This window comes from Callionymus lyra, chromosome 19, assembly GCF_982586985.1.
Source record: "Callionymus lyra chromosome 19, fCalLyr1.hap1.1, whole genome shotgun sequence".
In the NCBI taxonomy this organism is placed as follows: domain Eukaryota; kingdom Metazoa; phylum Chordata; class Actinopteri; order Syngnathiformes; family Callionymidae; genus Callionymus; species Callionymus lyra.
The window spans coordinates 12,156,827-12,263,726 of NC_141836.1; the positions used below are offsets into that span (position 1 = coordinate 12,156,827).

Below are 106,900 nucleotides of genomic sequence, written 5' to 3' on the forward strand. Positions count from 1 at the left end.
GATACATCAAACACATTTGTATTCAGGCATTTGGGTCACAATACAATGGATACTTTTTTTTATAGAATAAAAATGCCACCTTCGTGTTGTAATTAAACAACAGCTACAACAGCTATTACATCCTCCGCAGCTGAGGACGAGAGGATACATTCGACGCAGCAACTTTTAAAGCTGATGTTTGAATATATTTTGGTTTAAAAAAAAAAAATGAAAGCAGTTACGACTTTGTCAAGAGTCATGTGGTCTGTAAATTCTGCAACACCAGAGTCAAGTACTTGACAATACTACACATATATACTTGTTACTACAGTACTGCATTATATCGTGTCTTTACCTGTATCGTAATACATATTGTGTCGCTTGATTCTTCCTAATACACACCCCTACTAGAGAGGGATACCACACACACATTTGTTTTCGGGCCTTTGGGTCACCTTGACCCTAAGATAACACAAGGGTTAATTTAACCCTAAGTAGAAAAACATTTCTTTCCAGTAGTTAGGCCTTACAAACTGAGTATACACAAAACAGGAAGTATTATTTTGATGATATCTTTTCATGCTTTGAGGCTCGATTTCATCTCCGGGTTCTTATCTTAATCACTGTCATCTTTATAGGTCATATCAACACGAACATTAATCGACTTTGATTTTCAGACGATCAGAGGGCCACCCCAAAGGACTTGGCACGGACAGATTTTGGCCCCCGGGCCGTTAGTTCGACATACGTCACGTAGAGTAAGTGATCAACATTTCAAACAAACATAGGTCCGAACAATCGAGTAAATGAACGAACACTTCCAGCCTCAACGGTAATACGACTGTAATAATGAGGCGGCGAGTGTCGGGAGCCGCTAACAATGTCGTTCCATGACTTCGGCGCCGCGGTGGTGACAACAGTGTGACAAGCACCTGTCAGTTTGTCGCAGCTTTAACAAGGACAACATTCTGTCTCAGTCGCCCTCACCTGTCCGTCACTCTTGTCGACACATCACCGACACCGTGTCGCACGAAACCGAAAGTACATTTGTCCGAACAGAAGCTACATAGAGTCGACGACGACCCCGTAGCTCGGCGTTAAACTAGGGACTCTAATCCCACGTACCGTCAGTCAACCTAAACACACACACTGGCGTTAAACCGTTTTAACGGCTCACAATCGTCGCCATAAGCTCTTTGTCCTGAGAAAGCGTAATGACAGCGGGAAGATAAAGGGACGTCGCTAAATTATTTAGCATTAAGCCACTTTGTAGCTGCACTGGGAGAGAAGGAATGAAGAAAAGGATGAAAGGGGGGAAAGAAAACGACAGCGGGGCTCAAGTGATAAAATAGGGGAATAATCCGAGCCACTACAGAGGGATTAAATCTTCCCTCGCTGCACGTTCGCCGTCAGAGGTTAAGCGGAGCGCCCTCCACTCGTCTCTTTCTTTCTTCCCCCCTTTTCTTTTCTCCGTCCCTTTCTCCGTCTAATCATGTTAAGGGAAAATCATCTTTTTACGCGTTTGCCGATTAGCGGACTAATAGATTTGAGTTTTTCGGTCGGACAAACTGCGTGTATGAGTTCAGGTATTTAAAAAACTTAGTTTGTTAAGTGTTGTTAACCAAAATAAATACATGTAGAAATGTGGGGTTGATGTGTGGAAAGCCTTCTACGTCATCCTTTGTTACTCCTTGTGTTATCTATGGGTCAAGGTGACCCGAAAAAACGATCGCGTGTGAGGTATCCCTTGTGTTGTCTCTGGGTTTGGGTCATGTTAACCCAGAGAAATCACAAAGGATACCTCAAACACATTGGTTTGTTCGGGCCACCGGGTCACCCTGACTCAGAGACAACACAAGGGATACCTCAAACACATTTTTTTATAGTAATGTATTAATAGCCTAAATAAAGGTGTTTTTTACCAAAATATTTTTTTCATAATCGTAGTTGTAGCAACTAGGTGGCACCGGTAAACATTTCAGTTCAGCTACAGTATGTATACTATTGTATAATAATATCTATTAACATTCTATTGAAATGTTTGTTTTTGCTGCTTGTCGTGGACATTTTTCCCAAAGCTTAACATTTTAACTCGAGAATTGTACAATTAAAAATAATATTTATTTTTTAAAAGGAACAATATTTCAGGAACAAATCCAGAGGGATTAGTAAAGTTGATCTTGTCACAATATATTCATGTATATATAGACAAAACTTCAATACACTTTATTTAAATACATTTTGACAAGTTTTAAAGTGCATTAAAAGACTAATTTCACTAAATAAAGACAAAGAAAAATGTTCTTTGTAGCATGTAAACAATACTAATGATTTTTTATTTTAAAGTAACAGTTATACAAAAGATGTAAGAGACCAGTGCTGTGTCTCAAATCGCATACTAGCGTACTAAAAGTTAGTATTTTTAGTACGTTAGTGTGTCTCAATTCTTAGTATGCGGAATTTAGTGCGCCATGCATACTAAATTGGCATACTAACACGCCCACAAAACTAGCATGGTTCGATGGACACTAACCATACTAAACAGCCGCCATTTTAGTGACGTTTTAAACGGAAGTTACGTCATATATAAATGCATATATATGCATATACTTAAATGTGTATTTTCAGCAGCAGTAGGAGGATAAACACGTCTTCGCTGCTGATACCAGCTTAAATATCTCGCGATTATTTAGATTCTCATATTTTTTCTTTATTTCTTTTTCCAAAGTTGCAATACGTGCTGCCAGCAGGTGTCGGCGATAGCGTTCAAACAGCTGCTTGAAACATCGTTAAATAGAAGTAGAAGAAGAAGCTGTCATGTGATTTCCGGTTAGTGTGTAGCTTCAGGGTTTGATTTGAGACATTCTATCTGCGGAGAATTTGCGTACTAGTTAGTATGCATACTAAACTGATGCATACTTACTTCTAGCATACTAAGATTAGTATGCGATTTGAGACACAGCACCGGATTTGGACCCGGGACTAGATCCCACGATTCATTCTAACAGTGTTTTCTACGGATGTTCTGGTGAAGCTTCATGAAACAGTGTCATGTTGTTTTAGAGGTCAGTAGGTGACGCCATCAAAATGATGTGATGTTTCATCAGAACCGGTGTTCAAAACAAAGGAAACTATAACAGATACCGCCATCTAGTGGAAAAATAATGCCACTGCTTCATGAAGCTTCATCAACACATCACTAGTGTTAACCATCAGTTCACCTGACACATGAGAGAAATCCTTTATAAAAACTGAAACAACACCTTCTAGACTTTCCTCTTGTACACATGCAATAAAACAGGATCTCAAGGATCAAACGGAGTCGTGATGTCTCCACCCTCTGAACGCCCCCCCCTTCCCTTGCTGCAGTGGTAATTGGGTATGACATGGGATCAACAGGGAAAAAGCAAGGACACATCTGAATGCCCTCGACGTCGACTTCCTCATGTCTCATTTCTAACAAGCTGCAGCTCTCAGGCTTTTTTTGCTTAGCGCGGTTGCCACGGCAACACCAGCTACTCTTTTATTTCTCCTTCAACGTGTCTTTTTATTAAGCTAGGCTGCCAGCGCACGTTTGTCGCGCGAAAGCTGGAGAAGCTAATTACAACAAACTCACAAGGAAGAATTTAGAGCTCGCTGCCACAACGCACGTCGATTTATTTTCAACCGGTCGCCACCGACCGAACTCTATATATCGACACTGGTTCAAAGTTATATTGCAGTAACACTAACATAAGTAGACAGTTTCTTAAGTAAATAAATATTTGTTAATTACATTGTATCTTGTCTTTTTGGTAATTTTTCTTTATCGTGGTGTGTACAGGCAAGAATCTGGCGAAATGTATCACGATACATTGTGATATATAACGATTGTATTGTGATAGTGTAGTAACAAGAATATATATGTAGTATTGTCGAGTACTTGACTCTGGTGTTGCAGGATTTACAGACCACATGACTCTTGATGAAGTCGTAACTGCTTTCATTCGTTTTAAAACCGAAATATGTCTAAAAATCAGTCGACCGTATCCTCTCATCCTCAGTCATGGAGGGGATTTCATTGTACCTTTGGCTGCAGAGGACGTAATGACTGCTGCCATCTTGTGGCCAAAGGTTAAATTAAAACACAAGAATGAACAGACGCCTTGAATATTTTAATGTTAATTGTAAATAAAAAAATCGAATTATTAATTTTCATCATATCGAATTTATTTAACTATAAACCAGGTAAAAAAAGAAAGTATGATTTTATGATTAAATCTTGTTTTTGAAGAAAAAAAAATTACCTTTGAATATGTTGATTATAATGTTGATAATTAAGAATAAAAATGGGAAAATGTTGCACAATAAACTTACTTATTTAAAAAAAAAAAAATGTAAAAGCCATTATTTGAATAACAATTTTATAAAAAATATTTTTAAGTTGATGAAACAAATGTTTATAATTAAGAATAAAAATGTGAACATATATTAACTTATAAAGGATTGTGTACATTATTTAATAATATTTAGTTGTGCAACAAGAGAATTGCATGGATTAAAGTTAATGAGCTTTAAAAGTTTTAAAAATGTGAAAAAACATATTTGAAATGACAAAAGTAATAAATTCTATAATTATTTCTTTCGTATTCTATATTCCTTTAAATGAAATGCAGTAAGAATATTGAATAAACATTCACAGAATGAAAAAAAAAGAATGAAGAAATGATCTTAAATCAGTTTGAACCAATAAGAGTGGAAATGATGTACCTCTAACTTTGAACCAACTTATCTCCTCCTGCAGATTTATTACAAGACTTTTTCTCTCGGAGCAAAAAATACCCAGAAAATTAATAAACAAGGTCATATCTTTTTGAGAAAACATCAACCGACACATTTACGGAAATATTTCTTTTCAAGCGTTGAGAAGTGAATTTAATTAAAAAGTTTGGAGGTCATTTTTTTCGAGATAGCTTTTAAAAAAAACTTTTTATTCACCAGTACATGAGGCGAATAACTTTGCTGGAGTTATTGGAATTCTAATCTACAGTAAGGACGTTGACATGACGGTGAATTTAAAGATGTTGTGCTTCAGATAAAATAAGGAACATGGATTTTCTAGGTGGATAATTGTACAGAGACTTCTAATAAGTGACTTTTAGGGAAAAGAACAGAATTCTGACCCGCTCCAGTAGAAGAACTTACATTTCCCCGATCCTTTAAATCTCTTCACTGGCTGCCAGTTTCTTTCAGGATCAACTTTAAAATTCTGGTTCTTACTTTCAGATCTATTCATGGTCAGGCTCCTCCTTACATCAGTGATCTGATCCAGCCTTACACCCCAGCTCGGGCTCTGAGGTCTGTGGATCAGAATCTACTGATGGTTCCTCGCACACGGTTCAGGACCAGAGGAGAGAAATCCTTCCAGGCTGTTGCTCCTAAGGTTTGAATCTTCCTCTTCCTCTTGTGTTTGATGGATCTCCTGAGCTGTGGAAATATTTAGACCCCTTGTGTGACTGTGGTCTGACCTGATCTAAGAACTTACTTCCTGATGTCTGATGCTGGACTCCTGTCTTTGACTTCAGCACCACGGTCAGCTCCCACTCAGGCTGCTCACATCCGTGCTGCCTCTGGTTCGCAAAAGCAAATCATTTACGTTTGAACAAAGATGGAACCTATGAAAATAGTTTTGAGTTCATACATTATGACATCATCGGTGGGTGTGGCTTATTCTGTGTTGATAAAAATGAGCAGGAAGTGGCGGAATTGTTGCCGTGAATGTCTCACAAAACGGTACGTAGTCTCAAATATTCACCGACAAACGAGTGTTTGTGCGACTTGTCATTTGGCTGATGTGTCGTTTACTACCACAAAAGTCACACTTTATAGCGCCCCCTGTCTAGTTCCACTTAAACTCATACAATGTAGTTTCAGGAACCAGATCCGTGTTGATGTGAAAGGTATAGGCGGCCACATTTCACAGAAAATGAAAATATCAGAATCATTAAAAACTTAAAGAAAAAAGTCTTTAAAATTATTTTAATCAACTCAAAAATGTGGTACAATTCCAGAAACAGTGCTTTTCCTATAAATCCAATATAACATGGCTATTCAACTTTTGAGGCCTATATCTTTTATCAAAAAGTTTTGCCAATCTCCGACATTTTGACACACTTTGTGTTGCTTTTCAGTTGTTGCTATTTTAATAAATATTGTTAAATGACTCATAACATTCAAGGAAAATTATTAGTCGAGGCGTTGACCGACCCAGGGGCTGGACATCGTTTCGGAAAAACTCAGGAACTTTCAGGTGAATAACCCTGTTATATAATAACATCGATAAAATATATATAGACTCAATATAAAGAAGTTTGTGACACGTTTTTGTGACGGATAAATTATCACAAATAATAGTGATGTGCTGAAGCTTCATGAAACAGTGTCATGTTGGTTACAGGTCAGTAGGTGGCGCCATTAGTTTAAAAATGATGTGAAGTTTCATTAGAACAGTTGTTCCAAGTAAAGGAAAATAGTGCAGAGGCCGCCATCTAGTGGAGTCTGACAATAATGACACTGCTTCATGAAGCTTCAGACCAACACTACAATATTTAGCCAGGCTTGATATGGCAGATTAAACCATATAACTTTTATTTCTCAATTTTTGACATCAAATTAAAAGTGCATGCTCAAAATTAATATACTATAATGAATTTAAAAAATATATATTTTTCAAGTTTTGGATGGAAAAACTGAATACATACGTTTATATCCAACTTAGTCAAAGCAATAAAAGATCTACACTCCCACACGTACACGTACCTCAAAAGCGCTCCCGTCAATTAAAAGCAGTGCAGAATAATAGTAGCAGCCGAAAGCATAATAGTGCATTAAAAAGAAAAACAGGATAAAAGCTAATCGAATGCTCAGGCGTAGCTCTTAAGTAAAAGCCCTTTTCTTGACACTTTCCCATCTTCCTTTCATCCGTGGTTGACCAGCAGCTTCTGGAAAACAACAAGCAGAAGAAGGAACTTTGTTAAATTGAGCTCCACATCTTCACCTGAGCCATCTTCGACCAATTTAAATCAAATAAAAATTACTCTCCTGAATGAAAAAAAGCTACTCAACATTGACTTCAGAAAACTATAAATCATGTAGGAACTATGGTAGGAGTGGATTTACTAGACTCTGAAAATATGAGGTTTCAAACTGACCGTCCATGCAGATGTGCCGCAGAATCCTGATGCTGGCGACTCTGGCAGATTGTTAAGGCTGACAAATCCACTGCTGACTCAGGTGGAAGTCTACGATGTCTATTATCCACGGATAGAGTCTATACTTTTCTGCCCTGAAAACATATTCTCTGAACTCTAATTCCGGAGTTGATCTGGCCATGACGTCGCTCTCTTTCGCTGCCATTTGAACCACATTATTGACATGACAAAGTTTTCACTTTCCATGGATTCATGGAAACAAATTCTGATTGGTTAAGATTCTGATGATATCCAATCAGAATCATCTGGCAGGATTGATGACAGTAGTAGGATCAGAATGCAGATGAGAGAAATAATGTATTAAATGTGATATATTACTACAAAAAAGGGGGGTATATTTTTATTTCTTTATTGCTGGCCTTTGCTGACGGTGTAAGAAAAGTGGTGTCAAACTCAATCACACAAGTGGGAGAATCAAATTCCTTTTACTTGAACATTTTTTTTAAACACTATTAAAAGTATAATTGTAGATATCTAAAATCTCAATTTCTAATCTCACCTTGAACACTGACAACTTTATAGTAAGTAAGTAATTAGTTGTAAAGTCCCTTTCTCGGACAAGGGTCACAAAGTGCTTGAACAATCAAAAACAATACACAATTAAAATAAATACTCTTTTCTGGTCCTGAAGTGTGCTCGGTAACCATCAGTAGATTCTGATCCACAGACCTCAGAGCCCGAGCTGGGGTGTAAGTCTGGATCAGATCACTGATGTAAGGAGGAGTCTGACCATGAATAGATCTGAAAGTAAGAACCAGAATTTTAAAATGTTGGCAGCCAGTAAGAGTTCTAAGGATCGTGGGAAATGTGAGTTCTTCTACTAGAGCAGGTCAGAATTCTCGCTGCAGAGTTTTCTATTACCTTCAAGCGAACCAGCTCCTTCTTGTTTAGTCACCAAAATAAACTATTACAATAGTCTAAACGAGAGACACAAACGCATGGATTATAAGCTCCAGATCATGTTGTGACATCATTTTACTAAGTTAAAAGATTTTTCTTAGTTAAAGGAAACAGTTTTTGCTCAGTTTTCTGCAGTGTTGCACTAGAGACATGTCTTTGTCAAATACAACACCCAGGTTTCTCAGGCTCAGTTTGACATTTATAGGTCACTATGAACAACATGAACAACAATCTACCTTGATATTGAGACAACGATCCAGCAGAGGCTACAATTCCTTGGTGGGTTGTAATCGTGACACAGAGTTGATTTTAACTCAATTTAATATATTTTCTGTTTGATTTGTCCTAATTATACTTAAGTTGTTTTTATCAGATATCCAGTCATAACACAAACAGATGTTTCTGCTCTCCGTGAAGATAAAAGAATAAATAAAAAATCAGAAGGAGTTCTGACAAACACTGTGCCAGGGGAAGGGAACCAAAAAGAAGGAAAAAAATCAGAGGGAGGAGATGAGAAGAAGGGTATTGATCAGTGCACTATACCAGTCTCTCTGTGTTTTAATGGTTTGAATTCCACAGCAGGGGTTAACACCGGGATGCATCACCCGCTTCACATGGCCTTTAAACACGTGCAGAAATATTGTTTGTTGGAAGCTGAGATTCTCACCCGACAGATCAGGATCTGAAATCCACCCAAAATTATATGGACATAAATTATAACTTCCTCCAACCAGCCTCTTAACTATTTCAGCTCAAAGTACCAGGCGTTTCATAGGTATGCATGTTCTTTCATGTAGTTTCTCACTAGAAATATACATTATATTTAGAAATAAATATATATAAATTTCATTTCACCAAGTAATATTGGTAATGTGGATTTTCAGGTATGAAAAACCGGAAAAGTGCCTTTTATCTTAGCTATTTTTTTTAAGAAACAAAGATAAAAGCCAACCCCCAACTATCAGATTATAGTGGGTCCCGTAGCCAGCAAAAAAAATCAAGTCAATAAACAAAAAGAATCAGTTATATTATTGGGCGCCAAAACCATCTCTCTTTTTCCATTTCATGCTAAGGTGTAGAGAAGGTGGAGAGACATCTACAAAAAAAAAAAGGTCTCCAAACTTTCAGAATAGACTTTAGAAAGTTAAACGACAAAAGTGTTTATCTATCGACAAAAGACCAGAACCGGGTGAAAAAGCATGAAAAAAAAAAACGAACCAATCACTTTCTGAGAACTGGAGGTTGAACTGGAGTGCTGTCACAAAAGACTTAAAGTGAAAAAAAAAGTAGAAGGTGAAGAAATAGAAGAATCCAATACAAAAGAGATGCTTTTAGAAAGTGGACCATTCTGATAATGTTGGATCTGCTGGACGCCAACAAAAGTCTGGTTTTGAAAGAAACATTGTTAGCCCTGCTGTTTTCTTCTAGTCTCCCACCTGGTGGTCAAATAGCCATATTACCTCTCCTTAACATTTGGACAAGAACGCAAGAAAAACCTGGAAGAAAAATGTACCACGACTTCTTCTGGATCAATGGAGCTTGAATGAGGTGCCATTGTAGATACATTCGCTTTTCTGTAGACCCTTATGTTTCTCCCAGAAGACTTCTCTATGAAAACCTAAGCCTCTTTATCCGACCCCATCCTAAATCGGTTTAGTGAAATCAATGGACGCTTGTGACCAGATTCATCAGCATGTTTTGTAATCCAAGTCGGATCGATATTCTAAGAAATTAATGCTTAGCTGGTGTAAGTCCGACTCTTAACTAGCATGGTGGATCATCGGAAAGGGACAGTTGGATCGTACCATTCTTCTAAGCCAAATTTGTCTAACTCAAGTCATTTTATGTGGCTCGCTTAATGGTTGGCTCGAAGTAAGACCGTAGATAACCTTGATCTTGTGATGTATAAAGACACCAGAGTTTAGGGAAAGCAAAGGAACAGCTAATGGATGACAGCAATAATATCTACTTCCTGTCAAAGACAGTTTACGGACACAATAGCTCAATTAATTCGGCAATTTTTCCGATTGAGTTTATAACCCCTGTTTAAGGGAAGTCGTTTTTTCACAGATTATTTTTTTGGACTCATTTAAAGATCGACAAAAGCCAAGTTTCTATTTCAGTTTTCGACTTTAGCGCGCTTTTCTTTCATTCAAAATTTGATCAATTATTAATTCTCGTATCAAGATGGCAACGCAGTCGTGACATTAGAAAAAGGTGACTTTTATAATCCTTTGCTTTTCATCCGCCGCAGACTTTATTTTATTTTTGCGACGTGAAAGCAGAGAAGATGAGAGAAAACCAGAGTACTATCTAAATGCCAAAAAATGAAAAGAGCTGCTAGATTAAGAGAATAAAAGCACAACACACAAGGCCAGGCGAACAACAAAAGAGGAGAGGAGCGACATGAAAGCAGACAACTTTGACAGTCCATGATGGTGGGGAGCCGCTGCACACAGTATGAAAATGAAATCAATAAGTAAACTGTGGCGCAGAGCGAGGACAAGAATAGAGAGTTTAGAAAAAGAGAAACCGATAGGAGACAAGAAACAAAACAAGGGAGACAAAAGAGAGTGAGGGGTAGGCATGGAGAGTGTGGGAGTGAGAGAAAGAAAGAAAAAATCTGTTGCTGTGAGACGTAGAAGCCAGATGAAAGTGTGTTGGTATAAAGGAAGCGGCGCAACGAGAAAGAAAAATTGACAGATGAAGGGAGACTCATTAAACATAGATTAAAAAAAAACAAACACTAAAGGGAAAAACAAACTGCAGATCAGAAAGATAAAACAACTGACAAAGGCTGGGGAGAAACTTTCTGACTGTGAAACTGAATTGACTTTGAATTTATGTTGGAGTAAACACAGCGCTATAAATAATGTATTTCCCGCAGACATTAGCGCTTGTTAAAGTACATCAAATGATGATTTGTGATCTGTGGTATCATTAATTGTCTTAACTCGCTGCCTACCAGGCAAGTTCACTAATGGAAATAATGCATTTGATATTTCATTCCTATTTAGAGTATAACACAAAAAGAGTTTTAAATGTGTACGACAGGAAAGTTGCTATTCAAGTTGCATGTTATACATGAGAGGGCCAATTAAATAATAACATGAAAGAGCTAAAACATCTATCAAATGAAGCATCTAGTTATAACTGGAATATATATATGTATATATATATACATATATATAGATGGATAGATAGATACTGCCATATATCACCATTTTTTCCCACTATACTGTAATGTTCATCAACAGCACTGTTTGGTTTTTTGGGGTTTTTTTCCCCAAAAAATAAATAAATATACATATAAATAGATACTGTATACATTTTTAACATAGTTATTTTAAGGTTTAAAGGTCAATAAATAGAATAATAAAATGTTTGATTTTTTCTTTCTTTTTACAATTAACATGAAAAGATTTACAACGTTTGTTCATTTTTGTGTTGCAATTAAACTTCCAACCACTGGATGGCATCAGCCGTTACAACCTCTGCAGCTAAAGGAACAATGAAATCTAACAATGACCGTGGACGAGAGGATACAGTCCAAACTAAAGCAGCTTTTAAAGCTTCTATTTGGTTCTTTTTTGGTTTCAAAACAAATGAAAGCAGTTAAGACTTCGTCAAGAGTCATGTGATCTGTATCTGAATTATGCAGTACTAAAAATATATGCTAGTTCCTATGGTATCACAATCTCAAAATATAGAGGAATCGTTATCGTGATCGTGATATCTATGTATAATAAGTTCAAGGCTTTTGAAAAAGGATTAGTTTTGAAAGGGCTCAACGTTTTAGAATTATCTTTATAATGTTGTAAAAATATTCGCTCGTGACAGCGAGATGGAAAAAGATACAAAATAATAATAATTCAAGGCTCTCCGAGAGCTAATAAGAGCCAAACAGTCTTTCAACCAGCAGTAAAGAAGCCACACAAAGCTAAACGGTCTCGAATGAATAACACCTTCAGTGATCAATACACAATGTTCGCACGACAGGCGCCAACGAAAAAAGTATTTGATGGGTTTTATTCTTTAGTCTGTCGTGGCGTAAAAGGATCAGAAGTTCAACCAGAAATTCACAATAATGGTGTGAGAAACTCTCTGCACAAAGAGCTCTTTGTTGATAAAAAACTTTTAAGTGGTTATTTGAATGGCAAGGTGCACGAAGGTTTATGATTATTAACAACACAAACAGAGACGAGCTCCATGCCTTGATTGGGTTCAGAAGAAGGCAGTGAATCAGTTTGAATCCGCGCGACTGGACTTTTTGTTCAGATGAAAAAACAACTTTAAAAAGCGTAAAGTTTGTGTCAGAGTGGTCACTTGCACATCCAGCTTCCACACATTTATATCCCTCTTACTTTCATGTCGTTTCTACACGGTTTATTGCGACTAAAAACCAACATACCTTTCTGTTTTTGCCTTGTGTCTACACATTTCATACACAAAATGTTAGACAAAGAACAACTAATAACTGAACAGTCTATAAGTCTGTGAATAGGAAGTCAAAAGACAAGTTGAAGTTCTCCGTCTATTCTTGAATTGAGATTTACTAAGGCATATCCTTTTCCTTTCTTCTCGATGCACTTGAAACTACCATATTACTCTGAGTCAGGGGGTCAAACTCAATAACACAAGGGACCAACATCTTAGTGGAGGTCACAGGGGGCAGGTATCGATCGAAAAACCTTCTATATCGGTACCTTTACTTCGATACCAGTTCCTGAACCACACTTTTTCAATACCATTTCAGATCAATTCTTACAAAAGGAAAATGAATCACACATAGTACATGTACAGTAAATTTCCACCACCAAAATACATTGAAAATAGTATCCAGTGCAAAAAAGAACTCTTAAAGTGACAAATAAATCGGATGTTACTGCCCTTTAACAATTTTTAGTCTCCACACTTCATCCATTTTTGATCAGTCGTGGGTACAACTTAGCATGGAAAAGACGAACCATGTTTCGACACGGTGCCACTGAAGGAATGAAGTCCGATACCCAACTGTAAAATGATTATCTTCGTTCGTGGAGGCTGTTCTATCTTATATATCTCTGTGTTTGTTTACCAAATGCCCTCATTAAATACTTACTGCAAGTCTTTGTATATTCATTGACTTTCTTCTTCTTCATTTGAGTTCCTTTTCTTATCGGGGATCAACATTTATTAATTTATTGAGCTGAATATTCAGCGGCCACATTAAAATTTGACACAAATGCTTATTGATAGGAGAGCGAATCAATACGAGTGTGTTTTAGAATTTAAGCTAAAATAACAGTTAGCGTTATAAGAGTTATAATAATTGTTCCTTCTTGAGAAAATACATTAATTTAACGTTGAAATTTTCTCTATACAAAAATATGAGACAAAAAGTTTAATCAAACTCGAATCAACATGCTTAACTCAAGATGGAAATGTGGCAAAACCACAAGTTTTTTACCTATTTTAAGCCTTGTGTTATTTTCAGAGTCAAGGTAAGCCAAAGACCCGAAAACAAATGTAATTGTTTTATCTCCGTGTATCTGTTGTCTCTGGGTCAAGGTGAACGACCTCCCTGGCTTCAATAAATACATATGCGGTGCTGGAGGTCGTTCATCTTTGACCCAAAATCAAAACAAGGGATATAACAATTACATTTGTTTTCAGGCCTTCCGGTCACCTTGACCCTGAGATACTGTAACACAACGGTTAAAGTGAACTTCCCTGGTTGATGTTTGGTACTTGAATTGGCCCTAATGTCAAATTATGAAGACAGGACTCAAGGTCAAGAGAGCTTAGATATGTACAGTATGTCACATTTTTCAGCAACAGCAATAACAATACAAATCTGCCGGTAAAACGAACCAAAAAAACAACCTTTAAGTGCACTTATTACACATAGAGTTAATATTTAACTTTCCAATTTGGTTCCTAAATGTGTCTGAACTCCGGTGAAGTTGAGCAGAGGTTATTTATCCCAGGAGAAGCTCAGTTGTTGCATTTGTAGCGCAGGAGTGCTATTCAATCAATAATAAATCTGAGGGTAAAAGAAAAAAGAAAATCAATATCATGATTCATCCTTCTGTTATTATGGCTTCCTGGTAGTTGCTGTGTAATCACACTTGATAAGTGGATGTCATTTTTTCTTTTTTTTTTTACTCAAACTCTGCACAATGAAGCCTGAGGAATCGAAGGCGTTCAACACAATGTTCCAATCTTAACTCCGCAGCGAGTGTTTCCAAAATGAAGCGTAAGATTTCACACTACGTCATATTTGATCACTTGAAAACTCACAAATAGTGAATACATAAATGACTCCGTCACCACCAACACAGTTATATGTGAGCATCAGGATTGACAGAAATACAACATAATGTTTATGAGACTTTGACTAAACTTGTGAAGACACCAAAACAATTGGGAAGTGGACACCAGCTAATCTATTCCATGTTCTAATCCATGCATCCTTTTAGATCGTTGCGTTTTTATTCTTTGAGCTAAGCCCTTTATATTTGCAGTTTGTTCTTGCATTTATGAAACTTGTCTGTCGTGTACTGGAAATATCATTTCCCGATGGAGATCTCCATGAAATCTATTTAATCTAATTTAATCTTAAATTGCTGGATGACGTAAGCCTCATAAATTATTGCTTAAAAGGGATATTGTTGCCACTAATGTAATAATAATAATAGAACACAATTAACAGGTTTTAAGTCTTCCACAAGTGTCCGCTTTTACTATTTAAAAACAGTTTATGAATATATTTTTTGTTTACATTTTCACTGGTTAAATTTTCTAATCCACTTATCCTTTTAGATCTTTGCGTTTTTATTCTTTGAGCTAAGCCCTTTATATTTGCACTTTGTTCTTGTATTTATGAAACTCGTCTGTTTTGTACTGGAAATATCATTTCCCAATGGAGATCTCCATGAAATCTATTTAATCTAATATAATCTTAAATTGCTGGATGACATAAGCCTCATAAATTATTGCTTAAAAGGGATATTGTTGCCACTAATGTAATACTAATAGAACACAATTAACAGGTTTTAACTCTTACACAAGTGTCCACTTTTACTATTTAAAAACAGTTTATAAATATAATTTTTGTTTACATTTTCACTGGTTCAATTTTCTAATCCACTTATCCTTTTAGATCTTGGCGCTTCACTTTTATTACTTAAAAACAGTTTATAAATATATTTTTGGTTTACATTTCCACTGGTTCTATTTCTAATAAAAGGGTTAATAAAATGTATTCACTCTTCTGTACTGATAACCATTAAATGCATTCAACATCTTCATCGTTTGACGTGACTGCTCAGATTTTCTCGTCTTAATCACCTTTTCTTCTCATGTCGCTTCTCTTTTTCTCGCCTGACACCGACCGGCTCTGTCAGAGGTCGCTGCCTCCTGCGAACGAATCGGCTTTTGATCTCGGAGGTAAATGACAAGCAAACTTAAGTTGAGATATGTGTTGGATCTCGCTGGCGCCGGCGCCGAGCTTCGCCTCGCGCAGGATGATAATTACCATTTATCTGCTCCGTCTCTGCAGGGTCTTCGGGTTGTTTTTTTTTCCTCCCCTCATTCGCGACCCCACACCGATGCGCACCGACGTGCACGCGGAAATCAAAAGTACGCCGATACGCGGCAGGGACTCGGCCTTCTCGAAAACGACCTGCTGCTTTAAACAATATATTTTCTCTTCTGGTGATGAAAGAGAAAAACAAATGGTGTTCGGGAAAAGGTGAACCAATTCCGAATTGAAATGTATTAGTATGCAAATCACAGCGAGGTCTCTATTGTAAAGAAGCTTTTACTTAAAGTGTCAAACCAAATCACTCAAGAATAATGTGTGCTACTTTTGTTTGTTCTACAACAACACATTAAATTAACCATTTTTTCGCGTTATTGGATACATATGATAACCCGTTCCTTATCTTATCTTACACACTGATATCTAAGTCGATTAAACTCTGCTTTGATTTTGCGACAACCATCTCATCGGCCGCATAAAATGACTTGGCGGCCAGATTTGGCCCCAGGGCCATCACAATTCCTGTACAGAAATGATTTCATTTTTTTGTTTGTTTGAATACAGCGTGAATTTCAATTCCATACAGTTTTGATTTTTTTTTTTGTCCATCACAATAGTGCTAATGCCAACTTGTTTGAGGGGAAACTATACGGACAGAGGAAATACTGTCAGGAGACTCAGGCTTTACCTTTTTGTCATTTTTTCCAACAGCACAAAAAACGCCTCTGATAAAATTATCACATCAGCCACACCTGTTATTACCTGGCTTATTTACATATTTATGAAAAAACTTTTCGAAAAATTTGGGTGGTTTAGAAATGTAATGCACATTTACTTACTGCTTATTTATATACAGGTATATTGGTGTGTACAATACGTATCACAGCACAGTGGCAAGAATACAGTGTATTACGATACTGTAGTAACAAGAATACATGTGTAGTATTGTCGAGTACTTGACTGTGGTGTTGCCGAATTTACAGACCACATGACTCTTGACAAAGTTGTAACTACCTTCATTTGTTTTGAAACCAATATACGTCCAAACATCATCTTTAAAAGCTGCTGAAGTCGATAGTATCCTCTCATCCCCAGTCATCGCTGGGCTCTTGCGTGATTTCATTGTTCCTTTAGTAGGGGAGGACGTTAGGACTGTTGCTATCTAGTGGCTGAATGTTTAACTGTAACATAAAAATGAACAAAAAGCTTTAATATTTCCATATTAATTGTATGTAAAATAATTGCCCAGCAATGACTGTATCCTCTCATCCTCAGTCATAGCTGGGCAAGTAGGATTTCATTGTTACCTTTAGTGTGGAGGACGTAATGATTGCCCCTATCTTAAGGAAGTTTAATTGCAAATCTAAAATAAAAGCTATGAATAGTCGCATGTTAATTTTGAATTCAAAACATTTTTTACACAAACTTAATTGAAATAATAACTATAAATGAACTAGAATAATAAAAATAGAGTTGTTTTTTTTACGGATTCAGTGCATTTGAATGTATATATTGTATTGTGATAGATGCACATCTAACCAAGGCTATGACTTGATGCTAAACCGTGAAGAACCTGCTCGTGAGCATCCTTGCATCTCAAACAAGGTTGCAGCCAGAAACTCTCCTCCGAGCGGAACGCGATCCATTAAGACAAAGTGATTGTGACGGCCTTTAACCGCTCAAAACGGAAACAGAAGTTTATAAACTTTTCGGGAATGACAGGGTGAAAGTCAGGGGGAAGCCTTGGGGGCTCATCAAGACGGAAGACCTTGATGTCTTGGTTAAAGCAGACTAGGATGTGAGAAAAAAAAAAAAAAAGAAAAAGAAAAGTCTTCACCCATCCTGTATGATCTGCCATGCTCTTTTAAAGACCGTCTTCAAAGAAGCTTCACTTCACTGCTCGTTAACTCACACCAGCAACGCGAGAAGGAAACCATCTCGCTCGGCACACGAGGACAGTTGAAAAACCACATGAATCTCTGTGTTTGTACTGTAGCTGCACGTCCATTGTCAACATTTGTACATGATTAGATACACAAAAAGGCTAATGGGAGACTCCAATACTACCGTGAAATAAACACCAACATTCTTTACTTCCCCTTTCTTAAAACTATAAGAACTTTTTTGACGGCGAACTCCAAACTTTTGACTCTTTGCGTTTGAATAATACAGTGAAAGGTCCGACTGAATAATACGAAATGTTGAAAACAAAAGGTGGAATTTTTACAGAGAGCATGAATAAGTAAGTTCTCGTGGAGGATTAACTAGCGGAAAATGCAAAACTGCAGACGGAGGAAAGCGTAGAAGAGGATAAGAATGCACGTCTTGATTTAGAAGAAACATAGATAATAAATGACTATTGCAGAGAAGCCGAAAAATAAAAATGGCTAGGTGGAAAAAAAGGCTCTAAAAAATGGATTCCGGTGTTGGATTTGAATAAAAATATAATTAAATTGGTTGTTTTTTTGTCATGAAATATAACGAAATAGATTTGGCTAATTTGTGGTTTCGATAGTTATGGGTTGACATTTATAAAGGATGATATACGACATAAATAAATGTGTAAATACGCAACTAAACTTATAAATAAATAAATACATGTCTGAATAAATGTCAAAGTGTCAAAATAAATAAATTACATCTGATTTTATTTTTGTTTGAAGAACCATGCTTTTCTGTATAAATACTGTATATTTATTTATAAATTTCATCTTTTATTTATTCATGTATTTATACTTTTGTCTTTCGTTTATTTCGGTGGCTGTATGCAAATTAGATGGGCGGGCCTAACGTCTTTCTGAAGCAGTGATTGGTTAGACAAGCGAAACCAACAAATGTATAAATAAATAAATGTATATATATTTACAGAAAAGCACCATTCTTCAGCAAAAAATTAAATCAGAAGTCATTAATGTATTAATTTATTTTGAAATTTATTTTGACATTTATATATGTATTTATACTCATGTCATTTATCGTCCTTCATAGACAGTAAGAGTAAACATTAAAAGAAATAATGAGACTTTCCAAATTAAATTGGATCATTAGTGTTGTTTAGTGGTTCAAAAAAATGGATCCCGTTCATCGCAGTAAAAGACTGTAATTAAACATGATTAAAAAAAAAGAAAATCCTTGTACGGTACAAAGCCCTTGAGATGACTGAATGAATGAATTTTCTTCTTTATCTCAAGATATTTGTTTCTTGTAATGTTTGTTCTCTTGTTTACCAAAGTGAAAGTTTTTTCAAGTCAGGTAGTCCGTGGTTATAACTGTAGTTCTTTAGTTTAGCCACTAGATGTTCATTGTTTGATTCATTACGCGTTGGCATTAGATACTCGTATCTCAATATACATCAGATACAAGTAGCGCAAGGTACAAATAGGTCAAGATGATGAGCCGTGACACTCCGATTATTAAGGTACAAAAAAACATATGACAGAGTAACGTACCTTTTTGGCAGAATCGATACACTGCATGTATTCTTTGGCCAGGTCTGCACACCTCAGCGTCTGCTGACTGTTTTCTTTGTAGCACGATAAGATCTGGGCTTGTAGACCTGCACACACCGGACTAGTGTTGTAGACTCTGAAAGACAAGCAAGGAAAAAAGATAAGAGGTGCAACTCCCTCACTGTCTGTTTGTGCCAGGCAGGACTGAAAAAAAGCTCAAGATATAAAAAAGGAAAGACGACTGATTACTAGAGCTAGTGTCGTTTTTCTCAATTGTCAAGAGGTGGAGAAGATCAGGGGGGCTTCACCTTTTTGCACCGCGGACCACTTAAATGTCAGCGCTATGTTCACAACTTTAGATAAAAACAGTGATAAAAATAAATCATATAGAGTTTGTGTTTCACTCATTTACACAAGTTTACAGGTTTATTTTTTGAGTAATCTTGACTGAGTCACAGGGAAAAGTTGTTTTAAAGAAAATCTCTTGATTAATCAATAAAACATAAATTATATACACCATTTTTTATTTTTGTGGAGCCCAGTAACAAATGCCTCATGGACAACCACTACAGTAGTTGACGAAGACGGACATTTCTCAAGGTATTTTACTGAAAAAAACAAACATAAAGAAAGTTAAATGGCTTATTAATAGACACTCGGGATATGTACTGGTGACGATCTGATGATACGATACAATAAATTGTGATACTGTAGTAACAAGGATATATTTGTAGTATTGTCGAGTACTTTACTCTGGTGTTAGGTGTTTGTCTGTGAGAATTTTCAGACCACATGAATCTTGACAAAGTCGTGACTGCTTTCATTTGTTTTGAAACCAAAACATCAGTCTTAAAAGGTGTTGGTATGTATCCTCTCGTCCTCAGTCGTCTCAAGGATCTCGCAAGATTTCAATGTTTCTTTAGCTGACGGAATACGTAATGACGGCTGCCATCTAGCAGACGGAAGTTGATTTTTTTTTAAATTATATTTTATTTCATGCAAACTAAATGTATATATTACTGTTAAAAAACTATGGTCAGGCATAAAATATGATTTGCAAGCCAAAAAATCTAAAAAAAAAAACAACAACAAATTTTAGTTGTTTTTTTTTCCAAATGATCCATACAGTGCTGTTGAAGTATCGTGGAAAACAATATTGCAATACATCTTCATATCGATATTTTTTAGAACTCCTAATAGAAACTACATTTATGCATTCGTTACCCCAATAAAAAAAGGAAAAATGTCTTTAATTGTTCTAGTTTAAGTATCCGCACAGACTTTAATGAACACACGGCTTCACGTAAATTAGTCGGGGAAGAACACAGGAAGAAAAGAAAAGAAAAAAATCAACACCCTCCACGCCACTGCAGCACTCGTGCGGTATTTGTGTCACATTGAAACTCGAGTCAATTAGAGCGAAATCACACTTCATCTCACGAGCTGGATCAATCTGATTGAAAACATGAAAATGGTACTATTTAAGAGACTGAATTAGCTACGCTCAAGTGAAAATGTAGAGTGGATTATAATTGGTCTTCGCCTGTCTGTCTCTCCGATTGTTAAGCGTGACAGGCCTGCTGCACAGGCGCCATTCTGTAATGGAGTCTGACTGACGTGGCGACGAGAATATTACGGCGGCCCACGCAGGTGCAGGAAGGCCACGAGCACGCACTCATTTACACGTATTCTACAACCTGAAACGGAACCGTCAACCTCCCCACTTGTCCTGGTCCTCATGGAGAGTTAATTGAAGACTGAATTAAAGGCTGAAATTTGGTTTCTTTTAAAGCCAAGTCTTGACCAATCGTGAAGCCGAACAACATTTACCTAACGGGAAGTAAAAGACTGATTTTTTTTAATATTCTTTTCATTCTTTGAGGCTCAATTTGTCTAATTATCTCTGCTTTCCTTCCACATCCGTTTTACTCATATCGTCGACATCCGTCATCCCTGTCCCTTATCTTATCTTCAACCAGGGACCCCAGTGAGGTCAAATTAAAATTAAAGGAATGGTTAACCCATTTTTAACTAAGGGTTGGGATTATTTTTAAAGTAATTTGTTACTTTTTAGAAGTATAGTCAAAATTGTATGTTCATATGAATGAAGCGGATGACAGTCAGTTGTCTTCGTCTACATCTTCGTCCAAAAATACAAACTTAAAAACATCCAAATACTGCTCGTCTGTAACGTCCATCTTGTATCGAAGCCTCAACAAAAGGAATTGTTCCAGAAAAACCTAAATAAGTTTATATTTAAAGCTTGTTCTTAGCACATGTTTAAAGAAAAACAAGCAATACAGACAGGAAGTACTGTTAATTTTACTAGTACTAGTAAATATTGCGAGTACTTCCAGAGCGCACACAGTCTAGGGTTTGTACTGGAAGCACTCGCGATATTTACCTTGAGGTTAATTGATTGATTGATTTTGAAAGAAGATATAGACGAAGACAACTCGAGTCGCTACATTAAAATGAACAAACATTATTGCCTTTAACTCTAAAAAGAGACAGATTAATAATCCCAACTCTTAGTCGACACGAGGGCGAGTAGAAAATGAGTGAATCTTGAATTTTAGTACTTCAAGAGAATAAAAAAGTACTAATCTGACATTGATATTTAGGGCTCCCTCATTTTCAAAAATATCTTTAACAGTATTTAGTTCTGATCCACTTTCATCTTCAGTTTAATTGTTATAGAAAGCATCTGCATAATAGTAGACGTTGATCATCTCTGTTCCTTATCTTCAAAACTGACATCTTTATAGATCACAACATCAACATCAACATCCATCTACTTTGATTTTGAGATTTAAGACATCAGGGAACATCACTGGAAACTGCTCTTTCAGAAGAGATGACGCGTGGAAAGACGTGATCAGCTCCTTTAATTCGCAAACGAAACAGTCGTTCTTGGTGGACTTGCCCACACATGCATAATGCAACGCGTAAACAGTCAGATTTTGTAGCTTAATTAATAGCGCCGACCATTATTTTAATCTCCAGTCGAAAAAAGGGAGGCAGACGGAACAGGGAAGGTCTTTGGTTTGCGCAGATCAGCTTAAAGAGACAAAGAGAAATGGAAAATGAAAATGAAAGAGCAGAAATTGGAAAATGGGAATGACACAAAAACACACCAGCGAGTACAAAAGCTTCTGGCAAAGCTCACAGACTGATAAGAGAGATGCTTTTATCGCCTCCAAACCATGCTTCTGTGTGCCAGAGTGACAGCTTTTTTTTTGTGCCTTTTACTTGCTTTGGATATACATACGAGGCATTGTTTGTCTTAAAAATGTCATTCTTTATTCCGATCCCGTCGACTACAAAGTATTGAGCATATTTTTCCGTGAGTGAAGCTGCTAATTAGAAAATCTTGTTAACACAACGTTGTGAAAGCAGAGAGCAACAATGTGAAAGAATGAATGAGCAGCAACTGCTTTATTATTATTAATTTAAGGGGGATTAGTGATGATGACTTGGTCTTGCTTATCGGGGTTTACTTGGTAACCATATCAGCGACCGTTACTGACGTAGTAACGCTAGTGTGTTTCAAACGGTTACGACACAAGAAATATTAAATTGATAGTTCACCCAAATTTCTAAGGGATGGGATTATTTTCAGAGTACTCGGTTCCTTTTTAGAGATATAGACAAAAATATTTGTTCATTTTAATGTAGCGACTGGAGCGTAGTTGCCTTCGCCTTAGTTTCGTCCTAAAAGAGAAACTTAAAAACATCCAAATACCATCAGATTACTCTGAAAAATTAAACCTTATATAACAGGATGGTGAGTAGAAACGGAGTGGATTTTGGGGGAACTATCACCCACTTTTTCGTCCTACATACAGTATGTGATCTATTGACCACAAACGTGTTTACACAGAAAAATTCTGTTGTATTTTCTGGATTATTTACAAAATTCTTAAAGAAGAAGGGTGGCAAGAAAATGTTTAAGAGGTTGTCCTTTAATCTATTAAGCATTTTATGTTATACCTGTTAAATTTAAAAAAAAAAACGACATAACTAATGGTCGTCATGTCACATAAATATATATACCTTTTTTTGAAATACTTTTTGGAATTTTATATCCTGAAATATTTTAATGCAATATTTTATTTTAGACTTTATTTTATTGTCATTGCACAGAAAACACAGCAGTGAAACTGGCAATAAAATTTGGTTGCTTGGCAACCGTTAAAAACACGGTGAATGTATATATAAAAAGTATAAATATAAATATTAATAAGTTAAAAATAGTGCAATATATTATAAACAGAATAAATAAATAACATTTTAGATGTTGCATATAATTATTAATGTTTATAAAAGTATAAATATAAATAAGAAAAAATAAAAAATAAAAATAATGTAATATCTTATAAATAGAATAAATACATAATATTTTAAATAAATCATAGCTCAACTCATATTTTCATTCAGCAGTTTGATGGCCAGAGGAAAGAAGCTGTTTCTAAATCGTTCTGTTCTGCAGTGGATACTGCGGAACCTTCTGCCAGATGCCAGGAGAGAGAACAGTCCATAGGGTCGGACAAAAAGAAAGTCTAAAGTCTTATTAACACTTCTTTAAAATTCCTTAAGCACAACACACAAAGTAACATGTCTATGATCCTACTATAATTAACATTTTTAACATTCTTGTTAATTTTATTTAGGTATTACTTCAGGTTATTTATCTAAACAATATGTTTTGTTGGCTCAAAAATTCCTGCACCAATTCCTATAAACCTGTTTCTATTATCTTTCATTCCATTCTAAAACATGTTTCAAGTATTATTTTGTAAATACCTACTTAACCACAGCACCTATGGGAACCGAAAGTTGAAGAAAAGTTACCTTTTCCATATATATCAGAAATTTAAGAGGATTAAAAAACGCTGCTCAGCCGGACCCTGCAGGTCCATTTAAGCAGGAAATTGCCTTTGATATATTAAAGATTTACAACTAGTGGTTAGATTGATAATGTCGGGGGGCGGCTCAGAAGGTAAAGGAGAGCATGAGAAGGTAGATGCGGTGCAGGGGAGCTGAAGAGGAAACCGGCGAGACGGACGGGACCGGCTCTTATCTCCAGCTTGTAGCTTGTATGCACCTGCAACCCTGACAGCTATTCGATTCAATAAGAGGACACATCCTCTTTTCGCTGCGTATCTTGTATCTGCGCGCTAAGCTGTCTCCCAACACTCCAATCCCGTCACAGGCCCAGGAAGTCCAGATAGGCACAAAATAAACCGAATCCGTCTTGTCTCTCGGAAATGACCGAAGACACGCTTCATTTTAAAAGCCACACGTTTATCGCTTTCTTGGAGATTATTCAAGACATGTTACGAGGCGGTTCAACAGTGTGCACCTGCGATACTCTTCAGTAGAACGATACGCTGCAGGGATGCAGCGGTCAGTTTATTAGTTGAACCTTTAACCTATAAAATAGGGAGTTCTTAACAAATCCTATAGACATAAATGTAGGTTTCACGCTTAAATTGTGGATAGGATTCAGTGTATTGGTGACAGAGAAGTAGGGTTTTGGGAGAAACAGTAAAAAAGAAAAGAAGGGATTCATTACATTTAACACATATAAAGGTAATTTACATAAAGTAAACCATGCTTTAAATTAGTTTGTTTCAGTTTAAAAGGCTAAGCATATAGTTGTATTGAGTCGTTTAGAGAACAATTGTTACAATTATATGAAGTAGTATGTTTTCTTGTTTACATTAGCTGTAATCTCTTCGTCCCATATTTACTATCCAATTACAAGCATTGATAACATTTCATGTATACAGTGTGTTCCAGTGAAGTGCTGGATTTAAAAGCGCCAGTTTTATGCAGCTCACAGAGACTTTGTATCATATTGGAAGAAGAAAATGAATAAGAGAATGAGGCCTGGGGGGCCAGATGCGGGTGCCAAGTCGTTTGTGTGGCCCGCCGGGTTGTTGTCTCAAAATCAGAGTAGATTAATGTTCATGTCGATGTTCTGACCTATAAAGATGACAGTTATTAAGACGAGTTAAAAGACAGAGATTATACATGTCAACAGAGTACATTTAAATTTGAACGGAATTTGTTTGAGGGAGTTCTCAATATCAAATTGCTACTTCTTGTTAGGTAAAAATTTACATTTTTTTGGTTTGATTTGGTGTTTTTTGTTGACAGAGAAAACGCATTCAAAGCATTTTTTGCTAAATAAATTGATAATTACATTAATAAAGTATTTGTTGATAATAATTGTGACTATAATTAGGGGTGTAAGAAAAACAAACGATACATGGATATAGAAACAGACAATAATTTCTTCACCAAACTATATCCATATTCAACAGCACTTTATCGTTTATTATTATTCTTTCTTCAATTTGTTTTTTGGGGGGGGGGGGTCTTTCCCTTATTTTTATGGGTTTTTTTCATATTCAATTAAGTATGCGTGTGTGCCGGTGGAACAATGAAAAGACTGAGGACGAGAGGATAGTATAAAGCCAGCTTCAGCTGCTATTAAAGCTGATGTTTGATATATTTTTGGCTTCAGTTCTGATAATTCAACCAAAAGAGAGTGAAACAGTCACAATATGTCACTAATATAAACTGGTCCCTAAAATAGGTATGAAAATGATGGAAGTGTATCGAGATATATATCGAATCTTGTCATGAGTTGACCATATTGTATTAAATGATATGAGTGTGATTTATGGCATCGAACGGTTTTGTGAGCTTAATATATTGTATTGAATCCCATCATGAGTGCAATATATCGTACAGAATCGTATTGTAAGTTGAATATATTGTATTGAATCACATTATGAGTGGAATATATTGCACCAAATCATATCATGGTAGTATACAGTATATCGTATCATGAGTTATATTTACTCTTACAAATTGTATTGTCAGCTGTATTTTACAGCCCTAACTATATCAGATTAAAAACTTGAGGGAGGCTGAAAATGCAAGGCCTCCACCAACCATGTTTCCACCAACAGCGATTAGAATGAGAAGAGTTTTGAGACGATGGCGAGAAAACTGGAGAGTTTATATGTGAGCAGGAAACCAAGAGAAAAGGGAAGTGAGGGAGGAACAATTGTAGGTTGGTTCAAGCTGTTGTATTGTATTGTAGAGAATAGAGAGATATATTGTAATGATGGAAGAGACGGTGAAGAATGCATAAGCCATCTGTAGGACGAGGTTGGCGGCTGAAAGAGACTGAAGGCGGAGCACAGAATGAAATTGTAAATTAAGGCAGAAGAATTCTATTCAGGGTTTAAGAAAGACAGCTCTTGGTTCACAGAAGAACTACTGTTGTGTATTCAGACAGTACAGCTCAAGTGTTCAGAGACAGTTCAGGTGAGATGGTTGGTCAGGTAGTTCAAGGAAAAGTGAGGGCAGCTCTGAAGAGGATGAAGACATTTCACAGAATATCCTAGAGTTTAAGATGGTGAGTAGTATTGAAATAGTATGAAGTTTCAGTTCAGAAAGTGTAAGTAAGAAAGTGTACTTGTAGTAATATGAAAAAACACACGAGTTGCAAGGAATACAAAATCCCAAACCAACCGGGTCAAACAACCAACGTCCCCCGAAGCAATTTTAAATCCAGAACTTCGATCAAATTCGGTTTCACAACTACATTTTAAACACAAAAAATAAATCATAGTTGATCTTCACGAATTAGGCACCAGGTACGTGAGCCAAATAAAGAGAATCCAAAGAATGACAGCATTTTTAAATGCGGAACTTCTTCTAATAAACAGACAAAGCTATTGCAAGAAACGGTATATCTTGAACGGAGAAACGTGCAACAGGAACCAAATTACAAACAGACAGAGGAACCGACAGATGGATAATATGTCACATAAACCGCTAACATTTGTTGTTATTCAGTTAGAAATGATGACGGGTGCGAGAAGGAGAGGAGCCCGAGGGCCACAGCTGCTTAAATCCTTTCGCTTCCAAGATCAGAACGTTTGAGAGGATTTCAAATAAAGACCTACAATTCCTTATGAATGAACCCACGGGTTAGATCACCTGTTCATTATTGTCATAAGAGATCAGGAAAAATATCTGTAAAAACCATCTGACGAGGTTTTAATAGTTGTCGAGGGTGTCTCGTTAAAATGTTTTCCGAAAGGTCTTTTTAAAACAAAGTCGATGGCGGCAAACCATGACAGCGTGAATCACAACTAGTTCTTCTACGCAGGAAAACAAACAATAATTAGCTAGTTTTCCCGCAGCTACGAATCCTCTGTTGTTGGAATCAGCTCAACTAAAAAAAACCGAGCGATTCGTTCACTTATCACATTGGACTAGTTTCCTCTGGAGAACGTTCACGTTTAACTGGAAAGCAAAAAAAAAAAGGGGCGAAGGAGAAGATACTTATCTTCTCATTTTTAATTTGCCTGCTGTGTGCATCCCAGTGTGAACGCGGCGCGACACAAGCTCCGGGGAGGAATATGTATTTAGTCCTTTAATCACAAATGAGTTTGTGGGGAAGAGCGAGAGCCTGTCTTACCTCACGTTGGCCGCAGCCTTGGAGGCAGCTTCGTGGAACTCTTCTTTACTCTGTTCATATCTGTCCCAGTTCTGCAGAAGAAGAAAATTAATTAACAACCAACTTTAATGAATTTACTTAAAGTTCCTACTTGGGCGAATTGACCTTTACAGGTTAGGTGAGATGATTATATAAAAAAAAAAAAAAAACCTTGTTTTTACTGCTCATGGATGTGAAAATGAATGGCCGCGAAATACTGAATAAAGGTGTTTTACTTTGTAAGAGAACTTGGGATCGGGGACCTGTGGAGACACAAATAAAACACAACTTTTTTTTATAAATGTATAACTAAACCCACATATTTGACGTATACATATACAGTGGTGTGAAAGAGTGTTTACCCCCTTCATTATTCTTTATTTGTTCACATTCTTTTACATTTTAATGTCCCAGATCCTCAAACAAATTGAAATGTCAGTCAAAGACACCAACGGCAGTTTTTTAAATGAAGGTTTTAGAAAGAAATTAAAAGGATCGTCGAAAGCTACACGTCATGCTGAGATCTAAAGAAATCCATGGACAAATTTAAAAAATAAATTAAATAGTGAGATCCATCAGTCGGGAAAAGTTTATAAAGCCAGGGATCCACAGTGAGAGCAGTCATCTAGAATCATGGAACAGTGGGGGGAACATTCCCAGGAAAGGCCCGGGACAACTAATAATAACCCCCAGGGGGCTCACCGTCAACTAATTCAAAAAATCTAAATGTTCTCCAAGACTTTTGGGAAAATACACAACAGAAAATGTGTAAATTTTGCAGGTGTTTTTCCCGTTAAGAACATTGACCTGGAAGACTTGCTGTGATAATTGGAAGCAGGAAGTTCTGAAGGAGAATTTGTGTGTGACCCAAAATCTGAAACCAACTAGGGTTCTTCAGCAGGACAACGATTCAAAAAACACCAAAATGTTCAGTTCTGAATGGCTGAAAGAATTAACAAATATAAAAAAGTCAACGTGGTTGTTGCCAGAACGATATTTGGAGAGAATTATGTTTGTATATTATTATATTATATACTGAAGTATCAATGAGATACTCAAATCCAAGCAAATAGTGAGTAGTGCTGTAGTGATAAACTAATCTCACGATACATTTTGATATATTCAGCTCATGATACAATTCAAAACAATACATTCTAAAAACAATACGATACATTTTGATACACTTGCATCATTTTCGGAATGATTTTTTGGGAAACTTAATTTAAGTGTCATTTCATGATTTTTCCAATCTCTTTGGTTGAATTAGTTGTCAATATGTCCAAAAATAAGCTTAAAGGGAAAATAAAGTTGGCAGTACGTTATCCTCTCGTCCTCAGTCATCGCCGGGATCTCACGGGATTTACCTCACCGCTGCCATTTAGCAGACTGAAGTTTAATTGCAACACGTAAATGAATAAAACGCTGTGAATAATTGCATGTTAATTGTAAATAAGAAAAAAAAACGAATTATTTTATTTTACACTTTTTATAAAATACTAACAATCAAACAACCATAAAAAAATAATTTGAAGGCCACCCAAAAGATAAAAATACAAAGTTTTTTAACTAATCAGAACCGATAGATTATCAATATTTTAATGCGAAGAATATATTGAAATATATTGGTGTATGATTTTTTTTCTCCAGCCCTATTAGTGAGGTACATATACGTGTAGTTATTCCCATCATCATCATATGAGAACCAACGCCATCAAACGTAACTCAGGATAACAATGAATTCCAGCTCGACAGTCTGAAAGCAGATGAAGGTGTTTTTTATGGGGGGTAAAAAAAAAAGAAGCAGCTAATCCAAAACAACTATAGCTTCTTTTCTACTGATCCTCTGAGCGCAGGGATTTCAGAACCAGAACCACTGACTGAACATAACTCCCGTTATTTAACTGGCAAACACGGCCAGCTGTGTGGTGGACTGTTGAGGTGGAGAACGTAGAAAGTAGCGGCAGCCAAGCCGGCACTTTACATTCAAATGTCAAGTCGTCTTTTTCGACACACAGGGACGATAATATGATGCAAAACTTCTCTCTTAACGTCTCCTGCTGCTGCATCATCGTAAGTACACGTCCAACACCGACTTTTTAGTTGTCAATGATGAAGCAGACCCCGGCGTGTAAGGAACAGCCCACACAGGTAGGCAGGATGTTCTTTAATTCAACTTTAAAAGTGCTTTAACCCACACAATCTCCTACTTCATCTAACCTTTTTACTTTGACCTTCACGTAACGCACACACACACACACACACTCGCTATCGACGGTGTGGAGGCCCGTGTGCTGTGGAAGCTTGCACTTCAGGAGACGAGTCTGAGGCATTCGCTCGCCGCCTGATGCGCGGCTAGTGCTCTCCTGATGTATAAAAAGGCTCACAAAGATCACTAATGGAAGCGTGACTCAGTAATCACCTAGTAAAAAGGAATGGTGTGTACGATGTCGGTCATTTGTGACCTTTGACTTTCAACATAATGGCAAGGAACATCATCAGCCAACAACATAGCATGTGTATAAAGCAAACTTCTTAGTGTGCATCGAACTCCGGGTCACAAAATATATGAATATATATTATGCCAAGTAAATGTAAATGTTGTTCCTGTGACCCTTTAAAGATGCCAGTTTTTTAAGGTAAGATAAGAAAGGGATTATCAATGTTAACTGTAGACAAGACCAAAACTGAGACTTTAACAACTTTTAAGTTTTTTTCTTTGTAGTAGTACTAGGGCTGGGCAACACCAGGTCTATACGATTGTATCATGAAATTGGGCCAACAATAACGATAATATCATGATACATAGATAGTTAGATTATCACTAAATCACCAACATTTCAGCCACAATATATCACTGTGTCACTTTTCTGCTTTGAAATAATATTTTATTTTTAATTACTATTATATTTCAATAAAGTGTCATTCAAATGTTTTCCTTTCTACCAATTCAACCAAAAGAGAGTGAATCAATCATGAGATGAAGATTCAGTGTTAAAATAGTTTAGAAAATGATGCAACTGTATCAAAATATGTACCGTATTGAATCATATACTGAGATTAGTGTATTGTATGAAATCATATCATGAGATTAGTGTATTTTATGAAATCATATCATGAGATTAGTGTATTTTATGAAATGTTATTAAGGGATTAGTGTATTGTATGAAATAATTTCCTGAGATTAGTTTATTTTATGAAATCATATCCTGAAATTAGTGTATTTTATGACATTTTATTGTGAGATTACTGTATTGTATGAAATCATATGCTGAGATTAGTGTCTTTTATGAAATTTTACTGTGAGATTAGTGTATTGTATGAAATTGTATCACTAGAATAGTGTATCGTATGAAATCATATTGAAAGATTATTATGGAATTAGTATCATGAGATTAGCGTACCGAATGAAATCACCACGTGTGATTAGTGTATCGTATTAAATCATATTGTGAGATTAGTGTACTGATGAAATCGTATCGTGCGATTAGTGTATCGTATGAAATCATATTCTGAGATCATTATGAAATTAGTATCATGAGATTAGCGTACCGAAGGAAATCGCATCGTGTGATTAGTGTATTGTATGAAATCATAATATCGTGAGATTAGTGTACTGATGAAATCGTACCACAAGATTAGAATATTGTATGAAATCGCATCACGATATTAGCGTATTGAATTCAATTGTATAGTGAGATAAGTGTATCGTATGAAATCGTATTGTGAGATTAGTGTATTGTATGAAATTGTATCGTGAGATTAGTGTTTCGTATGAAATAGTATCGTGAGATTATTAAATTGTATGAAATCGTATTCTGAGATTATTATATCGTATGAAATCGTATTGTGAGATTAGTGTATCATACCAAATCGTAGCGTGAGATTAGTGTATCGTATGAAATCGTATCGTGAGATTATTATATCGTATGAAATTTTATTGGGAGATTATTATATCGTATGAAATCGTATTGTGAGATTATTATATCGTATGAAATCGTATTGTGAGATTAGTGTATCGTACCAAATCGTAGCGTGAGATTAGTGTTTCGTATGAAATCGTATCGTGAGATTAGTGTATCGTATGAAATCGTATCGTGAGATTAGTGTATCGTACCAAATTGTAGCGTGAGATTATTATATCGAATTAAAGCATATCGTGAGATTAGTATATCATATGAAATCATATCGTGAGATTAGTATATCGTATGAAATCATATCGTGAGTAGTGACTCAGTTAATCGGAATTTGAGAATCTTTTAAGAAATTCTGCATATTTATTGTTTATATATTGATACTTTAAGTGCATGAACAACCCATGAGAGGACAAAATATTACAATATATATATAGTAGTATCGATGCTGTAGCACTCCATTAGTCAGTAAATGAAGTCACTAATAACGGTTTATTTCTCAACCATAAAAATTTAAATTAAAAAGAATAATTGATACTTAATTTACTGATAATTTAAGTTCCAAACACACCAAAAAAGTTATGAACTTTATTTTAGTATTCAAGTCTCACCTCAGCTCATTATACAACTAGCAGGGGTTTGCAATTGCAGTTTAACCAACAAATCATTTATATAATATACAAAAATTCCATGATGTTGACTAACCATGATTATAACCGTTTGTACCTACAAATTGCTTCATTGAGAGTCCAAAAAAAAAGCGGACAGCGGGATGATGCTCTCTTAAATAAACAAGAATTAACTATTAACAAGAATGATCTGGAATCCAAACACAAATACACCACATAAAATCGGACTTTTCCGGTTCCAAAACTTCCACCAGCAAAGAGCCTTTTCTAGAAGAGATTTAGCTTCTGGTGCCAGTAAACAAACACGCTTATTGACACATAAATCCAGGTATTTACATATCGTGCACATGGCTTGACAATATGTACGCAGGATATACACATCCTCTCCCTCCGCCTGACGTTCTATCGTTCACACATGCCCACACCGAGGTCTGGGGACAAACATCCTAAGCCTGTTGGCAAACACAGCTTGTGCCACCCGTCTGCCACGCCGCCATTCTTTCCTCTCCTTCGCAAACGCTTCCTGCGCCTAATGAGACTTTCACAAACAGCCGAGCATCTGACCTGCGAGCGTGGAGCTCCGGAGAAGAGAGGGGGAAAGTTTATGCCAAGTACAAGATGATGAGCTCAGAACTGACACCCCCCGGGCAGCTGGCTCCGGGTCCACTTTAAGGACAGAAGGGAAAGTGGATAGACGGAGAGAGAGAGAGAGAGAGAGAGAGAGAGAGGGAAGGGGGGAAAAACCTCTGCAGCAGAAAAAGAAGTCTATTGCTTGCTCCAGTGGCTCCAGAAGACTATCCGCTTATGTTAGCTCTTGGCAGACTGAACCGTGCCACAAACTCTGCTGCGAATTCACATGATTTTTATTCAAAACTGTCCGGAAACTTGTTCTAAGACATGGTGGTTTCTGAAGGAATCGGGAAAAGTTTCACAAAAACTGCATTCAGTTCACGAGGAGACTTTAAAGAGGAATGTAGAGATGAATCTGTTGCATTAATACGTATAGGGCTGGGTATTGGTTAGAGGTGTTTGAAAATATCGATACAGCGATATATTGTGATACTTTATTTCACAATACTGAAATAATGTTGGAGAAAACTTCATGGATTTTTTGGGGATGGAAAAATAACGTTAACAATAAGTTTTAACCATAGTTATTATATAGTTAACTATTCATTTTAGTGTCACATTGTTCCTAAGCTTTGGAACAATCTTCCTCTCTCTTTCAATTGATGGAGTCTACTGACTCCTTTAAGAAACATCTTAAGATGTTTCTATTTGTTCAGGCTTTTCCTTGATTTTCTGGAACTCCTGTGTTGTTCTCAGTATTATCTTGATCTTTAAAGTATATACTTTATTGAATATTGTTTTGATTGTTTAAGCGCTTTGTGACCCTGGTCTGGAAAAGCGCTATATAAATAAATATTACTTACTTACTTACATAAAATATATTTTTAAAGTGTTATTATCATGCAAATACTTTTGTGTTGCTAATAAACTTCCGGTCGCTGGATGGCTGCAGTTATTACGTTTTCCACAGCTAGAGAAACAATGAAATCCCGACCATGACTGAGGACGAGAAGATACAGTCGAGTCCAGCAGCTTTTAAAGCTGATGTTTGGACATATTTTGGTTTAAAAACAAATGAAGGCAGTTACGACTCTGTCAAGAGTCATGTGCTTTGTAAATACTGCAACACTAGAGTCAAGTACTCGACAATACTACAAATATATCCTTGTTACTACAGTATCATAATATATGACAATATATTGTCCATTTATTGTGATATGTATTGTAACACCAGTTAATTGAAATACACACCCTTGGTTTCGATTGAAAATCTTACATACGGTTACCAATACCGATACCTTCACTTCGAAACCATTTCCTAAAAGATATCTTTTCGATTCCAATTTTATAGGATACATTTTAAATGACATTAAAGATAGTAAAAACAATCTTCTTTCAAGACGTTTTCTTTCAGAAAAAATTAATAACAAATAGGTTTCAGTGCAAAGGAACAGTACAACTTCAATTACAAATGAAACTGATGTTTACTGCCTTTTTTAACTTATTAGTTCTTCTTCAGGAAAATCTACAATTTAAGTTTTGATCACACGTTGGTACTGAAACTTGACACCGAAAGACAATTCTGGTTAAAAAACTCTGTACTACCAAAGCATTTTAGTCGATGCCATGAAAGAACAGATGTTGAATACTCAGCCCTGGATATGTATGATGACATTAATCCAAACCTTATATTGACATAAATGTCAGTCATACAGAATATTGTCAAGATAATGTCCCTCCATTCACGTCTAATGTAAGTGTTTCGTTTGTGTGTTTGCATAATGACATGTTCCTGTTATATCTATCATGTATGATTCATGTTGGAACATCTGCTGCATCAATAAACGTTTGTGAAAACACACCTTCTTTTCCAGTTGTGTTATCTGCTCCTTGTAGAAGGCGTCCATCGCTCTGAGCTTTGCATCCTTCTTCTGAAGCTGCTGAGCCTGCAACACAACACACAGGAGGATTCAATTAATTGTTAATCTTATTGGTTTTTTTTTAAAGATTTGTTTCATGAAGACAATGAGAATAAAAGATACATGGACGTAAGGAACAGAAGACTTGTGCTCCTAAATAATTGTCACAATAATAAATAAACACCAGGTAATATCAGAGAAAAGAACATATTTTCTGTAAATAAAAGAAAAAAAGAAAACAGAATTCATGTCATACTATAGGGAGATACTTTACAGCAACCACCAGGCTGCAGTCTTTACCTTTTGTTACAAATATAATTTCATTTGTATTGTTCAGTCTGACGGTGTTTTGTTTTGAAAAATGTTGACATCTCTGACATAAGATTTCACTTTTAAAAAAAAGGAATACTGAAAATGTCATTGTTTCTTTTTAGCCCTAGATTCCAGGACTCCATTGATTCAATACTATGGTAATGTTCATTTGGTCACTTTCTATAAAATGTTACAGTAAAAATACGACTTGTCATGAGTATTTTTTGGGGAATATGTATTAAATATAGCTGTTCTATAAAACTATCAGTTAACCAAAGTCTTTTTTAATCTTGAAAGCACTCTTTTGAACACTATTAAATTAAATTAAAAAGCAGTTTAATTAAAAAAAAACCTTTCCTACATCATGCCATTTATCCGCTGCACTTTGTTCATTTAAAACGCATCTTCAAACTACACCATCATCAGTGTTCGACTGACTGATAACTACCAGCCATCAGTTGAGAAAGTAACATTTAAGTGGGCCAGTCGTTTTTGGGTGAGTTTTCCAACAGTGTGTGAATAATTTAAACGTTGGGAATTATTGAAAATCATCTGAATCTTTTAATGTAATAAGCATGCCTTTGGATCGGATATATTCAGTGCTTAGTATATGTGATGGTTTATTTAAAAGTTTTAATAAAAGTTAAATTATGAAATAAAATCTTTTTTAATCGATATTTATTTGTTAAGTCCTGTGTATAATGCGACTAAGAGACTTAAAAGAATACACGGAATGCCCAAAAAACAACTTTTTTGTCAGTACAATGTCATAACATATATACATATAGATACATACATCTCCACTTTGACCACAATGGACACATCTCTAGCAGAGCTACAGGTGCACAGCCCACTATTGTTATTCCTGGCAACCTTTTCTTATTCATCCTTCTTCCTTTTTTGGCACTTTTTACGCCCCGCACAGTTGAACACACACCAACAAAAAACACATCAAAACGTGCAGCTCGATCGGACTCACACTGCTATTATGTTTCTCACCAGAATATAATAAAAACTGGGATACATTTGAATCGGACAAGGTAAAAAAAGTCGCAAATATGCAACTGTTTTTTCCTAGCATGTGTAGTTTTTGAACTGTGACCCTTCAATGACAGTGTTCAAAATCAGGGTTTTCAATGATTGGCGGATTCAAAAATTTGCTCAGAAGTTCTCTTTCTGTGACGATCCTGGCCACAAATAAGGCTTAAAAAACAGTGATACTTTCCAGAGTTGTAGCCACAGTTGTGTTCTTTCTCTATGTATGTCTACTTAATGGGTAGGATTTACAGTTCTAGTACCGACAAGAGCAGGTCCATAGGTAGATGTAAGTAGGTTGACTTTTTTGTAGTTTTCTTTTTCTTTTTTGTCACGGGTCAAAGCACACAGCCAACTCTCGGGGGTGGATTGTCTAGTCACTTTAATGTAACTCTTCGAAAATGAAGGAGTGAATAGCTAACCAGGACATGATTCAAGTTTGTGTTTGGTAGAACCTTTTGGAGTAAGATAGCTCTGTGCTTTTTTTCTTTTTTCATAAAATGTGACTTTAAACCAAATCTGATTTCTATCCTTTGTTAAAGTAAATGTCAGACTGCCTACTTTTACATAAACTGCGATAAAAGGTTGACAAATCGGAGATTACAAATCTCTGTCCTGTAACTGGTTACACGACAGTGAGAAGCTTTGGTTACGCATATGGTAAGTAAAAAATAAACTGCAAAAGTTGACACATATATCGTGTTAAAAACAGTCTCACACCATCACCGTTCTTATCAGTACTCAGTGCTGTGATGCATTTTGAGCAGGTTTTTCACGTCTCAATCAACGGCAGGAGGAATATCCATAAAATACATAGGCAACTGGTTAATTAATTGAAAGGTTACACAACCTGTCAATCAAAATACTCAAAGGAGTGACGGCGCAACTGCACTATACCGCTCACCTTGACGTCTTAAGAGCGGCGGGCGACCATCTGTCCGACCGAATCAGCCGCGAACGCGACAAAAGCGTAGAGTAATTCAGCGGTTCACGTACAACACTGTAACGACACTCGTCCCCATCTGCTCGACATCGCTTTTAACACGCGGGTTGAGAAGAAAAAACATCTGCCACATTCATTACCGAAAAGACTGAACGACTTTTTTTCCAGATTGAGCGAGGAATTCCATGGACTCCGTCAGCGTGGGGGAAACCGCGGCCCATTATGCGAGCGTAGCCAGGTACATCCAATCACCGTAATATGATCGTAAAGGACTATTCAAGTCGAGCCGCTTTAACTAGCCGGGGATGGAAGGGGAATTTTTAGATGTGGAGTAGAACCAGAGAGATGTTTCTCAACATGTCATCAGACAAGATGTTGATAATTATTGACCAATTAAGTCAAAATCTCTATTTCATGAGCGATTTTATATCATATGGCGACCTCAGAAGTCGACTCTGCACCAGCAAAAAGCACTTCGCTCTGACATTCCCGACACAAAAAGTGCTCGTCCTTACCTCAGAAGGATACTGAGGTGGGGTTCCAGCTCCCCGGGCGATTTGAAATGAAGGCCTCCAGCCTTCTTCCACTTCCATCAAATCTATGATTAAACATGATGCTGATATCTTGTCCGTCAGACGCACCGACTTCATCCTCCGAGCGAAGACTGGGAGGAAAGTGGCCGGCGTTAAGATTCAAACCACACACTGTCCATTTTTTTCACACGGCATGTCTCGGCCGTCATCAAGTTTGTCAATAAAAATCAATTGAAGACGTACATAAAAGTGTGATGGCAGTGATGGATGTAGAAATGTTTGTTAGAAGGAAAAATATTTACAAATCCCTCTCAACAATGTTCAGCCGAGGCAGATTTCCTGATACTGTCTTGGGTCTTAATTCAAACAGAACTTTAAGTAGAACATGTGTGACGGAAGAAAAAAAAGAGTAATAAGCAGAGTAATGCAGGTAATAAGACGCACGGACGAGTATAGCAAAGTAGGATACTGTTGCCATCTAGCGTTTGATCGAGGAACTTCTCACCAAATAACGGACTTTTCATTATAAATTAATTTTCATTATAATAAAACCAAACGATATTCTCATGTTCATATAGAAAACATATGAGAAACACATCCTCAAATTATTTTTACCACAGATTTTTAAAGAACCAACTTCCTGTACTTGAATAATAGCCAAAAAATGATCTTTAAACTTAACTAATGATCTCCATAGTTAGTGTTTAGAACTTTCAACATCTAGAAATATAGTTTATCCAAGAAGATGAGTTTCAAACTCATGGGTTGGGGGACCAATCCAGCCCATAAACTTCATTTTAAAGGGGCCAACAGGATGGTCGTCCTAAAAAAATCTTAGTGGATTAATTTTGGTGTTGATATTGACGTCAGTGTTTAAGATAAGAAACCGAGACCAATGACAACAATAAAGAGACGTCCGATAAGAGTAAAACTGATAATAGAGGAAAGGATTTTGATAAAGCCAACAAACACGGGAATACATTTGATCAAAACTCGACGATTAAAAAGACAATATTGCAACCAGAATCCTGTTAAAAACGCCAAATATACATTTTCTGGGTCGCCTGTGCCACAGATCGTTCATACAGGGAGCATGAACAATATTTTATTTTGAAAAAACGCTTGTCTCGGTCACACCTTTGATCAGAAATTCAACTGGTGGGAAGGAGATCGTTGCAGTGATTTCTTTCGTAGCGTACGCTGCAATTGGCACCAAATTTCAGTGACTTAAACTTGCAAAAAACAGCTTCCTCGCACGTTTTCAATCTGCTTGACAAACTCAATCTGTCTCTTCAGTCAGAGCCAAAAACTGTGACGACGCCGAGTGAACAGAGGGATATTTGACATGTTTAAAACAGGAACAGGCGTTTTTAAGTCAAATTTTTCTCAGTTCAAATGTTACCGTTTAACCCCTGAAACCAGGTGAAGCATCAACTTATGGCGTCAGTTTTTGTTTGCTCCTAAATCCCTCTTTTCAATCCTAGTTTCACGTGGAAGTCTCTCGCCTACATCTGCACTCGAGACGACCCAAGTGCCTCCTCGCCGTCCCTTTCCATTCCAGCGAGAAACTTTCAGAAAAAGCATCGATTCACTTATCTTTATGGCTACTCAGCTGTCGGCTTGTATCTCCCGTCCTCGCAAGTCTTCGCTCTCCCTACATTTTTTTTTTTTTAGAGGAAATAGTGCAGCGCTGTCATCTCATTAAACTCGTGAGTTACTTCCTCAGTTCCAGTTCTTGTCATAGCAATTTCAGCGAGGTGCCACTCACCGTCCTGGCAGGCAGCCAATCGGTAACCCCCAAACAACTTCGGTATTCTAACCGCGGATTCAAGTCTGATCAGAAAGGAGGAATAAAACTCCATATTAATGACAGATAATAAAGATTTTAAGCACATTTGTCCAAAATTACAATAGATATGACATTGTACTGAAATCAAAACTTTTAGGTGTTCCATGTTCTCTTTACCGTAAGTCACAGGAAAGGATGTTGTCCAGTTTGATGCACATATTTGTTTTAAACAGACCGCCTTGTTTTATTGTTGATATTGACTGTCGTGAGGGGCCGTCGAGCCGAAAGATCAAAGGGAAAAAAATGTTTTAAAAATGAATAAATAAAAGGACATTTTTTCAAATAATCCCTCGTCTTAATCTGATTGTATATTATTCATTATTTTTTATTTTTTAAATATACTTATTTAAAACAATTATTTCAAATGGTATTGAATCATTAAATGCAAAAGAAAATGGTGATTTCATAAAATAAGTCAATACATGTGATATATAAGCACTTTATTTTTAAATAATTAATTAAAAATAATAAAATGTGGAAAAGACAAGAAAAAATATTTTTAACAATTTACGTGTAGACTTAAAATTGTGGATAGTAATCTGAAGCATTTCTAAATATCAGTTTGAAAGTATATAAGGGCCACAAAGAAGGAGTCAGAGGGCCACATGTCGGCCACACTTCGCCTAGGTCTGTATTCAAATTTAACACAATTTCCTTAGGGGCCAAATTTTTACAGCGTCTGTTCTGAAGGGCCATAAAGCTAAAATATAGGAGAGAAACTTACAAAATTAAGCCAAACATGCTAAATTAACTTGATTCAATTCATGTATTTTTTTATTCTAATATAAAATGTTTTTTATAATCACTTAACTCCAATAAATACTCCAAAAAAGTATGAAAGTCATGAAACGAAAGTCTTATAAAGACACAAGTTTTGAATAAAATAAATAAATATAATGAATCAATTGTTAGTTTGTCGATCTTTCAAGTCTTGAGGGCCAAATAATTCAGTCCGAACGTGGCCCCGAGCAGTACTTTTCTCATGTCCGCTCCAACCTCTAACACCTTATCTTGTTTTACTTTGATTTTCTTCTCATATTACGTCATATTCAGTCTCAAATATGTTTCTTTTTAAACATGAGACACATTCAAGTCCCAACACATCACATGGAAGTGCAGGGTTTTTGAAGCTACAGAATCAAAACTAACTCCAGCCGCATTCTGCTGACGCGCTGCCTTCAGTGGCGTTCCATTAGCAGGGGCCGTATGCCGACCGAGATAAGATGCATGCTCCGGCTTGGTTTCACATCAAACCGGGTCGCCGTGAGGACTCGCAACTCGCTCCTATCTCCTGCTCCAGCATCCTCTCAGGTAGCAATTTACCTCTCGCTACAGCGCTGTGATACAATGCCAAGATTGGCCGGACTGAGGAGGAGGAGGAGGAAGAGGGAAAGACGGATGAAGAGGAGAGGAAGGAAAAGACGGAGAGAGGGCCAAATGGAATTTTTAACTTTGTATATGTGACGTTTCATTTATAACCGCCGGAGTCCCAGTCGAGGCCATTTTTAAATGAAGAAGAATTTCTAAATAAACAAGTGAAAATACATCAAACTTGTGTGTTTACCCGTGCTTTGGTTTTCTCAGCTTCTTCCCGCTCTTGGTATTTTCTCCTGCTTATTTCTTTCATCATCTCTTCCCTCGCCTGCTGCTTCTCTCGCTCGGCCTTCCTGGCCAGCTCCTCCTCCATGACGTTCTGCTGCCACTCATTCCTAAAAAAAACGACAGCAACATCAACCGCTCTTAGTGCGAGATGGAATGTTTGCAGTCGGAGACGAGGATCCCGTGTGGATGGAAAAAGTATCTTGTCCAAGAGGAAGCAGCGCATCAAGCTGAGGACTGGATTATCATCTCCAGGTCTTCTTTTTTATTCAAAAACGAATGTATACTTGTTTATTTCTCTTGTTCTTATTTTATTTTGATTTTTTTTTGATTTTTTATAAAAAAAAATGCTGTATGTATTGGCTACTGGAAAAAAACAATTTCCCGATCAATAAAGTTTTACCTTAAGTAAGTAAGTAAGTAATATTTATTTATATAGCGCTTTTCCAGACCAGGGTCACAAAGCGCTTTAACAATCAAAACAATACTCAAAAAAAAGATATACTTTAAAGATCAAGATAATACTGAGAACAACACAGGAGTTCCACCTTACCTTACCTTATCTTGTAAACTTGCGCATTGGTTTATGCAACAGAAGATACATTTATTACTATACACAAATTATACTTTAATTAACAGTTTTAAAGTTTTATTGAAATTGCCGAGTCAGATTTTGGGCAATTCATCATGCAGTACTGTCAATCCTCCAGCAGGGTAAAGTCCTTGATAAAAATTAAAAAATATATATTTTTAAAGAGTTGCTCCTCGTTTCCACGAAAATTTGTAGAATCATGACGATTTCCCAGAAAGTGAAGAGAAGATTCTAGCAAAAGTTATTCCTACAGATTTGATGGTGCAGGAATCCTAGTTGTGATGAAGAGATTAACTTGCTTCTCCAACCCAACAAAACAAGGCAGTATGAGGTACAACACCGTGTCTGGTTCTGCTTGAGGTTTCTGCATTCTAAAAACGAAGTTTTTCCTCACAACTGACATGCTATGGTTTACGCTGGGATCTGTTTTTCTTTTCTCCAATTAGTCTTACTTAAACAGTAAAGTGTCTTGAGATAACTTTGTACATATAAGATACTTTAAACAAAATTGAATTGGATTATTTATGTAAATATGAGCATTTAGAAATTCTAACCAACCATGTGATTTTGTGTCGTTTTTGATTAACATATAACCATATCATGTTTCTCTTTTTATGCGTACAAATATTTTTTCTTCTTTTAAAATGTTCTGTTTTGTAAGAATATATATACTTAAAAAAAACGTTTTAAGAAATTCTAATAAAACATTTAAAGAAAAATCTTTTTGATCATAGTTTATATATATATATATATAAAATGTAGCTTATTTAGCTAAGTTATAAAATGTCATGGCAAAGAGGCATCTCTTTTTCGGGGATTTTGTTTATTTTTTTATATCGACTTGACAGCCCCTTACAACAGTCACATAATATGTGGCCCATGAAGGAAAACAATAGCCCACCATCAACAAAAGTATATTTGTATGTAGCTTTTAGGGTCTTTGAAATGAGGACTGATACCTAGCAAAGGAGGTCCACCACACCTCGTCACTAAGATAAGAGTTTCTGTCAAATTCTTTGCACAAAGTTCTCTGAGAGAGTTCTGGAATTACAACTTCTCGCTTCAAGTTTTTTAAATAATAAGTTAGGAAATCTGTGAGAGAACTCTTTAGAATATTTAGGAATATGGCCCCTGAACCACTGACCTGAAGAATGGATACAGAAAATGTTTGGGAAAGATGAGCTAAACCTCACAGGATGATAAAAAAAAAACATAATAAAATCACATTTAGATTGTAGTCTTTTGTTTGGTTTCTTATTAGCCAAGTTTGATGATGATTTTTTCTTTTAAAACTTGTATTTATTTATAACTTTATTTGAATGATTCATATTCTGTTTATATTCTATATAATATTCATATTTTTCAGGGAGAAATACCATCATTTTTGTTTTAATTTACTATGTAGACTTTAACAAATACAACACAAACCAATGTACAATAAAATAAGATCTTTTCAAATCTTTACTTTGTTTTTTTTCAGTTAACAAACAAGCATTTAAATCTTTCTAGCAACAATCTACACTTACTTCTTCGGTTCCTCCTTCGCTTTCGTGTCAGGTTCACTGCTAGGCTCGGTTGTGTGGGTGGATCCTATATAGGGGAAGAAAACTAGTATTTAGAGTGAATGTAAATACAATTCCTGCAGCAAACTAACATACAATAAACAGTAAAACTATTGTGGTTTTGAAGAAAAAGAAAAAGTAGTTTGATTGACAGCTATTGACAGGAAATGGAAGTGACAAAATATTTGAATGACTTGAGAGGAAGTCTACGTCACGGGTGATTAAATAAGTTTTGTTTGAGGTTATTAAAAACTATTAAAAGTTTAAGACAGATTGACATCCAAAACAAAGTTTAGTGACGTCACCTGAGTCTAGTATAGGACTGGTGGAGGTTGAGAGTTCAGGGGTCACAACAGCGTCTGCCCTCATCCTCTGCAGGACACTTTCAGACAGCTGGGAGAAGAAAAAACACCCGAATTAAATCCGTTATTATGAACAAATAAATGTCACGTCTAAAGCATTTTTTTAAAGAAAGGCAGAGACTGTGTATCATTGAAGAGTGCTAGCTAGCATTAGCATTAGCACCTTGATCCCGCGAAGGATCCCGACTCGCTCCTCGTCATCGATGGCGAATGAAACATTTCTCGTCCTGCTCTCTCCAGCACCCATGATGTGTTTGTTCGTTTCTTTTTTCCCTTTTTCCCTCCTGAGCAGTGAGTGAAGTGACAGGAGTGTTGACCTGTTCGCTGCACAATGACGGAATCTCTGACAGAGGGGAGCGGGGTTGCCAGACGCTGTGTTCGTATCCCTCTTTTTCAAGTTCACGGTTGTTTTTAAAATGAAAAATAACAATAATCTTGAAATCACTCGGAAATATTCGTTTTTACATTTGAATTAAGACGAATACAGTGTAAAGAATTTTGTTATTACCAGGTAAATTTGTGGATAAACGTGAATAAATAAAGTAAAACCAAAACTTGTCATAATTATGGTTTAATAATAATAATAAGCGAGTTATTCAAACTATTAACCGTCTTGTGTCGTGTTATTAATCCTAGTATTAGATTTAAATCTTTTTTCTTAAAATACAAAATATTTTGTTGAGAATGCGCATACAAATATAAAAAATATTTTAAGTTTTAATATTTATTTATAAGTTTTCTCCCCCCCTTTAATTTATATATTTTTCTGAAATATTGAGATACTTCAAATCACGAAAGGTTATTTTAAAGGGTCTGAGAAAAATGATAACTTAAAACTTGGAAGAAAAAAATTATAACTTAAAATAGGGCTGAAAAGAATATTGTTTTACTTAAAAGAGGGTGGAAAATGTATATTTCAAAGCAGGTCAAAAAAATATTTTAATTGTAAACAAGAAGTGGAACAATTTTAACTTGAAAAAAAAGTGACTTAAAACTAGAAGAAAAATAATATACAACTTTAAACAAGGATGGAAAAATGATGCCTTAAAAAAAGGCAGAAACTTATTAGTGGTTAAAAAAAGTTATAACTTCAAATAAATTATAACTAAAAAGAGGGTGGAAAAAAGAATAAGTTAAGATATAGATATAAATTATATCTTAAACTAGATTAAAGAAAAGTATATCTTTAAACAAAGATGGGAAAAACTATAACTTAATAGAGGGTGGGAAAAATGTTACTTAAAACAAGAATAAAAAAGTATCATGTTAAACAGGATGGAAAATTGTAACTTTAAACTGTATGGAAATAAAGTGACCTTTAAACAGGTTTTATTATTAATTTAATATGTTTTTCAAGGGAATGCAAGACACCTACGAATCTTACCACACATTTATATATATATATATATATATATATATATATATATATATATATATATATGTATGTATGTATGTATGTATGTAAGTAAGTAAGTAAGTAATATTTATCTATATAGCGCTTTTGGAGACCAGGGTCACAAAGCGCTTAAACAATCAAAACAATACTCAAAAAAGTACATACTTTAAAGATCAAGATAATACTGAGAACAACACAGGAGTTCGAGAAATTCAAGGAAAAGCCTGAACAAATAGAAACGTCTTATGGTGTTTCTTAAAGTGTATACGTATATTTTTAAAATTTCTTTACACTTGCCTGTAGTGTTGAGACAAAAGCCAAGATGTTCAGCGAGCGATTGTTGAGAATACGAGGCGGTGAGAGTTGAGAGCGAAGACGGGGATTTAGAGTAAACATCGAAGGAAAGAAAGTGGAAGATAAACAGCAACAGTGTTGAAGGAAATGAGAGTTGGTTTGACGATAGTGATGGATGAGAAAGAAGACTGGATGAGTGAGAAACAGAGGTGGAATGTTGAGCTTCAGATGGTACGAGTTGTTGAGAGAGAGAGAGAAAGAAAGTGTGAACGTGTGGTTTGTATGTACGAAGGTAAGAAACATGACGAGAGACTTGGATCTTTATTCGTTTTAGACAAAATTAATTTGAAACAGGCATGGATGACGAACAACAAATGATTGTTAAACACGGGACGAAACAAAGTCGAGTTTTTCTTTGTTTTCGTTATTGATGATAAATACATAAAACAACAAAAATACTTATTATAAATACATTAATAAAATAAAGATGATTCTAATAACATACACTTTCATTCCGACACGCAGTCAGTCAACCAGGAAAACAGTACATATCTTTCAAGACTACAAATCAAACGATATACGTAAAATACATCTAAATATCCTACATTGTAAATGTATTGGATAGTATATACCCATCATATGTATAAATACAATTTTAAAAAAAACTAACTCACATGATTGATAAAAAAGAAACAAATAAGAAGAAAAGTATTTGGGGGAAAAAGGGCCAAGAAATACTTATATAAGAAGAAAAAATAGGAGTAAAGATTTAAAAATAATCTATATTGAGATATATTATGAGATGAACTATTCATTTGTTTATAAAAATGTCATTATATTTTAGCTTTTAGAAACGTTTCTACGTGATAACTGTGATATGTTGATGCACCTACAATATCTTAAGATACTAATATCTTAAGATACTTATATCTTGTGATACTAATCTCATGAGATACTGATCTCTTAAGGCACTATTATCATGAGATACTGATATCTTGAGATACTAATATCTTGAGATACTGATCTCTTGTGATACTAAAATCTTGAGAAACTGATATCTTGAGAAACTAATATATTGAGATATTGATCTCTTGAGATACTAAAATCTTGAGAAACTGATATATTGAGATACTGATCTTTTGAGATACTAAAATCTTGAGATACTGATCAGTTGAGATACTGATCTTTTGAGATACTGATCTCTTCAAATATTGATATCTTGAGATAATGATCTCTTGAGATACTAATCTCTTGAGATACTGATCTCTCTAGATACTGATCCCTTGAGATACTGATCTGTTGAGATACTAATATCTTGGGATACTGATCTCTCTAGATACTGATCTCTTGAGACACAAATCTCTTGAGATACTGATATCTTGAGATACTGATCTCTCTAGAAACTGATCCTTGAGACACTGATCTCTCTAGATACTGATCTTTCGAGATACTGATCTCTTGAGATACTGATCTCTTGAGATACTGAACTCTCTAGATACTGATCTCTCGAGATAATGATATCTTGAGATACTGATCTCTTTAGATACTGAACTCTCTAGATACTGATCTCTCGAGATACTGATATCTTGAGATACTGATCTCTTGAGATACTGATCTCTTGAGATACTGATCTTTTGAGATACGAATATTTTGAGCTATTAGTATCTTACGATACTGATCTCTTGAGATACTGATCTTTTGAGATACGAATATTTTGAGTTATTAGTATCTTACGATACTGATCTCTTGAGATACTGATCTTTTGAGATACAAATATTTTGAGTTATTAGTATCTTACGATACTTATATCCTGTGATTGTCTCTAGTTTGTCATGACTTGAGTTCGTCATAGTTGGACAGAAAAGATCTTTAGAAATGTATCTTATGCCTGAGTGTGTTTTTATTTTTTGTCTAGTTGACAACCAGGTTATAACTTCTTCTTTTGAGGCAACAATTTAATAAAATCCAGCAAAAAGTAAGCCTCATATCTTTACTAAAGTCTGACAAAGTCCTACAAATGATGGGAATTCTATCTCCCGGTTAGAGACCGTTTGGAAAAGAGAAGGTCGTCGGTTCACACGCCACTGTTGAGTACGATCCAGGACTCCGGTGTGTTGGAGTGGAGGCTGAACGCGGGGTACACCGGCTCCCTGAACACGGCTCTGAACGTGTGCAGGTGCTCTCGGGGACCCTTGGTGCTGTGGAACGACAGACTCCCCCCGTCGTAGTCCAGCGCCACCTCGATCTTCAGCGGCGGACTGACGGTCTCCGCCAGAGCCACGTTGGACGAGGACTGACACACCGTCAGCTTCCTGTTCTTCCACTGCAGGCGCCAGGACACCGAGTTGTGTCCGAGGCGACTGTGGTCGCCGCGGCGAGGGATGCTCTTGTAGCAAACGCCGATGGACCACATGCTGTTCCCGCCGACCTCCGCCTCCCAGACGTGCTCGCCGCCCATGATGCCCTGGCTGCACAGCACCTGGGGGGCGCTGGAGAAGCGTTCGGGGTGATCGGGGTACAGCTGTTTGGCGGCGCTGAACTTGACCGTGCGCAGGTCGCTGGAGAGGACCAGACTGGGGTGGGCGGTGCAGAGGTCAAAGGTCAGCTCCAGCGGGTTGAGGAGGATGCAGAGGGAGTCCAGGAGGCGGGACATCTCGGAGCGCAAGTCTTTGGTCTTGAGGTCCATCTGCAGACGTTTGGTTTTGAGGGGAGCGTCGGAGGGGAGGCTGAACTGAACGCTGCCGGAGACCACTTCCCTCACCTTTTGTTCGATCAGCATGAACCTGAGGGGCAGCAAGTAGATTGTTTCTGGCTCCCTCTAGTGTCAGAGCAGTGTCACTTCAATCTTGCTGACGCGATTGTTTAGAAAAAATAAATAAATAACGTTGGGTCAGTTTCCTACGCAGATGACATGAATGTTTTTTTTAAATATAATTGATTTCAATATATCAATAATATCACAGGGTACAGATAAATCAAGATATTTGTATCTTGTGATATTCATTTCTTTAGATATTTGGATGTTGTGATCTTTGTATCTTATGATATACATATCTTGAGAAATTCAAAACTTATGATATTAATATCTCAAGATATTTGTGTCTTGTGATATCTTGATATTCATCTATTCATATTATATTTGCATCTTGCGCTATTTACGCTCTCCATCGAAACTACTATATTTTGAGATACTAATATCTTGAGATACTGACATCTTGAAATACTGATCTCTTGAGATATTGATCTCTTGAGATATTGATCTCTTGAGATACTGATCTCTTGAGATACTGATATTTTGAGATACTGATCTCTTGAGATACTGATATCTTGAGAAACTGATCTCTTGAGATACTAATATCTTGAGATACTGATATCTTGAGATACTAATATCTTCAGATACTGATCTTTTGAGATACTGATATCTTGAAATACTGATACCTTGAGATACTAATATCTTGAGATTCTAATATCTTGAAATAATGATCTCTTGAGATACTGATATCTTGAGATACTAACATCTTGAGATACTGATATCTTAGGATACTGATATATTGAGATACTAATATCTTGAGATACTGATCTTTTGAGATACTGATATCTTGAGATACTGATATCTTGAGATACTAATATCTTGAGATACTGATCTCTTGAGATACTAATATCTTGAGATACTGATCTCTTTAGATTCTAATATCTTGAGAAACTGATCTTTTGAGATACTAATATCTTGAGATACTGATATCTTGAGATACTAATATCTTGAGATACTGATATATTGAGATACTGATCTTTTGAGATACTAATATCTTGAGATACTGATCTCTTGAGATATTGATTTCTTGAGATACTGACATCTTCAAATATTGATCTCTTGAGATACTAATATCTTCAGATACAGACATCTTGAGATACTGACATCTTGAGATATTGATCTCTTGAGATACTGATCTTTTGAGATACTAATATCTTGAGATACTGATCTCTTGAGATATTGATCTCTTGAGATACTGACATCTTGAGATACTGACATCTTCAAATATTGATCTCTTGAGATACTAATATCTTCAGATACAGACATCTTGAGATACTGACATCTTGAGATATTGATCTCTTGAGATACTGATCTTTTGAGATACTGCCTTGATCAAATATCTTCTCACCAATAAACAATTCTTTATGCCCATGACCTCTATTCAGAAAAGCAAACCTGTTGATGAAGTCCCATGGATCCTCCACACCGAGGGCCTCTGTTGTAGTTTGTTGAGCCTCCTGTAGTTGATGCTGTTGTTCCTCCAGAACACTCAGTCCAAGCTTCAGGCTCTTCCTTCGATGGCCGCGCTCCTCCTCCAGCACTGCACTCAGTTTCTCCTTGTACCTGGATAGAAAGACAAGGAAAACACCATCTCTGTGGATTATGATCATTTGACTGTGATTCTCTAATGATTTACCTAAGATTGGATTTACTTTTTGTTAACCATAAAGTAGCATGAAGTTAATACTTCTTCTTCATTGGTTTTGGAGTCTCATTCATTTTATTAGTTAATTGTAAAATAAAAATATAGTGAATGTATATCCAGTTCTCTGGTGGTGTTGTGTAGTTCCGTAATTCATTATTATTATAAATTGTATAATAGCATTAGTAGTGCAAGTATTTCAGGGTTCGACAAAAATATCAACACACCGATATATTGCAATGCTTTTTCTAACGATATTGTACATTTTTGTATTACAATTAAGATGCAAATATTCACAGCTTTTATTTCATTGTATTACAATAACTCCGGCCACACGATGGCAGCAGTCCTCATGTCTTCCCCAGCTAAGTAGGAACAATGACATACCTCAAGATGACTGGGTATGAGAGGATACAATGGACTCCAGCATCTTTTAAAGCTGACATTTGGACATATTTTGGTTTCAAAACAAATGAAAGCAGTGACGACTTCGTCAAGAGTCATGTGGTCTGTACTCGACAATATTACAAATATATCCTTATTACTACTGTTTCGAAATATATTGCATCGTTGCCCCAATAAGTATTGTAACGCCAGAGTAGTATTTTATTCATTTTGTTATGTTTAACTTTACTTTTATTCTAATTCTTGTAACTTCCTACTGTGAAAACTTTAATTTGTGGGACAAATAAAGGAATACTTTATTTTAAAAGATAGAAGAGAGAAAATCTCTGTCGGACTCTTGAGGACGATGGCCGCCGCTGCATGTTGTGGAGTAAACACAAACCTCTCCACCAGAGCAGCCATACATTCCATGACGGCGACCGCCTTGTTGATCATCTTGTCTCCGACGGCCTCGCAGGCTCCCTGCTCCTCCACGGCCTTCTTTAGGAGACACTCCGTCTGCTGCAGCTTACCTGAGACCACCTGGAAACACAGACTGTTTAACCAGATGTAGAGAAAAATTAAGTTGTTTTTTTGGTTTTGCTACAGGTTACAGTTATTCTTGACTACATCACCATCATTGACATTGTATTATTGAGAGAAAACAAGTCCATGAAAAATATAATAAAAAGAATAAATGAAGATAACCCATTATTAATTGACTTAAAATATACATTTGACATGATTTATGTACAATAACCACTTTACATTTTACTTTAATAGCCATGATACTGGACAAAAAAAGTGCTTTTAGGTATTCCATGTTACATTACTTTAGGTAATACTTGATTGAGAACCTTTTTTTAATCGACTTCTAATGTATTTCTGACTATATTTGTGGAAAAACTTGTTCTACCTTGTATCGGGTTTCGAGCGCCCGTCTCATCTCCTCCTCGGCGGCAGTGAAGGCCAGGACGTCGTGACCTTGGTGGTAGCCTTCCTTCAGGCACGTGGCACAGAGCGGGGTCATGTCGCTGGAGCAGAAGTACCCCAGGGGTCCGTGATGGGCCCTGCAGACCTTCCCCCCCGGGTCGTCGCCGCGGGGCGCCACCAGAGTGTGGCCCCTGAAAGCCGCCCTCTCGTTGTGCCTCTGCAGGTGTCGGGCGCACAGCGTCGCCTCGCAGTTCAGGCAACGCCGCGCCGCCGCCACCCGCTCGTCGATGCAGTGGTCGCAGAAAACCTCCGCCCCGCCACCGCCGCCGCCGCGGCACGCCACCTCCGGCGGCCTCGCCAACCCCGGCGCCGACGCCAGGTAGCTCTCCACGATGTTGGAGAGTTTGAAGTTCCTCTGAAGGGCGTCCAAACCCGGGTACTCCAGGCGACACTCGGGACAGCGTGGAGGTTTTTTCCCGCCGCCCTGAGGGGTCTTGCGGAGGCAACCGCGGCAGTAGTTGTGACCGCAAGGGAGAACCACGGGGTCCAGGTAGAGCTGGAAGCATATGGCGCAGCTCAGCTCCAGGGCCAGGTCGTCCCCGGCCTTCGACATAACAACAGAAAAGTTGATGCTAGCGATTCCGTCCCGCTTCGAGACTCAAATGCCAGCGAGCCAGGAATAGCCACGACCTTCTAAACACCGGAGGGAGGAACGTTTTTTTTTTAAAAAAACGTATTTCCGTGTCAAGAGGCTGAACCGCGGCACTACTTGGAACCGAAGAGGAACCATCACAAGTTCTGATGTTGACGGTAAACATCGTCGACGTTTCCATCTTCTTTTTACGCCGGGGTTTATCCGAGTATCTCCGCTACCATCGCTCGAGATGTTATTTCACTTTTTATATCTTTACTCATTTGAAGTGACGGGTCCAAAAGTGGGGATTTTTTGAAAAACGGGTCGACCGAGGCGTAAATAAGGGGCTCTGGTTTTTGTAGACAGAAAACTGATTTCACCTGACAGTAGTTGTTGGCTGTAAGCAGAGCGACGGGCTTGGTCGTGACACACTTTCAAGGGATCGGATGGAAACTAGATCACAGATCACAATAACGCTTTCACGGAAATTAACGAAAGCAAATCAGAAACGGCAAAACAACGACAAGTTTTAAAAGAACATGGTGTTTTATTTATGTATCAATAATGAAACTAAAATGGGAGCAGGTGTCCATCATCTTCCATCCTGTATTTATGTGTTTGGACAAAAGGTTAACAGGGAACATGTGCTATTTATTCTGGGTGAGTGACTCAGTGCTTGTGCTTCAAGCCTCATCGCTAATGTGTCAACACACAACACAACCGTCCTACGATTGACTTCTTTATTTATTATTTTATTGTTATGAGCTTGGAGTCAATACATAAAATGTCACAATTTTACGAGCTCTCTTTTTTTTTTTTTTACAGCATAACAGACCTTTAGTCAAATGTGTTGACTGGAAATAAGTGTGCGTTGCATGAGGAAAATTACAGAAAATTAAACTAAAAATTATGATATTCTTGAAAATATTCAAAAGAAATTGTTTGTTGCTTGTAATTGCGACGTTAAGTGTGAATAAAATTATCCAATTTTTTTACTTACAGTTAATATGGAGATATTAAAGCTTTTTGTTACTTTTTATGTTACAATTAAACATTCGGCCACTAGATGGCAGCAGTCCTAACGTCCTCCACTATTAAAGGAACAATGAAATCACGCAAGATCCCATCGATGACTGGGGACGAGAGGATACAGTCGACTGCAACATCTGATGTTTGGACATATTTTGGTTTCTAAACAAATGAATACAGTTACGACTTCGTCAAGAGTCATGTGGTCTGTAAATTTTCCAGAGTCAAGTATTCGACAATACTACAAATATATCGTTGTTACTACAGTATTACAATATATTTTAATGTTGCTCCCTTATCGAGATATGTATTTTCACGCCAGATTCTTGCCAATAGACAACCCTAGTAGAAGAAGTAGTAGTTAAATTATGTTAAAGACTTTATTGTGTAGTAGGTACACACACCAGTGTGACTACACATGTACAACGTCATGTACAATTAGTAAGTAAGTTATACTGTTTAATTTCGTATTGATCATTTAAAGGTGAAATCTTTTTTTGAGTTTTCTGTTCTTTTTTTCTCTGTTTTTATATCGTACTATTCCAGGGAATGGAAATTCAATTCTCTTAGAGGTTAAATTATAAACTGTCACTGTTGTAAATGAGCCGTCAAACCAAAAGAGACGAACAAAGAGCCAAAATATAATGGGAAACAGGAAACAAAAACAAATCAAGTGAGATAAGAAAGAATAAAATCAACATTATTATGCCAGTAAAATATTATTGAAGCTTTTGTAAAATAGAAACTCATATAAAAAACGTTAACTATGATCTCAATAATTACTTGTATAGTTTGAGAAATATTCATGAAAAAACTTTTGAATAACTTAACAAAGTTGAAACCATAATAAATACAAATAAAAGTGCAACAGGTGTTTACAGGTGACTTAAAAAACAACTTTAAAAACAGTGTAATACAATAAAAGAACACTTTTCTCCATTAGAAAAATGTCTTGTAGACCAGATTAGAACTAACACTCTAGAAGTTGAGAAAATCTACAAGAAGCATTATTCTAATTTGTCCATCAACTGCCCCAGATCGCCTCTGAGACCCCACGGCGCCACCTACGTTCAGAGTTCAAAGTCATTACTCAATCGTTGAAACTCACTCCACACTAGATCAACTCGCAGCGTGAAAATGAAGTAACAAGCCGCCATCTTGAGGAAAAAACTTTCTTAGCCTTTTTTCCTGAGAAACGATCTCAGCCTCCAGGATGTGGATTTGAACCCCAGAACGTAAAGCGTGCTTCATTCCAGTGTCAGAGAATGTATATAAAAAGTCAACCTGTGATAACAGTTGCTCATTTCTCCTCATGGAAATATTTACAGTTGGTTTTCATCTGAGCATGCAGTTCAAACAGACTTTGCCTGGTGTTGCCTTTTTCCAATTTCCAGATGCCCTCGTCCTCCAGGGGCCTTCCCACACGGCGCCTGCCCCCCCAAAAAATCCCCCCCTCTGCTGTGCCCCACTTTACTTTTGTGTTTATATGAAGACCTGCCATCCATTTTCCTTCACGTTCGGAGCAGAGGATTTATTTTTGTAAGCTTGTTTAGAGCAGAAATGCTCAACAGGTTTGACTAATTCACACGATAGCACACGTGCTAGCACATGGAGACGTGTTAGCATAGCTTATTTTTCAAGTTGAAAAATGACCTTTAAGTTAATACGCCCTTAGCAAAAATAAGTATATTCAAGTTTACTTTGAGTATACTTATTTTGTTCTAAAATTTAAGTAGTGTAGTATTTTAGTTTAGTATTGACATCCCTTGGCAACAAATAATTAGATTTAACTGTACTAAGCGTGTACTTTTTTTATACTAAAATTTAAGTAGTTTACTTTGACACCCCTCAAATGAAGTATATTCAAGTGTACTAGTAGTATAGTTACTTTATACTTAAAATTAAAGTAGTGTACTTGAAGTTTACTTTTGACTTTCCATAGGAAAAAAGTATTTTCAGGTGTACTGTGAGCATACTTATTTCATACTAAAATTGAAGTAGTATACTTGAAGTTCACTTTTGAAAAACCATAGCAAAAACAAGTATACAAGTATAGTTATTTTATATTAATATTGAAGTAGTATACTTGAAGTTTACCCCGGACATTCCTTAGCAAAAATAAGTATATTGTTCTATGAGTATACTTTTTTTATACTCAAATTTAAGTTGTTTGCAAGAAGTTTACTTTAGACATCCTTTAGCAAATAATGATATAAGTATAGTTATTTTATATTACATTTAATTAGTGTACTTGAGGTTTACTTTTGACATTCCTTAGCAAAAAGAAGTACATTCAAGTGTACTATGAGTATACTTATTTAAAAATAAAATTAAAGTAGTATAATTGAAGTTTACTTTTGACATCCCTTGGCAAAAAGTAATTTAGTAAGTTTTCTTTAAACTGGAAATGTTTACCTTGTACACAGGTAGCATAGAGAGCCTACTTTGAGTCTACTTCAAGTATACTTCTGTAAACTAAACTATAGACTCAAAATGTTTACCTAGTACAAAGATAAGTAAACTTGAAATAAACTTAAAATGTTCCAACTTAGTCTGAAGATGTATCACGTAACTTTACTTTCAACTATTCTACTTTTTGCAAAAGGCGACATTGACGGTGGATAAAAAAACAAGTTGGGTGTTGGATATTTCAGAAAAATAATTACATTCGCTATATTTAGCATATCAAGCTAACAAAGTAAAAACATTGTTTTTTAAATACAGAATTGACTCATTTTTTCACTTTTTTCTCCTCTGTATTACTTAATTATTTACTGGAATTGCAAACATACCTTTATTTTATTTTTTTATTTTTTTAAAGGTGGTCAGAAACACTTTTAACTACTTAAGATCCAGTAGTTTCCATGAAGGTGGAAGTTTCCGTCTACAACTCCGGTGTCAAACTACTCGCCTTAAAATAGTCTTCCTTTAACCTGCATTTTACTATTATTCAAAGTTTCTGTTTGTAATAGTATCTTATCTTAAACACCTTCTTAGGTCGACATACAAACATGAATCTACTTTAATCTTGAGACAACCATTGGGCGGGCCACGTATAAGTACTTAACCGGACGGATTTGGCCCCTGGACCACGAGTCAAAACTCCAGACGAAAAGGTTTCGGTTAAATCTAAACATTTAACGTGTTACGATCAGAGTGATCCGGAAAAAAAGAAAAACAATCATCTCCAGATGTGACGACGACGTTGATTATAATCACGTCGGAAGTTTGTGGGAAATCCTCCTTTGATGGTCGATCCCATGGACGCCGAAACGTTTGAAACGAGGACCAGAAGGAGACGGGACGGGAGCCCCGTCAGTGAGAGGAGGGGGGGGATGGTGGGACCCGAGAAAAAAAATCTGGAACCTATAAACTCGGGTTAAAGGGAAAACGTCAGGAATGGTCGATTTTCGGGGGCCGACCGGAGAGAAACACCTCTCAACCTTCGTCCCCTTTGATCAAAGCCAACCGTCGGGAGATTCGTTCTTCCTGTTGTCCCCGGAGCCCGTCCTGTCCAATCAGGGCGCCAGATGGGTGGGAAGCTGGAGCGAGGTTTTTTCGTGGGTTACCTCCCTTTTGAAAAAAAAAAAAGGATTCCTCTCCACTCACATGTATGTTGGACGCAAGAGCGAGGCAGAGGCGACGACCCAAGGAAGAGCTTCCCTCGGAACGACGGAACGATTCCTCGGAAAAAAAGATCGGATGTGGTAGAATGTAACAGCTGAGTTGGGGGGGCGGGGGGGACCAGCTCGACAGGAGTTTTCTAGAGGAGAAGCGTTTGAAGAATCGACGTGGGGGTGGAGAGACATACCAAAGAAAGGAGGGAAGGATAGCGATCCAGTCAAAGGAGAGGACAGAAAACAAGAATGAGAAAGGAGGAGCACTCCAAAGAAAGCCCAGCGAGACCATCCAACGCCTGCTCCGTTGTCGTAGCTACGCCCGAGCTCACCCGGCGCAAGCGTCCGACCCGATCCGGCGCCGAGGATCGCATTTCCACCGCCGCCGCCGCCACCACCACCACCACATCCCTAGACAAGGTCGCTCCGGGAGACGGCAGCGTAATCCGAACCCCGGGCAAGAAGCCGAAGAAGCAGAGTCCGCCGTGCAGGTCGCCGGAGTCGTCCGTCTCGCCCACACCTGGTCCTAGTCCCGGGGGTCTTTCGGAGCTCGACGACCCACATGGCCAGAGGATGATCGCCAACATCCGGGAGCGCCAGCGGACCCAGTCCCTGAACGAAGCCTTCGCGTCCCTGAGGAAGATCATCCCGACGCTGCCGTCCGACAAGCTGAGCAAGATCCAGACCCTGAAGCTGGCGTCGCGGTACATCGACTTCCTGTACCAGGTCCTGCAGAGCGACGAGATGGACGCCAAGGCCAGCGGCTGCAACTACCTGGCGCACGAGAGGCTGAGCTACGCCTTCTCGGTGTGGCGCATGGAGGGAGCCTGGTCCACCATGTCCGGTCATTAACACCTTCAGATCATTGTTCACACGCAAAAAAAAAACTTCCGTCTCTGAGTATTTTTCACTGTGTTTGTGTAGATCACACTGAAGGACCCAAGTGAGGAACGCACGGATTTGCTGAGACAGCGATTTTTTTTTTTTTTTGGCGTGACAGCTACAATGAACTCTTCCTCCTCCTCATCTCGCCACCCACTTTATCTTCATCATCGTCATCGTCAGATGATCAGGTACGGAGCTCCGACATGTGGTTTATTGTGTGAGACGGCAACACTTCATTGTGTTTTTTATTTACTTTTATATTGATTCAACGTCACTTAGAAGCTTTACCAGTGTTTTCAACAAAGAATGGGAGTAACTCACTTTATGTTGAGGATAAATGGGTGAAAGAACATCAAGTTTCTGCTAAACATGGAAGGAATTGAGGGTTTTTTAATAACATTTAAAGCAAATAATCGAACAAACAAAAATATTAAATGCAAGAATTTTTAATTTTTTACAATCAGGCTAAATATTCTAAAATTATTATTTAATTTGATTTTTTTAAAACCCATTTAGTTCGTTTTTATAACATGATATAAAAGCACTTTTTCTTCTCCATATATATTTTTCTTTATATCTAATTACTTCTCTTTTTTGAGGGGCGTAAATACAAAAATGACTAAAACAAAAAAACATTAAGTCATATTTAGAGACTATTAATGAATACAATAAATTAATTAATAATTACAAAATAAAATTGTAAGTTTCTACATCATCACGATCTCGTGAGGGCCACAAAAATACAGTCAAGGGGCCGCATGTGGCCCCCGGGCTGCACTTTTCCGAGGTCTGTATTTCACTCTTCGACTGCTATAAGTAAAAAAAGATCTGAATCTCATTTAACATTCCTAATTTAACTCTTAAAAAAGGAATTACAAAGAATTGGTTGACAGAAAAAAATACTGGGAAAGGAGGACTGACTATAAATAATATTTAATATACATATAACACATCCTGTTTTGTTTTTCAAATGATTATTTTTATTACTGCACTTTTTGTAAACTATGCAACTTCTTTGAGTAAGTATATATATACATACAATACATACATAAAACAGAAATATATTTTTTTTAAATATATTTATTTTAGCATTCAAAATTTAAAGGTAATTAGCATTAGCTTAGCTAGAGCGAGACAGATTGTTTTTTGGCGGGATCCATGAGATTTTTTGTAACCTTTTTTTTTCGGCCTTTTTTTTTAATATAAATCTACATAACGTGAAATATAAACATAACTATTGTTGTCATCTGGGTTTGAACTTTAGCATCAAAACAAACAAGCCTGAACTCTGACCTGGATTTAAGCTAATATGGAAACGTCAACATGCAGCTAACAGAACTAGCCTGGAGCTATTGAAGCTAAAGCTACTTCTACCAGAAAAACCCAAAAGAAAACGTATAAAGCGGCTGATGAGTTTAACACACATGTGCGTGACATACTTTTCCAGAGCCTCACAAAAAAAGATGGTATCTTTCCACCGGTGCTAGCGTGAGTTCCTCCTGAACCAGAGGTAAACTGATGACTCAGCGTCGTTGTTATTGTTAGAGTTTGTGTATTTATTGTGTTCCGTTGTGTTTATTGTGTTCCGTTGTGTTTATTGTGCCTTCTACGATGAAGAGAACAAGAAAATTATTTACAAATGAGTCATTATGACTGGAAAGCGGATGAAAAAATTACCCAAAAATTTTCTTTCGTGATAGGTCATGTGACCCATTTTGAACCGTCAACCTTTATTAGTTCAGAGTCGACGGACAAAGGCTTTTCCCAAATAGTTTTCCCAACTATCTTTCTTCCATCCAACTTTCTGACACATAAAAATGTGTTGACTAAACCCTCCATGCTGTTGTTTTTTCTTTTACTTGTGTTTTTATTATTTTATTTTTTTTAAGCTTTTGTCTCAGCTCAGGCCAATAAAAATACTCAGGAGACTCTTTCCTCTCGTTCTGGCCCAATTCTGCTTGCGTTTGCACGGAGCTGCACCCTGGTGGCGCCGCCGAACGAGGAGGCGTAATGAAAACAAACGTTTCCCTAAAAGCCATGAATCACGCGTGTCGCCATCAAAGCCAGGGGTTAATGTGGCTTCCCTCCGGGTCCTCGGGACGGACTGGGAGCCACGGAGGAGGTGAGAGCGGATTTATACTCACTCGTGGCCCTGCGTGGGATCTTGGTCGTCCATGAAGTCCAACCATCGGTGAAGACACAACTTCATTCGGGATCTAATACCTGAAAAAGTTGATCTTTTTTGCAGTTTCTTGATGAGAAATTCATCAAAAACACAATTAAAATCAAATAAAAACACACTAACTTCATCTTTTTATAAATGTATTAAGTATAATGAAATATATGATAATAAAACGTAACTTTAATAACAGAAATACAGCTTTTTTGGGGACTTATTTTGTCCCCAAACAGTGGCAACAGTTTCCCACAATGCAATGCAAGCTTTTTTTACTACACAAACACAAACACGCACACTAACAGTCCAATAAAACCGACTTCAAAGAAGCTGCTAATGACAAAACCTTAGTTGTCTACGTCACGCTTAAAAAGAAAAAAGTGCGGCTCGGGGGCCACATGCGACCCTTTGACTGTATTTATGTGGCCCCAACAAGGTAAAAAAAAATCATGTAGAAACAAACAACTCTATTACTTTTTTGGGGTATTCATTACTAGTCTCTAAATATGCTTTAGTCAGTATTTACAGCCCTTCGAAAATATTTAAGCAACGTTTAAAAACACATGCTTTTATAACACGTTAATTAATAAAATAGTAATTTGAAGCATTTTCAGCTTGATTTTCCTTCATGATTTGGTACTTTTCGCTTGTTGTTTTTTTTGCTCGATTGGCCCCTCACGTCAGTCATTGTATAAATGGTGGCCCCTGGGAAACTGCATTGCCTACCGTTGGTCTACTACAAGCTAGCTGTTGTGTTAGCATCGGGGTTTCTTCGTTTAAAGAATTGTGAACTAATTTTCACCAAATTATAATGACGTGTTTGTTTGTGTTTTCACAGCCTCGGACAACAGTTCACGTGGATCGTTGCTACTTGGATTCTTGCCTTTTTTTTATGATAGGAAATCTTTTCTCCGAAGGAATGTCAATAGTTTGTAGACGGTACAATGTTGTTGTTGTTTTTTTATATTTGTCGCCTTTTTACTTGAATTAAAGGAAATGCAGTGTTGAGTTTATATCCAGTTACTTTAGGTTTGTTGATTTTTCAACAACATGACTTTTTATTCGTGAAAATTTTCAAATTTTCAAAAGATATAATTGAAAAATGTCTGTTTCAAAATAAATAAGGAAATCGACTTGTATTACCGTTATTTGTCATTTGAAATCGATTGCCTTTTTTTTGCAAATGCGAAAACCTTAAGTATTAAAACTAATATTTGCAAAAATTTTGTTTTTTTTTGTCTTTTTGATGAGAGGCTCACAGGGAGAATATAGTAAAAGAGAAAACAGTATAAAGGTTCAAAAACGCACAGATAAATTTAGAAAAACTCAAATGCTTAAAGAAAAAAACAAGAGAAAAGTGAGGTTAACTTTACCTTGAAGGTGGTTGGATGACACTGCGGACTGGAACCAGGAAGCTGAACTATTAACTGAAAGGAAGGATGCGGAACATAAAATGAATCATGAAAAACATGAATAAAGTTAGAAACGGTATGTTTTTGAAGTACAACGAAGACAATTTATTTTTGAAACATTTTAATTTGAGAGAAAAATATCAGTACAAAATAGACAAATCTTTCTATACATAGACGTGGCAGGAAATGTTAGATAAAAACAAGATAATGACGCAGTTCTTCGTTGTGTTTATACAAACACACACCTGTCAATCCAGTTAGTTCATCGATACCCATACACACACTAGGCCAGCGCGGAAAGCGCACGTGTGTACTTTGGTCTGGAAAACTTCTATGAACAAAGTATAAAATAAGAGGCCGACGTGGCTTCTGCGTAAAGGAGACGAAAAAACTACATATTATACACATTTACAGGATCGTAAGGACACGAGTGAACATATAGTGTAGAGAAAACACACAAACCCGTGTTGGGTTCACACAGTAAGACACGTTGGTTTTTTTTTAAGGCTTGTGTTCCTTCCATTCGCAGAAACACGTCTGAGGTTTTCTTAAGATTGTCTCGCGACTGAAGCTGGTGTTTGGATCAAGGTCGTTCGAAGGTCGTTTGGATCGTAAAGGCTTTTTTTCCGGGGGGCGTTCAGCCATTTTTGGTCCTGATAAAAAAGGCACATGTAGTACTCAACGGTCGCCACCAGGGAAGAGTTATGTGATCCGTAGTTCTACTTCCTATTGGTGCTCCGCCCTCTAACTGCTTCGGGGTAAACCAATAGCGAGGCGGTTAGAGGGCTTCGCACCAATTCGTAGAACCTGAGATTATGAACTCAGGGGTTTTCGGGACATCGTAGCCGAAGCGAGAGCTTCATTGTTTTGTACAACGTTAGCGAAAAGGCACGTGAGGCTCTCTGACTGTAGTGACATCTGGATTAAGACGTGTTAGTTAGAAAATAATTTCTACTTATTAAGTACAAAAGTATTTTGGTCAGGAAATACGTCTTCATAAGACACGTGGACAGAATACAGAGAGTGGAGCTGTCTCGTCGGTTTTTTTTTTCCCCCAGAGCTTTGGAATTTTCATTTGTTTCACATTCTGGAATGCACAGTGCAATAAAAAAAATCTGCAAAAAAAAACAAAAAACACACGGTTTGTCCAAAATCTTGTGTTTGTCCCGCGGCTAGTGGTTATACGCTTGTGATGACCTCGTCAAAAAAACACAAAAAAACAACAGGACGTTACAGGTAGACACGTGTGTTGGGACGTCCTCGTGCGTTGATGAAGTGCAGCTTTGGTTTTTCGAAGAGCAGTGAAGTGCATCTGTAGTCCAGCATTGTGTGTGTATGTGTGTGTATTTGTGTGTCTGTGTGTGTGTGAGTACTAGAGAATTTCTGGCTGTGACTTCAGTGAGGTTTTCTGTCTTCTGTGAGGAGTCATTGTTCATTGTCGTGCTCCATGGGCTCGTCTGGAGGGCTGGAAGAAAGACAACAAATCACAGCGAGCGTGAGACTGGGAGTGTGTACAATCTGACGATACAATACTGTAATACTGTAGAAAAAAAAGGATATATTGTGGTATTTTTCCAATTCTGTGTCGCTTCTTCTTCTACTACTTTTTAAACGCTGATTGCAACCGGCCCTCGGAACCATATCACCGACTCTTGACAGCGCTTTTTCGGCAATGGAAACAATTGTGTTGTGTTTCATTGTGTTATTGTTGTGTTGTTTTGTTGTAAAATGAGTGTTTTGTCAAGACATACGTCACCAAAATGGCGGCGGTTAAGTGTCGAAAGTGTCCATCAATCCACACTCAATTTTCTGACTGTTTAAGTGCACCAACTGAGTGTGAATAGTGCACTAAATTTTCGCCATACTCTTTTTAGCGGCACGCACTTGTGCACTCAAAATATTAAGTGCAGAAGTGTGCGATTTGGGACACACTCCAAGTTTCTTTTAAAACCGATATGTGCAAATAACATCTTTGGAAGCTACCGGAGTCGAGTGTATCCTCTCGTCCCCAGTCATGACCGGATTTCATTGTTTCTTAAGCTGTGGAGGACGTTATGACTGCTGCCATCTAATGGCCGGAAATGTCATTGCAACACAATTACATGTCTAACCCTTGATTTTCTGGTACTCCTGTTGTGTTATCAGTTTTATCCTGCCCTTTAAAGTATATACTTTATTGAGTATTGTTTTGATTGTTTAAGCGCTTTGTGACCCTGGTCTGGAAAAGCACTATATAAATAAAAATGACTTACTTACTTACTTACAAAAATTAACACGTGCTAAATAAAAGAATAAAAGCTTGGTAAGTACATTTTAAACAATCTTTAAGTATAAATTCGACATCAACTACCTCTTGTCGGAGAGAACGCCCACGGAGAGCGAGGCCAGAGCGTTGACGGCGTCCGACTCCTCGCAGTCTCTCCTCTGAGCCGCTCGGTACGACAGACCCGCCGACCCGGCATGAGTCTTGACGCTCGGCCAGTACTGACCTGCAGACACACAACCAGTTAAGATCCTTCGACTCGACTGCTGCTGGCGGAGATGTTTCTTCTTACTCTGGACCTTGATGACCATCTGCAGGGAGGCCACCGCGTTAGCATTCGGTTTCTGGGCGAGGACTTCCTCCGACAGCTGATCCTGCAAATGAGTTCACAGAGAGGGAGTGAGACGGAGAGAAAGCGGGAAGTAACTCAATCACACATGAGGCCAAAGTCTTTGAAAAGTCAAGGTCTTGAGCCAAACTTATTTATTATTAATATTAATTATCTCCGGGTTTTACCGGATAAAAAATGTTCGAAAAATCATTTTTTGATTAAGTTAGTGAAAGGCAAACAACCATTCACACACACACACACACATGCACGCGTACACACACACAGGCACGTACGAACACTCACATGCACGCCTACGCCCACACACAAACATACACGCATTGCACACACACACACACACACAACCATTCACACAAATGCACATGCACGCACACAAACACGCATGCACGCACACAAACGCACATGCACCCAACTATTTACGCACACATACATGCACGCACACACGCCCACAACAATTCACACACACACATGCACACAACCATTCACACACACACATGAGCACAACCATTCACAATCATGCACATGCACGCACACAAACACGCATGCACGCACACAAACGCACATGTACACAACTATTTACGCACACATACATGCACACACGCACACAACCATTCACACACACACGCCCATAACCATTTACACACACACATGCACACAACCATTCACACTCATGCACATGCACGCACACAAAAACGCATGCACGCACACAAACGCACATGCACACAACTATTTACGCACACATACATGCACACACGCACACAATTATTCACACACACACGCCCATAACCATTTACACACACACATGCACACAACCATTCACACTCCTGTACATGCACGCACACAAACACGCATGCACGCACACAAACGCACATGTACACAACTATTTACGCACACATACATGCACACACGCACACAACCATTCACACGCACACGCCCATAACCATTTACACACACACATGCACACAACCATCCACACTCATGCACATGCAGGCACACAAACATACACGCATGCACAAACACACACACACATGCACACAACTATTTACGCACACATACATGCACACACGCACACAACCATTCACACGCACACGCCCATAACCATTTACACACACACATGCACACAACCATTCACACTCCTGTACATGCACGCACACAAACACGCATGCACGCACACAAACGCACATGTACACAACTATTTACGCACACATACATGCACACACGCACACAACCATTCACACGCACACGCCCATAACCATTTACACACACACATGCACACAACCATTCACACTCATGCACATGCACGCACACAAACATACACGCATGCACAAACACACACACACATGCACACAACTATTTACGCACACATACATGCACACACGCACACAACCATTCACACGCACACGCCCATAACCATTTACACACACACATGCACACAACCATTTACACTCATGCACGCACACAAACACGCATGCACGCACACAAACGCACATGTACACAACCATTTACGCACACATACATGCACACAACCATTCACACACACACGCCCATAACCAATTACACACACACATGCACACAACCATTCACACTCATGCACATTCACGCACACAAACACGCATGCACGCACACAAACGCACATGTACACAACTATTTACGCACACATACATGCACACACGCACACAACCATTCACACACACACGCCCATAACCATTTACACACACATGCACGCAACCATTCACACTCCTGTACATGCACGCACACAAACACGCATGCACGCACACAAACGCACATGTACACAACTATTTACGCACACATACATGCACACACGCACACAACCATTCACACGCACACGCCCATAACCATTTACACACACACATGCACACAACCATCCACACTCATGCACATGCACGCACACAAAAACGCATGCACGCACACAAACGCACATGCACACAACTATTTACGCACACATACATGCACACATGCACACAACCATTCACACACACACGCCCATAACCAATTACACACACACATGCACACAACCATTCACACTCATGCACATGCACGCACACAAAAACGCACACAAACGCACATGCACACAACTATTTACGCACACATACATGCACACACGCACACAACCATTCACACGCACACGCCCATAACCATTTACACACACACATGCACACAACCATTCATGCACATGCACTCACACAAACATACACGCATGCACAAACACACACACACATGCACACAACCATTTACACACACATATGTACACCAACATATGTACATGCACGCGCATTTGCACACACAAACAAACACACACGCACGCACATTCACACACAAGCACATGCACACACACACACAATTCAGAAGTCCAAATTAGCCTTTTTACGCTTAAGTACTGTGAGACCAGAGTAAACCCACACAAACACAGGGAGAACATTGTAACAGTATGAAATTAAGTTACTGAAAGTCTCGGTGTAATTGTTACGATCCATAATCTTCGTTCCTTATCTTATCTTAAACATTAGCGTCTTAACAGGACAAGATATTGACCGTAATATGATGTTGTTTGATTCACGACGCTCCACATAAAATGAAGATAAACATGTAGAAGTCGATGTAACAGGAGGAATAATCTCACGTTGATGCCCAGGAGTGCACTGACGCAGGACTCGGACGCGTCGCAGATCGCCGTCAGGTCGTGACCGCCTTCGAGGGACAGAACCAGGCGTCCCCCCGCCAGCGCCATCAGCTGCTGCGTCAGAAAACCGAAGCCTGTCGGGGGGGGGGGGGGAACAGGAAGTGGCAACAGGGGACGAGAATAGTATTAAGAAGATGAGCGTGTAATCATGTGACCGCCGGTAAAAACGGAAAGCTGCAGTAATCTGTGATGAAGTTTAAAAACAAACTAGTATTTGAATGTACAAAGTTGTAATCACTATAATCAGGCACAGAAGCTGTAATCATATATCAATGGCTGCACTTCCCCACAGGACCAGAAACTAAACAAGCAGCTGCCGCTTCAAAGTCCAGGGGAGCGGAGGCGGAAACTTACATTTGGCAGAGACTTCGTAGCCTCCGAGAGGAGCCGGGTTCCCCTCGGCAGCGTCGAAGCCGGCGGACACCAGCACCACATCTGGGGAGAATTCCTGAGCGATCGGCATCACCACAGTTCTGCAGGCGCAGCAAGAAACAACGTAAAACACGTGCTGATGACTCAGTCGCTCGTCATCTGTCGGTTCCAGGGTGTAAGAAAATATTGATACACTTCAACATGATACCAGATCAATGTTTGACATCGATCTTTTGGTTTCATTAAAAAATAAACATGAATATAGGTTTTTAATTAATTTTATCGTAGTTATTTCATACTTATATTCCAATAAAATGTGTTTAATAATAATAAATCAAATAATTCGATTGTGTACCCTTGGCATTTTACTGTAGGCTTGTCTTTCTCAATACTTTGACAATAATCGATATTCAATAACACAGTATTGATTTTTTTTTATTGAGATATATATATATAGTATATATTATAGGCATATATAGGCTTCCAAATCATTTCATTTTTATTATTTTTTCTATAATGGTTTAAATTTCAATAAACTGTGTATAAAATAAAATAATGATAATGATTTTTTTTATTTTAGGCGAAAATATTGATAGACTAGATTTGTGACGTTTTTTTCTCCTTGTACCATATCAACAGTACTGTATTAACTTACTTTTATTTAATCTATCTTTTGGTTTCGTTAAAAAATATACATATTATTTACATATACAACAGTTTTTAATTAAGTAATTTTTATCATAGTTATTTCATATTTTAGATTCCAATAAAGTGTGTTGACACGCTAAAATATTGCGATGTCTTATACAATACTTTTTGATATTTTATAACACTGTATTGATATTGTTTGAAATCATATTTCATTTTTAATTATTTGTTCTTAAATGGTTTAAATTTCAATTAACTTAATAAAAAATAAAATTTATTGTGGGAGAAAATATTGATGCAATAAATTTGGGATGTTTTTTACCCCACTGTATCGTATCAACTGTGCTGTGACAATTTACTTTATTTTAAATAAATAAACGTTTGAAATGCTTTTTCATTTTAATCATATTCTTTTGTGGTGTATATTTTAGTTATTTGTATATATACAAATAACAATAATACAAATAACCAATAATAATCCAAATTTTGTGTTTATTTACAACTAACATGCAAATATTCGCTTATTTGGTTCATTGTTGTGTTGCGTCCTCCACAGTTACAATGAAAACCTGCGAGATCCAGGTGATGACTGAGGACAAGAGGATACAATTGACTCCAGCAGCTTTTAAAGCTGATATTTGGAAATGTTTTGGTTTCAAAACAAATGAAAGCAGTTACGACTTCGTCAAGAGTCAAGTGGTCTGTAAATTCTGCAACACTAGAGTCAAGCACTTGGACGATACCAACCTGATTTAGTTTTGTCAACTATAGATCCTACAGTATAGCAAAATATCATATATTTTCCAATGTATCATTATACATATCGAAATCACCAGATTCTTGCCAAAACAATACAGAACCCTTATAGAATCCAAGTATCTATCCAAGGATCCATCCATTTAAGTATCTATCTATTCAAGTATCCAAGTATTTATGTATGCAAATATCTATACAAGTATCCATCCATTTAAGTATCTATCTAAGTATCCCAGTATCTATCTAAGTATCCCAGTATCTATCTAAGTATCCCAGTATCTATCTAAGTATCCAAGTATCTATCTAAGTATCCAAGTATCTATCTAAATATCCAAGTATCTATATAATTATAAGTATCAATCTAAATATCCAAGTATAAATCTAAATATCACGATAGCTATCTAAGTATCCCAGTATCTATCCAAGTATCCATCAATTATCCAAGTATCTATCTAAATATCCAAGTATCTATATAAGTATCCCAGTATTTTTTCTAAATATCCAAGTATCTATCTAAATATCCAAGTATCCCAGTATCTATCCAAGTATCTTAGTATCCCAGTATCCATCCAAGTATCTATCTAAGTATTGCAGTATCAATCTAAATATCCAAGTATCCATCTAAGTATCTAAGTATCGTAGTATTTATCTAAGTAATGCAGTATCTATCTAAATATTCAAGTATCCATCCAAGTATCTATCCAAGTATCTATCTAAATATTCAAGTATCCATCCAAGTATCCATCCATCCATCACATGAACCTCCATGTTCAACATTATTGGTCCAACATGTCTCTTCCTATCACAAGTCAGTAAGAATTCTTACACACTGTGGCGTAACCGACTCGTAATCGTGGGATCCATTTTGCACGATCCATCTCTTTGATGGAGAAACTGCAGGACTTTGTTTGTGGATGTTAAACAGATGAATTTTTACTTTCATGCTATTGTTTTTTTGGCGGCGAGCTCTGCCGTCCCGAAAAAAAAAAAAAAAAAAAAAAGCGAGGGAGAGGCTCAAGTTTAACTCTCGGTGGAGTTCAAAGCCGGACTGTGCGAGTCTGTTTCCCATTAGAGGGCTTGTCACTCCACTCACGTCACTGACAACACAGCGAGAGGAAAAACAGTCCATCTGGGATCCATTTACCTTCATTATTGCGCCTGGGGACTTTTTGGTGTTGACACACACACACACACACACACGCACACACACAACAACACATTCTGTTGTCATGACTGAATGCAGATGGACGACATGATCTCATCCTCAAAAGTGTGGCCGGAGAAGATAAAAGGAGTCACGAGAACAGAGGTTTACAGAGTCCTATGTTTACACTGTTGCATGTTGTTTGTTTGGAATGGAGGATTCCTCGACTCATAAACACTCGTTGTTCAGTCACGCAGGTGTAAAGCAGGAACACATTCTCGCTCTTGTTTCCCCCCCGAAACGTGGAAACGTGGCAGCGGGGAATGGGGTGGAGGGCGGCTAATAAAAGATCAGTCGCGGCGGGAGAGATGGGGTTTGCGGGGGTTGATGGGAAAATAAAGGTGGGTCGGCTGCATATTCACCAGGACAGCTGCCTCGCAAAAACGCTTCGCAATGAACTTCAATTTTTGGATGTACAACAAAAAAAAAGTGCATCTGACAACAACAAAACTAAACTTTGTCCATCTGAGGACAATAAAAGTAATTTATTACGATGAAGAAGTAGATAATGTATTTTTTCATTTTAATCAGATTTTGGAACATAACTAATAGTTTAAATTCAATTTCTAAGTGACAAACATCTGCTTTTATAAGGTGAATAAGAAGATGAGAAAAAGAAAAGATGAAGAAGACAAATATATGTTGCAAAAATACAATTAAAATACATTAAAGTCCTTGTATTTATTTAATTATTTGCATTTAGTTAATTAATGTATTTTTTTTAATCTATTTATTCATTATATTTTTGCTTCTTTAATATAGTCTCTTATTTATTTCATATTTGAAGTGTATTTTATTCAGATTTTTTACTTATTTCATTATTTTTCTTATAGACTGTCACTCACTATGTGGTGAAACAGCAACAACTTAACTTGTATTTAATATTAATAGATTTTATGACGTGCTCATAGAAAAGAAACTTAAATAATTTCATCTGTATTTGTATTTTCTATAGAATGAGATGGCGAGGTAACTTAAACCCAACTTGAGAGAAGCTTTATTGCACCAACCGCGAACCAATTATCTCGACCCTGAGAAGGAAGTATCGTTCTATTAAAACACGACCTGGAGACTATTTACTGAAACATCAGAGCCGACTGGAAACAGGAAGTAGCACGTGTTGCGTCACAGAAGCGCGTGTCTGGTTTCTCTGGTGTTTGTTGAGGTTTCTGTTCATTTCCGAAAAACGTAGATCGTAAATGATTCTTAATTATTTAGTGCTTGTGTGTTGGTTCAGCACTGAAAGTGCTTTAGATAAGTCGTAGTACATAGAAGTTATAACTGCTTTCATTTGTTTTGAAACCAAAATATGTCCAAACATCAGCTTTTAAAAGCTGCTGGAGTCGACTGTATCCTCTCGTCCTCAGTCATCGCCGGGATATCACTGGATTTTATTGTTTCTTTAGCTGCGGAGTAAGAAATAACTGCTGCCATCTAGCGGCCGGTAGTTTAATGACGACACTAAAATGAACAAATGCCGTTTATGTTTGAATGTAAATTGTACTTTTTAAAATCAAATTATTTTTAAACACATATAATTGAAATAAAAACAATACAATAAAAGTTATACAAATAGAATATGATTTTAAAGCCAGTGAAATAAACAAATATAATATAATATAATATATGAAGTGTAGTTGATATTTTCTCACACCCCTACTGGTGGCAGTAGGCTGTGACGCAGGCAAAATAGTGAAATTGCTGAATCAGTGGTGGGTTCGTACCTGAACGCAGCAAGGTACTCAGCATCCCCCATGGGTGGGTCCAGTCCTCCGGTCCAGGCCACGTTTACATTAAAGCCCAGTCCTGCTCCAGAACCAACCTGAAACCCAACAGAGCATTTAATCTAAACTTACATTCTATCAAAGTAGATGTTTAATAAAATGATGACAGGTTTCTGGACTTCACCTCAGTCGGGGCGCCGCTGCCGGGGAAGAAGCTGCCGTTGTCGTAGCGATGAAGGGATACGTAGAGAACGCTGGGGTCGCCGTAGAAGATCTCCTGCGTGCCATTGCCGTGGTGCACGTCCTGATGACATGAACACGCGTCAGGATCACGGTAGCTTTCGTTAAATCCAAGTATGTTTGGTTACCCAGTCCACGATGAGGATCTTGCTGACGCTGAGCTTCTGCTGGAGCTGCCTGGCAGCGATCGCCACCGAGTTGAAGTAACAAAACCCCCTGCGGAGAGAGAAGCACGACAGAAACAATGAGAGTGTGTAACAAAAGTAAACATTCTGATGCATTGAAATAAGTTAAGAAGTTATTAAACTAATGCTCCACTTGCATGGGATTGGAGGGGTCGGCGTGGTGTCCTGGTGGTCGGACCACTGCGAAGCCGTTCTGTGGGAACAAAAGTTGACGTGAATCAGTGAAGGAAGGAAATGGATCAAATTTTAGACAAAGAAATTATAATCATAATCCAACCCTTAATAGAAATAGGTTGGCAAATTAAAAAAAAACATTAGGAGGTTAGAAATGAGGTCAAATATCCTGTAGAAACTATCAATTTAATTTTGTTATTATAATTTACTAGTCTCTAAATGACTATAGGGTTTTTGTTCGCGTGAGTATTTAATTATCCTCAAAAAGATTTAAGTGAGGATAAAAAATGAGAATAGAAAAAAGGTGTTTTTATATATTATTTAAACAAAATAAAAGTTATATATATGCAAATATAATTAGAGCATATTTAGCTTGATATTATTTTTTAGTTAGTGGCCCCTCACAACAGCAACTGGGGTCAAATTATATTCTCTTACGGTCCTAAGGGGCTGTCAATCTAAAGGCAAAAAAAGTAAAGAAAGGGAATAAAAAAACAAAACAAAATAAACTAATTAGAGGGTCAATGACTGCTGCCATCTAGCGGCCCGGCATTTTAATTACGACACAAAAATGAACAAATGCTCTGCATGTATATTGCACATTTTGAAATCAATAAAATCAATAAAATATGACCTAATAGCCATAGACATAAATAAATATAATACATTATATATACAATAGTGTATACTGTAATGCGATGTTTAAGTGTACTTATTTTCTCACACCTCTAGTGATGGGAGTAGGCTGCGACGCAGGCAAAACAATGAAATTGCTGAATCAGTTGTCAATAAGAAGGGTTTATACAATAATAATACAATATTAAATTGATATCCGTCAGAAACATGTTCTACTCAGACCTCATGAGGGCCACAAATATACAATGAAAGGGCCACACTTTGCCCAGGTTTGGTATAAAACGTGGCCCCTGAGGAGATTGAATCGACCACCACTGTTTACGGTTGTCAAAACGAGTCCGTAGATGTCTCACTAAACAAGTTTAGACCGATAAAAAAAAATCGTGGCCCCCTTGTGTGATTGAGTTTGACACATGATTGGCTTATTTGAAAAATCCTTCAAAGGTCTCGTGGACGAACGACTTCCAAACAAAGCAGAGAAGATGACGTTTCCAAAAAATATAAGAATCCGCGGAGATGGAAGTCTCACCTTCAGTTCACCCTTGGCGACCCTCACGGCCAGTTCCACGACGCTCCCCGCCGCCATCCGGGACGCCGTCGACGTATGCGACTCGTTCCAAACGGTGTCGTTATCCACCTGAACATGAGAAAAACATTCAAATCATAACAAAACTCTTTGATCTCTGAAGAATAACATGACGCATGTTCGTTCCAAAGCTAGCATTAACGTCCATCTGGCTCTGAATGAAACCCAACTATCCCTCTCTCTAGTCCGACACATGTTCTTCTCATTACGCCGACTTGTCATGGTTCAACACGTACTGTCAGGCCGACGTAAGAATTTGGCTACAGAAAAAAAAAACCTTTTTTTTTCATGTCGTTCCGTTTTGTGTCTTTGAGGATTTCTTACCCCGACACCCCCGCACGGCAGCATGACGAACATCCGCTGGGAGAGGATTCCTGCAGAAAAAAATAAAGATTAATAAGAGTAGATCCATCGCGAAGTCGCCATGTTTGTCGCACCCGCCAGTTTGCGGTTGTCGAGTTTGAGTCTGTTGAGCGGGTTGGTGCCGTAGAGCAACACGTGTCGCTCCGAGTGAACCGACTGAAGCTCCTCCAGCGTAGCCTTGCGTCCCCGGATGCTCTGCACAAAAAAAAAAAAAAAACATCTTTTAATATTTTGGATTCATCTACAAGAGACGCTGTCGCGCCGTCGTACCTCGCACTGCCCCCTCAGGCCCCTCTCTTGTAATCGGGACCAGATGCTCTGTATTCTCCCAGCATGCTCCGGGTGAGTGCTGTTGTCTCCACATGTACACTGATGCTTCAACATCTGAGAGTCGTACAGCAGGCCTGGAGAAACACGTGGTTTAATACTCGTTATTTCTTTCACCGCTACGACATCACCTGTCGTGAAGCGGAGCTTCATGCCTCCGTCCTGACCCGCCAGACTCAGGTGCTTCTCGGGGAGCGTGAGGGACGTGGAGGCCGGAGACGACCTGGTGCGAGAGAGGGGTCGGTGGACGCTGAGGGCGCCGCAGACTCCTCGGCTGGAGTTGCCTCGTAGCATGGGTACGGCCAACGTCTCCATTTGTCGGTGAAGCTGATGCAGCTGCTTCTGTTGTTCCCATAAAAGTGACTGCAATAAATGGGAAGGTTCAGTTAGTCCAGGGGCCACATTATATATAGATTTTTATAAGGAACAAAACAAAAAAAAGAGAAAAAATATTGTCATAATGCTGTGACATTTTAAAACTAAGCTAAATAATCTAAATTTACTATTTTAAATTGTATAAAATAACAAATATGATTACGTTTTAAAAAAAAAGTTTGTTCAATTTACTTGTAAATACATTTCAGGAAACTACTGATAAAAAGGAAACAATTTAAAGAAAAATGCCCTAAAATAAAAGCAAAATAATCGATTTATTTAAATCTATATAACATTTGGTAAAAGACAAGGGTTTTTTAGGGTCTCTTCGATTTACTTTAAAACAGTTTTAGGGAAAATACTGAAAAACTGAAGAAAATGAAGAAAAAAAAGTCTGAATAATCTATTACTTTTATTTAAATCTATATGAAATGAAATATGATAAATAAACATTTTTACTTAAAATAATTATACAATTTTAATTTGTATAAATAAAACATAAAATATGATAAAAGCCGTGTTTAAAATATTTCTTCAACTTACTTTCAAAATTATCTTGTGGAAAATCCTACAATAAAAGGCATTTTAATGTTGTAAAAAAAACACCTTTAATAGTATTTTATCTGTTATTTTATAGTTTCTTCAATTTACTTCAAAAATATTTTGAGGGAAAATAGTGTCAAAAATAAAAGGAATGATAATTTTCAATAGTTATTTTATTGTTTATAAAATAAAACATAAAATATGATAAAAGACATGTTTTTTTTAACATTTCAATTTACTTTTTATTAATTATTTTAAGGAAAAATACGGAAAAAAGGAAACATTTAGATAAAAAGTCAAACAAAACAAAAAACATTTCATGGTGTCATTATACATTAAATAAATATGATGCTGCCCCCTACTGGCCTGGAGACTGGATAAAAAGACTGGACCTGGTTGAGGATGAGGGCGTGTTGCAGGTTGAGCTGCTCCTCGTGGCTCTTGGAGGACGTCGGCTCGGCCTCCCTCATGGACTCGGCCCTCCCTCTGTGCTGATAGGCCGGCTCTGGGGGCGAGCTCCCTTCCTCGTCCTCCGGGTACATGTCCTCGGACGGGATCTGGTGCAGCCTCGGCTTGTCACTCGACTTGGACATGAGCTGCACAAGCAAACGTGAAGACATTTGTTTTGTTTTCTCTTTTTTATCGTTTGTTTGGTTCATCTTTTCTATGAAGATGTTATTTATTTTGTATTTTTATTTTAATTTGAATTACGTGATGCATTTAAAATCAGTTGTAACTTATCCATCTCCAACTCCATTACTTTCAATAAATTCAATAACAATAATACAATTTAACTTGAAAAAAGCCTAAAAAACTAACATTTTCTGACCAAAAAAGTACATTTTTAACGTATTTCCTTACCTTTCCAAGGTGAGTCTGCTGCTTGAGTCTCTCCAACAGTTGTGTGTTGTGATGTTGTTGAAGGAGGTGTGAATGAAGGGTCCGGGTGCTGTGAGGAAGTGGTTCTGACCGGGTTCTGCTGAGTGGCTTGTGACCTTGGGGAGAGAGTTGGTCTAACGGAGGGTTAAACTGCAGAGGGACGGAGTCCAGAGCAGAAACTGTGGGCAGAAAGAAAACAAAAAAAATGAAACCCCATTTTTATTGATGATGAAACGAGGAACAATTTTATTTTAATGTTTCCAAAAGCATCCACAAGATGGCGCTGTAGCTCCACCGCGGTCTCACCGGTGAGCAGTGGCGAGTGCACCAGACCAGAGGGCTCGAGGATGATGACGGGAAGGTGAGGGTTAAGTTGAGCAGCCTGGTCCTCTCTGCTCAGCTGGAGGAACACCTGCGATCCTACACCTGTGACCACGGGAAGTTGACCCACCTCGTCCACCTGCACAGAAACAATCAAAAGCTTTAATTCGATGAAAGTTACATTTAATAATGGCCTGCAAACGTGTCTGTTTACCCAATAAAATAACAATAATAACTACTAACTATAAACTAATAACTATAATTATATATAACCTTATGAATCAAATCAAAAAGCCACTCCTTAAAGGTGACCTGAATAGCTCCTGTAATGCTTGGCCGCCCAGACAACCAACCAACAGCTGTTGATCACGTTTTACATCGCAACTACAGTATTGTATCAGTGTTTAGCAAGGCATCATGGGAATATAGTGTTTTGTTTACACAGTGCAGTAAGTTATTTTTAATTTTATCTTGTGTTTAAATAAAAGTTTGTAACATAGTGAACAAAAACAAGGAGATAAGCAGCTCCTGACTTAGCCGTCCTAAAATATATTTAAATATACAGTATTGTGTGGTAAAAAATGTTTACGTTTTAACTGAGACCATGGACGGTGAACCTTGATATAATAGCGTGAGCCAACACTAGCTTAAACAATATTAGCAACAGTTTTAATGCTATTTTAATGAGTGTTAGCAACAGAGCTAATGCTAGCTTAAACAGTGTTAGCGACAGTGCTTGGACTATTTTAAAAAGAGTAAGTAACAGAGCTATCGCTAGCTTTAGCCACAGAGCTAATACTAGCCTTAACAGCATTGGCAGCTTAGCGAACGCTAGCTTGAAGAGTCTTAGCAAAAGTCTTATTTTAAACAGTGTTAGTTACAGAGCTAACACTAGCTTAAACAGTGTTAGCAACATTGCTAACGCTGTTATAAACAGTGTTAGTTACAGAGCTTATTCTATTTAAAACAGAGTTAACAACATAGCGAATGCTATCTCAAACCATGTTAGCAACAGAGCTAACACTAGCTCAAACAGTGTTAGCAACAGCGCTAACACTATTTTAAACAGTGTTAGCTACAGGGCTTATTCTATCTTAAACAGAGTAAGCAAAGACGCCAATGCTATCTTATACGGTGTTAGCAACAGAGCTAACGCTAGCTTAAACAGTGTTAGCAACAGTGCTAACGCTATTTTAAACAGTTTTAGTTACAGGGCTCATTCTATCTTAAACAGAGTAAGCAGCAAAGCTAATGCTATCTTAAACTGTTAGCAACATGTTTAACACTAGTTTAAACAGTGTTAGCATCAGTGCTGACGCTATATAAAAGGCCACTGTACCAAGATTAGCCTCATCACATTGATTACAATGAATCATATTCTATTATTGTGTGTTTACAGTGATGTACACACCCTGGCGTTGGCAGGAAGTCCAAGTGTGATGGTGGGAAGAGTAGAAGGACTTTGGATAGTAAAGTTGGCGATAGTGCCATCCCTGAGCAGCAGCTTCTGCGCCTGTAGACCGCAAACAACAAGTCAATTTAAACCTTAAAATTCAATATTCAAACCTGGCGTGTGATTGACTGAAGTGATAACAGGTGTGACACCAGTTCTTTCGTCCGGTCCCTGATTAAATCAATTATGTAGAATCACGTGAAACCAAAATCGATCTCCTTGTGCTGCTCTTTAAAAACATGTCATTAGAGCCCGGTTCATGAAGTTCAAGAGGGGTTTCGGCGTGAACGACGTTACACAAAACAATATGTACCTCGTGAGAGAGACCGACAGAAGATGGAAGTAGACCGTTCTCGTTGGGGAGGCTGTCGTTGGGGGAACTGCAGCCGGAAGCTGGGGTGCTGCTGCTGCTTGGAGACGATTCTGAGGCGCATTTACGAAAAATACATGAAGATCGATCCTAAAGTGATGATGCAAAGAATAGGCTTTTTTTTACCCAGTGTGTCGGGTACTCTGTGCTTGACTGTGGGGGGGGCACTCTCTTTACGGGTGAGCGGGCTCTTGCGGGTGTTGAGATGCTTCTTCAGTTTGTGCTTCACTTTAAGATTGGGTTCAGAAGCTGAAAACGTTCCATAAAACAAAAACAATGATTGATGGACAGAGCATCGGGTTTTGGGTGGTTGGGTTCTACCTGCTCGCCGTAGCGGGGTCCCCTCCGATCCTTCAGAAGGAGGGTGAGGTGGAGATGTGACGACAGGCTGGGGGGAAACATTGGGGTCCGGGCCCAGTTTTCTGCGATCACAGAAGATTATTATTTGACATTATTTAGCTTGTTATGAAATTTCACAGTGTGCTAACATGCAGAATAAGCTCATTTCTTAATCAAGTTCCTAAATGGTTTGTTATGGGTTAGTTTGACTTAAAATTGGCCAAAAAAGAGACATGGTGTTTGAGTTTCATTTTAGTTAGCAACAGAGCTAACGCTTGCTTAAACAGTGTTAGCAGCTCAGCTAATGCAAGTTAAAACGGCGTTAGCAACTGACCTTACGGTAGCTAAAGAAGGATTAGCAACAGAGCTAACACTAGCTTAAACAACCTTGGCAACAGAGCTAACACTATCTTGAACATAGTTAGCAATATAGCCAAAGTGTATTACACAGGGTTAGCAGCAAAGCAAACACTAGCTTAAACAACCTCGGCAACAGAGCTAACAGTATCTTGAACATAGTTAGCAACATAGCCAAAGTGTATTACACAGGGTTAGCAACGAAGCAAACACTAGCTTAAACAACCTTGGCAACAGAGCTAACACTATCTTAAACATAGTTAGCAACCTAGCCAAAGTGTATTACACAGGGTTAGCAACGAAGCAAACACTAGCTTAAACAAACTTGGCAACAGAGCTAACACTATCTTGAACATAGTTAGCAACATAGCCAAAGTGTATTACGCAGGGTTAGCAACCTTAGCAAGAGAGCTAGAACTTGCTTAAACAGTGTTAAAAGAGCAGCTAATGCGAGTTAAACTCTAAGCTTAAATAGTGTTAGCAACATAGCTAACTCTAAGATGAAATAGTGTTAGCAACATAGCTAACTCTAGCTTAAATAGTGTTAGCAACAGAGCTAACTCTAAGCTTAAATAGTGTTAGCAACATAGCTAACTCTTGCTAAAACACTGATTGCAACAAAGCTAAGGCTAGGTTTTTTTTAAACACAGTTAGCAAGAGAGCTAACACAAGCTTAGCAACAGCGATACCACTAGCTTTAACAGACTTGTGAAGTTTTTCTTTATTTATTTTTTTCTTTTCTTTTAACTAAAACGGTTTTATAACCTGAAACTTAAAAAAAAATATCCATGTGAAGGTGTTGGAGCTAAATGTACTCACCTTCAGAACAGATATTAATAACAATAATAATAATATATTAATAATAACAATAATAATAATGAGAAACATAGAGGCTTAATGGAATTGTCCGACCACAGAACTTTCAAATTTCCCTCCTGAAGTCAGACTACGATGTTTACAAGTCTGACCTAAGTCGGGAATTCCTTTGATCAATTTTTGTGTAATTCTTTTATCCTTCTTATCTACAGTGAATTTGTGCATCTGCGTCACCTGTATGCTACGGGTGTTGCGGTCAGAGTATTGCTGGTTCTTTCCAGCGCCGCTTGTTTCTGCTTCTTCAGAATGACTTCCTGGAGTTTCTGTTTTACCAGAGAACTGGCCACAGCACCTGTCACACACACACACACACACACGTCAGCCCGACCATGAGAACATAATCAACGTAAGAAAGTAAATAAGTGACGACCACAGTGACAATAAAAGTGTGTGTGTGTGGGATGCAGGCGCAGTGTAGTTCATGTGTGATCGAGTTCACACAGAGGTGAGAGGCGGCGTGTAAAGAGTCAATATTGACCGAGTTATATTTAAATTCCACTGTTGTGGGTCATATTTGGACTTCACAAGGCAAACTAAAAATACAGAACTCAATTCAATGATATTTTTTTGCTGATTCTGATCAGAAATTCAATTAAAAAAAATGTTTTTAAAGATTCTATTAAAATCGCATAGCTTTGTGGATTAAAAAGCTATTTTAAAACTACTATTTTAAATAAAATCAAATATAAATTAATGTGTGAATATGTGTAGAAGCATTAGAACGGATGATAAATGTGCGACACAAAAAATCAAAGTGTGTAAGTAAGTAATTTTTATTTGTATAGCGCTTTTCTAGACCAGGGTCACAAAGCGCTTAAACAATCAAAACAATATTCAATAAAGTATATACTTTAAAGGGCAAGATAAAACTGATAACACAACAGGAGTTCCAGAAAATCAAGGAAAAGCCTGAACAAATAAAAACGTCTTAAGATGTTTCTTGAAGGAGTCAGTACAGAAAGTGTACGTTTTAGTGCAGTTTTAGCTCGTAAATAACATGGGAAAGCGAACCGTGAACTCACTCTGTTGACTCTTGTCTTTGTGTTTCAGCTGCTGCAGCTCCTGCTGTTTCTCGTGGTTCTCCTGCTCCCACCTCCTCTGCTCCATGCTAAACTAAAGAAACACACATGTGTTTAATGGAGATCAGAAGACGTGAAACCCTCGTCGTTTCTTACTCGTATGTGCTGGTGCAGTTGCTGCTGGGAGAAGGTGGTCCGGGCTTGTGACGGGAAAGGACTCAGGAGCAGAGGCGGGTGAAGCGGGGTGAGCAGCGCCGTGTCCGATCCAGGCCGCATCCTCCGCTCTCCCATCCGGAGATCCATAGAAAAACCCCGACAGCTGATGCGTCCCTAAATTTTCTGGCGAGGAGGAAAAAAAAAACGAGTTATTCCTGAAGACATAAGAGAGCTTTTCCAACATAGAAGATGATGAAGAAGTGATGAGTTCACTGAGAGGAGACAGGACAACGAGAGCTATGTAGGGAAACAAGTTTGTAGGAGGTTTTAGTGTTTATTGAGTAAGAAAATTAGTTGGAAAATGATTTTTATCTTATTTTAGAAAACTAGTTGTTGCTCCACATTTTTTTGAGTCTGACTCATTAGTAGGAACTTTATCAAGTCCAACCAAACCAGCTACAAAACAACTGGACAAACAACATTTTTAAAGATAAAACAGTTTGAATTCCGTCTTGCAAAGTTTTTACACACTCAAGTGTTCGCAAAGGTTATTAAGCTATTATAGAAAACACTTTTGAAATTAGGTAATTACATTCCCTCAGGGGACACATTTTATATGGACATTTAAGGTATTTTAAGTACAAATTAAGTAATAAGATCAAGCTAAATATGATTCAATTATTATTTTACCATAGGATTGTTAGAAAGTATCCAGACCAAGATATATCGTGATATTATTTTTCATGATATGTATATGTATATATTGTATCAATATTCGACATCACTGTATTTTTGTATTTTATTATTTTTATTTATTTAATGGTTCAATAGTTGAATAAAGTTTTTTGAAAATATAACAATATTTCGTTTATAATTCATTTTTTTTGTGTCAGTCATTCCGTCCTCCACCAATAAAGGGATGATTACATTTTTCCTAGATCCTGGCAATGACTGAGGACGAGAGGATACAGTAAACACCAGCAGCTTCTTTTTTTTTTAATGTTTGGACAAATTTTGGTATCAACACAAATGAAAGCAATTACGACTTTGTCAAGAGTCATGTGGTCTGTAAATTCTGCAACACCAGAGTCAAGTACTCGGACAATACTACAAATATATCCTTGTTACTACAGTGTCACAATATCCTTGTATCGTGACACGTATTGCATCAGTAGATTCTTGCCAATACACACCCCTAGTATTTATAAAAACTCACGATAATGACAAAAGTAGAGCGCAAAAACCAAAAAGATATCATATTTAGAGACTCGCAATTATACTAGAAATAAATACTAAATAAAACTATTAGCATCTACTTGATCTTTGACCTGATGACGGCCACACTTTTCCTGAATTAGACTTCAATCAGTAACCAAAAAAAAACACTAGGATGAGAAACCTCACGAGTGTGTCCGACATTTATGTACCGTGTGATATTCAACTTGAATCGTCGCGTTGCCAAAATTGCAATCTCAGATTTAGTAGCCGTCACTTTAAGAGAGGATGTGTGTGTTTGCACTGTCACCGCTCCTCCATATTAGGAGGTACGAATGCGGAGACTGCCTGGATGGCGACCACGACTGAAGTTACACAAATCTCCGTCAAAAACACACACACACCTCATCACACTTCCCGGTCGTGACACAATAACTAACAAAGCCTTTATTCTGAGGAGAAGACGAGAACATACAACGAAACAAAGGCTGGTACAGTGTAAACACACACAAGTACACACAAGCGGGAACACCAGAGTGTCTTTTTTTTTTTTCTTTTCCATCTCCTGGGTTATAAATAGCAAAGCACACAACATTTACCTACACAGGAGCTTTTGTTCCTGTAGAGTCATCCGGTGATGTCGACTTAACCTTTCAGATGTTTTTAAGTCAACACAGGTACATATAGACACCAACTCTTCCAAAACTTTTGCAGAAACTTTTTTTACTTTTTACTCGGAAACTTTACGAGCGGTTTCAAGAGACCGACACTTGAAACCAAACTAGTTAGACGGACTGATGACAATGGAAACAGTGTATGTTGAGAGGATCTACCTTCACAAGAAAAACCTGCAGACAATTCCTATCGTGCCATAAATCAACGTCGACGGTGTGAACTAATAACATTACGCAACAATAAGAGGTTCGCTATACTAGCTTGTTCACGCCTGGATAAGCACAAAAGGACTATTTAGATGACATAAGGGGAAAGTTGCAAAGACGGGAAGGACTTAAAAAACTAGACCGGCAGGTCGACCAGCTTTTAGAATCAGCGTGACACCCTTTTTCAAAGGAAACCACTGCCAAGATGACTTCACCTATTGCCGGACACTTACTTTGTGTCGAGTCACGCCTGTGTTTGGCTGAAGTACAAACACTTGAACCACCTTCTTCACCGAGATTAGAAAACAGACAGAAGTGGTCGAACCAAGTCATGGTTGGTCATCGTGAGTAGCTTATCAACGCTTATATTACTTCTTTTTTTTTTAACGCTGGCAGAGGTTTTAGAAAGAGACACGATACGCCCGTGGTTCGGTTGATGCATTATGCAACACTGGTCAAGTTTCCCCCGAGTCTTCGCCCGAGTTTCCATAAACATCCCGGAGAAGCTTGTGAATGAACTCAACAACCAGCTGGTTGAAGCCCACCCTACCCCATAAAGGGCGGGGATTCCGTGCTGCACTTACACCCGATCATACTATTCGTAGAACCTGGGTTGGCATAGATTACCTGGGCAAAGATCTACAGGAAATATTGACCCCAAGTTGACCCGCCGCTCCTGGGGACGCAATTCTTCTAAAGCTTCAGGCTTTGGGGGGACGGACAGCACCCAAGACAGCGTTGGGCTACTGACCTAGTCGCAAAATTGAGGTCTACTTTGAGGAACATCGGGATGAAGACCCAAGACACAGTCGCCCAGAAGTCTTCAGTTGCAACCCCCTACAGGAGGGCCACAGGAGACACATTGGCAAACATTATTTTCGGTCCTGGTTGTCAATTCGCTCTTGGGGGGGTGCGAAAATCAACAGATGCCCCAATGGCCACATCGCTATTCGTGTCACTTGCAATATCTGCAACTTTTTTTCAGAAGGTACTCCGCCCTTTATGGGTCCAGGGTGGCTAGTTCATTTGGCCTCCTCAGCTGCGAAGCAGAGCCTCAAGGATTAACCAATAGCGAAGTTTGGTTACATAGAACTATGATGTACAACTATAAATGTTTATACAGGATTTAGAAAAAAATGGAGAAAGACAGGAACTTCAAACTCAGGCTGTGCTGCCAGACACAACAGGATTAGAGTCAGTTTCTATCCCGTTTGATACCACTCCCTTAGAAGACACGATGAAGTCGCAGACTCCAATTTCGGCAACCACGGCACTTGACCGTGACCGTCCTCAGCACTTGCAGAAACGCCCTGAAAAATGTACCCGTGTTCACGGCAACAACTCGCAGTGACCGCCCTTGCTTTTTATTTGTTAATAAATACTGGTAGCGTAATTGATTAATTGAATGAACATAATAAAATCTTCCCGTCTTGACTGTTATTTAACATTTTCAACTATTCAATAACTAAAAGGTAAACAACATGGGCGAAGCCATTTTGGAAGCTTGTGTCAAAGGTTAAAAATGCAGAGCGATGAAAGGGTGAAAAAAAAGGAAAAGACAAGGATTTTTTTAGGTAAGTTTATGTCATTGTTTAAATGCAGTGCTAAAAGTATTTAGTGGTTCGTTTGCTCTCGAAACTCGCCAGTTCCTAAATCTGTTGATTTTGTTTATGTGTGTGTTTATTTTGACTCGTGGCTGTCAGTGACCAAGTGTGTAACATACGTGGATTTATATACTTTTTGTAAACATCGAATACAAGCCGCTAATGAAAACGACAATAATGACAGAATGATAATTTCATGGCGTTATATATATTATTAGTTTATAATTTCCTCTACAATATTTTATTTGGTGCCCCTACTTCGAAATAAATGTTTGCTTTGGTACCCTAAAATGTATGCTCTTCTTTAAGGCAACCCTTGGCATGACCTTAAAAAGTTTAAATTCGAAGCCTGCAGTTGGACAGAAGTCCAGTCAACTTTAACGCTCCGTAACATCCTCTTTCTCTGCTGATGGTTGCGCCTCACAAGACTTTTTTTTAGTACCGATCACGTCTTCGTAACCAAACATCCACCGAACCTACTAGATACATCTGCCAATGTGTGGTGGATTGGTCAGCGGTGTCACTCGCAGCTGTGTGTAGCCGTGGCATGTAACAGAGGCATAGAACCAGCAGGAAGTCAAGTCTATAAAAACACAACAATGAGAACCAGAGTGGCTTCCTGTTCGAGAGCTGAGTTTAGACTTGCATTTCCTCGTCTCCCGACCCCCCCCCCCGTCCTGCTGCCACAGATTTGAAGAGTCATATAAATGGTGAGCTATAAACCGATCTGACATTAATGCATCTGGTAGAGATAACCGCCACTGGGAATCCTCGCTTCAAAATGTTTGCGTAATCGAAGCAAGTTTCCCAGCATCGGTCTTTTTCAGCTGACGGCAACTGCTTTTGCAATAGCAGATATGCTTATTTTAGACTCAGGAAGTGCTGTGGTGAGGCTTTTCTTCAGCAAAGACCCGTCACCCAAATGAGTTGCAGAACTGTGATCTTCCCTTCCTTCTCCACAGCCGCCTATTATGGGATCCAGGTGTTTGACGACTGAGGCGACTAGAAATCAATTACACCACCTTCTGGTTTTAGTAAACGCTAACATCTATTTATTTTTATTTATTTTTTATTTTTGCAAACCAAAATAGCTGAAATACCAACGTATAAAAAGTAAATTAGAAAAACAAATAACCCAAAAACGAGAATGGAGTTATTTAAGGTGGATTATGTCTTTTACAAATTATTTAATATATATTAAATATGGTGATATTGAATGCACTTGTATTTCAGTCGGCGTCTTCTTACTCTTACAATGAATAAAAGGAGCTTAGCTTCTAATCTCCCTAACTTAGTATGTTATTCATATGGTTTGAATTAGGAGGCTTATCCTGACCTAGCAACGAAATGAAAGGAAAAACCATTTATCTGCATATTCTTTGTCAAGAATTATATATTTTGGAAGGTTTTTAATAAGAAATACTGTATATTATAAAGCAAAGCAAAAAATGGTTTAGTAATAGTTCCCTAGATTCATATTCACAACTAAATCATATATAGAAAAAAAAGGTAATGTATCGGTATCGGATCGATAAAATGAAATCAGGAAAAATTGAATCTTGTGTGATCCCGCCGATGACTGAGGACGAGAGGATACAGTCGACTCCAGCATCTTTACAAGCTGATGTTTGGACAAAAAACAGAGTCAAGCACTCGCTACAAATATATATATAGTACTTGTTCCTACAGTATCAAAATATATCGCAATAGTACGTTTCAGTGTTACAAAGTTAATATGCGGTTCAGTTTAGTTTTTTGTTTAATATTTAATGTCCAAAAAGACATAATTATAATTGTCAAAAGGCTACTGGAATGTTGTATCCGGATAGAATACTCATTTTCAAGTGTTTTGTCAAACTTATTACTGATTTTATCGTGGCCCGTGTACAGCTTTAATGAGAACTATTTAAGTTTATTCAGTTTTAAATTAAACTTGCTTGCTTGATAATAAGATGTTTTTTATTCTTGTGAAATTTTGTGAAACATTTTCCTGAGTATCGGTATCAAGTTGACAACCCTACTTAAAATACATTTCTTTTAAATTCTTACATTTTGGTGGGTTCGAGAAATGGATCGTACAAACGATGAGAAGAGTAAATGAAGCACTTCATTCAGAAATTATAATTTAAAAGATTCATTAAGGAGCGAGATAAGTGTGGGTTGTCAAACGCCTCGAGGTTTACTGGAGGTGAAGGGCGTTTCCGATGATCACAGCTGATCATTAAAAGTGTTGAGGACAAACGCTCCCGGCTACGTCTACACCGGCCCTGGTTAATACTGAACCGAGTGCACACGGAAACTAAATGGCTTCCCCGAGAGCATCGACAACATGTTTCTTTCATGATATGATGCACATACTTCCTCCAGCTGTGCTCCGGTTTAACAGGTGCTCAGAGAACGCAGCCAATAATACACCCATTTACAAAAACACACACAAAAGTTGCACTAACATTCCATGTGTACCTGTCATCTTTCGCCGGGATTCATTATCACAACTCGCCTGAAGCAACAACAACACACACTTGGATTGTTAGTCTGCTACCAGGTGTGCGTTTGTGTCGAAGTCCAAGGCACTCCGGACAAACTAACACAACACTCGGAGCTCTGTTGAGTGTCATTCTGCGCTTTTATGACTGAAGAAAAAAAAAAACCTCTGCACATTCTTAGGAAGTCTATTTCTGTCTGTTAAGCGATGCTTTCAGTTCGCAGAGTATGAAGAAAAAAACAAGTGCTCGGGAGCTACAACTGAAGTAGATAAGAAAGAGCTTTGATGGAGATAAATGTCTTCTTAAGTGATGCAGGGACTGGTGAAAACACCTTTTTTTAAATTTTAAATCAAACACAAACGATGATGAGACCATTACGAAGTCATTGTTCGACACAAAATGAAGACGGAAGTGAAGATAGAGACGCTAAAACGCCAGATCAATGCGATCAATTACGTTTGCCATCTATGACGCCGACACTCAGAGAAGTGCACTGAAACCCACAGATAGGTACGTCTGTTTTTCTACCCCTCACATCAAACACATTCTCCACATTTCACAGATAATACAAATCAACAACAGAGCTCACAGAAAAGAACCTGCAGCTTTCACCAAAACACACCACGTTTATCATCAAAGGTAAGAAGACATTAACACTCGTTGATTTACCTCACGTTGATAAGATAAACTCATTTTGTTTTTTATTTATAATTAACATGCAAACATTCATGAAGTGTGTCCTCCACAGCTAGAAGAACAGTGAAATCCTGCGTGATCAAGTCGATGACTGAGCATGAGAGGATACAGTAGACTCCAGCAGCTTTTAATAATGACATATTTAGCTTTAAAAACTAAGAAATTACGAGTTCTGACTATTACGACGTTCTGCAGCACCAGAGTTTGTATTTTTTTTGTTTTTTTTTAATTGTGTACAAAATAAAATAACTAGATTTTTTGTTTACAATAAACACGCTAGATGGCAGCAGTTGTTACGCTTGGACAATGAAATCCTGTGGGATCCAGGTGACTGAGGACAAGAGGATACACGCCAACAGTTTTTTATGTTTGTTTTGAAACAAATTAAAGCAATTACGACTTCTTTAGTCAGTCATTTGGTCTGTAAATTTTGCAACACCAGAGTCAAGTACTCTGACGATACTACAAATACATCCTTGTTACTACAGTATCACAATATATTGCAATATATTTATTTTATATTTAAGTTTCAGTGCAAGTTAAGTTTATATATTTTTAGTCCAACAAGACATAATCATAAAAAGTATACTTGAGTGTTGTATCCGGATAGAATACTTATATTCAAAATTAAACGTATTACTGATGTTTATTGAGGCCAGTGTTCAACGTTAATGTTATTATTAGCCATTAGCCACAGCTAGTGCTGAAGTTAATGTTTATAAAAAAAAAATAATATGAATACATTAGACACACCCATATTACACTAATAGAATCTCAGTCACATCGAAATATTGTCCATACTGTTGTTGTTTATTTTATTTATTTTTTGCACATGAAACTTATTATCAAAGTTGCATATTTATTTTTAGACAGCTGGTTTTTTTTTTGTTATAAATATTTAACATACGTTTCGGTTAATTGTTGAATGTTATAACATGAGTTATTTATTTTTTTGTATTTTTCTTGTTTAAATATGGGGGTCTTAATTCTGTCCACAGGATGTCTGCTTTAAATTTTTAAGTGTGTTTACATCAAGAATCTTAAGTCATTGACGGATAACTAAATATACAAATCAGATTTCTTGACAGTGTTGACACAGAAAGCATTTTCACAAACACATAGTTAAGTGTGTAGTGAGTCCATCTTTAAGCTAAAGTGTGACCAGCCTGGTACAGAAGAAGCCTCATCAATATGCATAGTCACACTTGGCCGTCTGGGAGGATAACAAAGGGAAAAAAAAGCATTAACATTCCTGCACAGGCTCAACTCTAGGGCCAAAAAACACCCCCCACAAACAGACCCCCACATTTTTTTCATTGATGACAATATTACACACCTTACAGCCTATTATCAATTATCAGGTATGTATATGTTTGCCTGAAATATAGCATAAACCCCAAATTATTGAAGACCAACCATTTAAATTGATCCAAAATGCATGTTAGGTTCCTTGAAACTACAGGAAAGACAAACTTTTTGTTGCAAAAATTTAACTCACTAGCCTGATTCCCTGCAGGAAGTTGTGTACTTTAAAGAAATAATTAACCAATTAAGGGGGGGGGGATAATGGATAAAAGGAGTGATTAAAAAATTCCACTTTCCCCAGTAATACAAAGTTTATGTCTAATAATATGTGCACAAAAATGTTTGTTTCAACGTTAAAACAATTAGTGTTTGACGTGCAGTTGTTATGTTTTCTTATGGCATTTTAAAGCCAAGAAAATACACATAAATTGAAGGTGAAAATAAATAAATTAAGCCTGGTATTACTCGTATAAACAGTATGTATGCATAATTGTGCATACATGGCTGCAGTGATTATAATAAATGAAGGCACACACACTTTGTGTCTTATATAGTGACATATATAGTTGTATAGTACATATAGTTGTGTAGTTTATAGAGAAATGCATTTAACTTCCCACCACTTTAGTGTTAAAGAACCACAACAAATTCTCAACATAAAATTAAAACACCTGAAGTGTAAGTAAGTAAGTAAGTCAGTAATATTTGTAGAGTGCTTTTCCAGACCAGGGTCACAAAGCGCTTAAACAGTCAAAACAATACTCAATAAAATATATACTTATAAGGTAAAGATAACACCGAGAACAACACAGGAGTCTCAGTGTTAAGTTTTCATTTGATGACTTGATGGTTTATATTTTACAGCTATCTTAAAAAAACAGGATGATTAATGGAGTCTTATTTTTCATTTCCAAGAAACCATTTGTTCGTTTTAATTTGACATCCAACTATTCATCATTCGCAATCAGTGGATCAGCCACGCGTTCCAAATACAAAAGTGTTCGACACTCGGTTGCAGTCCAGTGACTTATTTGGTTAAAATAAAGAAAAATATTTTAGTATTTTCTTTTATCCAAATATTGTAGACAAACAACGAAACCATTGACATATTAAAATAAAACACGCATTCTTTCACAACATCACAGACTAAGTTGTTGCGCTAAGCTACAAACGTCACATGAGACCATTCATCACACACACACTCGCGCACACACACACACACAGTTTATTCAAATGAAAGAGCATCATGTTACATTTGTGCTAACAGCAGGCGATTAGATCTCTGGTCTGTCTCAGTGATCTGGAGTGAATGTGAGCCGTCAGTTATTCCGCCAGTGTGTGCTGAAGGTCAAACAAACTTTTAACAGTGTGCGAATTTATTTATAAAATAAGAATTGAAGGACAACTTAAGATTAGAATAAAATACACCACATTTTTCTTGCATATATTCTTGCATATTTAGATGAAATTGACAATTTTATGAATTATTTTATTGAATTTAATACTTAAAACAGACTTTATTTCCCTTAAAAAAAGGATCTAAGGTAAGTCTAAGTGTATTTGAACATTGTGTTGGTGTTATGTGTGTCCAGATGCGGCTGAATGTGTGTGTGTGAAAAAGAGGAAGGGGGAAGAAAAGAGTGTTGGGCCGGGGGCCAGAAACAGCAGTTACCCAGCTGACCACAGCAAGGAGCCTTTAGCTCAAAGGTTAATTATGTCACACAGCAATGAACGGTAAATCAAGTGCTCGCATAAACGTCCACAAACACACAGAGCGACTAGTGCGAGGAGAAAAAAAAAATAGAAAACGACCCCGTTGAGAGTATTACGGAGAATTAAGGCCACATATCAAGTGATTTCATGAACAACAAAGTGGCCTCACAATTGAGCCATTTGTTGAGCGGGGTCAGAAATAGCCGCCGCCCCCTTTTGTCGTCTACTGTTACGACCGTGACCGGCTCGTCTGCACAGCACTCGTGCACCTCGCAGGAGAACGAGATCCTACAAATCAACTCAAAAATTGGACTAATTATATCTGAGCTATTTTAAACTTTTTTTCTTTATCCTTCCATGACTAACACAAGCAGTCGAGTCGGTGTAAAAAAAAAAACCACAACACAGGTCTGGTGACGTGGAAGACGATTCTGTGAAAAGAATGATCATTTGTTCCAAAGTTAAGATTAGCGACATATGTTTGCCGTTTAAAAAAAAAAAAAAAGTAAATCCCTTTGTAGGTATTAGGAGGGGATTGGGGATTCGTGAGCTCCATAATAACTCTCATTCTTCAGAGTCTGCACATGCGAGAGTCGGAGAAAATAACTTTTTATAAATAAATAATGAGACGAAAAAAAAACCACAGAAATAAAGCGAATGAGCGCAAACGATTGTTGGGTCTTCTTACTTTTTACTTTGGGTAATTTAAGCTTTTAAAAAAGGTAATAAATAAAGAGGTAACGAGAGCAAAGAGATGCCTTTTCTTTCCCTCTGGAAATTACATTTTCTCAGGGGCCACATTATAGTCCGGGACTGTTGTTAGGGACCGTCAAGCTAGAGGCAAAAAGCAAAACAAAAAGCAAATTAAAAAAGGCAATAAATAAAGAGGTAACGAGAGCAAAGAGATGCCTTTTCTTTCCCTCTGGAAATTATATTTTCTCAGGGGCCACATAATATACACCAGGACTGTTGTAAGGGACCATCAAGCTGGAGGCAAAAAGCAAAACAAAAATAAAATTAAAAAAGGTAAGAGGTAACGAGAGCAAAGATATGCCTTTCTTTCCCTCTGGAAATTACATTTTCTCAGGGGCCACATAATATACCTGGACTGTTGTTAGGGACCGTCAAGCTGGAGGCAAAAAGCAAAATAATAATCCAACCAAAATATTCCAATAAATCTATAAATACAAGATAAAATACACAAACCTTATACAGTAAAAGAGAGGTTGCACTTTTACCAAATGAGCTCAAAAGATTTGGTAAAAGAAGGACTAACTGTAACTTTTAACTTATTTAAATTTTACTACATGCTAGCTCACTAACTGAGCCGTGCAGATTAAGTTTCACCGGAGACATAAGGTCATTTATGGGAGCCTGGTACAGAGAGAACCGGAACACATTCGATAAGAGCATCGTACGCTACACAGTCCGATCACATGACTCGTGTCTAAGAGATTAAAGACGTCGAGCAGAGATCAGGCTCGAAATATTTATCGCGGTGTTTATCTCTGTTGACGTTCCTATGATGACTTACGTAATGACAAGACAATAGAGGGGAACATGACATTGAGACAACATGTTTGTTTTTTTTTTCTCGTGAATGAAAATGGAATCCTGTCTTCGGGGTTAAGTAATCTCGTACAGCAGGTTGTCAAAATGTCACTTCAATGTGGATGGGAAAAAAAATAGCAGGTGGTTGCCAGGTAGCATTATTGCAACATTTTGTTTGTTTATTGTATGATCTTACTATTCATTTGACAATCATAATCCATGTACTGTAATGTATATTACAGTGTCATTAGCAAAAAAAGAGTATGAATTAGGGGAGTGATAAAAAACAAATAAAAATACACCAATATAGATGGATTACGTAAAAAAATGTTACGTTAAAGTATTATTCATACTTATTTTACAGTTTATTTTCTCAATAAATTGTGTACAAAATAAAATAACTAGATTTTTTTGTTTACAATTACCACAGCAGTCGTTACGCCACCAGCAGCTAAAAAGAACGATTAATTCCTGCGAGATCCAGGCGATGACTGAGGACGAGAGGATACACGCCAACAGCTTACATTTTTGGTTTCAAAACAAATGAAAGCAGTTACGACTTCGTCAAGAGTCATGTGGTTTGTAAATTCTGCAACAGCAGAGTCAAGTACTCGGAAAATACTGCAAATATATCCTTGTTACTACAGTATCGCAATATATCGTATCGATGTCCCTGTATTTTGTTACGTATCGCCAATATTCTAACCAATAAACACCCAAAAATGTGATCTAACTTCACGACAAATCGGCGTATCATCCACGATTCATCTACTATAATTTAGATTTCAGCATAAAAAGATGTTCTGAAGGCTTTGTCGCATCAGGACGGTTCTTTTAGTCGAAGTATCGCGTCCAGAAACCTCAAATCCTATCGGGTCAAATTTCATTCTCACACTCTCCGGCTCAAACAGATGTGTCTCCAACACTTTGCAGGCAAAAAAAATAGCACCATTTCCCCCGGACTGTACATTGCGACACACAACTACACACAGAGCCCCACACATGAAGAACACACGCCGCACAACTAGGCCAACACCTGTTGTGTACTTTACTGCCGTTTTCTTCGACAGAATCCAAAGGCTTAGATCATTCTGGAAAAACTGCTGTCACCACAGCAAGTGCCAAACTTGTGCGTGCAAAAAAAAAAAGTGTTAAAAAAAAAGGGACAAGAGAGGATTTACTGTACAACATTTTTTCCACACCAACGACGAACGCTGTGGTCCAACATTAACAGTCTGGGTTAAGTGTTGCTAACCGTTAACAACACGCTCTTGTTTGAATGAAAGAAGATGATGCGTGACTCACTATGAAGTACACTTGTGTCCGTCGTTCTTCAGGAGCTGCCAAGGAGGGTTGTTTCCATCTGTGGACACAGGAAAGACGTTCGTAAACACTTTTTTTTATTTTTTTATTTTTTTTAGTCGTGTCTAAAATGGTGACCGTGGATCACTTCCAAGGATGAAATAAAACGACAACAAAGGAAAAGCGATGAAATGGTTAAATTTGTGTTAAATTACCTAAAATATTTTGGACAGCTTTAGATCACATAATTATTTGAGATCAAGAATAAACTATAATCTGCTCAGAAATCAATCCAGTCGTCTAGAAAAACACCTGTTAATAAAAAAAGAAAAACACCTGTTAAGGTACTTCATGAAAAAAGACAAATACCTGTTGAGATATGTTACGAACAAAGAAAAATACCTGTTAAGATATTTTAAGAAAAAAGAAAAATACCTGTTAAGATATGTTACTAAAAAAGAAAAACACCTGTTAAGGTATGTTAATAAAAAAGAAAAACACCTGTTAAGGTATGTTAATAAAAAAAGAAAAATACCTGTTAAGATATGTTAATAAAAAAGAAAAACACCTGTTAAGGTATGTTAATAAAAAAATAAAAATACCTGTTAAGGTATGTTAATAAAAAAGAAAAACACCTGTTAAGGTATGTTAATAAAAAAAGAAAAATACCTGTTAAGATATGTTAATAAAAAAAGAAAAACACCTGTTAAGTTATGTTAGGAAAAAAGATAAAAACTTCTGTTAAGGCATGTTAATAAAAAAGAAAACACCAGTTAAGGTATTTCAATAAAAAAGAAAAACACCTGTTAAGGTATGTTAATAAAAAAGAAAAACACCTGTTAAGGTATGTTAATAAAAATAAAAACACCTGTCAAGGTATGTTAATAAAAAAGAAAAACACCTGTTAAGGTATGTTAATAAAAAAGAAAAACACCTGTTAAGGTATGTTAATAAAAATAAAAACACCTGTTAAGGTATGTTAATAAAAAAGAAAAACACCTGTTAAGGTATGTTAATAAAAAAAGAAAAACACCTGTTCAGGTATGTTAATAAAATAATAAAAAGAAAAACACCTGTATCATCAAGACATCCACCTGTCGATGTTGAAACCATCTACTATTATTAGATCATTAATACTTTTATCTATGTATTTAACCATCTTAACTTTTAATATCAAACTTTAAAATAAACTTTAAACCGAAGAAGTTAGTGTCGAATGTGTCGAAGCCTGACTAAAGATACAATTACATACATTTCACAGAAACAAAAAGGTACAAATACAGAGATGTTTAGAAATAAATATACCTGAATAACGATTTCATTTTTACTGTTGTTTATTTAGAAACAAGTTTAAAGAATCTTGACGTGAGTAAAAAGGCAAGTTAGAGAAAGAAAAGAAACACCTGTTTACGTTTATTCATCGTAAACATTAGTATCATCGTTTCCTACCATGACAGACGGAAGTTCGTGCAAAGACCCAGAACCATGAAGTTAATCCGCCAGATGAGGAGGTTGTGGTTGTATTTTTATTTTAAGTGGGTTTAAAGTCCTCGATGAGGATGTCGCCGGCGGACAGAACCGAACAGGATGAAGAAGGAACTCTTGACAGTCACGGTACTGATGTGCTCTCCAGGCCACGCCCAGCGGCCGCCAGAGGCCACGCCCCCGCCGACAGAAATAGACGGCGAGGCGTGTCTGACCCGAAATAGATTTAACTTGAACATTCACCACTATTGTTTGGTTGCTTTGTCAAACTGTCATCTGGAAAAAATGCGAGGAAGATAATGAAGTACGTGGGTTGTTTTATTGTTTTTTTTTGTCATTTTAAATAATAAAATAAAACGTATTTAAAGTCTTAATTTAAATAGTATTTTATTATCAGTTTACACGTTGATTTCAATGACTTTGAATTGGTTGAATTTCACATTTCTAATGTTGAAACGTTATATTTTTTATTGAAACTTTTTTTGTTTTGTTTTTTTAAGTATTTGCTAATCAAGATACTTTCAGCCAATCATGACGTGTAGACGATATCACGTGATGCCTATACCAACGGTTTTATATTGAATTTAGAAGACAAATAATTTTTATAAGTAATTATAAATGTATTTATTTTTGTTGTAAGAATAAGAATACTAAATTCAATGTGTAGATAATTAATTTGGGAACTATTCGAATATATATTAAAAAAGAAAAAAACTTTCAATTGAAATATTAAATAAATAAAAAAATTCGTTGAAGAAATTACTGAATTTAATTACTTAAAAAACGAACAATATTCAGTGCTTGACAAAAATTTTAAGAAAAATGAACATTTGAAATGTTAAAATAAACAACTCAATATTATGATAATAGTCTGATATACTTATATATTGGAGTTTTTTGTAGATGTCAGCTCTTAAATAAGCGATTTTGATCATTTTCTTCCAAAACAAATGAACTTATGGCTTTAACACATGTGCAAATCAACAAAAAACTGAAGGTGACAAGCTGATATACACATTTTGAAACAAATTAAAATAATTGATGAACAAAAACTGAAGGTTGTATTCTACTCTTGATATTCATTTTCTTCGATTTTCTACTTGTATTTTATTCTTGTCAAAGCAAAAATTGGCCCCTTAACGTTGTGGCTCCATCTGCTGTTTTAAACCCTCCACACCGCTTTATGACAGCGTGACTCAAAACTAGTTCATAAATTCATCTTTGGCTTTAAGTTGAATTTACATCAACACTTATCTGTTTTTTAAGTGTTATTCAATTCAGTTTTATATATAAAAAATCGATTATAGTCTCATTTAGTCGTGTTGACGTGCAGCATTTTTCTGCTCGCGTGTGTGTGTATGTGGTTTGTCTATTCAATTACACAATCCACCATGCAGTCTGAATCACATCCGGTTTCGAGTCAAAAATAACAAAACCACAGAAAAGCAGCAGTGCAGGCGCGAGAGAAAAAGAGGAACATGTTGACATCCACAAATACACAATCCTGCAAAAGGTTCTACTTCTTATCACACCCTCCAATCTATGTGTTTTTCCTCTTGATTTTTTTTGAAGAGAAATGCAGCAACACAACACACACACACACACACACTCACAGAGATATAAAAGTTCAGAGGAAATGAACTGAGGAAGCCAGACAGAACATTCTGGTATGTTGCAGATGACAGTTGATTTAACCAGATCGTGTTTTTCAACAAGTTGTGAAACCATTAGTTTCATGTTCTGATGAACGGAGGATCAAGTGGAACTCAAAACATAACTACTCGAATGAGTCAGAAGACCTGCAGAAGATCGTCACTCGAACAATGCATCTAGGGTTTCCACTGAAAACCTGTTTCCTCCGTATCACGATAATCTGATGAAACGTAGGTTTTTTTTTCACCTAAAAATACCTTGTTTAGTCAACGCCGTTATCTCTCGTGTTATAATCGCATGAATGCACCGACACAGCACATACCTCTGCCAAGGAGCTCACGTCACATCTTAATACATCAATTTAAATTAAAAATAATTTAAAAAAACTTAATCGATATCATCTGAAAAAACCCATTTATTAAACTAAATCACCGGTAAAACTTCTTCCATCATGAGTCGCAGCAGTGGCGTCAGAAGTGGGATGGTGGGCGGTGAATACGCGATGAAGGGAGGAGATGAGAAAAAAAGTCTCGGGGAAAAAATTTGTGGGAGGAAATAAAAGAGTGGGATGAAAGCGAAGGGAGAGACAGAGAGCGCTGTAATAATGTTTGGCCTCGGTCTATCAGCCGGGGTCCTTCCCCTCAAGAAGCCGGCAGGAATGTCAGGAATGCGACGGCGAGAGAAAGAAGCCGAAGGGGAAGAAGAGAACACGGTGAAACGGAATCTGCAGAAGAAAGAGAGAGAGCGTCTCTCTGTCCGTCTATCCATCTGTGTTTTTTGACATATCGTGTACTGTTGGTGTTGTGGCTCTTTGAAATAATATTGCTTATTTAATATATTGTTTAATTATTTATAAATGTGTGTATTTATTCATAAAAATGTGACAAAAAATGGTGTTTAAAATGGGATATGTATGTTTCAACTGGCTCAAAAATAATTAAATATAACTACACAAACAAGAAGATCAAAATGGTTAATAAAGATGTTTTAAATCGTATCAAAAATGACATTTGTATTTAAATACAATACAAAGTTGTGCGGTTATTGAAGTACTTAACTCTAAGATCAAGGGTATTTTTAGCCACGTTAAAAATAATATATATATATATATATATATATATATATATATATAATAAAGGCACAAAGTTATCTTAAGACACTCTACAGTTTAAAAACACTTTATAAGAGAAGAAAAAAACCGGTGTAAAAATTAGTGGTGAAAAGAAAAATCCTTTTAACAGGCAGAAACCTTAAGCAGAACCAGACTCACGGACTACTGCTGTTATTTGTTCAGGCTTTTCCTTGATTTTCTGGAACTCCTGTTGTGTTCTCAGTTTTATCTTGCCCTTTAAAGTATATACTATATTAAATATTGTTTTGATTGTTTAAGCGATTTGTGACCCTGGTCTAGAAAAGCGCTATACAAATAAAAATAACTTACTTACTTACTTACAACAAAGAGGGAAAATCTACCGTTTAATGTCTAACTTGGAAAATAAAACGATCAAAAAGGCGACACAGGACATTAATATTTAGTTTTATGGGTTTTAAAAAGAGATGAACCAACACATGGAGCGTGTGTTTGCACAGTCCTCGCACATCAAAGAATGTTAGAAAGGATGTTTTGAGTAGCGGCAAACAATGAGAGAAACCATGGCAACGACAGGAAAATCCCATCAGTGGAGCCCATGTAAACAATCTCTCTCAGAAGTCGAGTCACATCCTTTTCACGCCCACCGGTCTGAGACCGCGAGAAGCGTGTGAGATGCAGGTGGAAAACACCAAGAGGAGCCAAAAATAGAGCGTCGATATCTCACTCATATCGTCTCTACTTTCATCGTCTTCGCCTGATGTGGAAAGTGAGGCGTGAGAACGAGTGAGCGGCAAATAAACGAAGAAAACTGAAGCACAAATGAGAAAAATGAAGGAAACAACCATCACCGAAACTATCATAATATTGAGCAAACCCTTAAAACACACGTCTCTGGCCTGTAGATTCTATTCTTAAATTAAAATTAAATGTGGTTTTCGTTTGTCATTCCTTATTACTTACTTACTTGCTGTTATAGATAGTCTGCTAAGTTTCGGGTTCAATCCCGGTTTCCAGACGAGATCGTGGCATTGTGTCCCTGAGCAAGACGTTTTAGATGCTGAATAAATAAAAAAAAAGGCGCTATATCAGTGAGAGCTACTTACCATTTAGTTATGCATATGCCAACCACTGAAACTAATTTCCTCTAAAATATTCAATTTTTTTTCCTTATGCAACAAATTAAGAATAATTATTTTTTTAATTATTGGTGTTATTTGTGTTTTCAAAGCATCTGTTTTTGTCATTATTATGGACAGGAGGGGTGAGAATGGGCAAGAATCCGGCAATATTATATGCATCACGATACAGAGGCAATTTCATATATTGCAATGTATTGCGATAATGTAGTAACAAGGATATATTTGTAGTATTGTCGAGTACTTGACTCTGGTGTTGCAGAATTTACAGACCACATGACTCTTGACGAAGTTGTAACTGCTTTCATTTTATTTTTTAAACCAAAATAAGTCCAAACATCAGCTTTTAAAGGTGTTTGAGTTCACTGTATCCTCTCGTCCTCAGTCGCTGGGATCTCGTGGAATATTATTGTTCCTTCAGTGACGGAAGACATAATGAATGAATTACGACAAAGTTGCAATTGCCTTAATTTGTTTCGAAACCAAAGTATGTCCTAACATCGACTTTAAACCCTAATGGAGTTCGACTGTATCCTCTTGTCCTCAGTCATCGCTGAGATCTCACAGGATATTTTTGCCACAGAGGACATATGACTGCTGCCATCTAGTGGCAGGTAGTTTAATAGCAAAAAATGTTCAAACACCATTAACATTTCTCTGTTCATTTTAAAATTCAAAATAATCTTTTTTAAACACACTTTACTGTACATATATATATTGTAAAAACAAAATAACTATTGTAAACAAAAAATATTATTTGAAGCCCAAAAACAGATAATAATCTTTTTTTTCCAAAGTATTCAATTATTATTATTGTTGTTTATTTAATCGATAAAGTGCTGTTTAATATCGATACAATATTGTGAAAAAAGAAAATATATTATTTTTAATTACAATTGTAATTTGTGTTACTCTTAAAGTACATTGTATTGCTTTTATTCTGGAAAATGCTTAGGTGTTACTTTTCTGTTGCCAGTTTTTTAAACAAGAATTTGCTGAAATTGTCGTTTTTAACAAAACAACAATGGCCGTAAGAGGTGGGAGAAATAAGTACGACTTAGAAACAGTCAAGACGCTCGACTGAGTCATGAAGTTGTCACGAGGTGTCATTCGAGTCTTGTGGTTGTTTTGTTTGTCCGTATTAACTTTACATTAATGGTGGATTGAATGCGGACACATAACTGCGTGACCACAAAAGCTGAGACTACAAATAGGCCTCTTTTGTTAGTGGATCCCATGACAAACCTAATGTTTCAATAACTTAATTGAGGCATCATTGAAATGTTTGTGGTCGGTTTTAAAATATAAGAGGCGAAAACAATAAACAAGGCTGAGTTCATGGCTTTTGAGTTTTTTGGCTGTTTTTAAGTTCTGGGAAATTTGTGTTTTCATGTCAGCAACTGGCGGTGACAATCTCTCGTGACACGGGAGGGGCCGCGACTGCATTTTCACAAAACCGCTGGAGCTCGATTCAGCTCGGTGAGTTTTCTAAAGAATTGTGAGTGTAGCAAAATGATTCTATATGCTGATGATGTCATTACATTTATAGTAGAAATACAATGTTTCAGGGAAAAATTGATATATAAACTACACTTAAATGTTTGAGACATTAGATCCTGTAAATGTTAAATGGTGTAACTTAAAGAAACAGTGTCTTTGCAATAGCTAGAACATAAAAATCTTGATTTATTTAAATAAATTACACTAAGTATGTAATATGTTAAATTATTGGACATTTTGAGTCCTACTTAATAAAAACAAAACCCTGAACAAAACATGTTAATCCAACTCAGGTGTCAGAGATACTTCAAACAAACACCACGCTACACTTAAAACACTTTGTCCGGCCACATGAGGAGACAGATCCACTGTGTCGAGGGTGATTGATGGGAGCAGAGCTTCACTGTCGCACACACTTGTGTTTTCTTGCTGTTTTCTCTGAAAGGTTACACCACCTTCTCTCCGGTGCCCTCCGTGAGAATTGAGAATGGAAGAACGAAAGAGAGAGACAGATGGGTTTTTTTTCCTAGCAGGATATCCTGTTCTAAGTAGAGCTGGCGGGCCCAGGCTGACCTCCTCACCCCTCTTGACCCTTGACCTCCTCATGGTTTAACTCCCTCCCAAAAAACGTTTCCTAATCACCTTCAAACTCCGAAAACTATGACTAATAATCCGGTTGTGTCTTCGGTGAATGTTGAGAAATGGTCAAGAAATGGATGATTCCCTAAAAAAAACAACATCTGGATCTACAAATATTTCTGGTTCTTCCTGGACTATTGTGTGTGTTGTGCAAGCAAGTACTCTTGCTTTAAATCCCATTGGTCTCATTGACTGTGCTGTGATATTTTCCGACAAATGAAAAAGTATTGAGTTATATAGATACAATAAATGTATCTTGAGTTTGACTCCACATGTGTCAAACTCAAGGGACGGGTAACCTTCACAAATGTCAGGCCTGCGGGCCAAATCTGGCCTACAAAGTAATTTAATGTGGAGGTGTATTTATAGTTGTAAGTACTTTTCAACCAAATGCATTTATTGCAATTCTCAGTTTCAAGTTCAGTTTCAAATTCTTGTGGGCCACATAAAGTGACTTAGCAGGCCAAACATGGCCCCCGGGCCTGACATTTGTAAGGGTACCCATCCCCTAGTGCCGAGTGTGTCCCTTTGGATTTATTGCAATTTCAAAAACGTAAATAAGTTCATGAACTATAAGTCAAAAGTGGGTTAAAACAAGAGATATAGGTGCACTATGACAGCGCAGACCTCCGCCAAGCAGCTCATGAAATGAATCTGGTCGCTCGTGTTGGTTCACCAGCACCGATCCTTGACCTTCGTCGGCCGAAGCGGCTTCCAAGAAAACACTTGCAGTAATTACAGGCGTAATTAACCGATGATCCTCTGACCCCGACGCCCCACCTTAAGGTCACCGAGTCGCGGGGTCTCCTAGTTCCCAGGTGGTTCCCTCATGAAACCACCTTTTTGCGAGTAGAGTTCACACAAAGTTGAGTTTGGATTAAAAGGGGGGAGCGGTTTTCTGATGCATTTTGGGTACATTTTCTAGATCCCATAAAAACGTGTTCGACCTTAGGGACTGGAAATAAAGACTTCCGGTGTCCCCTAGACACAGGAAGTCCTGCCATTGCTGGTCCATTATCGCTGGACGCAGGTAGGAAGTCTGATGTTTGAGGCGATACCGATCACAAAATAGAAAATATAAACTAATATCTTTGATCCAGGTTCAGTAGAAAGTTTTTTCAACATCTTGTATTGAATGTTTTTATCGTTATCTTAAGGGTCTTGATACTGGATTCCTACGTAAATGGCATTAACTGTGTTGTTTTTAATTTTGGCGAAGTCCCTCATCCGCGTCTCACAAACAAAATTTTGCCCAAAAATCATACTGGCAGAGTCTCTTCAATTACTTACGGACACACAAAGTTATTTTTTCATTTCATAAAGTCTTTTGGAAAAACGTATTTCATTTCACTGTTTTGGACAAACTTTGCGATCGATATCTTTATCGGATAAAACCTCCACGTCGCCAAAATTGTTAACCAAGACCGAGTCTCGGGTCAAACAATATTTATACATATTGAACCATCAAAAAAAACATTAGACACAAAAATATATATCGATATTTCTTCTTACTGTATTGATATTCAACAGTATTGTATCATTTATTTCGTTTTTTCAAATCATATTTAAATGCCGTTTGTTCATTTTTGTGTTGCAATTAAACTTCAGCTCCCTAGATGGCAGCAGCCATTAAGTCCTCCGCAGCTCATGAAATCAACCGAGAAACCAGCGTTGACTGGGGACGAGAGGATACGGTCGACTACAGCAGCTTTTAAACATGATATTAGGTCGTATTTTGGTTTCAGAGCAATTGAAAGCAGTTACAACTTTGTCGTGATATTCATAAAGTCCTCCGTCACTGAAGGAACAATAATATTCCATGCGATCCCAGCGACTGAGGACGAGAGGATACAGTCAACTCCAGCAGCTTTTAAAGCTGATGTTTGGACATATTTTGGTTTAAAAACAAATGAAAGTAGTTACGGTTTCTAAATTCTGCATCGTTTTTCCTACTGTATCGCAATATATCGTATCGTTGCCCCTGCATCGTGATACGTATCGTAACGCCAGTTTCTAGCCAATGCACACCCCAGATTTATTATAATTAAAGTATAAATTAGCTTTTGTTTAAACCCTAAACTTCAAGCACAAAAATATACTTGCTTCCAAAAACTCTTGCGGGGCCACATACAATGACCTGGTCGATGCTCCCGACCACTACCAAAGCATTAAAACACATGTTTGCGTGAAGTTCTTGGCTATGAAGTTATAAGCGAGACAGACTCGGGAGAGGAAAGAAGGGGGGAATACATGTTTGGGATCAGGGTGTGTATAGTCTCTCCCTCCCTCTTCCACCCTCTCTCTCCTCCAAAAAAATGTCACTGTTTTTTTTTTTCCTCCCGACAATGTCATCCCCTTCCCCTCCTCCTCCTCCTCCCCTCCTCCTTTCTCCCGAGACCCCCTTGATTCCTGCCATTTCCAAAGTCAACACGTCCATCGATGTGGGGCTGACTCACTTCCACTGTGGGTGGCTCTGTTTCCAATTTTCTCACCATCTCAGCTGCTCTTTCACCTCAGCCGTGGCAGCAGAAACAAAAACAAAAAAACACCAAAAAAATATGGAATATTGAAAGGAGTCAGAAACATTCCCGGAGTCGCTGCAGTCGTTCGGGAAGAAAAAGACAAGGTGTTTTCTAGCCAACTTCTTTGTGGCTTAAAAAGCGGCTTTTTTCCTCCCTTTGCACCCGGTGTGGGGGAGCGTGGGAGCGCCCTCGCAAAAAAAAAAAAAAAAAAACACGGGGCTCATAACAACAGGAAGAAGCCGGTAACTTGAGAAACCCAAGCCGGGAAGAGCAGGAGAAAGAGAGAGGGAAGGGGGCGACAGAAAAGTCCTGAGGAGCAAGAATGGAGTGGTGCTCGAAAAGAGGAAAAAAAGACTCTTTAAACTTAAGATTTTGCTTAAGAAGTTGTCATCAAATTTTAACACAAACTCACACACGCATGGGTGCATCACTAGCAGGACACACACTTACCAGCCTGGGATACGGGGACGCTCCGAAGATCATGGTCCTGGTACAGTTCAGTCCGGGGAGATTGGGAGTGGTGGTGGAAGCAGAATTCCAAACACATATACAAACACACATATCAGTTCCCTCTCTGCAAATGTGGAGAAAGTGTCGGGGAACAGAGAGAGAGAGAGAGAGAGAGAGAGAGAGAGGGAAGGGAAGAGAGGGAGGAGAGAGAGCAAGTGAGATATTTACCCCACCGACTCTCCCTCTTTCTGTCTGTAACACACCTCCTCGTGTTTTCTCCTCCGAGGATACGACTGGATGGAAGTTTGTGTTGAGCGAAAAGGGGTTGCTGGTTCAAGTCCTGCCTGGCATGGAAGGGGATAATAGCAGGAAGCTCTTTATCAGCAGGAGGACAAACACCAAGCGAAGAGAAATAGCGAACAGACGCGAGAAACAATGGAAAATACAGACGGCAGGAGTGGAAATGTTTATGTCGACACATGATACGACGGCGATTAGTCATGGAAGTCAATGGCGTGCCATCGTGACGGAGTCTATATGGCGTTCAAATCGGGGGAAAAATAAATAAATTGTGAGGGTTAACAATTCAATGTCAATAACTTGAGTGAAAATGTTTTTGTGTAAATAATAAAACAATTTGAACACTGATTTTAGCAGCATCAAAATCTGACTTTGAATTTGAAAACACTTGAATTTCATCCACACAGTGTAAAATTGAACGTATAAAAAATGCAAGAATTTCTTGGACTGAATTGTTTACTCGACACTAGAATTTTAACGTGTGTATTTTTTTTTAACATTAAATTGTTGAATTGTATTACTAAACACATTGCACATCGACATTTTTGCACTGAATTTTTTAACATTGAATTTTTTAACAACCAAATATTATTCAAGTTGAATCGTTAAATTGTATTACTCAACAAATTGCACATAAGATTTTTACAGTAAATGTATTTATTCATTGTATTACTTGACACAATGCACATAGACTTTTTACACTCAATTCTTTAATGTTGAATTTGAAGGTATATATATTTTTAAACATTTAATCATTTAATTGTGTTACTGGACATTGAATTTCTTGCACTGAATTTTTTAACATTTGATTTTTTTACGTCAATTTCTTTTTTACGTTAAATTGTTGAACTGTGTTCCTCGACACATTACGCATCACATTTTTACATTGAATTTATTTATTAATTGTATTACTTGATACAATACACATCGAATATTTACATTGTTTTTTGTAATAGTCAATTTTTGTTTTTACGTTGAATCGTTGAACTGTAATAATTGTTGAATTTTTTATACATATATATATATATATATATATATATATATATATATATTAAATTCGTTTACACTGAATATTTTTGTACATGTAACATTTTTTACTGAAATCTTTCCCACATTGAAAAAATAGCCCGTAAAAAAACTGTGTTTTTCAAATCTGAAGTCAGATTTTCACCCTGAAAAAACTTCAGTGTCCAAAAAACGATAATCAAAGTCCGATGGCACACGTTTGCTTCCACAATCGGTCGATGGTTTGAATCCCACCGACGTCCAGCCAGACCGGATCCACCACGAGACTCACAATGTCTTCTCAGAGTGATCCTGATGACACACACGAGGACACACATTACACAAGGCTAACTCGATTTCCTCCCCTGTGGGTCACCGTGAGTTAGTGTGTGAGACGTGAGGTGAGGGTCATTAAGAACTCGAGAACCATGAACAAGCTTCAGGCAACGACCGTCACAGAGACTCTGTCAGGATCCTTGACTCACTCGTCATTTAAATATTGATTTTTAGAATTCTATATTTAGATCCAAAATGTCGGGATTAAAATTTAGAGATACATATACATATACTCTACAAATATTACTTATTTACGAACATATACTGTATATAAAAGCAACATTTTTAATTGAAATTTCAAATTTTACTCACATAATTTTGACGTTTTATCTGTTCAGGCTTTTCCTTGATTTTCTGGAACTCCTGTTGTGTTATTAGTATTATCTTGACCTTTAAAGTATATACTTTATTGAGTATTGTTTGATTGTTTAAGCGCTTTGTGACCCTGGTCTGGAAAAGTGCTATACAAAAAAAAATGACTTACTTACTTACTTACTATTATTGACAGAAAATTCAATGACAGAAATGAATAGTTACAGTTACAATAACCTAATTATTCTTGTTTTTGTTATGTTGTTTTGAATACATTTGTATTTTATTATTATAAACTTTAACATCAATAGGTGAAAATACTAGCTTGACCAAAACATATATGTTTAGTAGATTTAAAGGTGCAATAAAATGGTTATTTCAAATATATGTTTGTATCTTCTCGTTTAGACTATTGTAACAGTTGATTTTCGTGTTATAACAAGAAGGATTTGTCTCGCCTGCAGTTAATACAAAACTCTGCTCTAGTAGAAGAACTCACATTTCCCCCATTTCATTAAAACTCTTCACTGGCTTCCAGTTTCTTTCAGGATCAACTTTAAAATTCTGGTTCTTACTTTCAGATCTATTCATGTTCGGACTTTACATCCAGTGTTTCTGATCCAGCCTTACACCCCAGCTCGGGCTCTGAGGTCCGTGGACCAGAATCTTTCTGAAACACGTGCACGTCTGGGGATGACGTAATAAAAATCCGATCCCAAAGTCCCCGCTGAGGCGCAGCAACGATCTCTGCAGGTTGTTTATCCGACTCATGCTACACATCTGAGTCCAATTTTTAACTCAACGAAAACAGCGAAGTGCGTCACCGGCAAACACATCCTCGTGTGTGTAGGAAAGCATCGGAATACAAGACGACAAGTTTGTCAAGAAAAATGAGTCAAAACAGGGCGGGTTTTTTTTGTGTTTTTAACATTAAATTGAAGTTTTATTTGAATAATTTAAAACATGGGGTTAGTAAGTATTGGATCAGAGTCAACATCAGATGGTTTTGAAGGAACCGGGACATGACAATCCTTCACAGTATGGGATGTCTTCCGGGCCTGGTCAGCTCTTGACAGCGTGAGATCGTCAGCATAGAGAGTAACTTTGAGAGGCTTCATGACAAGAACAGCGACGCTGCAGCTGCTGCGATCCGTCCGAAGCTGCAGATGCTTCGAAAGAATCTGCAGCAACATTTTTGCCGCCGTCTGAGCTACGAGTTCACGCCAGAGCGCTGACGAGATATGTCGCCGACGGAACCAACAGAAGTCCAAAAGTGTTTCTGAAAGTGAAGACACGATGGTTCACTTTGACAGAAAACAGATGAAAGAACAAGATTAAGGATTAGAGCGACTACATTTTTATAAGTATTCTATGAATATATGAAGAATACAGCGAATAAAAATACTATTATGAGGAGAAAAACGTTATATACGATCAAGTTATCGTCAATATAAATCATATAAATATACGTTTTTATGTTATATCGATATAAATACCGGTAATTAATATTATTTAAGGGACAAATCTAAAATACCCAGCAAATTAAATTGCTATTAATATTATATGTAGGATCAAGTATAATATCGTATAAATTAAGTGATATAATAGAAAATACAAATATACCTATTTATATTATATCAGTGTAAACAAATGCATAATTAAAAGTATTTAAGGGGAAAATAGGAAGTATTTATATGATCAAGTGAGCATCAAAATAAATTAACCGATACAAAGAAAATATATATATTAATTACTATATCAATATGAATTAAAATACATACCATTAATTAATACTATTTACGGGACAAATATGAAGTAAACAGCAAATAAGTGTGTACAT

The 106,900-nt window shown here is 37.3% G+C and overlaps 4 protein-coding genes across 7 annotated transcripts; 1 reads left to right on the top strand and 3 right to left on the bottom strand.

Annotated features, from left to right (window-relative positions):
• Window positions 1-5,983: 5,983 nt before the first annotated feature.
• LOC148059525 (MICOS complex subunit mic25a-like) lies at window positions 5,984-43,776 on the bottom strand. 2 transcript variants are annotated; one of them, XM_087782247.1, is made up of 9 exons: window positions 43,610-43,776; window positions 43,390-43,477; window positions 43,049-43,112; window positions 40,896-41,040; window positions 34,603-34,686; window positions 27,867-27,893; window positions 27,613-27,683; window positions 19,104-19,239; window positions 5,984-6,959 (listed from the first exon to the last, which is right to left on the bottom strand). In XM_087782247.1, the coding sequence occupies exons 1-9, from the start codon at window positions 43,691-43,693 to the stop codon at window positions 6,936-6,938; spliced, it is 723 nt and encodes a 240-aa protein (XP_087638373.1). In that variant the 5' UTR covers window positions 43,694-43,776; the 3' UTR covers window positions 5,984-6,935. The 2 variants fall into 2 exon arrangements, with proteins under 2 accessions (XP_087638373.1, XP_087638375.1); XM_087782249.1 differs by lacking the exon at window positions 27,867-27,893.
• Window positions 43,777-45,454: 1,678 nt separating this feature from the next.
• On the bottom strand, window positions 45,455-51,557 carry LOC148059526 (E3 ubiquitin/ISG15 ligase TRIM25). The gene is made up of 4 exons (XM_087782265.1): window positions 50,891-51,557; window positions 50,378-50,517; window positions 49,344-49,511; window positions 45,455-47,919 (listed from the first exon to the last, which is right to left on the bottom strand). Exons 1-4 carry the CDS (start codon window positions 51,518-51,520, stop codon window positions 47,211-47,213), a joined length of 1,647 nt encoding a protein of 548 aa, XP_087638391.1. The 5' UTR covers window positions 51,521-51,557; the 3' UTR covers window positions 45,455-47,210.
• Window positions 51,558-56,334: 4,777 nt separating this feature from the next.
• On the top strand, window positions 56,335-60,262 carry LOC148059527 (twist-related protein 2-like). Of its 2 annotated transcripts, XR_015709381.1 has the most exons (3): window positions 56,335-57,031; window positions 57,112-57,260; window positions 60,087-60,262. XR_015709381.1 is itself a non-coding variant. In XM_087781146.1 (1 exon), exon 1 carries the CDS (start codon window positions 56,437-56,439, stop codon window positions 57,037-57,039), a length of 603 nt encoding a protein of 200 aa, XP_087637272.1. In that variant the 5' UTR covers window positions 56,335-56,436. The 2 variants fall into 2 exon arrangements, 1 of the variants encoding a protein (XP_087637272.1); XM_087781146.1 differs by lacking the exons at window positions 57,112-57,260; window positions 60,087-60,262 and having other exon boundaries at window positions 56,335-57,039.
• Window positions 60,263-60,774: 512 nt separating this feature from the next.
• On the bottom strand, window positions 60,775-103,263 carry hdac7a (histone deacetylase 7a). 2 transcript variants are annotated; one of them, XM_087781289.1, is made up of 26 exons: window positions 103,108-103,263; window positions 92,633-92,690; window positions 79,877-80,059; window positions 79,724-79,814; window positions 78,876-78,993; window positions 77,451-77,551; window positions 77,256-77,378; window positions 77,073-77,182; window positions 76,718-76,819; window positions 75,292-75,445; window positions 74,968-75,164; window positions 74,499-74,702; window positions 73,320-73,551; window positions 73,132-73,265; window positions 72,936-73,056; window positions 72,823-72,872; window positions 72,442-72,549; window positions 71,240-71,295; window positions 71,046-71,133; window positions 70,862-70,981; window positions 70,678-70,775; window positions 66,328-66,446; window positions 65,914-66,047; window positions 63,216-63,297; window positions 63,011-63,149; window positions 60,775-62,125 (listed from the first exon to the last, which is right to left on the bottom strand). In XM_087781289.1, the coding sequence occupies exons 3-26, from the start codon at window positions 80,021-80,023 to the stop codon at window positions 62,086-62,088; spliced, it is 2,868 nt and encodes a 955-aa protein (XP_087637415.1). In that variant the 5' UTR covers window positions 80,024-80,059; window positions 92,633-92,690; window positions 103,108-103,263; the 3' UTR covers window positions 60,775-62,085. The 2 variants fall into 2 exon arrangements, with proteins under 2 accessions (XP_087637415.1, XP_087637414.1); XM_087781288.1 differs by lacking the exon at window positions 103,108-103,263 and adding an exon at window positions 94,079-94,216.
• Window positions 103,264-106,900: the final 3,637 nt, after the last annotated feature.

What these genes read in the sequence shown, in the direction of transcription:
- hdac7a (XM_087781289.1), bottom strand. Translation starts at nt 80,023, where the DNA reads ATGGATCTCCGGATGGGAGAGCGGAGGATGCGGCCTGGATCGGACACG. An exon ending in CAAAGACAAGAGTCAACAGA is followed by an intron (nt 78,994 to 79,723) that starts GTGAGTTCACGG and finishes TGTGTGTGACAG; the next exon opens with GTGCTGTGGCCAGTTCTCTG. An exon ending in GCCTGAGGGGGCAGTGCGAG is followed by an intron (nt 73,057 to 73,131) that starts GTACGACGGCGC and finishes TTTTTTGTGCAG; the next exon opens with AGCATCCGGGGACGCAAGGC.
- LOC148059526 (XM_087782265.1), bottom strand. Translation starts at nt 51,520, where the DNA reads ATGTCGAAGGCCGGGGACGACCTGGCCCTGGAGCTGAGCTGCGCCATA. An exon ending in CGCTCGAAACCCGATACAAG is followed by an intron (nt 50,518 to 50,890) that starts GTAGAACAAGTT and finishes CTGTGTTTCCAG; the next exon opens with GTGGTCTCAGGTAAGCTGCA. An exon ending in ATGGCTGCTCTGGTGGAGAG is followed by an intron (nt 49,512 to 50,377) that starts GTTTGTGTTTAC and finishes CTTTCTATCCAG; the next exon opens with GTACAAGGAGAAACTGAGTG.
- LOC148059527 (XM_087781146.1), top strand. Translation starts at nt 56,437, where the DNA reads ATGAGAAAGGAGGAGCACTCCAAAGAAAGCCCAGCGAGACCATCCAAC.
- LOC148059525 (XM_087782247.1), bottom strand. Translation starts at nt 43,693, where the DNA reads ATGGGTGCTGGAGAGAGCAGGACGAGAAATGTTTCATTCGCCATCGAT. An exon ending in CTGAGAAAACCAAAGCACGG is followed by an intron (nt 34,687 to 40,895) that starts GTAAACACACAA and finishes GTTGTGTTGCAG; the next exon opens with GCTCAGCAGCTTCAGAAGAA. An exon ending in ATCCCAAGTTCTCTTACAAA is followed by an intron (nt 27,684 to 27,866) that starts GTAAAACACCTT and finishes CTTCTTCTGCAG; the next exon opens with AACTGGGACAGATATGAACA.